General features: G+C 47.9%; 1 long non-coding RNA gene and 20 other non-coding genes across 25 annotated transcripts; all 21 read left to right on the plus strand.

The window, feature by feature from the left end:
* Positions 1-18,196: 18,196 nt before the first annotated feature.
* LOC144770508 (uncharacterized) lies at positions 18,197-83,373 on the plus strand. Of its 5 annotated transcripts, none has more exons than XR_013598914.1 (14): positions 18,197-18,356; positions 23,516-23,594; positions 24,347-24,404; positions 24,834-24,889; positions 25,514-25,568; positions 26,651-26,700; positions 26,870-26,912; positions 29,691-29,739; positions 30,879-30,929; positions 32,074-32,124; positions 32,438-32,511; positions 32,997-33,068; positions 33,367-33,419; positions 33,799-34,159. It is a non-coding gene; the product is annotated as an uncharacterized LOC144770508 (long non-coding RNA). The 5 variants fall into 5 exon arrangements; XR_013598913.1 differs by lacking the exons at positions 30,879-30,929; positions 32,074-32,124; positions 32,438-32,511; ... (1 more) ...; positions 33,367-33,419; positions 33,799-34,159 and adding exons at positions 51,177-51,230; positions 81,281-81,331; positions 81,645-81,718; ... (1 more) ...; positions 82,573-82,625; positions 83,003-83,373 and having other exon boundaries at positions 18,198-18,356; XR_013598915.1 differs by having other exon boundaries at positions 18,264-19,041; positions 19,542-23,594.
* On the plus strand, positions 20,428-20,645 carry LOC144771223 (small nucleolar RNA SNORA73 family). Its single transcript, XR_013599177.1, has one exon. It is a non-coding gene; the product is annotated as a small nucleolar RNA SNORA73 family (small nucleolar RNA).
* On the plus strand, positions 23,623-23,711 carry LOC144771279 (small nucleolar RNA SNORD88). The gene has a single exon (XR_013599227.1). It is a non-coding gene; the product is annotated as a small nucleolar RNA SNORD88 (small nucleolar RNA).
* LOC144771280 (small nucleolar RNA SNORD88) lies at positions 24,656-24,743 on the plus strand. The gene has a single exon (XR_013599228.1). It is a non-coding gene; the product is annotated as a small nucleolar RNA SNORD88 (small nucleolar RNA).
* On the plus strand, positions 24,985-25,072 carry LOC144771244 (small nucleolar RNA SNORD35). The gene has a single exon (XR_013599198.1). It is a non-coding gene; the product is annotated as a small nucleolar RNA SNORD35 (small nucleolar RNA).
* Positions 25,610-25,688, plus strand: LOC144771230 (small nucleolar RNA Z195/SNORD33/SNORD32 family). The gene has a single exon (XR_013599185.1). It is a non-coding gene; the product is annotated as a small nucleolar RNA Z195/SNORD33/SNORD32 family (small nucleolar RNA).
* On the plus strand, positions 26,737-26,807 carry LOC144771233 (small nucleolar RNA SNORD34). Its single transcript, XR_013599187.1, has one exon. It is a non-coding gene; the product is annotated as a small nucleolar RNA SNORD34 (small nucleolar RNA).
* LOC144771256 (small nucleolar RNA SNORD50) lies at positions 26,972-27,040 on the plus strand. Its single transcript, XR_013599210.1, has one exon. It is a non-coding gene; the product is annotated as a small nucleolar RNA SNORD50 (small nucleolar RNA).
* Positions 29,798-29,866, plus strand: LOC144771254 (small nucleolar RNA SNORD50). The gene has a single exon (XR_013599208.1). It is a non-coding gene; the product is annotated as a small nucleolar RNA SNORD50 (small nucleolar RNA).
* On the plus strand, positions 30,995-31,063 carry LOC144771257 (small nucleolar RNA SNORD50). The gene has a single exon (XR_013599211.1). It is a non-coding gene; the product is annotated as a small nucleolar RNA SNORD50 (small nucleolar RNA).
* On the plus strand, positions 32,177-32,245 carry LOC144771251 (small nucleolar RNA SNORD50). The gene has a single exon (XR_013599205.1). It is a non-coding gene; the product is annotated as a small nucleolar RNA SNORD50 (small nucleolar RNA).
* Positions 32,832-32,916, plus strand: LOC144771247 (small nucleolar RNA SNORD35). Its single transcript, XR_013599201.1, has one exon. It is a non-coding gene; the product is annotated as a small nucleolar RNA SNORD35 (small nucleolar RNA).
* On the plus strand, positions 33,154-33,240 carry LOC144771245 (small nucleolar RNA SNORD35). The gene has a single exon (XR_013599199.1). It is a non-coding gene; the product is annotated as a small nucleolar RNA SNORD35 (small nucleolar RNA).
* LOC144771228 (small nucleolar RNA Z195/SNORD33/SNORD32 family) lies at positions 33,454-33,534 on the plus strand. The gene has a single exon (XR_013599183.1). It is a non-coding gene; the product is annotated as a small nucleolar RNA Z195/SNORD33/SNORD32 family (small nucleolar RNA).
* Positions 47,609-47,694, plus strand: LOC144771281 (small nucleolar RNA SNORD88). The gene has a single exon (XR_013599229.1). It is a non-coding gene; the product is annotated as a small nucleolar RNA SNORD88 (small nucleolar RNA).
* LOC144771255 (small nucleolar RNA SNORD50) lies at positions 50,445-50,513 on the plus strand. Its single transcript, XR_013599209.1, has one exon. It is a non-coding gene; the product is annotated as a small nucleolar RNA SNORD50 (small nucleolar RNA).
* LOC144771253 (small nucleolar RNA SNORD50) lies at positions 51,296-51,364 on the plus strand. The gene has a single exon (XR_013599207.1). It is a non-coding gene; the product is annotated as a small nucleolar RNA SNORD50 (small nucleolar RNA).
* On the plus strand, positions 81,384-81,452 carry LOC144771252 (small nucleolar RNA SNORD50). The gene has a single exon (XR_013599206.1). It is a non-coding gene; the product is annotated as a small nucleolar RNA SNORD50 (small nucleolar RNA).
* LOC144771248 (small nucleolar RNA SNORD35) lies at positions 82,038-82,122 on the plus strand. Its single transcript, XR_013599202.1, has one exon. It is a non-coding gene; the product is annotated as a small nucleolar RNA SNORD35 (small nucleolar RNA).
* LOC144771246 (small nucleolar RNA SNORD35) lies at positions 82,360-82,446 on the plus strand. Its single transcript, XR_013599200.1, has one exon. It is a non-coding gene; the product is annotated as a small nucleolar RNA SNORD35 (small nucleolar RNA).
* On the plus strand, positions 82,661-82,741 carry LOC144771229 (small nucleolar RNA Z195/SNORD33/SNORD32 family). Its single transcript, XR_013599184.1, has one exon. It is a non-coding gene; the product is annotated as a small nucleolar RNA Z195/SNORD33/SNORD32 family (small nucleolar RNA).
* Positions 83,374-143,469: the final 60,096 nt, after the last annotated feature.

Below are 143,469 nucleotides of genomic sequence, written 5' to 3' on the forward strand. Positions count from 1 at the left end.
CAGCAGTATACCTTCCGCCTCTTTCCGTGCCACCTCCGCATGGCCCGCCCTCTTCTTCCCTGACACCAAAGACAGTACTTCACCTCTGGCTACCGTGTTATATGCTTCCCAGAGGGACTGTGCAGAATCTACCGACCCCTTGTTCTCCATAAAATAACGGTCTGACATCCAGAGAATCTCCTTCTTAATAGCAGGGTCTTTTAACTGCCAGGCGCCAATGAGAGCCACCCTACCCACTGTCGGTATATCAAGGGCGAGGGAAAGCCATAACGGGGAGTGGTCAGAAATTACCCGACCGAGATATCTCACTTCCTGGATCATGGATGCTATCGCCGCAGGGAGCAGCAAATAGTCCAGCCTAGACAGGCTGCCGTGAGCAGCTGAGACATGGTTGTAGTGTGTCAACGTCGGATTACGTACTCGCCAACTATCCACCAATCCCAGCGTGTCTAGAAATTCCGAGAGCCATCTCTGCGTCTGTCTGAGCGCCCGGGGTGGACTCCTATCTACTGTAAAGAAATTACTCAGTCCTTTGGGCTGAAGGTGTTTAAGAACAAGATCCTCCACAAACAAATCCGGGGCTAGGCCTTCTGCCTTTTCGGGGACCCCCACTATCCTGACGTTGTTCCTCCGAGCCCTCCCTTCATAATCGTCGAGCTTCCGGCTTGCAAGCTCCCCAGCCCGCCTGCGCTCCTGCATTTCCAGCTGCAATGAGGCCACGTCGTCTGTCAGACTCGTTGTTTTGATGTCAAGGGACTTGACCTTCTCACTGGTTTTGGTGATATCCGCACGGATGAGGTTGACTTCGATGGTGACAGTATCTAACTTATGGTCAAGCGACTCCATTTTCTGTCCGAGGGATGTTCTAACCCCATCTATAGCCGCCATAACATCAAGAAGCGTCAGCTCTACCAGTGGGCTAGGCGATTCCTTCCCTGAGTCTTGCACCTTCCTCAAGTCTTGCGGGGACCCCTTGGACGTCGTGTAGCGGTCCAGTTTGTTAGCCTGGACATAACGAGAACCCTTGGAGGATCGGGATTGGGGCTTCTCGGGTTCAGGTTTTGATGCCATCATTGAACCTCAGTCTAGACTCCTAAAAATACGCAGAGCGTCCACCACTACACTGGCCTGCACTGTAGACGTGCCCAGAGCCCAAACCCTTCAGCACCCCCAACTCTGTCGACTCAGCATCCACCGCCTCCCAGGTAATGGATCGACCCGCTGGCCTCACCCCCGGTACACCGCAACACACCTCCAGACACCAACCGTTATCAAGCCGGCTAGTCCACAGACCAGGATAGTCACTATTCACTCACCGGTTCTCCGTGCTCACTCACCGGTGATCCGGGGGGGAGGCCCCGGGGGGGCAGGATGTTAAAGCAATAGTCCCACTGACGAGGCAATACGGACAATAAGCCTTAGGGGCTACTCTCAGGGGGCTGGGCAGCGGATCTTGCCACTGTCACTGATCAGAGCTCCCCGGCAGCGCACTGCCGCCAACGGCAGGGCAACGTCACCTAGGGCCCCCCAACTTCCACCGGGTCAGGGGCCCTGCCTCTCCACCAGCCGCCTCAGCTCTCACTTTTCCCGTGGGAACGGGCCCCCAGCCACCACAGTCACGACCCACAGCTGCACCCCGGAGCCCCGGCCACCGCCAGGTCAATCTCGCCCAGCCATCATGCAGGGCACCCAAGTGTCTGCACACGGAGTCCACGCCAGCGGGCGCAGCTCGGTGGTCCCAGAATCAGCCCGGACAATGCCCCTCTTCACTTCAGTCCCAGCGGCGACAATCCCTCAAGGGAGCGGCCACTACCAGTCACGGCCATGAGAGCAGCCGGGTTCACGGCCGGCCGCGCCCCACAATCAAGCCCCAGGCTCAGGGCATCCAGAAGGCCCCCGACGTCCTCACACGGTGTCACAGCCCTTGACAGTACAACGGGACCGGGCCTGCTCCAGGGGGGAGGTCGTCTCATGGCACAGCCACACAGTGAGTGGGACCGGAGCCCCAGCCTCTACCTTCATGGCCCATTTCAGAGCCTCCGAGCCCCAGCCACCACGGTCAGACCGCCTCCAGTCAGTCGGCGAGGTGCCCCAGCGCCAGCAAACTATCGCCGGCCATAGCGGTGCAGACCGGAAGGGGCCTCCGGTCGCGGACACAGGTCCGCCTCCTCCCCGACAGAAACAAAGCGGGTGAAGCTCCTTGTATCGAGGCACTTCCGGTCGCGGCCGCGGGTGTTGTTGAACTCGCGGCCGGCCGTGTCAGCAACTCGAGCCCCTGGCTCTGGGTGTCCCGGAGGCCAAGAACTGCTGGGCGCGGTGCTCCGGTCCCCGGTATCGCAGCGGGACCGGAGTTGCAGGAGGATGCAGCCACGGGGTTCTGCTGTTCTTTCAGCGAGACAGCGTGTCAGGATCGGTACAGGATGTTGGGGTGAGAGTTACGTCCCGGAGGAGCTGTTCACCTACTCTGCCATCTTAGGCGCGCGCTAGGCTCCTCCTCCGAAAATGTATTCTTTATCTTGACACTCGCTCAGCCATTTTGTACTCTTTGTCCCATCTTGTCTCTGCATACAACAGCTTGTGTGAAGGAAGGCTTACCCCTGGTTGCCCTTTCTGTGTATCACGAGTCATCTGACTCCTATGTGACTTCCCGAAACGGGAAGTTTCTTAGTTTTTGCAGAAAGCTACATTCTTCTTTGTATGCCTGTGGCGATTATTCAACCGTCACATGGAACATCTGCTGATATGATCTTCATGTACACCTCTCCTGACTTTGTCTTCTTTGTCAGCTCATGCGCTGAGGGAAAGGGGGGGGTTAAAGGTATAAGAACTCTGCTGTGATCATATTGCCTCCTCAGATAGCTACGGGTGACTGCTGCTTTCTCTCTCATGAGATAATAAATATCCTTTCTCTCGGTGCTCCAGTGTTAGTCTCACATTGTTTCTGGACCTGAGGATGAAGGGTGACTCTGCACCTTTGGGTGGTCCCTGGGGGGGGGCCCCAAATCCACAACTGGGGTAGAATTAGTTAGAGAATGCATCGTATTTGTACTCACATTTTTAACCTATGTTATTTATGTGTATGAATATGTGTGCTACTGTTCGAAGAGCCAGGTCTTGAGGAGTCTCCTGAAGGTTAGAAGGTCTTCGGTCTGCCGTAGGCGGATGGGGAGGGTGTTCGACGTCTTGGAGGCGAGGTGGGAGAATGATCTGCCGCCGGCGGTCATTCTTCGGATGCGGGGGACGGTGGTGAGGGCGTGGTCGGCAGAGCGGAGCTGGCGGGCCGGGGTGTCGAGGCTGAGTCATCTGTTGAGGTACGCTGGTCCGGTGTTGTGGAGTGCCTTGTGTGCGTGGGTGAGGAGCTTGAAGGTAATCCTCTTGTTGATGGGGAGCCAGTGCAGGTCTTTCAGGTGGGGTGTGATGTGGCTGCGGTGGCAGATGTCAAGGATCAGGCGTGCTGAGGCATTCTGGATGCGTTGGAGGTGTTTCAGGAGTTTGGCCGGGGCTCCTGCATAGAGTGCGTTGCCGTAGTCCAGTCTGCTGCTGATGAGGGCCTGGGTGACCGTCCTTCTAGTTTCAGTGGTGATCCACTTGAAGAACCTGCGAAGCATGCGGAGGTTGTTGAAGCAGGAGGAGGAGACGGCGTTGACCTGCTTTGTCATGGAGAGTGTGGAGTCAAGGATGACTCCTAGGTTTCGTGGATGGTTGGTGGGTGTAGGGGGTGCTCCTAGTGCCATCGGCCACCAGGAGTCGTCCCAGGCCGAGGGGGTGGAGCCGAGAATGAGGACCTCCGTCTTGTCTGAGTTCAGCTTCAGTCGGCTGTTCTTCATCCAGTCGGCTATGGCCTTCATTCCTTCGTGGAGATTGTCTTTGGCGGTGTGAGGGTCCTTGGTGAGCGAGAGGATCAGCTGGGTGTCGTCGGCGTAGGAGATGATGTTTAGGTCATGATGTCGGGCGACGTGCACGCTGTACTTAATATATCTTGCATACTGACTTATGATTATAACAGCACATATCTCTTACACAAGAATTAAGACTGTTCAATAAATCCTTTGTATTGAAACGCCCGTGTATTCTATCTGTTTAACTCTGCAGAAACTAAGCATGTACGATTAGCTGAGTGAAACTGTTATCTATTGTTTCCACGATTCTGATAGTGTTCTGATTCTAAAGGGAAACAAAGTTGTCGTGTTTATACGGTTGCCAGAAACTACTCCCTTCTTGTTTACAAGGAATTTCTAGTGGCCTCTGAGTTAGCTGGCACACAAAGTAATTACGTTTAATATACTTGAAAGGGGCATACTGACCTCAGTCTTATGCCAAAACTATAGTGTATATTATTCCAATGTGCAGAGCCTATTAGGGAAATAAGAACTACACTATACCAGTACCACCACCAAGACTACCAGCAGTGCCACCACCAAGACTGCCAGCAGTACCACCACCAGTACCACCACCACCAGTACCACCACCAGTATCACCAGTACCACCACCAGAACCACTACCACCACCACTACCACCCCCACCAACACCAACACCACCAACTAGTACCACCACCACCAGTATCACCAGTACCACCAGTGCCAGTACCACCAGCACCAATACCAGTACCACAAGCACCAGTACCACTACTACCAGAACCACCACCACTACCACCCCTACCAGTACTACCACCACCACCACTACTACCAGTACCACCACTACCTGTACCACCACTACCATTACCAGTACCACCACCACCACCACTACCAGTACCACCACCACCACCACCACTACCACCACCAGTAGTACCACCACCAGTATCACAACCACTATCACCACCAGTACCATCACCACCAGTACCACCACCAGCAGTACCACCACCACCACCAGTGCCACCACCACTACCACCCCTACCAGTACTACCACCACCACCACCACCACTACCAGCACCAGTACCACCACTACCAGTACCACCACCACCAGTACCACAATCACCACCACCAGTACCACCAGTACCACCACCACCACTACCACCACCACCGGAACCAAGACCAGTACCACCACCACTACCACCACCAGTACCACCACCACTACCACTAGTACCAGTACCACCACTACCACCAGTACCACCAACAGCACCACCAGTACCACCACTACCATCAGTACCACCACCACCAGTATCACCAGTACCACCACCACTAACAGTACCACCACCAATACCTTGAAAAACGAGAGAGGAGGCCTTCAAGCACCAAAGAGGCACCAATATGACAGAAGTCAAATAAGTTCCTCTTTGGTTAACCCAATCAATCAACCATAAATCCAATATCATCCAAATATAACGGTAAAAACGCCAAAAATGATTTCCAATATAGCTGAAATAAATCAATGTATTAAAACCAATATGTTGTGTATGAATAGTCTTGAATACCACATACAATATATAATTCAAGTTTATACATTTAAGGGTTAAAAACTCACAATTGTGGAATCCTTCTGGATAAATAAAAACATATAACATCCCAATTCATTACACATGATTAAAACAATACAGTTTTTAAACAATTATAACAATAAAAACCAACACAGTGGAGAACACATCAGACAAAATATTGTGTTGTTAAAACAGCACTAGTCTGTGTCGGATCATTTGTTTCCCGTTGAAACTTCAATATCGCTTGCCTCACAAATGTCCCAGAGATCTAGCGTCCAAAGAAACAGTAGAACATCGACACGTTTCGGTGGGCCTAACAATATACCTGCCACCTTCTTCAGGAAAAAGATATCGCCCAGCCACAGTTTGTTTACTATATAATACAATATTAAACAAGCATTGGAAATGCAATAGGGCTCGCATTAGGAAAGTTTGAGCTATTGGTCTTCTAAATGATTTTTTTTATTTATGTGTTATTTTTTAAAATAGCTAAATTAATAGCTTTGTCGTTTACAATGCCAATAGTTATAACTTTCGCAAATGTGACACCTATAGCATTTGTAATGCAACATGTTTTGTATATACGTGACTTAGATGTATTAATATTACAAATACCAATGGCTTTTAATTTTTTTAAATAATTAATACTTAAATAATGTATTTAATTTGTAATGGCAATAGCTTAAACTTTTGTAAATACAGTTTGTGAAGATTATGTTCAGTGTTTTTTATTGTGACGAAAATCCAAGAACAGAAGTGAAATATTAACATCTTTTTGTGATTTGTAATAAAGCGTGAAAGCTTGAAAACAGCTTGAAACATTGAAAGAACATATTTGAACCAGTGATGCTCTGGTTGCGCTGAGTGATGCTGTGGTTGCGCTGAGTGATGCTGTGGTGGTGCTGAGTGATGCTGTGGTTGCGCTGAGTGATGCTGTGGTTGCGCTGAGTGGTGTGTGCATCTGTGGAGCTTAGTGGGTGCATTGGTGGAGCTGTTTGGTGGGTGCATTGGTGGAGCGTGGTGGGTGCATCGTGGAGCTGTGTGGTGGGTGGCTCGGCGGAGCTGTGTGGTGGGTGCATCAGCGGAGCTGTGTGGTGGGTGCATCGGTGGAGCTGTGTGGTGGGTGCTTCAGTGGAGCTGTGTGGTGGGTGCATCTGTGGAGCTGTGTGGTGGGTGCATCTGTGGAGCTGTGTGGTGGGTGCATCTGTGTAGCTGTGTGGTGGGTGCATCTGTTGAGCTGTGTGGTGGGTGCATTTGTGGAGCTGTGTGGTGGGTGCCTCGGTGGAGCTGTGTGCTGGGTGCATTGGTGGAGCTGTGTGGTGGGTGCCTTGGTGGAGCTGTATGGTGGGTGCCTCGGTGGAGCTGTGTGGTGGGTGCATCGGTGGAGCTGTGTGGTGGGTGCATCGGTGGAGCTGTGTCGGTGGAGCTGTGTGGTGGTGCATCGGTGGAGCTGGGTGGTGGGTGCATCGGTGGAGCTGTGTCGGTGGAGCTGTGTGGTGGCTGCATCGGTGGAGCTGTGTGGTGGCTGCATCGGTGGAGCTGTGTGGTGGGTGCATCGGTGGAGCTGTGTGGTGGGTGCCTCGGTGGAGCTGTGTGGTGGGTGCCTCAGTGGAGCTGTGTGGTGGGTGCATCGGTGGAGCTGTGTAGGTGGAGCTGTGTGGTGGGTGCCTCGGTGGAGCTGTGTGGTGGGTGCATCAGTGGAGCTGTGTAGGTGGAGCTGTGTGGTGGGTGCATCGGTGGAGCTGTGTGGTGGGTGCATTGGTGGAGCTGTGTGGTGGGTGCATTGACCTCTCTCTACCATAGCCTGCATTTTAAAAGAACACATATACACATAGGTGTACAATGGTTATCAGGACTAGGGAACCCCAGTTAAATGCTATTGGGCATGTGTCAGGTGTACCTAGGGGAACAGGGGCACTTAAGATCAAAGAGCATGCCATTTTCACCCTCACTCCTGCCCAAACACAAGTCAGAGGAAGGTAAAAAAAACTAGTCTGTCTGCACTTAGTAATTATAGTTGGGTTTTGACTGGAGAAGTAATTTTTACAGTTGACCTCATGGTAAGATAACACAAGCAGATACATTTAAGCTGGCAAGCACTGCACTTCAAACCACTAGCCCCAGCATCCAAAGTTAACAAGTAAGGAAAATGTAAGACGAGCTGGGAAGAGATAAGGTCGGCCACTAAGGAGGGGGCGGGAGGGACAAATGGAAAGAGAGGGAGAGAGGAAGTGTTGCGATCTGGGCTGAACACAAACAAATAAAGCAGGGCCATAAAAGCAGCAGGGCCCCGCAGCCCGAGCCCCGGCGAGGAGAGGGAAGGAATGCCCGAGGCAGTAGTGAGAACACGCTTCTGTATGCATTTAAGATATCCAGTTTCTGTATCCATTCAACAAATTCAAAACAGATCGTCTCTATGCGCTTTGAAGAATATAGAACGTGAATTCAGTTCTTGTAAAACTTGTTTAACCAAAGGCATCCACTGTATTAGGAGCTGCACGCACAAACCTTCCGGGCTGGGAGCAGCCTGTTAATATCAATGATAGCTGACAGGGTAAGTCTCGCACACGTGATTGGTTACGGGCAGGGGCTACGGATATATCACATCACCATTGAAAACTGGTCAGTAATGCATTAAGCACCTGGGAAGCATTTTGCCAAAAGTATGCTGCATTAGATTAAGTAGTGAAAAACACATTTTGCATGAGGTACAATTTGTATTAAGGGAGAGCTGCATGTGGATGGGAGGTCCACTGTCAGGTGTGCAGCTCTTGAACAAGTCAGCTCATGATCCACAGAGACACAGACACGAACAGCCCGAAGTGAGGGAAAGGTGGAGCGTGTGTTTTCCAGCATGGTTCGCATGGGGGTGAGGCATTTGGCAAAACCCTAAAAACTGTGATAACACTGCAAATTCGACCCAGCTCAATACATTTGGGGGAAATGAGTAATGTAACTTCGGAATAAAGTTTCCCACATGGACAGATTTCTCACATTCCTCGAGAAGTAAATTAACTTTTGAATAAAGTTTCCCACATGGACAGATTACTCACGTTCCTCGAGAATGTTTTTCCCCTCACTGTTTCTATAGGTAAAGGTGGCTGTCCGCAGTAAGATATTGCTTCAATATGATGTCATCTGTAATTAAACTGTTGTCACTGTGCATGACTATTCCTTGAAGTGTGTGCCATGAAGGTAGGTGGAGCGCACAGGATCCCTCCCCCACTGGCACTCACACAGTGAGAGAAATGAAACAAAAGCAAAATGTAGCAAAGGGGGTGCACTTCGAATGCACCAAGGCACGTATTAGAGCTCAGGTGTGAAGAGTTTTAGGAAGCCTATGAGGATATGCCTACGAATGAGATAACCCTTTAAAGTTAACATGAGCAGCACCGTCATCAGAGAGCATAAAAGGAGACACGGCCTGGCGGCCGTGAAACTGAAAGTACGGCCGGCCGGCCGTGAATAATTAGGGGATGAGAAATGCGCTGGGAGGAGAAATGCAGAGCGTACGCTGAGAAGCTTGTGGGAGGGAGGCTGGGCTGCCTTTGATGTGGTAATGCGAGGCAGGCAGGCAGGCGGCTGGTGGCATTGTGCACGCGCTTTTTAGGGCTTGCGCTTGCGCAATGACCTAAAAAGCGCACATGCACTGCATGGAATCGCCAGTGGTTCAACTCTGGATAAGCCACTATAGAGCTTCGCCAGCTATGCGCAAGCGCATCAGCAGGCGAGCCCTAAAAAACACATAAGCATCACTATTACACATTAAAATATTGATACAACCCTAATAAAACATTTATATCATGGTGATACAGCTCAATAGTTAGTCACAATCACTCATAGCCTAGCTCTCCTAGTATAAAACACCCACGCATGGCTGTCTGTACAAAAAGAGGTTAACCAGGAGGAGTCCTAATTTCATAGCTCCTAGACACCCTACATGCAGACATGATTAGTTCTCAAGTGGGCCCGGAACTACCTCAGCCTCTACTCCATGAACTAATAAAGGTTATGAAGGCATATATATACACTCAAACCTACAATAATGATAATAATAAGAGGTGAATACATGTAGGTCACACCTCGACAGGAAATCTACAAAATAAATTGAGGAATCTCCCAGCTATATGGAGCAAAACATACCTCACTAAAAGTAGAAAGCTACTCGCCGAAAAAGCGCTTTGACGCCTCGTCAGGGTAGTAAGTGCTATATAAATGCAATTACAATTACAATGGTCATGAAAACCCCCTAAATAGGAGAACGTTACTGCAGATATTACTTTTAATCGTCCTCGAATCTGTAATTAGATTAAAGGTGCACCTAGGTAAATAGCCAATTACTGGTAGAAGCCCCAACACCTCCTCTCTTCCACAAATGTAGGAATGTATCTCTTTTTAAAGCCTCCTTACAAGGGATAACGATGAAAGATAGGTCTCGCATTTGCGAGAGTTTAAGCTATTAGTATTGTAAATGCCAATTATTTATATTTTAAAACCCAAAACATGAATAAAAGGCATTGTCATTTACAATGGCAATAGTTCAAACTCGCGGGAATCCGAGACCTATTGCATTGCAAATGCGTTATCGATTCCCAATGGGTCGCAAATTGCGACCTACTTTGGGAATATTACTGCAGTAGGTCTATTTACGACCAGTCCTGCCAAGTGTCACGCAACAGGTGTGACACTCACGCATTTCAGTGCGGTGATCCACATCACCGCACTGAAATGCATTGTCACGCATTTTTGCCACCAGTGTCAGTCGCGCTCCTGTGCCAGGGCTCTCTGCTGCTTGACTCGTGCTGCTTGCTGAGCCCCGGCCCGAGTTCCTAAATAGTTAATAACCATCTGCTCTCAGCCTCTGTGGAGTGGCTGAGAGCGCGGCTACAATGTATCTGAACTCTGCCCAGGGCTGCCTGCTGTGTTCGGCGCCGGCGGCTCGGGCTTATCACACACACAGTGACACTGCAGGGGGAGGGCGGGAGGGGCTGCCCTCTCAGCAGAGTATACTGCTGTCAATCACCGGCGTGGCACCATGGGGGCCGGGATAATAATCCGGATGTGCTGTCACGTCCGGACTCTGAGGAAGTAGGCAGAAAGCGGCGGGGGAATCGTAATGCAGGCTGGAGACTCGGACTCTCTCTTTACACTGCAATTTTGAAAATATCGCACATAGCAATTATCTAAAACCATGGCAGCTATGCCCTTAGCCAAGGCCAGAGAGAATTTCAAAAGGTATCCACCTCAGAAAGTCGTCTTGTTCCCACCCTTCTTAGAGGCAACCGGGAAAAGGCTGGATGAACGGCGGAAGCTTTTGAAATTTACCTCCAACTCTAGTCTACAGCAAGGATACCGACGTCTTAGTTTTTTTCACTACGCCAAGGTGCATTTTACACCTCCTCCCTTACCCTGGTTATCTCAGGGATGTTGCTGGGGTGAAACACTGACTGCCACAACACTCCCCAGAATCAATTCAAAATCCAGATAAGTTGTTTCAATAGTATGTTTGTTAGAGTGGTTTGCTCTCTAAGCTTTTCTAATATACAATTGTATATCCGTGTGCTCCTCTCTCCCCTACCCCCCCCTTCAGTACTCGCTAATATCAGCTGTATTTAATGTGTTGCCTATTCTGAGCGTCATTGTTACTAGGCGTAATGCAATGGTTTCTAATGAATAACTTCTGGCATCTGTAGCACTGCAGGCAGGACGCCTGACTGTATGCGCCATTCCTGCCAAATAAGGTTCTTGTTTTCAAATGAAGAGCCTCTGTTTTCATGACTTATGCGCTTAAAAGCACCTGCTGCAGAATTCCTTGTATATCCAGCAGGGTTCAGGCAACAATAGGAATGCTAGGATAACGCTGATGATAAATGTTCCTGCTGGAGAGATATGGGAGTTTTAAGTGGCAGTTTCTGTTCACAGGGGTAATATGCCTGCTACAAAGAATGTGTACCGTGCAGATCAAACAAGTGTATTTATGGGGATAGCTCAGTGAGTTACTGTTTTTATCACAGCGATCTTTTTACCTGCAGTTCTTGAGTTACAATCCTAATATGGTAACTATGAACTGTCATTAAAGCGCTGCATGCATACTGCATAGTATAGTTTAGAAAGTTATGTTTTTCATCAGTCTTTCATTATCCTAAGGTCTTGGGGGCAGTAGTGTGTTTAGAAGCAGAGCGCCTCGCACATTCACACATGTGGCAAGAGTCCAGGCCTGCCAAGTGTCACGCATCAGGCGTGACACTAGCGCATTTCAGTGTGGTAATCCGCATTACCGCACTGAAATGCATTGTCACGCATATCACTGGGTATCAGCTGTCACTAAAATCGCTGATAAAACGGAGTCTGTCGAAGCGCGCCGCCCGTGGCTTCCCCGTACTGCTGCAGCAGGCTTGGACTCGCAGCTGAGCTAAGTTTGCTGGCAGAGCTCACTCAACTGCTATACTGTATTTTGTGCTTCCAATCCGCGCGGTTCTCACTACTAGCATGACGTCCTGGGAGGAGACCTCATATCCTGCTGCCAGAGCGAGCGCGGGGAGTTTATTTCGTCAGCTAGAAGGCAGCTCGGCTGGCTAGTTTGCGGTGCATATAATAGTCATGGCCGGGGCGCTGCAAATATTCATGGTGCCGGTCGAGGCACTCACAGCCCTGTTTTCTGCACCTCGCACCACCGACCGGCTCAGGCCACCTCTTATCACTGTAGTTAATACAAGTTCTCTGGACCGCGATCGCAACCCCACAGACCGCGGCAGGCCACTGAGCCCAGAGCACACTACTCCAGCCGCTGCTGGGCCTGAGAGGCTGAATCGTGCCAGGTGGTCGGCAGTTCTAAAGTAAGTGAAAGTCTGGATAGTGAGGTATCTCTCACTATGCTGCTGCTTCTTCTAATAACACTTTGTTGTTTTATATTGATAGCGCTTCAGCGCATGATCACTTTCAACTTCCTCTGTCATCTTCCCTGCCATCGGCCCCGCGGGATCTCCGGTGAGTGCGCACCCCTGCTGACTCTCCTCTTGCTTATACCGCACTGTACTCTGCCCCAGGGCCGGACAGGCAGGCGGCTCTGCTATCTGGTTACAGGCACTTCAGGATATACCTCCCTCCGTGCACTGAGCCTGCTACGATCGGCCAGCTGTTGTGGCTTGATGTGGCCTGCTTTCTCCCGGCGTTCTGGTTGCCTAGCAGGGGGAGCGGGGGTGGCTGGTCTGACACTTGCTCTGAGGCCCCTCATTAATGCCCCTGCTGTTACCGACATGCTATTCTACAAACCGATGGGCCCCGAGACTCGGCCTTCCTTTTTATGATACCTCCCGACAGCTCCCATCTAAGAGAGGGGTGATGTCTTGCTGGCAGTGCCCTGACTGGTGCAACTATAGAGGACTAGCCTTGATAGGAGGCCGTTAAGCGATTTGGGTGGCCAGGGGTCATTACATATGAGCCCCTTCCTCGTGGCTTGTCTCATTCCAGGCGGATGCGATGCCTCGAGCTACCTTAAATCTGGGACTTAGTAAATTAGTCTTAAAATAAAGACAGTTTTGTTCATTCTTTGGACGACTTGTTATTGGAAATTATGTTGGAGCCTGAACATTTGAGCAGTGGAAATAATTATTACAGCAATAAACTACGAAAGGTTTGACTAAACCGTGAGCCTTAGGTGCGATTGCTCGGCAGGTACTCTGTTCCCATACTTGCATTTCCATTGCTCTTTTTAGGGCTCGCCTGCTGATGCGCTTCAGCGCATAGCTGGCGAAGCTCTATAGGGGCTTATCCAGTGTTTATCCACTGGCGATTCCACTGGCGATTCCTTCAAGTGCATGTGCTTTTTAGGTCATTGCGCTTGCGCAAGCCCTAAAAAGCGCGTGCACAATGCCACCAGCCGCCTGCCTGCCTGCCTCGCATTACCACATCAAAGGCAGCCCTCCGAGCGCATTTCTCACCCCCTAATTATTCACGGTCGGCCGGCAGGCACATCAAAGGCTGCTGCTGCCGTGACTCGCATTTCTCCTCCCTCCTCCCCTATCACTGCCCAGGCCGGCCGTACTTTCTCTTTACAAGGGCGCCCATTCCTGAATCACTTGAAATCTCTCCACATTATTTGCATTTTGTTAATTAAAAAAATTAACTTCAACACAGCGTTGCACATTTTTCTCGACTTCGGAAGGATGAGTCCCAATCTCATTTGTACAAAGTGTTGTAATGGGATTATTGGAGAGTTAGAGAAACGTGCTCACAAGTTACATTTTTATGCAAATCATCTGAGTAAATAAACAATAGCATGGTGCCGTTTGCGTCCTTGACTTGATCTGGTTTTTATTTTTATTTTGCTATTATTCTCACAAAGGCTAAGAAGGTCTGCCTACATTAGTATTAAGTGCTATACGTCGCATAAGCAACAGCTAACCATTCACTCACCCACGCAACGCCACTCACCCATGCAACGCCACTCACCCACGCAACGCCACTCACCCACGCAACGCCACTCACCCACGCAACGCCACTCACCCACGCAACACCACTCACACACGCAACGCCACTCACACACGCAACGCCACTCACACACGCAACGCCACTCACACACGCAACGCCACACACGCAACGCCACACACACACGCAACGCCACACACACATGCAACGCCACACACACATGCAACGCCACTCACACATGCAACGCCACTCACACATGCAACGCCACTCACACATGCAACGCCACTCAACCACGCAACGCCACTCACACACGCAACGCCACTCAACAACGCAACGCCACTCACCCACGCAACGCCACTCAGCCACGCAACGCCACTCAGCCACGCAACGCCACTCAGCCACGCAACGCCACTCACACACGCAACGCCACTCACACACGCAACGCCACTCACACACGCAACGCCACTCACACACGCAACGCCACACACACACGCAACGCCACACACACACGCAACGCCACACACACACGCAACGCCACACACACACGCAACGCCACTCACACATGCAACGCCACTCACACATGCAACGCCACTCACACATGCAACGCCACTCACACATGCAACGCCACTCACACATGCAACGCCACTCAACCACGCAACGCCACTCACCCACGCAACGCCACTCACCCACGCAACGCCACTCACCCACGCAACGCCACTCACCCACGCAACGCCACTCACCCACGCAACGCCACTCACCCACGCAACGCCACTCACCCACGCAACGCCACTCACCCACGCAACGCCACTCACCCACGCAACGCCACACACACACGCAACGCCACACACACACGCAACGCCACACACACACGCAACGCCACACACACACGCAACGCCACACACACACGCAACGCCACTCACACATGCAACGCCACTCACACATGCAACGCCACTCACACACGCAACGCCACTCACACACGCAATGCCACTCACCCACGCAACGCCACTCACACACGCAACGCCACTCACCCACGCAACGCCACTCACCCACGCAACGCCACTCACCCACGCAACGCCACTCACCCACGCAACGCCACTCACCCACGCAACGCCACACACACACGCAACGCCACACACACACGCAACGCCACACACACACGCAACGCCACACACACACGCAATGCCACACACACACGCAACGCCACACACACACGCAACGCCACACACACACGCAACGCCACTCACCCACGCAACGCCACTCACCCACGCAACGCCACTCACCCACGCAACGCCACTCACCCACGCAACGCCACTCAGCCACGCAACGCCACTCAGCCACGCAACGCCACTCAGCCACGCAACGCCACTCAGCCACGCAACGCCGCTCAGCCACGCAACGCCGCTCATCCACGCAACGCCGCTAACCCACGCAACGCCACTCACCCACGCAACGCCACTCACCCACGCAACGCCACTCACCCACGCAACGCCACTCACCCACGCAACGCCACTCACCCACGCAACGCCACACACACATGCAACGCCACACACACACGCAACGCCACACACACACGCAACGCCACACACACACGCAACGCCACACACACACGCAACGCCACACACACACGCAACGCCACTCACACATGCAACGCCACTCACACACGCAACGCCACTCACACACGCAACGCCACTCACCCACGCAACGCCACTCACACACGCAACGCCACTCACCCACGCAACGCCACTCACCCACGCAACGCCACTCACCCACGCAACGCCACTCACCCACGCAACGCCACACACACACGCAACGCCACACACACACGCAACGCCACACACACACGCAACGCCACACACACACGCAACGCCACACACACACGCAACGCCACACACACACGCAACGCCACTCACCCACGCAACGCCACTCACCCACGCAACGCCACTCACCCACGCAACGCCACTCACCCACGCAACGCCACTCACCCACGCAACGCCACTCAGCCACGCAACGCCACTCAGCCACGCAACGCCACTCAGCCACGCAACGCCACTCAGCCACGCAACGCCGCTCAGCCACGCAACGCCGCTCATCCACGCAACGCCGCTCACCCACGCAACGCCACTCACCCACGCAACGCCACTCACCCACGCAACGCCACTCACCCACGCAACGCCACTCATCCACGCAACGCCACTCATCCACGCAACGCCACTCATCTATATGCAAAACGAAAAATGTCAAACTCTTCTATTGCGAGACCTATTGCATTTTCAATGCTTGTTAGATTTGGTGTCCCGCCATATTTGCCCAGGTGGAGCCTCTGCTGGTGTAAACATTTGACCGATGGCCGGCCGTCAATTGGTAATGTACCCCGACTGCCAGCCCCATTTAGGTAAACGTACAAAACAAGAGTGGACTTGAGTGGATGAAGGCGCCAACCTCCACTAATTTTCGAGCTGAGATGTGCCCCCACCCCGCCCCCTTAAGCTGACCGTGGAGGAACAAAGCTATACATCCAACAATCCGAAATGGAAACAAGGTTGGTGCGAAGATGTATTTCTATAATTTAATTCTGTGTCCCACATGGAACACAACCACTTAATCAGCACGCGCACTTTGCAGAGCGTATTGTGGGTTTCACTGGCGCTTGAGCTGAAATTCAGGCCCATTCATATTTTAGATGTATGGGTGGTGGGAGAGGTGGGGGCAGAAGTTATGTGTTGGAGGTATACTTCTGTCTCTAATCCTTTATATTAACGCTAGTAGCGCGCGGGCAAGATGATCAGCTGCAGCTGCCTGCTGCCTTGTTTGAAGCAGGCACGCTTTCAGGGATGAGTGATAATAATGTTCCAAGCAGGTTTGAGCAAAGTTATAAAGGGTTTTTTCGGAGCCTTTGTGTCTCTTGAAAACCTTACATCTTCGCAAGAATTGCAAACATTTCCATATTGGTATTTCTGTTAGAAAGACTTTTCCCACAATTTATGTGCCACATTTTCATAACGTTAACACATCGATCTTTCTAAGATAAGCTTTACAGAATGGAGGGTGGGCCTGATGTTCTTACAATGTTTGTATGATGTGTGCGCAGTCACTTATTGTGGGATAAGTTGTGCTCCAAGCTTCGCCAACCCCACCTCAAAAACTTTATTGAGGAAGCAATAGATTTCACCTGCAATGCATTCCGGGTCTGAAGCCTGCGTGAGACAGCAGAGGTCCTGCCCAGCATTTGCTATTGTGGTTTCCCTCGGTTCGTGAAGGGGCTTCTCAGCACAATATGATCAGTTCATGCTGAGGTAGGCACATGGTTATGTTTAAGTCCGTCCATGAAAGATCAATCCTGTTTTTTTTTGGGGGGTGGGGGGGAGGCATTATGGTCTCCTGCGTCCTGTTTGGTATAGCTGGGTCCCAGTGCCTTTCTATTGCTGGTGCTTTGCAGTAGTTTTAAGATGATCTTAGAGTTTCTCGTTGCTTAAGCGGTAGTAATTTCTGACATTTATATGTTTCCCTCCCATTTTCATTGCTGGATTTTGCTTGCGAGAAAGTGTCACTCATAGTCGTTAAATGTCACTCATAATTACACTGAAATTATGAAAATGTCACACACAAGCAATCTGAAACCTTGGCAGCTATGCAAGACCCTACATTCGTTCTAAAGTGTGTCTGCAGCCTGGGTGTCCACCTGGTGCGTGAGAGAGTCACGATAGGGTGGAGGGAGTGACCCAGACACAGGGAGGGCTAGAGATTCTGGGGGGCACTGATGCAGGTGCTTAGAAGCCAAGCTCCTCATGCATTCATACTTAAGTGACCTTCAATTTTTGATGCTTTGCACCAGTTTCAAGATCTTCTTAGAGTTTCTCCTTGCTCAAATGGGTTTAATTTCGGATATTTATATATTTCCCTCGTCTTCATTGTTTGATTTTGATCGTGCGAAAGTGTCACTCATAGTCGTTGAAATGTCACTCAAAATTGCACTGAAATTATGAACATGTCACACATGGCAATTTGAAACCTTGGCAGCTATGCACGACCCATTGGCAATTGCAAATTAAACTCAAGAGTTTAATATTTTTTAAATTACCATTTCCGAATTGAGGTTCGCTTGGAATCGCAATTAGGAACTCGCAATTTCTAATGTACTTTCTTGTGACCCTAAGTGATATGCCCAGAATTACGTGATGTTGAAGTGTTTCGCCGAGATTCCACCAATGGGAAATGAGCAACAGGTAGTAACACAGCTGGCTACGTCGAAAGAGAAAAGTTCAGTAACCGTTACCGACGGTTGTGCTTCCACCATTCTGTCCCAAATAGGACACCGTTGTTTAGGGAAAGCTCCACATTTGCTTAATGCCACAAGGCGTCACGAGAGGGCGTGTTCAGGCCACGGGTTTCTTTATAAGGAACCGGCAAACGTTTCTCATTCTCTTTCCTGCTTGACATCGGAACAACATGATTCTACTGGTCACGGTGTGGTCCGACCTGTGTCCGTATAGGCGGCGGCGCCGCCGCGTCTGGCGAGGTGAGCTGAATGAGCGCCTGGTTAAGAGCATAATGCGCTTGCTGCTTTCTTCGGTTCCCTGCACGCCTTGAACGCGTGGAGCAGCAGGTTTTCCTCCTGGCTCCCCTCGATTTTTTTTGTAACACACTTCTCGTTGTTCGGCTGCTTGGCTAGCTTTCAGCAGTAGGTTAGTCCCTTCGAGTAGTGGTGCAGTCCCCCCTCTGACTTGAAATAAGTTCGACCCGCTAATCATCCATTGGTGAAAAGCTGGTTAGTAAGAGCGAAGCGCAACCTCCAGTGGCCATTTTGTATCACACTTTTTTGCAGATGTTGCACTAGCCACCGCGGAGACAGGCGCGGTGCAGACGTTAAGGGAGCTGCTTTAGTCCTTCGTCCATGTCGACCACTGCAAGGGAGCCTGTGTGGTGCTGTCGCTTAAGAGTCGTCTTTATTTTAATGCCGAGTGTTAAGTAGGGGCTTTTTGAGGGTCGTTTCAGTAACGATAGGATCTAAAGTTTTGTTGGGGCCGCAAAATTAGTCCTATAAAATAAAGGCAGCGCGTGGCCATAAGAGGGTGCCATCTTGGACATCTCTAAGCCGGGCTAAAAGGTAGATTCTATTCGTTACATGTCCCGTTAGAGCACCTAATCACTTTACTGCACGTAGGAGTCCAGACGTATTGTGAACGCATTTTAAGGGTTTCGGGGCAGATTTATGTTAACTGGCGCATCCCCGGGGATGCGCCAGTTAACATGCGCCACTGCTACGCCACCCATGGTGCGCCGCATTTATGATGCGGCGCACCATGGTGCAAGGAAGTGAGGATGCGTGACGTATCTCTCGACGTACGGGCGGCGCATTGTAGGAGTCATGTCGCAAGTGCGACATGACTCCTGCAATGCACAGGAGCCACCTATTCTATGCATTGTGCGTCACCCTTACACCTGCTTCAAGCAGGCGTAAGGAAGTGACGTAGAAAGTGACTGAGTGAAATCTCATAGATATCACTCAGCCACTTTTAGGAGGCGTTCCTGCACAGGAACGCCCCCCCCTGCGCAGGAACGCCTCCTCATGGCGCAGGGCTTTCCAACGTGACGCATCTCTTAGATGCGTCACGTTGTAAATAGGGCGCATTGTTTGCGCCGCCGTTGCGTCACATTTAGTGACGCAAAGGAGGCGCAAGGCCTTCATAAATCTGCCCCTTAGTGTGCACCACCCGCTCTCCGTAACTCTAAAAAAAAAGTAGTTCGTCTCGTGATTTCACTTATCTAACATGGTGAACACATGACCTGGGAACTCTGACATCTCGGCCATAGCGTTAGTTTACTTGGTTTGCAATCTGTTTGAACGCTTCCCACACATTTCCTGAAGGGTGGTTTTAGGAATCGCCGCCACTCCTAATTATGATAGTTGTAAATGTAAAATTAAGAGGCGCGGTCTTAAACATGGCTTAGTTGCCCACGTGCTTGGGGACTGAGTAGTGAGATCCAATGTAAAACCTAATCGCGCCTACTTAAATGTACTTGATACCTGCACGAGTTGGGTTTTACTGTATTCACTAAAATGCCATATGGTGGGTGGTAAATGTTCACCGTTCCTAGTGAAAAGTCGACTCCATGTAGTCTGTTACTGCTTAAGCTGTTCTTTCGAGAAAGGACTTTACATTAATTGTGTTTTATCGTGGACCAATTTTATTTGTAAAAGGGGTTATTAAAAAATGTTTTATTCTTCATTAATGTTGGTAGTTTGAGTTTCATTTCCATCAGGGTACCTTAATCGTCAGTTTGCCACGAACCTTTTCAATAAAGGGTCCTAATACTTGCACTGATCCAGATAAATGTGTTCACATTAAGATCAGGCACATAATGCAACACTACTCTAGCACAACTGCAGGACAATGGTGGTTTAGTAACTTTTTAAAAGATGTTCAACTATACAAAAACTTACCTGTCCTGGAGCAGAACTTCTAAAAGAATTACACATGCACTGAAATTGCGACAAGTTCAGGTTGGCGCTTGCTGTGGTTAGAAGTTAGTTACAAATGATTATAAGTTTGTTGATTTGGTTTGTAATTTATAATTTGAATGGTGGTCCAACAGGGATACCTGGGGAGGTTGCTCTCTCTCAGCTCTGTCCTAGTGGCGTATGGGAGCGTAGGCCATTGGCCCATGACGTACAATCCCGTTCCACGCTGTTGGAGAACAAGCTTGCTTGCAGTCTTCGGGTTGCTGAGCTTCATCCTGTATATTCCTACGACTTCTCAGAGTCCTTGGACCATGACTGAGGAGACAAACCATGCAGGGTACACAATTTACTGTGTAACTGATGTGTGCGAGGGTGGATGTGGTGTAATGTTGCCCTTTGTTGCTGGGGCGGGTCAAATACTTGATATCTTTTGGCTGTACTAATAGCGGTGTTCTTTAGCTTAACTATCTTTCACCTTTTTTAAGAATAAATATCAGGGCATGTACCAAGTCCTAGAAGCTTAATTATTTTACTACTATTCAACTTCCATCGTTATGTATTTTGGGCGTACAAGTATGCTAAGATGGTAGAGATGTGGTGTAGTGATTTGTAGATGTAAGCTGCTAAAAGCTTGTTGTGTGGTCTAAAGTGCTGCATGTGGCTTCTTGTTGTCAGAGGTTGTTTGGGCTAGGGCTTCCTATTGGACTTGGAGATTAGGGCTTTGGCTTAGATTTGCTGTTAAATTTAAGGCTGTGATTAATATTGTACACTGCAAACAATCTGAATTGAACCTCTACAAAACCTACACAATTCTAACTTGACTAAGCTCTGGCGCCTGCATTCTCTCACTAAACAGCTCGGTCCTATACCACTAACATATCCACAAGTCACATGCATAATTAATGCATTCAGACATGCACTCCGGAAACTTTACTGACAAGTGCGTGTCAGTACGGCTAAGAGAAGTCACGATATGCAGACCAATGCAGCAGCATGTCTGAATGAGGAACATAGGAAAGCGCCCAGTCCACCTTGGGGGTCCATCGCAGCCATCCACTCTTACTTTTATTTTTTATTTTATTTTTTTTTTTTTTTACAAATTACACCCAACCATACAATCCTTACACACCACCACACTAACTAATCCAGTAATCAAATAAAAACAGAGGACTAGTCCATCCCCTCTTACACATCACATACACTTGTCTAATACACCTCACCCCTGCACTATTCAAAATTCAAACGCCAGCAGTGCCTCATTTACAAATCTCACAGTAAACCACTACATCAATGCCTCCCTACTCCACAAACAAAACATCTCGCTGTGTTCCACAAATTTCTTTACTATGTAATCATGTATCCCTATATTTTTGTGCTTTTTAATGCAAAACACTTTAAAGCTGGACTGTCCTCCTACACCACAGGTTTCCAAACTTTTCATGTTGGTGACACGCTTTCTAGACATGCATAATTTCACGACACGGTAAAGCAGTGTAGCAAGCAAGCCCAATGCACCTAAGGGGGTTGGGGGTTCTCAAAGTACAGATGTTATGGGTAAGGTACAGTCTAGTAAGGACTAAATCTGGTTACCCTTTTGCAAATGCTTTTTTCAAAGCTAAAATTTCAGGTAAAAAGCACCAGCCTCCAAGATCAGCACAGCCTTCTAGCTGTGCCTCTTACTTATTTTTGTTTCCAAATGTTATCTGCATTTTATAAACTAGAACCAAAAGTTTAGTCCAGAACTGTTTAACAAGTACTGCAGAGGTGAATGGCCAGCAAAAATAGCAGGATGTAGAGCAAGCTCTAGGAATTGTCTCCTGCTCTTTAATGACACCTGTAGGTATTTAACATCCCCATTAGCATTTCTAAAGACAAAAAACATGCAGCATCAGCTGCACTGTAGAGGCTCCCATAAAGTATTTACTGAATGCAGTGGAATCCTTTGTAGTGTGCGCTGATTGTAGAGTAGAGGGAACCATGATGGCAATCTGAAGCCATGGCAGGTGACACTGTGTCCCGACACACCTATCAATGTATCCTCTATCTTTATTTCAAACCCTTTCTGCTACTGTGATCTCCAAAATAACCCTTCCTAACTCCTACACCTGGCCCACCCCAAACATCAGTTTACTATGATCTCTCAAAACCCTATTAAATTCTCCTTTGACTCATCCCAAACCTCATGTTTCTGCTGATGTCTTTCTCTAAACCCCCTGTATATGCTCTTCCTCCTCTATTACTCATCCCGGACCTTCGCTTACTACTGTATCGTAATTAACCCTTCTGGATTTCGACTACTGTCCCTCCGTTACTCTATGTAATCAAACTAACACTCCTGTGCACTGTGCTCCAAATTAACTTATACCTCTCCATACTAATACTAACCTTGTTTTTACTCCTCCTAATCCACCACAAATCTTTTTGGTTTCCAGAGTAGTGCTCTACTGACCCAAAGGCGCTTCAGTGCCTCAGGGGTAGGTAAGCCCTATCCTATATAAATAGTTAAAATCCTGGGCAAAAAATGCACTCCCTGCGCTTCTGTACTGATCTAACTTGGTAAGTCCTTTGAAACTGGCTTAATGGGGGATATGAATGCCATATGCATACTTTGTAACATGTTCCTGGCATGGTTTTCATTCACGAGTGTTCAGCAGCAGTTTGTATTTACATGGATAGTGCATCAGGAGTTGTTTGCATGACATGTGGAGGTGGGTGAGCTGCTGAAGGCTTGCGCCTGGCCCTGCCTAGTTCCTATTGGGACCTTCAATCTCGCTTCCATGTGGCTTCTGCCTCCCTTCACCCAGGCTGGTGCGGCCAGAGCTGTCAATAGGTTAGTCTTCATCAGCTTACATCATGTGTTTCTGTGCAAATCGCTTAATCCCCACCTATAAACATGACCTGATGCACTCCAATTATTTGAAGTCTAGTTTATACTATACAAGGAGTACAGAAAAGGCAGAGAAAAAGCCTTGCCATAAGGAACGACAAATGTGTACCGATTTAGGCACTAAGTCCTTTCACAGTGCATAAAGGACATATTGCAAGACCTTTCCTTTAAAGCTACAAAAACTACCAAAGACTTACTAGGGAAGTAACTAAATATCAAACCTAATGGATTTGTCTTCCAGCTAATTAGCCTGCTTTGCTGATTCGGCCTTTGAGATTAAAGTAGCACCCGCCCTTCTGTCGTCCTGACTTCTGTCTTTCTTTTGTAGATCTTGAATGCAGTGTTCTTCAGAAACCAGTTGCTTTCTCGATTCAGATGGAATTCGGCTTGGACCACCAAAAGCTCTGGTATGTTAGTTTTTATTGTTTACAGAACCAGTCCCCATGATGTTAGCACTGGGCTCTAAAAAATGCTGTTGATAAACGTGCCTCTCTGTCTTGACATGCAGAGATACTGAGGGACTGTGCTCATATTTGTATGTTTTTTTTGCACACGAGCTGTCAAATCTGAGCAGTGTACAGTGCCTTAGGGCACACCGGGTGTGTGCCCTTCATGCACTTGTGTTGCAGAAGGGACTGCAGATGCTTGTGATCCCTCCCTGTAAAATGCTAGTGCTGGCCCTACCTTGGCTGCATTCTTTGCATAGCTCCATGCAAACGAGCAAATCATGTTTCCTCCGCACTATTAATGACACATAGCCTAACCGGCTGAGAGGCACCGCAAAAAGGTGCTGCTATGTTAATGCGCTGTCGGGGACACCGGAGAAGTCAAAAGGAGCCCATGAACTGCCAGACCAACCTCACAAGCGGATGCACTCTTTGTGCAGAGGGTGATGTCGTCTGCAGTCAAATATAGTAGCTTGGAAGCTGATCTTTGACTGAATTAACTGCCCTAGGGTAGCTGGCAGTGTGGTAACATTCCTGATTGGGCGCTCTTTGTCTGCGCCCTATGGCAATTTAAATCTGGGCCCAGGATTACAAAATAGAAACCCTGATTTGTGATTACTCAATTTGTGCATTGTGTAGGCTCACGTTGTGGCTCTGCAGTGAGTCTGGCCAAATCTGGTTCCCAAGATCTTTCCTCTTATCTTGCGGTTTAGGAGCCATGCTGAAAAGTCCATGAAACTTCGTACGAGCAACGACGAAGGCATTTCTTTGGTATGCTACTTAATGATCCCTTGTGGTGACTGTTGTATACTAAACCTTAATTACTTTGTTTTAGTCTGCGGTGCAGTGTTTGCGTAGATCACCACAAGCTGCATCTTGTGATGTATGGGCAGTTTTCAATGCTTTCTAGCTGTAGTAATGTGGCGCCTATAGATTCAGGCTGTGAACTCGCGTGCTTCTGTGATGCAAGCCTTCTAATTCTATCTTCAGAGTAGAAGTCTGGTTCCAGACTCGGCAGTGATCTGTCCCGATGATGTCAGCACTGGGCTCTAAATTTTATGTTGATAAAAGTGCACCTCTGTGACTTGACACGCAGAGACTGAGGGACTCCTATTTTGCATTTACCGGTAAAGTGGTGTGCGCCCACTGAGGCAGACACGTTTCGAGACTGGTTTTAACTATTGCTTGTCCGACCCACAGGTTCACCAGGAGGGATGCCCATCACTGGAACAAGATGGATAAGAAGTTGGCTGGAGGTATGATCGATAATTCTGTAATAACGTGCTCAAGAGCCCCCACCTTCCAGTGTCTGTTTGCCTGGAAGTAGATGTCCCTTCCGGGCAGGGTGTCTGGCAAATGATGTACATTCTCACGATGGTCTTCCGAGCTCGCACGCGGGTTGTGACGAGAACGCCACATGGCTTGGCTGATGCCTGGACGTCTAGTATTGTGGGCTTGTTTTCAGGCTCTTTGAGATGATCCAGGTCTTTGCAAGCACAACTTGAACCTGGTCCCGTTCGAGGCAATGCCGGTTATGGACGGCTCTTCAATAAAAGTTGTAGATCACGTGCCCCACAGTACTGGGGGTGGGTGGGGTAGTCTTAAATCTTGGTGCGGTCTTAAATGTTATGGTGGCTTAGTTACCTTACCTGTAGAGCTTCGAGGAAAATTCCGTTCATTTCGACTGCTTCTCTGCTGCAGTAGTGTCGTTTGCCTAGGCTTCCACAATTTCGGGGGCTTATTCCTCCTGTTTTAAGTCTGGCCTTTGGCACTCTGAATTGAAAGGCTGGTGTAACTGCCCATTTGACTCTTTAGTGTCAGTCTTCTAGATGTTATCAACATGTTGCCTGTTAACTTGATTTGCGATTTTTTCTTTGCAGTTCTGTTGGCCCGTGCAGTTTCTTACAGCCCAGCCCTGTGAACTCTGCCATATTGGTAAGTTTAAAACTACGTATCGCCCGTACCTTGTGCCTGCACTGGTCTGTGATGTGATATTGTCAGTTTTCGAGTCTTGCGACCATGAGATACTGTACATGCACTACCATCTGAGACTTCGTTGTCTGGCTTCTCTCCTTAGTATCTAGTTAATTGGCATTGTTTTATTCGCTCTTTTTTCAAGCTACCTCATCCTTCACGCTGGGTACTGGGCGCGGGTGTATGGATGAGAATGAAATTAATGCAGATGTGCAAGTTTTGCACCTTGTAGGTCAAATCATTCGTTGTAATGCGGTTTGCACAATCGCAGACGTTCCGTTAGTTTACAAAGAGTACGTGAAGTTATTTTGCTTTTAGCATGATCATAAAAGATGGGTTTTAATCTTAAGCTTTTGTCTTGATTGTACCATGACGACCTAACCAAATTTTGTACCTAACCTGCCTCCTTACAAGCAAGAGCTCAATTTTTAATGTGTTCAAGTCTTCCGCTCGTCTTACAATATCAGTCGGGTTAACAAAATTAGGGGATAAGAACCTTTATTGTACATTCAAACCACGTGTGCCCCATCCACATCCACACGGGGGGGGGGGGGTTGGGAGGACTATGCAGACAACTTGCATTCATGCCTCGCCTTTAAATGACCTTGGCAGATTTTTCCTTTGTAGTTTCAGAGTTTCAGTTACGTGAACTAGGAACAAAATGGCATTCTATCAGACACTGCACCAATGATATCCTAACAGCTTAACAGTACTGAACCCGGAATCCCAGAGCTCTTAAAAGATGTGAAGCTGGAAATATCCTTAATTTACTGAGTTCACCAAAGTAAAATTTGACGAATTGATACCGAATCCAGTAATTTTAACTTTAATAACGGGAGTATTCAGTAATTGAATTCTTTCACAGCCATACTGTGACACCCCCGCAACTAGAAACGCTGTAGCATGAAGATGGGTGTTCCCCATGGTACTGTGTACCCAAACTGCAATTAACTGTCTGCATGCCGTTCCCTACTCCTAAGTGAGTTTGTTCCTTGTATAAAGTTGCTCTGTCACTAAATTAGAATGTTTTTGTTTTTCTCCAGAAACTTTGCTGCTGAGGGCGTGCCTGAATAGCGTCGCTGTCCCTTCTAAGGTAGTCTCCCTTTTCTGGAGCTAATAATTGTAATTGCCTCGTCAATGATGCTGCTTTTACCTACATTGTTTGATTTCCTATGAAATTGCTTAGTAACTGAGACGTTCCTGTACTACTGACCAGCTGATGGTCGCAAGAGCTTTGCTAATGTGTTCTTATTGCTATGCAGGTGCATGATGGTCCAGAGGTGCTCGGAGCTGCAGCTCACACAGGTATACACTATTTCCTCGTTGCTTTTGAAACCTCCCCCCCCCCCCCCCCACTGCAAGCAGACCAGTGATGAGTCTATCCCGAACCAGAGACTAGTGACGACAACCTCTATGGATCTGACTGCTGAGGTCTGTGCCCCATGCACAGGCTGGGGGTGTAGTCTTGACACCCACCATGCCTTATACTTCTCCATTGTTACTGCTCTTTTGCGTTCTAATAGGCCTGGCCTTTAATGAGGGGCAAGGGTGCTATTAAGTTGTAATGTTTGTACAGGAGTGTAACCTGAATGTACCACTATTCATTCTAACCTAGCTGTTGATGCCCTTTTTGCTCGACTCCCCAGCAAGCATCTTGTAAGCTATGTATAATCTATGTCTCAAGGAATACATTAAGAAAAGGGGGTGCGTTGTGCCTTCGCCTTAACTTGAATATGTGGGATTCAAAAGTAACCTACCATAACCCAATTCCCCCAAGCCACACAACTTCATCACTTTTTAAACGTTGAGTATTTTATTCTGTCAGTTCGGCTCTATATGTCCATAAAAGCAATATGAAGACCGAATATAAAACTTTGTACATAGACATCGCAGCATTAGTGAAATATTTACACTTGTAACCAGTAATTTGCATGTTAAAACACAACAGTCAGCTACATTAACTAGCGAATTACAAGGCTAAAACATACCAGCTTTGATCTTGTAATCCACATCCAGCCGAGGAACTTGATTGGTCGGAGCGCAATGTTAGTGCAACGCTGCTGCTTCTGGTGCTCGGGTTCCTGCATATTGGTTTCAACTACTTGTTTCGCAGGCCCAGATATGCTGGGCAAGTAACCCAGACAGTGTTTTGTCTCGGTGCAAATGGGGCATATGTATGCTTCAGGGGTCCAAATGCATGTTATTGGGAGATTTACAACCTAGAATGAAATTCGGTCAAATAAAGCTAGTTTCGAAAAGTCCCTCTGTTCTGAACCATACAGAACTGACCCCAAACTTCCCTCATAGTGGCCAACTATTGAGTAAAGTGGGCCTAAGGGCATACCCAGGTAGTAACATCCACAACTTGTGAGACTACAAAGGCAGCATACATGCTGCCCTTGGCGATCACCACTGTTGGCCAATAAAGTAGGAAGAAACCATGCTTGATCAATCTGCCTCTTAAAGCCAAAATACAGCTGAAAATTGCCTGCATGACGCACAAGGCTATTCACCTGAAATCACCCAGCTACCTCACTCATAAGTTGACAATTTCCGGCGGGTCCAGAACTACCAGGAGCACAAACAATCTTCTGCTGAAACCACGAAGATTCCGGAAGGAAAAAACTTCTCTGGAATGGCGCCCAGGATCTGGAACGCACTTCCTCCTGAAACGAGGCTCATCTCCTCCCTTCTTTTTAAGAAAGAACTTCTTTTTAAGAAAGAAGTCAAAAGTATCCTTATGGCTAAATACACTTGAACAATGCGTTTGACCTACATTGCGAACAGTATTCCAGTATTCCAGTATTTTATTATGATATAGCCTATATATTCCTTTGCACATGTGTGTTGACTTATATTCTATATATATATATCCGTTTATTAGCCTTGCTACCTCATACCTGTACTATACGTAATATTTTTGGTATGTACATGAACTTGATGATCGACCTACCTACTATGCCCCCTTGTTCCCCTACCCTTCCACCAGCCTGTGTAAAGCGCTCTTATCTGCAAAGATCTTGTTCGCGCTATATAAAACTTTCAAAATAAACTAAATAATAGTGTTAACTCGTTCTCAAAATCCTGCATGTGTATTTGTTTGTGGGGATCCATTCGGTACTTTTATTTTGAAAGTTTTATGTAGCGCGAACAAGATCTTTGCAGATAACAGAGCGCTTTACAAAGGGAGGTGGAAGGGTGGAGGAAACAAGGGAGCATAGTCGGAAGGTAGGTCAACAAGTTAATGTAAATAGTAGAAATATTACATATATCACAGGTATGAGGTAGCAAGGCATAATTGGCACGTAGGTACCTTGTCAGTACTAAGCGTGCCACAACTTTTTGTCTTTAATCAGTTAGTTTAGTTGGCCTATAATTTACTGGTACGGATCAGTCACCTTTTTGAAAACTGGTATTAGCTCAGCACATCTCAAGAGTCCAGTATAGGAGCTCCGCAGGCTATTGCATTGGCTAACAATGTCACTTGACCTTTGTACTGTCGTGCAAAAATAGGTCAGCCAGAATACTATCAGGCCAGGAGCTCTACTACCCATGACTTGATCTAGCAGATGAAAAAGCCGCTAGATATGCTAGTCGGAATGACTGGTCGTCTTCCTCAATCTAGGCTGGCAAAACAATCTGTCCATATGTCTGGGGCTATATAATGTGTAGCCAAAGATTGCCCAAATTTCCACATTTTACAGAATATAACATTTCGCAGAACATTCTAGTTTGAGGTCCTGTCTCCCACTGTCATTTCGCCCTACCCTGGGTGGATTTGTATAACTTCCTCGCTTTAGTACATTTATGTAAGCTGTGTAAATCCATCAGTCTACTGGAGACTGATGCAATACCCAAAATGTAATCACAAATTTGCATCCAAATAAAGCCATGACCGTAGTGTAGTTTGCTGTTGTGTAAATCAATTTTTTGGCTAGAATATGCAAAAGTAGCATTTGGTACTGGATGTTAAAATGCGTGAGCATTGGATTAACCCATATTGTAATTCCTATGAGTAAAGAACTGTAATTTCTGTGTACAGCTGCTGAGTCTTGAAGTTGATTATTCTCTTTATTCTTGCAGTGGCACAGGTCCATGATGGTTCCACGGTGTCCTGATCTGCATCACACAGGTACAAACTATTTCCTCGTCTCCCGCCCCGCCCCTCCCCCTCCCCCTGCTTCTAAGCAGACCAGTGATGAGTCTATCCCGAACCAGAGACTAGTGACGACAACCTATATGGATCTGACTGCTGAGGTCTGCCGCTTGCTCAGGGCACGGGTGGAGTGTAGTCTTGACACCTTATACTCCAACTATTTCTGCTCCTGTGTGCAGACCTTGTATGAGGAAGGGTGCATCTGGATGTAAGGGTTTTATTAAGTTGTAGTGTGGCGACATAAGTGTATCCTGAATGTACCACTTTATTTTTTTTTTTGAAGTTTTATATAGCGCGGACAAGATCCTTGTAGATATCAGAGCGCTTTACAAAGAGAAGTACATGAGGGAACATGGTTAACAGATAAATCAATAGGTCAATTAATAAAAATAGGTGGCAACTAAGCCCAACATGACATGAGTACAGAATGGTACAAATAGGTGGCTACAAAGCCCAACATGTGAGTAATAAGACAGTTCATACAAATTAAAAGGGTCAACATGTAGTATAGATCGGTGCAGAGTACTAACAGTGGTCAAGATAATATTTTAGGTGTATTTAGCCATGAAGATAGCATTTACTTCATTTTTAAAGAGTGTGGTGGAAGAGATAATCCATGGTAACCTAGCTGTTCAAGCCCTTTTTGCTTGACAATGCATCAACCATCTTGTAAGCGATGTATATTCTATTGCTCTAGGAAAACATTGACAGTGATGCAGAATACCTACCCCTAACATAATATGTGAAATTCAAATTTCAACTACCATAACCGCATTCTGCCAAGGCACCCTTGAAACTGCTTCATGTCTTAAACCTGTCTTCATTGTGAGCTACAAAGTGAAACCTACAATTGCCCATACGTGAAGTCTACTGGAGACTTTAGGATGCAATACCCAAATTGTAATCCTAAATTGGCATCACAAGTAGTAGAACCTATCAAGCCATGTCTGTAGTGTAATTTGCTTTTGTGTAATTCCATATTTTCAATTGGCATTTAGTGCTGTATGTTAGAATGAAATGCGTCTGCATTGGTTTTGTTTGACTTAGTAACTGGCAGTCCCCTGCACGTGGCCATCTGCTGGCAGAAGCTGATTAATGCCTCTTTATTCTTGCAGTGCTACTGGTCCAGGATGGTCTCAAGGAGCCCTGATCTGCAGCTCACACAGGTACAAACTGTTCCTCATATCTTTTGATAACATTGCCCCTCCCTGACCCCTCCACACTGCAAGCAGACCAGTGATGAGTCTATCCCGAACCAGAGACTAGTGACGACAACATCTATGAATCTGACTGCTGAGGTCTGTGCCCCTTAAGGCAGGCTAGGGTGTAGGCCAAGTCTTGATTTGGTACCTGCAACACCTTATATTCTGCCAGTGTTTTGGCTCTTGAGTATGTTCTAAGAGGCTAGGCCTTTTGTGCGGGAGGGTGCATCTGGGACTCGAGGGCTTAAGTTGCCCAGCCTTTTGCTCAAGGACAAAATTAAGAACTTCATTATGGCTACACCCTAACGTTAATATGTAAAATACAGTCCCATACAAATTCTAACAAGCCATACTTTTAGCGGCCCCTGTTTAAAAGGGACCTACCTTAAATACGCTAGTGTAAAGTATCTGGTTGCCTGTGGATGTAGTCTTATGGAAACACTAGGGGCCTTAGGACTTTTGCAGCGTGGGAGCAGGGCTGCTACCACACTTAAAACAGACCACCTGTCAAATCGATTTTTGTCTCTGAAGGGCCTCATTTTAGCATTCTCACTGCAGTACCTTTAAAATTGGCACCACAATGGGAATGTTAAAGCATGTTTCTGCTCAGATAAATGCACAATGGTCTGCATTTTGGTCATGCAGAACACGGAGGTAGATGCATCCCATAACCACCAGGAGGCCCTGTGTGGCCCCCATTGTTTCCTCGCTGTCACTTTTCATGGCAGTCACACTGCCATGTAAAGTGTGGCAGTGAGAACTTGTCGTATGCTGAAGCCTCATGACTGCTACGCAATTGCCATGAATCTCTTCCAGGGCAGTCGGAAGACTGTCCTGTGATTAGACTGACAGACTCGTAATATGCCCCTAAAATACATACCAAAATGTAATCCACTAAGTATTTCACCTATGACCATAGAAAACCTACATATTGTGCTTTAGTACCTTTACAGGGGATTGTATTAATTTGCAATCTAAATTATGCAAAACTATGACTTGAGTGCTAAAATGTGTCTGCATTAGTTTTGCTGATCTGAGTAACTGGCCTTCCTCTGCACGTGTCATCTGCTGGCAGGAGCTGATGTTTAATGCCCCTTTATTCTTGCAGTGCTACATGTCCAGGATGTTCCCAAGGAGCCCTGTTCTGCAGCTCACACAGGTACAAACTGTTTCCTCGTGTCTCTTGATACAGTCCCCATCCCCCGCAAGCAGACCAGTGATGAGTCTATCCCGAACCAGAGACTAGTGATGACAACCTCTATGGATCTGACTGCTGAGGTCTGCCCCTTGCTCGGGAGGTAGCTGGGGTGTAGGCTAATGCTTTGAACTGCTCAGCCATTGCATCAGCTGTTTGCGTTAACCGGGCTGGCGGCTGCTCCAGTGCTCATTTTAGACACATGGATAGTATTTATTTAAAGGGGCAACAATGGGAAATGCTGCAATTTGATTTTCTTGTGCATTTTTTGATTTAGGTTTACGTCATCCAAGCTGAGGAGCATCAACGTGCAGCCACCATTCTGCCCCTCTGAGGCTGGCCTGTTGGAAGGTAAATGTGAGGGGATACTTTGGCTTGTTTCTGTAGGTGCCGAACACTCACAACTTTAAGGGTTCATAGCTGTTGACACGAATGTGCTGCACTGGGTCGTAATAAGCCAGTTTACCTGAGTGGTTCCCAATTGGCTACCAAGACCATAGCTTTTCAATGTCAATATTCAAAGCTTATCAGTGTCTACATCAGACTTCCAACTGCGTGAGACTAAATATTCTTGCTGGTGTGTATATATTTGCAATTTAGATAGTCTTATTCTTCTTAGCAGAGTTTAGGTGTTTTGGCTCTGTTCTTGGAGGTGTATTCAGACCTGAAGCGGCATATGATGCTTTTCTCACGATGGTCTTCTAAGCTTCCCGGAGCTTTGACGATAATGCCCAAGGGCTTTACTGATGCTGGCTTCTGCATGTGGTTAAACTGTACTATTCAGAGATTTGATGGGTGATTCAAAGTATTAAGGCATGCTGTGCTTGCACTCGTAGGTATCTGGTCCGGGGAAGGTGTTGACTGAAGAAGAGCCATCCTAGACCATAGGGGAATCGCTGCTCTTGGAGGTAAGACTGCATAAGCCATAATGTCTTCTACAATGCAGCTGGATGAACCCAATTAATCCTGCGGTAATGAGATTGATTGTATTTGGGCAGATGATGTCTTTCTCACGATGGTCTTCCTAGTTCCTAAAGGAGCTCTGACGATGGTGCCATATGGCTTTGCTGATGCCTGTTCATCCAGTGGGTCTTGGGTTCATGTGCTGAAGCTTGGTTGGGTGGCTCCACTGGAGCCGAGCTCTTCTGTGAAGATCATTTAGTTTGATGCTTATTACTCATAACATGCGATTTCACTTCCATGCAGTTTATTTTGAACAATGAAGCCATCGCACGTTCTGCCAAGAACCAGTCTTTGTGGTAAGTTCCTTTTTTATCATTTCTGTTCAGATTGGAGGTCGGTGATGTGGCAAACGTCTTAATTCGAGTCTCACGACCATGAGATGCCTGTACATGCACTACCATCTGAGACCTCCACCCTTTGAAGCTGTCTTACAATGTATGGTGCTTGTCATGTCCCTCCACCCCCTGCTGTGTAATGGGCTGACCATGTGGCTTAATGGGCTGAAATCAGCAGTGCGTCTGGTCAAGCGTTACTAACTGAGATTGACCATTTAAGGAAGTTTATATTTAGTGCTTAACATTGTGGTCTGGTGGTTAGCTGGCTCTAAAAGTATGTTTTTCTTTTGGCATTAAGCTGGTTTTCCCCAAACATACTTTTTTGTGTTCTCTTTTCTAGGCACCAGAAGGAGTCGGACTCTTGAATCTGCAGAAGAGCCATCGATAATCTGCCAAACTAACATGGGAGCTTAATTGTCGTTTCACTTCAGTATTATCTGGCGCTATACTAAAGTAACCTGGGACCCCTGGGCTGAGTCCGGCTCATGAGGAGAAGTGTTTGATCTCCATTAACGTCACATGTTTGCATTGTCTGCGGGCCAGTGAAGTGTAGGTATGCAATGTACCCACGCTGGTTATGACACCCCCTCATTTGGAAGGCTGGCACATTCTAGTGTATATTTGGGGGATGTTTTATCAGGTTGGACAGTATTGATTGAAGAATTATAATTGTTTCCTTCCTGTAAAATAAAGCTTTTTTTTGACAACTCCATTTCTACATCATTAAAGCAAACTGAAATTGCCATGTAAGTGTTCATAGTAGCTCTCGAGTTCCTGGATGTTTTAATAGTTACCCTGAATGTTGCATCTCTCCCAGTGTGTGATGTACTCTGCTATTCTTTGAACACATAAGGTAGCCTCTCATAGGTGGAAGCCTGGATTACTTATTTGGGAACTGGGTTTTTATAGTCCATGGCCAACGTCCTTAATAAAGTACTTAAGCTTTATTCAGCTATGTTCCCCCCTGCAGCAGGCCATTGGAAAGTGGATTCAGTGTCTGGCTGGGATTTTTCTCTTATGGACTTGCTTTGGTTTGTGGGGGGGTCCCAAAGACCACTGGACAGGTAGCAATGATACAAGCTTCGTATTGTCACTTCAATTGGAGCTTTAACCCGGTGAGTCTATGAACTGATTTGAAGAGAATAAAGTAGGTATGGCTTAACTTGTTAGAAGCACTGGAGTCCAAGGGCCCTGCATTCCATACTAGCATAGATGTCAGCTTTCCAGATGGTAATTAGACATTACTTGGTCAGTCTTAAGACTGACTTCCAAAACTGGTCCACACAACCTTGCATATATGCAGCAGGGACAACGGTCCGTATGAGGTGAATTAGATGTTCTCGGACCAGAATTTTCCCTTTGGGTACAAATGTTTTTTTTTTCTTCAGACTGTAATGCTTTCCATACACTGCTGCCCTACCATTGTTAACCTGATCCTGCATGTATTTCTCGTTAACCTGATCTTGCATTTTCTTGTATGCCAGGAAAAGGAAACCAGGTTGGACATGTGTATTAAATACAGCAAAATGTACCTTTACTTGACAATTTACTGCCCCTCAACTGAACATTACAGTTGTCACTCACCTAATTGCGCTTAGTGACACTTGGAACACAATAGCCCTGAGTCCATACAATTAGAAACTGAATGCACCACTATCTCGGATCAAACTGCTGTTAAAAATGCCCTCCTTTTGACTAATCAGTGTTGTAAAGCCATGCATCGTAGAAAAACCTACTTATGGGGAGGGGGGGTGTTCGTCAAAACCCTTAATATTCTATTAAAACTAGCCTAATTTTATTCAGGTCCAACCTGAACACATTTAGGTAAAATGCCCATTGACTATTTGGATACCTACAGACTAATGGGCGCTCACAATAACTATCTAGGTTAATGTATGAGGTCACAATTTGTGGTGGTGCTTCCAGGAAAAAGGATGCGGATCCAACATCCACTAAGTTTCACCTAGGCGAAACCAACCAATAAGTCTAATCTCTCCGAGCACTCACAATACAATAAATTAAGTTATATCAGTATGTGTTATAATGCATCTCAATTGGCATTTGTCACACTCCCAATATCTTAAATCAGAATGTCCAAAATCCACAGTTCATTCGTTTTTAGTTTCGACTCAAAGTTCATTCATATCAAAGTTCGTCTTTTTATTTTTGTATTCTTCCAAATAACATGGATTTCCAATACAGTAGCCAACACTTGTTTCGTTGTGTAGTTATACAACACTTTAGACTTCCTCAGGGCTGTAGACAATTCTCATAAGTCATCCTGAGTCCCACATGGCCATACATTTTTTACTAATAGTGTGAAATAGTATAGACACGCTCTAGAAAGTAATAAGTCATAGATCTTAAAGAAGAATATGAAAGGATGGTTATACCACACCCAACTCACATTGCACTCCTAACACGTGAGAGGATGTAGTCGAGTACCAAGGTTAAGGTAACACCAAGAGCAACATGCGTGAATAGATGCAGTATACTATTTTGTATTCACCTATATTATCCTAATTCACTCGGATGTAATCATCATCTCATACTCTATCCATCTTTAGATCTTAAATCATAAACCCCTAATTAAATCCATTCTTATAAGCCTCCTCTGTCAGATATATAGTGGCATACCAAACTGTGGTAGCAACCACTCTTCAGCAACCCTCATCTCATAATCAATTCAGTGTGTATGTATAGTATACCATAAATAGTTGTCAAATTTAATCTGTTAAAACGTGTTACCATAAGTTGCATATCCTTAACCTCTGTGTATCTGATCCCGAGACAGTAAATATTATCCACTTCGTTATTCTCTTGTTCCGTGTGTCTCTCCACTTTACTGAAACGAAAGGATATATATCACCCCGTTTTAAGTCCGTATCATGTATAACTGAATTATCCAAAGTTTCAGTACACTCATAGCGCTCGCTTTCCCATTAAGTATACGACCAGATCCTATATCCACAAATCACTATTTCTGAAATACAGAAATAAACGCCTATGAAGAGGACTAAATTATAGGAGTACAGCGTTGTTAAACGAACAAACGTAGTACCTGTTCCACTGTTAGTGTGTATCTTCACTAGACGTTTGGCGTGCTGCACAAGCTCCATCTTGAAATGTCTATTTATTCCCTCAAACTGCGGGCGACATCTTGTAGTGTACTACAAACGTCTCAGTTCTTCATATATCCATAACCATTTTACTCGCAACTAATCATCAAAATATAAGTACAAAATAAATGAACTATAATTATAAAACACAATATTTATCTATATACTATGAGTCTTATCCTATATAACACTCCAATATCGTGAAATCCAATTACAACAATTGCCTACTATTTACCAATCTTCCCATAAAGTATCTTATGGTCTCCTATATGCCTGATTTTCAAGTTCAACACTCCGTAATCATCTATGGGTGCAGCGTCTTCTCGGGGATCTCCAGTGTTATACATAGTTATCTATATAGAAAATATAATTCTACTCCACATAATTATACATAATCATTTCTATTGTACAGCAGTGCGTATTTATAACAATCTCTTCCTTATTACAAATGTATAGTTTAAGCTCACATCAGCTGGAATATATCATTTCCAAAATCACCTGAAACCATTAAGTCAGTGTTGTACACTATCCTTAACTTCTTGACGGCTCTGAACATATTAATCATCTCTGTAATGTGCTAATCTTGTAGTCATTAATCTTGCCCCAGAAAACTGATATTCAAACCATTCTCAACTCTCAATTTCATCGTCCAAATAACTTCTCTGCGTCTGTTTCAATATATCACCTCGTGGGTCCTGGGTCACATGGTCTATTCCATAGTAACTGAGTTCATGCTAATCTCTCTTTTCTGAATTCTGTATTGAGTGGGCCGCAGTTGGGTACCTAGTGTCCATTTTTCCAGGCTCAAATGGTCCATTCTAATGCGAAGTCTCCTGATTGTACTACCAACATATATTAGCTCGCAAGTGCAAACTATAATGTACACTACAAAGGTAGTATCACAATTTATAAATGAATCAATTTCAAAGGTTTTTGAACCATTGTAACTAAAGCTAGTTACCTTCTTTCTGGCCCACCTACATGAACTACATCGTCCACATTTGTGAAATCCTTTTGTAATATTCGTGGGCCATACCGCTGATAATTTAACTGGATAGCTGGGACTAAGGTCATTACTCTACGTCTTTCCCTTCTTAAAAGTTATACTCTATCACAATGGTTGTAGGTCCCTATCCGCTTGTAACAGGTGCCAGTGTTTATTAATTATAGAGTACAGTTTGACAACATTATAGTGAGTCACTAAGCGCACCTTCTGTTCTGTACCATGGGATCTCTGTGTATAGTCATAATCTAGTGAATTGTCCCGCCCATGTGCGTGGACCCCAGAGCTAGCAGTTGTCAAAAAATGCAGAACTGCACACACTTAAGAGAATTTTAAGACCGATATGCAGCCTATATCCACAGGCTACACTGTCCAGTACTTCAACTAGAAATTCCACCGAAAATCCACAAACAGCACAGCCTGTCCAGGTTTTTCTAGCCAGAAAAACATGCTTTCACCAGAGAAGCCCTCAGGAATGATAGAGGAAGAAGTGGACAGACAAGCCCCTTAGGCTGCCATTATCTGGCTCACAACAGGATACTGTGCCTTTAAGAGAACTTTCCAGAAGTCTCAGTATCCCAGAATGCACTGCAGGTCCCTTTTTACTTTCAGTTCTTTTTTTCCGGCTCCTGCAAGCAGGACCCTGGGGAATTGAGCTCTCCCTTTTCAAGGGTTTATTGGTGATTTTCCACTTTCAAATTATTAGTACTTTTCTGAAGTACTTTAAGGCTTTTCTTCCCAGTGGGCACGCTTTGTCAATATGCCTGCATTATTCGATAAATGCTCAGAGTGCTCCAGGAAGAAGGCCAAGTCGGACCCTCACAAAGTGTGTATCATCCCCAGAGGAGTGTGACATTTGCCAGGGTTTCTCTAGCAGGGCCCTGAGAGATGGGATGAAGATCAGGCTTCAGGGCCTCTAAGACAGAAGACTGAAGGCACAAGGTGGGTCTGAAAGGGCTTCCTCTGCCCATGCTGAGGCCTCTGGGGGGGCTCCCCAGGGGCTGGAAGACCAGCAAACTTCCCCATTCTCCGCATGCGTTGATTGCACAGATTACTGCGTTGAGAGGGATGATTAGTCTGTTCCCCAGGGCTCTGGGTCGAAGCGGCGGCAAGGGAACTGAACAGACCACCGTCTAGGTCTCCGGTGATTTTGTCGGCGTCCTCTTCGAGTAATCAACGTCGAGAGGTGACCTGGAGCTCGGCGACACCGCCGTTCGCTGTCGTCGAGGGGATCCTTGATGTCGATCACCGTTTAGGTGCAGGTGGCCATCGGAGACAACGCTCACCGTCGAGGGGCCGCGCTCGCAGTCTGGTTGCTGTTCTTCGACGCAAAGAAGGCGCGGAAGGAGTTCTGGCGCCTGCAGTCAGTCTGCAAGGGCCTATGGGAGACACGCCCCAGCCTAGTAAGGAAGGCGGGTCACCGGGCTTGGTGTACTCCATAGTGTATACCCCTTCTAGGCAGAAGCCAGTTATGCCCCCTCCATTGCCGAGAGGGCTTCCTCCGTGGGCTCCCACCCCACCCCGCCTCCACTTCCACCACTTCTGCCTCAACCTCAGCTGCCAGCTGACAAGCCTCCTCCGAGGACAGCTTCACTGCCATGGTATCTGACTCCTCCTAAGGGGACCCCTCTGCCAAGGGCCCCAGCCAAGCCAAAGTCACCCGCCCCTGTGGAACCTTCCGAGCGACCGAAGCCAAGGAGATCGCGAACGAGCTCCGGGCGGAGGGGTAGATCGCGGAGTCTTTACAGGTCTTCCACAAGGTCAAGACTGCGCCACAGGAGGCGGCGATCACAGACTCGACCAGGACCTACTCCGTGACTGTTGGAATCCCTGTTGACAAGAGTCTCCAGTGGACGACATCAGCACATTCCAGGATGTTCTCCTGAGGGGTGCAGCGAAGTTGGGTATCACGGTGACGGCTCCAACACCCATGACGTCCGTGATTTTTGAGACCCTTCATAAGAAGCATTTGGCTCGTCCTTTGTCACTGCTGGTGTGAGGAACTGCTGGCTCCACCAATCCCAGTAGTAAAGGCCGTTCCCTCCCGGCTCCTTAAGTACAGGGCCCCAGATTCTGACCTGGCTTTTCTGCGGATGGATCCGATTCCGGACTCTGTTATTGTGACGGTGGTCAGGAAACAACATGCTACCTCCCCGTCTACTGATCCTCCTGATGAGGAGAGCCAATGGATCGACTCAGCTGGCAGGAAGGCCTGTGGGACGGCATCTACGGCTATGAAGGAGTCTAGTGATGCTCTGCTAGGGCGGTATGATTGTGCCCTGTGGGAGACCCTCCAGCAGTTCACGGAACTCCTCCCCCGAGAGGAGGAGGAGGAGGACTCTCAGGAGATCCTAAAGGAGGGGATGCTGGTGTCAAACTAGGTCATCAGCGCGGCTGCTGATGTCTCTTTTGGCGGCCCATGGGTACTGTCATGGGATCAACCAACGGCGCCATGCTTGGCTTAGGCTCTCATCACTCATGCCAGAGGCTCAGCAGCGTGTGGCCAATCTGCCCTTTTCGGGGGAAACCCTGTTCGGCAAGCATGCGGACGATGAGATGGCCCGCATGAAAGCAGAGGCCGAGACCCTGACGGCTGTTGGGTTGGAGAAGCCCAAAGAAAAAGTCCTACCGCCTGTTCCAGAGACGGTTCGGGGCACAGGGCGAGGGCAGGCTTCGCGACAGCAGCAACAGCAGTAGCAGTTCCGGAGGCCCTTCCAGAAGGGTAGAGGCGGCCAGCAGTACGCTACAGTGACCAAAGGCCCAGCTGGGTCTCTACCCTGAGCGGTTACTTCCCCTACATCCGTTACCCACTCCGGTGGGGGGAAGCGTTCAATTTTTTTTCTGGCAGAGGAGCAAAATTACTCAGGAAAAGTGGGTGCTGAATATTGTTAGCAATGGATAGTTTTCGGTTCACCAGCCCGCATCCAGCGATTCCTCCGGTCAGCTCAGTTTCAACTGCGAGAGCTCCAGGTGGAGGCTGATGTCCTGTTAAGGAAAAGGGCGATAGAAGACGTACCTCTGTCTCCAAGAGGAAGAGGTCTGTACTCCCGGTTCTTTCTGGCTCTCAAGAAGGACAAGAACAAATTAAGGCCCAGTCTGGATTTGCGACAAGCAAACAAGTGGATTCGCAGAGAAGTTTTGCATGCTGTCGCATCGGATTTATCCTCGGCTGCAACAGGGAGACTGGCTATGTTCTATAGACCTAAAGGATGCGTACTTCCATGTGCCCATTGCACACAAACACAGGAAGTTCCTGCAATTCAATCCTTAGCAATACACAGTATTGCCATTCGGGCTGAAGTCTGCGACCAGGACTTTTTAGAAGTGCATGGCGGTGGTAGCGGCACACCTGAGAGAACAAGGTGTTTGTCTACCCGTACCTGGACGATTGGTTGATCAAGGCCTCCTTCTCGGAAGCTCAAAAGCACTTCCAGTAGACGTGTGTTCTCTTGAACAAGTTGGGGTTGCACGTCAGCATGTCCTAGTCTGTCCCGACTCCGGTCCAGTGCATACAGTACCTGGGAGCCTCCAATACGCTGTCAGCAAGCGTGTCTCCTTTGGAGGAGAGACGATTATCACTCCTTCGGAAGGCTCAGGCTCTTATGACCACTCCATCTACAACAGTGAGGACGGTGTCTTCTCTACTGGGGTCGATGGCCTCTTGTATCTTCCTCACGCCACACGCACGGCTGCACATGAGACCATTGCAGGAGTGCTTGGAGGGTCAGTGGGATCAGAGGAAAGGATCTTGGGACGACAGGATACGACTGTCTCTGCATGCTCTTTAGTCTCTGAAGTGGTTGTGTTTGGCGGAGAATCTCGAGAGGGGTTCCCTTCCACAAGGACAATCCCACGCAGACTATCGTGACTGATGCGTCTCTCCATGGCTGGGGGGAGGGGGGCGCACTCCGGAGACTTACAGATTCAAGGGACGTGGTCCCAGACGGAGTCCACGTACCACATCAATTTCCTGGAACTCAGCTGTTCACTTGGTGCTGAAGGCCTTTCATCCATCCTTCCAGACCAACTCTCTGCTTGTGCAAACGGACAATACGACCACGATGTAGTACCTCAACAAGCAGGGGGACTCGAGATCACGCACTGTCGCAGGAGGCGCAGGCGATCTGACACTGGCTTCTGGCCAGAGGACTGACGATGACGGCTACCAATCTACCAGGTGTGCAGAGTGTTCAGGCAGACGCACTGAGCAGACTGATTCAGGAAAACCACGAATGGGTCATAAACGACGAAGTACTAGGAGAAGTCTTCCCAAGGTGGGGGACTCCAGAAGTAGATCTGTTCGCCACTGCTGAAAACAGCAAATGCCGAGACTTCGCCTCCAGGTACTACCAGCCGGGGACGCTGGGGAATGTGTTATGGATCAACTGGTCGAACAGCTTTCTGTACGCTTTTCCACACATTCCCCTGATTCCGACAGTGCTCATCAAGCTGTCCCAGTCCAGGGCGCGGATGATCCTGATTGCCCCGGAATGGCCCAGGCAGTGATGGTTCACGGACCTGCTTCACCGGTCTCTCCTTCCCCGGTCTCTCCTTCCTCATACGGCTGCCGTGCAGGCTGGACCTTATCATGAAGTTCGGGGGGGCAGATGTTGCACCCCAACCTCTCGTCTTTGAGTTTGGCGGCATGGCTCCTGAGAGTGCAGTATGGCCATATAAATCTGCCTGAAGATTGCATGGACATTCTGAAGGAGGGCAAGCGACCTTCCACTAGGACTTCTTATGCTTACAAGTGGAAGAGGTTTTGCATCTGGTGCAAGTCCAAGAACTATGACCCAACGACGTGTAAGGAAGATGTCATCCTTCCTTATCTTCTACATCTAGCGCAGTCTGGCCTTAATGTCCATTCCATTCGGGTTCATCTTGCTGCGCTGACTGCCTACAGGAAATGCCCTTCACAGACTTCCTTCTTTCAGATCCCTGTGATCAAAGATTTTGTGGAAGGCTTGAAGAAAGTGTTCCCACCTGTCCGGCTTCCTTCGCCTTCATGGGAATTGAATGTGGTGCTGTCCAGATTGATGAAGGAGCTTTTTGAACCTATTCATATGGCTTCGCTGCATCACCTGTCCTGAAAGGCGGTGTTCCTCGTGGCCATTACATCGGCCCGCAGGGTGAGTGAAATCCAGGCGTTGTGTTGCCAAGAACCTTATACTGTATTTCATGCTGCTAAGGTTGTTATGCGTACTCACCCTAAATTTCTTCCAAAGGTTATATCTAATTTTCATGTTAACCAGACCATAACTTTACCTATGTTTTTTCAGAATTCTTCCTCTCCAGCGGAAAGGTCCCTGCATTCCCTGGATGTTAGGAGGGTATTGAAATTTTATCTGGATAAAACAAAGGATATTTGTAGGTCAGACCAATTGTTTTATTATGGATCAGTAACGACGGGTCTTGCTACCTCTAAACAGTCCATCTCGAGGTGGATTGTGTCCTGTATACAATTGTGTTACCAAAAAGCTAATCAGACCTTAGGGGGTAAGCCTAAGGCTCATTCCACCAGGGGCAAAGCTGCCACGACTGCTTTGCTCCGTAATGTTCCAATTGCAGAAATCTGCAAGGCGGCCACTTGGAAGTCGGTCCATACCTTTGCTAAGAGTTACTGCCTGGACACTGATGCCAGGGCAGACGCTCCGGTTGGGCAGGCTTCGCTGCGAAATCTGTTCGCACAGTAGTGGTGTTATTTCTCTTTTCTCCACTGCTGCTTTGGTGTGGGGATGGGCTAGATTATGACTATACACAGATCCCCTACTACAGTAGGAGTAGTTTCTGTAAATCCAGTTCTGTAGTAGGGATATCTCTGTTAGTCATAAGAGCCCGCCCTCCTCCCCGGTGGAGAGTTATTCATGTAAGAAATGCTACAGGTCGGGCGTGTTATGCCTTCAAAAAGAACTGAAAGTAAAAGGGACTTGCAGTGCATTCTGGGATACTGTGAGTCTTCTGGAAAGTTCTCTTAAAGGCACAGTATCCTGTTCTGAGCCACATAATGGCAGCCTATGGGGCTTGTCTGTCCACTTCTTCCTCTCTATCATTCCTGAGGGCTTTTCTGGTAAAAGCATGTTTTTCTGGCTAGAAAAACCTGGACGTGCTGTTTGTGGATTTTTGGTGGAATTTCTAGTTGAAGTACTGGACAGTGTAGCCTGTGGATATAGGTTGCATATCTGTCTTTAAATTCTCTCTTAAGTGTCTGTGCAGTTCTGCATTTTTTGACAATTTAAGAGATTATTTTTGCTTGCTCCGGGGTCCACGCACATGGGCGGGACTATTCACTAGATTATGACTTTAACAGAGATACCCCTGCTACAGAACTGGAGTTACAGGACAGAAACTACTCCTTCTGTAGTAGGGGATCTCTGTGTATAGTCATAATCTAGTGAATAGTCCCGCCCATGTGCGTGTTCCCCGGCAATCAAAAATAATCTCTTAAATTGTCAAAAAATGCAGTCCTGCAAAGACACTTAAGAGAGAATTTAAAGACAAATAATGCAGTCTATATCCACAGGCTACACTGTCCAGTACTTTAACTAGAAATTCCACCAAAAACAACCACACAAACAGCACAGCCTGCCCAGTTTTTTCTACAGAAAAACTTGCCTCTACTAGTAAAAGCCTCTGGAATGATAGAGAGGAAGGCATGGACAGACAAGCCCCATAGGCTGCCATTATGTGGTCTTAAATAGGATACTGTGCCTTTAAGAGAACTTTCCAGAACTTCTCCCAGTATCCCAGAATGCACCGCAGGTCCCATTTACTTTCAGTTCTTTTTTTCCGGCTCCTGCTAACAGGACCCCCTGGTGCATTGAGCTCTCCCTTTTTCAAAGGTTTATTGGAATTTTGTGCACTTTTGGCTTAACAGTGTTTTCAGTTTGTGTACTTGGTGTTTCCCTTCACTCCTGTGTTTGTTCAGGCTTTTTAGGGCTCAGATGGTATAGATGTGGTGTAGTGATTTGTAGATGTCAGCTAAAAGCTTGGTGTTGTGTGGTCTAAAAGGGGGAACATCCTTTACAAAGCGGTAATGACACCGCAGTGCCATTACAACGCGGGTTTCACAATGCAAGTCGTTACCACGTCTTGCGCTGGAGGGCACTCTAGGCTAAGGAATAGTAGATTTACTATTCCAGCACCTTCCCTACTATACGTAGGCTGGTGTTGGAATAGTAAATCATACTATTCCTAAGTCCAGCACCCTGCAGCGCAAGTCGTGGTAACGACTTGCGTTGTAAAACCTGCGTTGTGATGGTCTGCGGTGTTTTATACCGCGTTGTACTGTCATACATCCGTCTAAAAGTGCTGCATGTGGCTCTTGTTGTCAGAGGGGTTGTTTGGGCTAGGGCTTCCTATTGGACTTGGAGATTAGGGCTTTGAATTTGCTGTTAAATTTAAGGCTGTGATTAATATTGTACACTGCAAACAATACAGATTTCAATGTGTATTGAACCTCTACAAAAGCTACACAATTCTAACTTGACTAAGCTCTGGCGCCTGCATTCTCTCACTAAACAGCTCGGTCCTATACCACTAAAATATCCACAAGTCGCATGCATAATTAATGCATTCAGACGTGCACTCCGGAAACTTTACTGACAAGTGCGTGTCAGTACGGCCAAGAGAAGTCACGATATGCAGACCAATGCAGCAGCATGTCTGAATGAGGAACGTAGGAAAGCGCCCAGTCCACCTTGGGGGTCCATCACAGCCATCCACCCCTACTTTTTTTTTTTTACACAAATAACACCCAACCCTACACACCACCACACTAATCAAATTAAAACAGATGACTAGTCCATCCACCTCTTACACATCCCATACACTTGTCTAATACACCTCACCCCTGCACTATTCAAACGCCAGCAGTGCTGCATGTACAAATCTCACAGTAAACCACTACGTCAATGCCTCCCTACTCCACAAACAAAACATCTTGCTGTGTTCCACTAAAATGTATTTACTATGTAATCATGTATCCCTATATTTTTGTGCTTTTATTGCAAAACACTTTAAAGCTTGACTGTCCTCCTACACCACAGGTTTCCAAAATGTTCATGTTGGTCACACGCTTTCTAGACATGCATAATTTCACGACACGGTAAAGCAGTGTAGCAAGCAAGCCCAATGCACCTAAGGAGGTTCAGGGGGTGGGGGGGGTTTCTCAAAGTACAGATGTTACAGGTGAGGTACAGTCTAGTAAGGACTAAATCAGGTTACCCTTTTGCAAATGCTTGTTTCAAAGCTAAAATTTCAGGTAAAAAGCACCAGCCTCCGAGATCAGCACAGCCTTCTAGCTGTGCCTCTTACTTATTTTTGTTTCCAAATGTTATCTGCATTTTATAAACTAGAACCAAAAGTTTAGTCCAGAACTGTTTAACAAGTACTGCAGAGGTGAATGGCCAGCAAAAATAGCAGAGGCTGTAGAGCAAGCTTTAGGAATTGTCTCCTGCTCTTTAATGACGCCTCTGTAGGTATTTAAACATCCCCATTAGCATTTCTAAAGACAAAAAACATGCAGCATCGCTGCACTGTAGAGGCTCCCATAAAGTATTTACTGAATGCAGTGGAATCCTTTGTAGTGTGCGCGGATTGTAGAGGGAACCATGATGGCAATCTGAAACCTTGGCAGCTAAGCATCATCCAGTGACACACCCACATATGGCAGGTGACACTACTGTGTCCCGACAGTTTGGAAAGCTCTGCCCTACACTTATCAATGTATCCTCTATCTTTATTTCAAACCCTTTCTGCTACTGTGATCTCCAAAATAACCCTTCCTAACTCCTACACCTCCTGGCCCACCCCAAACATCAGTTTACTATGATCTCTCAAAACTCTATTAAATTCTCCTTTGACTCATCCCAAACCTCATCTTTCTGCTGATGTATTTCTCTAAACCCCTTGTACATGCTCTTCCTCCTCTATTACTCATCCCGGACCTTAGCTTACTACTGTATCCTAACTAACCCTTCTGGATTTAGACTACTGTCCCTCCGTTACTCAATGTAATCAAACTAACACTACTGTGCTCAAATTAACTTATACCTCTCCATACTAATACTAACCTTGTTTTTACTCCTCCTAATCCACCACAAATCTTTTTGGTTTCCAGAGTAGTGCTCTACTGACCCAAAGGCGCTTCAGTGCCTCAGGGGTAGGTAAGCCCTATCCTATATAAATAGTTAAAATCCTGTGCAAAAAATGCACTCCCTGCGCTTCTGTACTGATCTAACTTGGTAAGTCCTTTGAAACTGGCTTAATGGGGGATATGAATGCCATATGCATACTTTGTAACATGTTCCTGCCATGGTTTTCATTCACGAGTGTTCAGCAGCAGTTTGTATTTACATGGATAGTGCATCAGGAGTTGTTTGCATGACATGTGGAGGTGGGTGAGCTGCTGAAGGCTTGCGCCTGGCCCTGCCTAGTTCCTATTGGGACCTTCAATCTCGCTTCCATGTGGCTTCTGCCTCCCTTCACCCAGGCTGGTGCGGCCAGAGCTGTCAATAGGTTAGTCTTCATCAGCTTACATCATGTGTTTCTGTGCAAATCGCTTAATCCCCACCTATAAACATTACCTGATGCACTCAAATTATTTTTGTCTAGTTTATACTATACAAGGAGTACAGAAAAGGCAGAGCAAAAGCCTTGCCATAAGGAACTACAAATGTGTACCGATTTAGGCACTGATGAGTCATTTCACAGTGCATAAAGGACATATTGCAAGACCTTTCCTTTAAAGTTACAAAAACTACCAAAGACGCGTACTAGGGAAGTAACTAAATGTCAAATTAACTAAATATCAAACGTAATTGATTTGTCTTCCAGCTAATTAGCCTGCTTTGCTGATTCGGCCTTTGAGATTAAAGTAGCACCCGCCCTTCTGTCGTCCTGACTTCTGTCTTTCTTTTGTAGATCTTGAATGCAGTGTTCTTCAGAAACCAGTTGCTTTCTCGATTCAGATGGAATTCGGCTTGGACCACCAAAAGCTCTGGTATGTTAGTTTTTATTGTTTACAGAACCAGTCCCCATGATAGCACTGGGCTCTAAAACATGCTGTTGATAAACGTGCCTCTCTGTCTTGACATGCAGAGATGCTGAGGGACTGTGCTCATATTTGTATGTTTTTTTTGCTCACGAGCTGTCAAATCTGAGCAGTGAACATGTGTAGGGACTGCAGATGCTTGTGATCCCTCCCTGTAAAATGCTAGTGCTGGCCCTACCTTGGCTGCATTCTTTGCATAGCTCCATGCAAACGAGCAAATCATGTTTCCTCCGCACTATTAATGACACATAGCCTAACCGGCTGAGAGGCACCGCAAAAAAGGTGCTGCTATGTTAATGCGCTGTCGGGGACACCGGAGGAGTCAAAAGGAGCCCATGAACTGCCAGACCAACCTCACAAGCGGATGCACTCTTTGTGCAGAGGGTGATGTCGTCTGCAGTCAAATATAGTAGCTTGGAAGCTGATCTTTGACAATTAATTGCCCTAGGGTAGCTGGCAGTGTGGTAACATTCCTGATTGGGCGCTCTTTGTCTGCGCCCTATGGCAATTTAAATCTGGGCCCAGGGTTACAAAATAGAAACCCTGATTTGTGATTACTCAATTTGTGCATTGTGTAGGCTCACGTTGTGGCTCTGCAGTGAGTCTGGCCAAATCTGGTTCCCAAGATCTTTCCTCTTATCTTGCGGTTTAGGAGCCATGCTGAAAAGTCCATGAAACTTCGTACGAGCAACGACGAAGGCATTTCTTTGGTATGCTACTTAATGATCCCTTGTGGTGACTGTTGTATACTAAACCTTAATTACTTTGTTTTAGTCTGCGGTGCAGTGTTTGCGTAGATCACCACAAGCTGCATCTTGTGATGTATGGGCAGTTTTCAATGCCAGTTCTTGGCCTGCTTTCTAGCTGTAGTAATGTGGCGCCTATAGATTCAGGCTGTGAACTCGCGTGCTTCTGTACGTGATGCAAGCCTTCTAATTCTATCTTCAGAGTAGAAGTCTGGTTCCAGACTCGGCAGTGATCTGTCCCGATGATGTCAGCACTGGGCTCTAAATTTTATGTTGATAAAAGTGCACCTCTGTGACTTGACACGCCCGATCAGGACCGGGTTGGAAATATCACCGCTCCTCCGACCTCGCCCTTCATGACCTCCCAACAGCCCTGAAGAGTCACAGGTTAACACCCTGCTTGACGAAACACGTGTCGGCTGGTCTCATGTTCCTAATATATGCATTCCAATAAAACGACACAAAAAGAACACATTTGGTTGACTCCATCCTTGTCACTCACTTACTGGTGATCATTCATATCACACTTATTTGTTTGTGTGCATCGGACATTGCTTAAAATTAGTGAAATATTTACACTTGTAACCAGTAATTTGCATGTTAAAACACAACATTCAGCTACATTAACTAGCGAATTACAAGGCTAAAACATACCAGCTTTGATCTTGTAATCCACATCCAGCCGAGGAACTTGATTGGTCTGAGCGCAATGTTAGTGCAACGCTGCCGCTTCTGGTGCTCAGGTTCCTGCATATTGGTTTCAACCACTTGTTTCGCAGGCCCAGATATGCTGGGCAAGTAACCCAGACGGTGTTTTGACTCGGTGCAAATGGGGCATATGTATGCTTCAGGAGTCCAAATGCATGTTAAAGATTTTATTGGGAGATTTACAACCTAGAATGAAATGGTCTTCGGTCAAATAATGCTACTTTCGAAAAGTCCCTCTGTTCTGAACCATACAGAACTGACCCCAAACTTCCCTCATGGTGGCCAACTAGTGAGTAAGTGGGCCTAAGAGCATACCCAGGTAGTACCATCCACAACTTGTGTGAGACTACAAAGGCAGCATACATGCTGCCCTTGGCGATCACCACTGTTGGCCAATAAAGTAGGAAGAAACCATGCTTGATCAATAGTGTTACTGGTTCTCAAAATCCTGCCTGAGTTTTTTTGTTTGTGGGATCCATTCCTGTACCTTGTCTAGTACTAAGCGTGCCACAACTTTTTGTATTTAATCAGTTAGGTTAGTTGGCCTATAATTTACTGGTACGGATCAGTCCCCTTTTTGAAAACTGGTATTAGCTCAGCACATCTCAAGAGTCCAGTATAGGAGCTCCGCAGGCTATTGCATTGGCTAACAATGCCACTTGACCATTGTACTGTCGTGCAAAAATAGGTCAGCCAGAATACTATCAGGCCAGGAGCTCTACTACCCATGACTTGATCTAGCAGATAAGAAAGCCGCTAGATATGCTAGTCGGAATGACTGGTCGTCTTCCTCAATCTAGGCTGGCAAAACAATCTGTCCATATGTCTGGGGCTATATAATGTGTAGCCAAAGATTGCCCAAATTTCCACATTTTACAGAATATAACATTTCGCAGAACATTCTAGTTTGAGGTCCTGTCTCCCACTGTCATTTCGCCCTACCCTGGGTGGATTTGTATAACTTCCTCGCTTTAGTACATTTATGTAAGCTGTGTGTAAATCCATCAGTCTACTGGAGACCGATGCAATACCCAAAATGTAATCATAAATTTGCATCCAAATAAAGCCATGACCGTAGTGTAGTTTGCTTTTGTGTAATTCAATTTTTTGGGCTAAAATGACAAAGTAGCATTTGGTACTGGATGTTAAAATGCGTGAGCATTGGCTTTACCCATATTGTAACTCATAGGAGTAAAGCACTGTAATTTCTGTGTCCAGCTGCTGAGTCTTGAAGCTGATTATTCGCTTTATTCTTGCAGTGGCACAGGTCCATGATGGTCCCACTGTGTCCTGATCTGCGTCACACAGGTACAAACTATTTCCTCGTCTCCTGCCCCTCTCCACCCCCGCCTCTAAGCAGACCAGTGATGAGTCTATCCCGAACCAGAGACTAGTGACGACAACCTATATGGATCTGACTGCTGAGGTCTGCCGCTTGCTCAGGGCACGGGTGGAGTGTAGTCTTGACACCTTATACTCCCAACTGTTTCTGCTCCTGTGTGCAGACCTTGTATGAGGAAGGGTGCATCTGGATGTAAGGGTTTTATTGAGTTGTAGTGTGGCGACACAAGTGTATCCTGAATGTACCACTATCCATGCTAACCTAGCTGTTCAAGCCCTTTTTGCTTGACAATGCGTCAACCTTCTTGTAACCGATGTATATTTTATTGCTCTAGGAAAACATTAAGACAGTGATGCAGAATACCTACCCCTAACATCATATGTGAAATTCAAATTTCAACTACCGTAACCGAATTCTGCCAAGGCACACTTGAAACTGCTTCATGTCTGAAACCTACAATTACCCATGCGTGAAGTCTACTGGAGACTTTAGGATGCAATACCCAATTGTAATCCTAAATTGCCATCACAAGTAATCCTAAATTGGCATCACAAGTAGAACCTATCAAGCCATGTCAGTAGTGTAATTTGCTTTTGTGTAATTCCATATTTTCAATTGCCACTTAGTGCTGTATGTTAGAATGAAATGAGTCTGCATTGGTTTTGTTTGACTTACTAATAGTAACTGGCAGTCCCCTGCACGTGGCCATCTGCTGGCAGAAGCTGATTAATGCCTCTTTATTCTTGCAGTGCTGCTACAGGTCCAGGATGGTCCCAAGGAGCCCTGATCTGCCGCTCACACAGGTACAAACTGTTCCTCATTTCTTTTGATAACATTGCCCCTCCCCGACCCCTCCACACTGCAGGCAGACCAGTGATGAGTCTATCCCGAACCAGAGACTAGTGACGACAACATCTATGGATCTGACTGCTGAGGTCTGTGCCCCCTTAAGGCAGGCTAGGGTGTAGGCCAAGTCTTGATTTGGTACCTGCAACACCTTATATTCTGCCAGTGTTTCGGCTCTTGAGTACGTTCTAAGAGGCTTGGCCTTTTGTGCGGGTGAGTGCATCTGGGACTCGAGGGCTTAAGTTGCCCAGTCTTTTGCTCAAGGACAAAATTAAGAACTTCATTATGGCTACACCCTAACGTTAATATGTAAAATTCAGTCCAATACTGTAGGAGAGTAGGGTCTGCAATCCTATGATCACCCAGATTTTTGCTTTTTGCTTTTTGCTGCACTGGTTTACGACTTTCCCTGGCTGTGGGCCTGCTAATCAGACCCACAGCCTAGCTGTTCTCTCTATCCAAATTGTACTCAGGTACTGAATTGGCACTGGGCCCTCTCCAAGTCCCTGTACCCAGGGCTGAGGTGTACCCAGAAGTCTCCCAGGGGCTGAAGCATGTATTATGCCACCCCTGGGCTGACTAACTAAACTGACACAACTGGCTGCACGACAGCTGGGGCAAGGTGGTGTACTCACCCTTTGCTTTAGATATAGTATACCTATATCTAACCCTAAAAATGGACACACAGATCTCCTATCAGTCACTCCTATGGCAGGCCTTAACAATCCTGAAGGCAGAGTGCTTGGAATCGTGTGAGATGGTGCTCTGGCATGAGCTGAGCCTGTCTGCGGCTTTCGGGATCTATCCCTTAGCCGTTTCCATGATATCGCATACCATATACTCTTAAGTGCATTATAATCCTCGCGGTTAAATGCCAACTCTGGTATCGCTTTATCAAAACATGTCGAGTAAGGTGTCATACGAATTGGAATACTAACCCCTCGCCAATTCTGGCGACGGGGTTAGCATTCCACCCTTCTAGAGGGACACGACATGTATGTAACCCCTAACCCCGGTTAAAGTCAAACAGAGCCTCAGCTCCACAAAATGGATGCTGCCACCGAGACACAAGTCTGCCCTCCTGCTGCTGGGAGTCCTCCCAGAGCAGGAGATAAGGACAAAGGGTTTCCTGCCAGGGGCGGTGCCAGCACCGTCCCAGACAGGATTTTGTGTATTGTAGGTAGGCAGGGCTTCAGAGGAAGGTGACTGCACGTGGCACCCCGGTGCTCACTGTGCATAGGCTGGCTTGAACCAGTTCCAGGGACACTCCAGACCCTGTGCTGGGGAAAAGCCCGCCAAGGAAGTGGGTGTAACCACCCCCCTCCTGGTCCCACCCATAGGGCAGGACTTAGTCGCGTGCCAGCCCCCTTTTCCCATATAAAGGTAGGGACTGGCCCCCTTCCAAATCAGATCATCTTTGAATCCTGAAACTACTTTCTACGAAAGGAACTCAAGACTTCTTCCTAAGATTTCTCCCTTGTGGCTAAGGAGTAGTCACCCTGCATCCGCAGGCACCATCGCAAGAACACTGCGGTCTGCTGCAAGTCCTTCCTCCGGAATCCGACTGCCCAGCTCGACGAGAACCGGCTTCCCTGGCACCTCTGACCTCTACAGCCCAGCTGAGAACCGTGGGTGCGACGAGACCTCGAGGGACCGGCCATCTGCAAGACTGCACGACTTCTGCACAGCAAGCCCGCCGAGTAATTTCCTGGTGAGTGCTTTGGGGTCCGAGAAGCCCCAACCCTGAGCAGCTCCAGCACCGAAGAGCAGCCCCCCAGCATCTCCACGATCGGCGTGGGGCCCTTCTGCTTTTTGCTGCTCACCGCGTTGTTTGGCTACTAGCCCGCTGGCTTGTGGCCTCCTGAACGACGCCCGACGACATCACTGCTGCTGGTCTGGTTGCTCCAGACTGGCCCTTGCTCCCTCCCCGAAGAGGAGCACCCTGGAACCTCTTGGTCCACTCAAGACGCCATTTTGAGTCCACCGCGTGGGCTTGAATTAGCCAAGGCTTGTTGCCCAATCCTGGGTAACTTCGACGCCGACAGCTTCATCCATCGTGGGACAGCTCGCCTCTCCACCCTGGTCGCCGACAACGCCTCCTGGTCCGTGAGATCTGCAGAGCCAGCGTCGCCCACTCACCTAGTCGAGGTGACTACCATCCGGTGCCCTCCTGGTGCCCACTGACTACTGGCTAGTAGTCACGAACTTGGTCCCCTCTGCTTTCAGGTGTCATCCATCTTCCAGATCCAGGCTTGGATCAACTCGAACTATCTTCACTGGTCGCCTGCCAGCATCTTTCTTCCAGGCTCCTGGTCCGGTAACGAGGATTCCCGACGTCTTTTGAGACCTATGCAGCTGCAGCCCCTGGGCTAGGTAACTTCGGCATTTCGGTGCCCCAGCATAGCCTCACTATCCAAGGGTCAGGATCCACTGTCGTTTTCTCCCTACCAGGTCGGGTTCGCCCGTGAACACTAACTTTGCCTTTACTAGCTCCCATAGACTTTGTCCCGCATCCCGCGTGAGAGTGCACACTCTGCACCCGAGTCCCCTAGGTCTCCTAGAAGTAATCTAACGATTCCATAGTCAAGTCCTAGCGATTCCAAAGCCTATTAGTACTGTACTTACCTGCTAGTAATTTCGCATTCCACTTTTAGAGTATATGGTTTTTCGTGCCCCTCGGGCATTTGTATATACTGTGCTAACTTAAGTATTTTCGTAAGAGTTTTGTTGTGTGCCTAGCACCCTGTCCTCATAAAGAGTACAGGGTTGTTGTGATTCTAATAAATACACTGTTTATTTTCATAACACTTGTGTGGTGTCCTTTCACTGGGTGTTCAAGGGGTAATGTGATGGTAAAACAGCTGGCTTAACACGCCCTCTAGAGTCTTAGCCTTAGACTGCTCGTATCCATGCTACTAGGATAGCTGGTCTATAAGGTTGACTTACAACCAATCATCAATAAGGGTTGTTTGGACTGATATATAGTGATCACTAGAATAGTGAGCACTGCACATCAGGCCAACTTCTCACATTGGTGAGCAGCGGTTGGGATTTGAGCTTGCTGTTGTTTTACCACACATATCCTAAGAATATCTTGTGAAAGATCACATAAGTACTAAAGGTACATATAACTTAGCTTAGAATACTCTGAGTTCTACTGAACCAGCTGTTGTAGCTCCTAGGGCCTAGCACACCCTAAACTACAACTCTAGCAAGGGATCAGTAGGCAAACATATAGTGTAGGTAAGTGCACCACTTACACCTCACTAGAAAAGCATGTCTACCCAGGGAGAATCTACTGAGACTCCCCTGGTCAGTGTTGACCCTCCACAGGTCACTTCAAGATATGCAGCTCTCAGTTTCCAGGAGATGAGACAGATCTGTGTCTCCAGGAAACTGAAGCAGGGGTCTAACCCCACCATTCCCTTTCTGATAGGTCTCTTAGAGACATATGATGCCAGAAAGATTTCTCAGTTACATGAGAATATGCCAGCCTTAGAGGGAACCTCTGGAGATCAAGACCTCCCCAACACTGCCACAGCAGTTGAGGGAGAGGAGGATCAGGAGGAACTCTCTGGGGATGAGGTAGACAAAGGTCTTGAGGTAGTCAGAAGGCTAACCAGGGCCAACTTAGACTTACTTGGGCTAGGATCTGGGGGACCCCCAGTACTAACCCTAAGTGGGCCTAACCTTGGAGTTAGGAGAGATAGATCTCTTTCTAGGGACTCCAATAGATCTCTGCACTCTAATGCCTCTTCTCAGGGGAGAAGGAATCCTCCACAGAGGAGATTTACTTCCCCTCAGAGAAGGGAGCATGAGGCTAGGATGAGACAAGCTGAACTGAGGATTGAAAGGGAAGAACTTGCCCTGGCCAAAGAGAAGCTTGCCTTTGCTAGAGAGCAGCAGATGAGTGGGTTAGCACCCACTGGTGGCAGCAATCTCCCAAGAGATAGAGAGAAGGGTTTAGATACTAAACACCTGACTAAAATAGTGCCCCCCTTTAAGCAAGGGGATGATATCCAGAAGTGGATGGCTGCTTTGGAGAGGGCCTGCACTGTGCAGTGCATTCCCCGAAGTCAGTGGGCAGCTATACTGTGGCTCTCCTTTGATGGTAAAGGTAGAGATAAGCTCCTCACTACAAGAGTGGAGGATGCTAATGATTACCAGGTCCTGAAAAATGCACTGATTGATGGGTTTGGTTTAACCACTGAGCAGTACAGGTTGCTGTTCAGAGACACCCAGAAAACTCAGTCTCAGGACTGGTCTGACTTTGTGGATTGTGCCACTAAGGCTTTGGAGGGCTGGTTGCTGGGTAGCAAGGTTACAGATTACACAGGATTGTATAATCTAATGATGAGAGAACACATTTTAAACAATTGTCAGAACCAGTTGCTGCACCAGCACCTTGTTGATTCAGATCTGACCTCTCCCCAAGAATTGGGAAAGAAGGCAGACAAATGGGTCAGGACAAGGATCAAGCAGAACCAGAACCAGGGTGGTCAGAAGAAAGCAGACCAGAAGGGTAATGTTAAGAGTGAACAAAATGACCAGAAGTCTTCACCAGGTCCCCAACAAACCAAAGAGGGTGGGGGTCAGGCTTCCCAGAAGAAGAAGACTCAAGAAGGCCAGTCAAAAAGGTGGTGCCAGTACTGCAAAAGTAAATCTCACTGGTTTAGTGAGTGCACCAAAAGAGGAGGACAAACTCCTGCCACTACAGCCCCTAAGGCAACTGCACCCCCTAGTACAGTCAGTAGTGGTAGTGTACCTCCCAAGGCATTAGTTGGGTTAACCTTGGGTACTGAGGGGTCTGACAACTTAGTTGGCACACTCACTCAGGCTGTCCTTGTCTGTACAGGGGATATAGATATGTCCCCTGAGATAAGTCCCAATGCTTTGGGCAAATACAGGCAGACACCTTTGATTAATGGCAAAATGGCTCAGGCCTATAGGGACACTTGTGCCAGTGTCACCATGGTGACACCTAACTTTGTGGACCCTGGACAGATCATGCCAGGTACTGATTTCCTGGTGACCAATGCCAGCAATGTCACTACTAGTCATAGTATGGCAATTGTGGCTTTCTCCTGGGGTGGAGTGAAGGGACAAAAGAAAGTTGTAGTCAGTTCAGACCTCCCAGTTGATTGTTTGTTGGGCAATGATTTGGAGTCATCACAATGGTCAGAAGTGGAGCAGAGGACTCACATGGAAATGTTAGGCTTGCCAGCACATGTGCTTGCTGTGACCAGGTCACAGGCCAGAAGATGCCCCACTGAACAGGTGCTGGATCCTGAAATTATGGACCAGACACCTTCCAAGAAGAAGAGCAGTAAGGGTAAGGCTTTGCCTTCCCCCTTACCCCAGGTTGAGGATCAAGTCTCTGAGGAGGCTGATCTGAGAGAGCTGAGGGAAACTGAGCCTAAAGAGCTTGAACTTGATCAAGTTGAGTTTCTGGGCTCAGGGGGACCCTCCAGAGCAGACCTGGGGAAGGAACAGTTAAACTGCCCTTCCCTTGAACCCCTCAGACAGCAGGCTGCTGCTGAGGCTGCAGGGAATGCCACAGGTGCCCACAGGGTATACTGGGAAGATGGACTCCTGTACTCTGAGTCAAGAGACCCCAAGCCTGGTGCAACCAGGAGGCTGGTCATCCCCTTGTCTCTGAGAGGTTTCCTTCTCACCTTGGCCCATGAGATTCCCCTTGCAGGTCATTTAGGTCAGACAAAGACTTGGGACAGGCTTGTCTCACACTTTCACTGGCCCCATATGAATGAGAATACCAAGGAGTTTTGTCGCTCCTGTGTCACTTGCCAAGCCAGTGGTAAGTCAGGTGGCACAACAAAGGCCCCCCTCATACCACTACCTGTGGTGGGGGTTCCCTTTGAAAGAGTGGGGATTGACATTGTTGGTCCAATGGAACCCCAGACAGCATCAGGGCACAAGTTTATACTGGTGGTGGTGGACCATGCCACCAGGTATCCTGAGGCTATTCCACTTAGGACCACTACAGCACCTGTAGTGGCAAGAGCCCTAGTTGGAGTGTTCTCCAGAGTGGGTTTCCCTAAGGAGGTCGTTTCTGACAGAGGTACAAACTTCATGTCAGGATATCTGACTGCCATGTGGAAAGAGTGTGGTGTGAACTACAAGTTCACCACACCCTATCATCCACAATGCAATGGGCTTGTTGAGAGATTCAACAGGACCCTCAAAGGGATGATTCATGGACTACCTGAACCTCTTAGGAGAAGATGGGATGTCCTGATCCCCTGCCTCTTGTTTGCTTACAGAGAGGTCCCACAGAAGGGGGTTGGCTACAGCCCTTTTGAGCTTCTGTATGGGCATCCTGTAAGAGGACCCCTGTGTTTGGTGAAGGAAGGATGGGAGAGACCTCTCAAAAAGCCTGCAACCAACATAGTGGACTATGTACTTGGTCTCCGCTTCAGGATGGCTGAGTATATGGAGAAGGCATCTAAAAACCTGGAGGCCAGCCAAGAACTTCAAAAAGCTTGGCATGACCAAAAGGCTGTTCTGACTGTGTACCAGCCAGGACAGAAGGTGTGGGTGCTGGAGCCAGTGGCCCCAGCAGCTCTGAAAGACAAATGGTCTGGGCCCCACACCATCATTGAGCAAAAGGGAGAGGTTACCTACTTGGTGGACCTTGGAACTCCCAGGAGCCCTCTCAGAGTGCTCCATGTTAACAGGCTCAAGGCATATGTTGACAGGAAGGACATGAGCTTGCTCATGGCCACAGATGAGGGACAGGAGGAAGAGAGTGACCCTCTCCCAGACCTGCTCACTCAGAATCCTGATGATGGATCAGTTGATGGTGTTGTCTTTTGTGGCAGCCTCACTGAACATCAGCAACAGGATTGCAGGCAAGTTCTGCAATCCTTCAGACATGTTCTCTCTGACACCCAGCCAAACTGATTGGTGTACCCATGATGTTGACACTGGAGACAGTCTGCCTGTCAAGAGTAAAATCTACAGACAGCCTGATCATGTTAGAGACTGCATCAAAACTGAAGTGCAGAAAATGTTGGAGCTGGGAGTCATTGAGCCCTCAGATAGCCCTTGGGCTAGCCCAGTAGTTCTAGTGCCAAAGCCTCACACCCAGGGTGGTAAGAAAGAGATGAGGTTTTGCGTAGACTACAGAGGCCTCAATGCAGTCACTAAGACTGATGCCCACCCAATACCAAGAGCAGATGAACTTATAGATAAATTGGCTTCTGCCAACTTCTTAAGTACATTTGATTTGACAGCTGGGTATTGGCAAATCAGGTTAGCTGAGGAAGCCAAACCCAAGACAGCATTTTCTACACCTGGTGGGCATTATCAATTTGTGGTGATGCCCTTTGGGTTGAAAAATGCAACTGCCACCTTCCAAAGGTTGGTGAATCAAGTCCTCACTGGGCTGGATGACTTCTGTGCAGCATATCTTGACGATATTGCTGTCTTTAGCTCCACCTGGGAGGATCACCTGGTCCACCTGAGGAAAGTGTTAGAGGCTCTGCAAAAGGCAGGCCTCACTATCAAGGCCACAAAGTGCCAGATAGGGCAGACACAGGTTGTATACCTGGGCCACCTTGTAGGTGGAGGCCAGGTTCAGCCACTGGAGAGTAAGATACAGGCCATCAAGGACTGGACTCCTCCAATCACCCAAACTCAGGTTCGAGCTTTCTTGGGCCTGACTGGGTACTATAGGAAGTTTGTCAGAAATTATGGGTCCATAGTGACCCCTCTTAATGACCTGACAAGCAAAAAGATGCCAAAGAAAGTTCAGTGGACTGTGGAAAAGTAAATTTTGCCATGTTCTGTGTCCCTACGTGTTCCCCATGTTATGTTATATGTGCACGATTAATATGCATATGTATTCCCCATGATCGATTAAAGACGCAATTACGGCTGTGTCCATCTCTAGTATGCCAGTTCCTAGTTTTCGTGAATACAACGAGCATCAGGCCTATGTAAAGTTATGTTGCCACGTTTTACAGTGTGCACGTTAAATTCATTGAAAAGTCTCCGTTTCTAGGCCTCAAAAGGGCCCGGACTCAGATTCAGCTCCTGTCTCCTGAACCCTCTCCGAGGAGCGATACAGCCCCCACCTGTATCCCTGACCCTTCACTTACTTCCTGCCTCACAGTGCCCGGCTCGGCCTGGCTCTGCCTGCCAGTCTGCCAAGAGTATGTTATGATTTTAGTTATCAGTCCAGCCCTCCTTCTCTGCATTCCTAAGCTACTGAATCGCATCAATAGTTTCAGTCATCGTCTAGCCTTTACGTCTCCATGTAAGAGAAATACTGTATTAATGATCATTTAATATTCCTCAACACACACTACATGTAGAATAATGCATGCACCAGTCTTAGTGTCTGTTAGCCTTTGCCCTGATAACTTTTGGATTCCATCAACATGTTCTCTAAACATCAGATACTAGATAGTGTTTAGGTACATGTCGCTCTGACTCTCCAGACTTCAGTCTCTCCTTCTAGCGCAGAAGTCATAGCCCCCAGCTTCTCCTAGTAACACGTCATTGTCAGTTTGCGCGCACCACTAGGTTAGAGGTCCCGGCTCCTTAGGTAGCCCCCTCCATGTTTCCGCCCCATTTCTGTAGTAGGGGATCTCTGTGTATAGTCATAATCTAGTGAATAGTCCCGCCCATGTGCGTGGACCCCGGAGCAATCAAAAATAATCTCTTACAGTGTCAAAAAATGCAGAAAATGCATAGACACTTAAGAGAGAATTTAAAGACAGATAATGCAGCCAAAAAGGCTACACTGTCCAGTACTTCAACTAGAAATTCCACCATAAAATCCACAAAACAGCAAAGCCTGTACAGATTTCCCTTGCTTAACAGCAAAATCCCTCAGGAATGATAGAGAGAAGAACCTGGACAGACAAGCCCCATAGGCTGCCATTATGTGGCTTAATTAGGATACTGTGCCTTTAAGGAACCTTCCAGAACCTTCTCTCAGTATCCCAGAATGCATAGCAGGTCCAACTTAGCCTCAGTTCTTTTTTCCGGCTCCTGCAAGCAGGACCCTGGAGCATTGAGCTCTCCCTTTCAAGGGTTTTTGTTAGTGTTTTACACTGATTTCGATTTTTGGTGCTTTTAAAGTACTTTGGTGACTTTCTTTCTGTGTTTCTGCACTCTTTTTTGTCCATAATGCCTGCATTATTCGACAAATGCCCTGAGTGCTCAAGAAAGAAGGCCAAGACAGACTCCCATGAGGTCTGTATTCTCTGCCTTCCCTCTTCCCACATCCCTGAGGAGTGTAGGATCTGCAGAAGCTTCTCTGGAAGGACCCTGAAGGAGAGGAAGAAGATCAGGCTTCAGGGACTTGAGGAGAGAAAGCTGAAGGCACGAGGTGGGTCAGGAGGGGCTCCTTCTACCCATGCTGAGGCCTCTGGGGGGCTCCCCAGGGGCAGGAAGACCAGCCCTCGCCCAAGGTCTCCGTCTGGGTCAGTTGCGCTGACCACGACGTCGAGGGGACGGTCAACGGCCAGTTCCAGGTCTCCCCAGGGCTCTGGGTCGAGAAAACGTCGCCCGTCGACGTCGAGGAACGTGTTCCGGCCGCCGTCGAAGCCGGTGTCGATATCCTCGTCGTCGCTGTCGGCGTCGAGTGATCGACATCGGAGGGCCCGGCGTCGGCGCTCGCCGTCGAGGCGACACCGCCGTTCGCCGTCGAGGACATCGTCGTCGAGGGGATCCTCGTCGTCAAGGTCGCCGTCGAGACGAAAGGCATCTCCGGCGCCGAAGAGGTCGACGTCGAAGCATTCCAAAAGGCCGACGTCGAGACGGTCAAGGAGATCGACGTCGAGAAGGTCGGAGAGGTCGACGTCGAGAAGGTCCAAAGGGTCGCCGTCGAAGCGATCCAGGAAGTCGACGTCGAGACCGGCGAGGAGGTCGAGGTCGCCGTCGAGGCACCATCGCCCGTCGTCGAGGTTTCGTGGCTCGTCGATCTGGTCGGGGTCGACGTCGAGACGGAGACACGGTTCGACGTCGAGGAGTGTGATTCGGTCGACGCCGAAGGACCGTTCGACGTCGAGGGGACATCGGTCGTCGTCTGGACGCCGGTCTTCAGCGTCTGGAGGTCCTAAGGACAGGCCCAGGACTGTGGGGGGCTCCCCACTCTCTGGTAGAGGTGATGGCTCGCCGGGACCGGCGCATTCCGGGGTGGATACTCCGATGAAGCCGTCTACGCCTCCTCCGCGGCCGGCTGTGCCGAAGGGTCCTCCTCCGAAGGCCCCTACCCCGCCTCCGAAGCCGGCTCCGCGGGACCCGCGTCCGGTTGCGCCTCCACCCCCGATCCCACCGAGGGAGGTGTCGATGCCTAAGTTCCCGACGCCTCCGAAGAAGACTCCTAAGAAGCCTGGAGCTCCTGACCCTGGGAGGCCGAAGGAGCGTCCGAGGCCCAAGAGGTCGAGGTCTCGCTCGGGGAGACGGGACAAATCGAGGAGTGGCCGCGGATCTTCATCACGATCCAGGCATCATCACAAGAGACGTCGGTCCAGGTCACGTTCTCCATCTGGGACCCGTTCCTACTCGCCCACGCTGTCCGATTCGCCGGAGACTAGGGTGTCTCCGATAGACGATATTAGCACATTTCAGGAGGTTCTCCTGCGTGGTGCGGCGAAGTTGGGCATTGAGGTTGACGCACCTACGGCTTCTACCTCGGTAATCTTTGAGACTTTACACAAACGGCACTTGTCTCGCCCCCTGTTACCTCTGGTGCCGGGGCTCCTTGAGCCCGCCGAACAGCTATTCCTGACGCCGGCAACGGTGAAATCTGTACCTTCCAGGATACTGAAAAAGTACAGGGCTCCGGACTCAGACCCAGCCTTCTTGAGGAAGGACCCGGTACCGGATTCAGTCATCGTGACTGCTGCTCGGAAGCTTCATGCCACCTCCCCTGCGTCCACGGTGCCTCCGGACAAGGAGAGCCGGTGGATCGATTCTGCTGGTCGCAAGGCGTGTGGGACATCCGCCTCGTCCATGAAGGCAGCCAGTGACTCGGCTTTGCTGGGACGTTACGACCGGTCCCTTTGGGACTCGATGGAGCAGTTCGCAGACCTCGTCCCTCGAGACCGCAAGGAGGACTTCGTGGAGATCGTCAAGGAGGGGATGTTGGTCTCTAATCAGGCCATCGGCGCCGCAGCAGACATATCGTTGCTGTCCGCGCACGGATATTGCCACGGGATTCACCAGAGACGCCATGCTTGGCTCAGGTTGACATCGTTGAAACCGGAGGCACAGCAACGCGTGGCGAATCTCCCGTTTTCCGGAGATACCCTCTTCGGGAAGCACGCGGATGATGAGATGGCCAGGATGAAGGCCGAAGCGGAGACCCTGACGGCAGTGGGCTTGGAAAAGCCCAAGGAAAAGAAACCCTTCCGACAGTACCAACGTCGGTTTGGGGCGCAGGGTCGTGGAAGGGGGCAGTCTGCTGGTCAACATCAACAGCGGCAGCAGCAGCAGCAGTACAGGCAGCCCTTCCAGAAGCGACAGGGTGGTAGAGGTCGTCAACAGTCCTCTACCGCGACCAAGGGCCCGGCCGGGTCCCGTCCCTGAGCTGTTACTTCCCCCTCGTCCGTTACCCGCTCCGGTGGGGGGAAGCGTTCAATTTTTTCTGGCAGAGTGGAGAAAAATTACTCAGGACAAGTGGGTGCTGAATATTGTTTGCAATGGATACAGTCTACGTTTCACCAGCCCTCCTCCATCGATTCCTCCCGTCAGCTCGCAGTATCAACTGCGCGAGCTTCAGACGGAGGCGGACGTTCTGCTAAGGAAAAGGGCGATCGAAGACGTACCTCTGTCTCAAAGAGGAAGAGGTCTGTACTCTCGGTTCTTTCTTGTCCGCAAGAAGGACAAAAACGAGTTCAGGCCCATTCTGGATTTGCGGCAGGCAAACAAGTGGATTCGCAGAGAAAAGTTTCGCATGCTGTCGTTGCATCAGATCTACCCTCAGCTGCAACGGGGAGACTGGATGTGTGCCATAGATCTACAGGACGCATACTTCCACGTGCCCATTGCATGCAAACACAGAAAATTTCTGCGCTTTCAAGTCGGCACCAATCACTATCAGTACACGGTGCTACCCTTCGGACTGAAGTCTGCACCCAGGACATTCTCAAAATGTATGGCAGTGGTAGCGGCACACCTGAGGAAGAACAAGGTGTTTGTCTACCCGTACCTGGACGATTGGTTGATCAAAGCCTCCTCCTTCTCGGAAGCTCGAGCACACTTCCAGAAGACGTGCGTTCTCTTGAACAAGCTGGGGTTGCACATCAACATGTCCAAGTCGGTCCCGATTCCGGTGCAGTGCATCCAGTACTTGGGGGCCTCCATCAATACGCTGTCAGCAAGCGTGTCTCCTTCGGAAGAGCGACGTTTATCACTCGTTCGGAAGGCTCAGGCTCTCATGAAAACTCCGTCTACGACTGTGAGGACCGTGTCTTCTCTACTGGGATCGATGGCCTCTTGCATCTTTCTCACTCCTCACGCACGGCTACAGATGAGACCTCTGCAGGAGTGCTTGGAGGATCAGTGGGACCAGAGGAGAGGTTCTTGGGACGACAGGATACGTCTGTCTCTACATGCTCTTCAGTCTCTGAAGTGGTGGTGCTCGAAGGAGAATCTCCTCAGAGGCGTTCCCTTCCACAAGGACATTCCCGCACAGACCATCGTGACGGATGCGTCTCTCCAAGGTTGGGGGGCGCATTCCGGAGACCTGCAAATTCAAGGGACGTGGTCCCCGACGGAGTCCACGTACCACATCAATTTCCTGGAACTGAGAGCTGTTCACTTGGCACTGAAGGCCTTTCATCCGTCCTTTCAGACCAACTCTCTGCTTGTTCAGACGGACAACACGACAACGATGTATTACCTCAACAAGCAGGGGGGCTCGAGATCGCGCACTCTATCGCAGGAGGCGCAGGCGATCTGGCACTGGCTTCTGGCTCGAGGACTGTCGATAACGGCCACCCATCTGCCAGGTGTGCAGAATGTTCAGGCAGACGAACTGAGCAGAATCGTGCAGGAAAACCACGAATGGGTCATAAACGACGAAGTACTAGGAGAAGTCTTCGCAAGGTGGGGAACTCCAGACGTAGATCTGTTTGCCACCGCCGAAAACAGCAAATGCCGAGGCTTCGCCTCCAGGTACTACCAACCAGGGACGCTGGGGAACGCGTTATGGATCAACTGGTCGAACAGCTTTCTGTACGCTTTTCCACCAATTCCCCTGATTCCGGCGGTTCTCATCAAGCTGTCTCAATCCAGGGCGAGAATGATTCTGATTGCCCCGGAATGGCCCAGACAGTGGTGGTTCACGGACCTGCTTCACCGTTCTCTCCTTCCTCACATGAAGCTGCCGTGCAGGCCGGACCTTCTCACGAAGTTCGGGGGGCGGATGGTGCACCCCAACCTCTCGTCTTTGAGTTTGGCGGCATGGCTCCTGAAATAGTGCAATATGGCCATCTGAATCTCCCAGAGGATTGTATGGGCATACTGAAGGAGGCTAAGCGACCTTCCACTAGGACTTCCTATGCTTACAAGTGGAAGAGGTTTTGCATCTGGTGCAAGTCTAAGAACTATGACCCTACGTCATGCAAGGAAGATGTCATCCTTCCATATCTGCTTCATCTGGCGCAGTCGGGCCTTAATGTCCATTCCATTAAGGTTCATCTGGCTGCTTTGACTGCCTACAGGAAAGGCCCTTCACAGACTTCCTTTTTCCAGATCCCTGTGATCAAAGATTTTTTGGAAGGCTTGAAGAAAGTGTTCCCTCCTGTCAGGCTTCCTTCGCCTTCATGGGACTTGAATGTGGTGCTGTCCAGATTGATGAAGGAGCCTTTTGAACCCATTCATAAGGCTTCGTTGCAGCACCTGTCCTGGAAGGCGGCGTTCCTCGTGGCCATTACATCGGCCCGCAGGGTGAGTGAGATTCAGGCATTGTGTTGCCAGGAACCTTATACTGTATTTCATAATGCTAAAGTTGTTATGCGTACTCACCCTAAGTTTCTTCCCAAGGTTGTTTCTGATTTTCATATCAATCAGACTATCACTTTGCCTACGTTCTTTCAGAATCCTTCATTTCCGGCGGAAAGGTCTTTACATTCCCTGGATGTGCGGAGGGTGCTGAAGTTTTATCTTGATAAGACTAAAGATGTTCGTAGGTCAGACCAATTGTTCATCAATTATGGTTCAGTCAGGACGGGTCTTGCTACCTCTAAACAGTCCATCTCTAGGTGGATTGTGTCCTGCATTCAGTTGTGTTACTGCAAAGCTAATAAGACCTTAGGGGGCAAACCTAAGGCTCATTCCACCAGGGGCAAGGCTGCTACGACAGCTATGCTCCGTAATGTTCCCATTGCAGAGATCTGCAAGGCGGCCACTTGGAAGTCGGTCCATACCTTTGCTAAGCATTACTGCCTGGATTCTGATGCCAGGACAGACGCTCAGGTTGGGCAGGCTTCGCTGCGGAATCTGTTCGCACAGTAGTGGCGTTATTTTACTCTCCACCGCCGCTTGGTGTGGGGATGGGCTTGCCATTCTATTCACTAGATTATGACTATACACAGAGATCCCCTACTACAGAAGGAGTAGTTTCTGTCCTGTAACTCCAGTTCTGTAGTAGGGGTATCTCTGTTATAGTCATAAGCGCCCTCCCGCCTCCCCGGTGGAGTGTTGTTCATGATCATAATGCTACAGGTCTGGCGTTTTCTACGCCTTCGAAAAGAACTGAGGCTAAGTTGGACCTGCTATGCATTCTGGGATACTGAGAGAAGGTTCTGGAAGGTTCCTTAAAGGCACAGTATCCTAATTAAGCCACATAATGGCAGCCTATGGGGCTTGTCTGTCCAGGTTCTTCTCTCTATCATTCCTGAGGGATTTTGCTGTTAAGCAAGGGAAATCTGTACAGGCTTTGCTGTTTTGTGGATTTTATGGTGGAATTTCTAGTTGAAGTACTGGACAGTGTAGCCTTTTTGGCTGCATTATCTGTCTTTAAATTCTCTCTTAAGTGTCTATGCATTTTCTGCATTTTTTGACACTGTAAGAGATTATTTTTGATTGCTCCGGGGTCCACGCACATGGGCGGGACTATTCACTAGATTATGACTATAACAGAGATACCCCTACTACAGAACTGGAGTTACAGGACAGAAACTACTCCTTATGACATATTCTGTTACGTTTACATCACATGTCTATGTATACGCCCTGTTCACGCCTCTTGTTACACCTACTTTCCGCCTTATCTTTCGCGACTGCTACAGGACCCGCCCACTGCTACGCCTATTGTATTGAACATCATGTATTTTGTTTAACTATATATGCTTGTGCACGGTTATTAAAAGTTGCTAGCCATCCCAGATCTTGCCCGTGCAGGTTGTCCTGTTCCTGTCCTTTATGCTGTATTAAACCTGCAAACTCCTACTACCTCGAATCTTGACTCTTATTTATTGAGCTATCTGTTATTGTTATATCTAGTCAAAAATAGAGGTATTATTTATTTATTTACCACATAATGGCGCCCGAATAGGAACTTGCCCTTTCCCCACGCGCCGGTGAAGCCACGCAAGCCCCCTGATCCTCTGCAGCCGTGACGGAACCATACCGTGCACGTGCAGATATTTCTGCTTCAAGTATCAGGCCCACGGAGGAGACGGAGGTTGCGGTCCAGCATCCAGACGAGGCGGTGGAGGAACGCGGCGAGTCCCGACCAGAGCCCAAGCCGAGAGTCCAAGGTCCGAGGTATCCGGAGGCCCACCCGTAACAGAAGTCCGAAGTTCGTCCGTCCGGCGTCGTAGCAGTCCAGTCCAGTCCGAGGCCTTCCGTTCTTGCTGCCCGGTGAGTACCATTGCTGGGGTAGTATCTAGACAGGGTCAATTGCATTGTCTCTGGTCCGTGGGTTTGGGTACGCAGATCCAACACGAAGTGTCCACTTAGGTGGATGCGGGTCCTGACGTGTCTCTTTATGAGACCGGTAAGTTTCGTACTGTTTTAGCAGTGCATCTAGTTTCTGTTCTAGTCCGTTCTGATCTCGAGAAATTCATGTATTCTGTTTTCAGTATTCCAGGTAGTGTTTTGTCCGAACTGTTATCCTAAATGTCATTCATGTATTTCAATGTCGTGGTATGAATGTGTTGTTTAGTAATCATCGTGTTCATTGTGTATTGTATTGTGTCTAGACTCCAGCCCAGTCATGCCATTGTTTTCCAAGTTACGTCAGTTAAAAACTAGAAAAGGTCTGTTAGAAGAAGCAGTTCCTGTCCCGCCTAGGGACAGTCCAGGTCATTTTATGTATCAAAAGCATGGCATAAGTGCCATATTATATCTAGATTTATGGGTGGAGTACACCAAACAGTTAGAAGAAAAGTACAGATGGCCCGTATCGGGTACATGGGATGCCGAGTGCATCATGCGAGTAGAAGAAGTATTATGGAAAAAGAAAGCCAGACAGTCACAGAAAGATGCCATCGAGTTATGGCGCAAAGAATCTCATAAAAGAACCGAAAAAGAAATCAGAAAGTCAGAATTAAGTAGAGAATCCTTAGAAAAAGCCCAAGAAAAGGAACTAATCGAAATAGGTGAACGAGTTAAAACCGAACAGGCAGAGAAATGCCCTTATTAAGGGTATGTACCCTCTTCTTGCCGAGGGCTTGCCAAAAGCAACCCCGGAAGCATCCAGTAATTTTCCGCCACCTTTAGTTCCGACCAATCTGCGTCACAAACCGACCGCAGCTGATATTTTTCTCTCGTCCTATTTGGACGACACAGTCCCAGAATATGCAAATCCTGTTCCACCAGCTCCTGTGAATAATGTAATTCATGGTCTTCCAGCCACCGGGGCACCTGTTGCAGTACCTGTTACGGTACCCCCGGTCCAGCCCGTAGTACAAATTCCCGCCACATCAGTCACTTTGCCAGCACGAAGAGTATCAGTCGACGATTCCAGTATAGGGGCCGCGGGAGGAGGTCCTCCTGGTACCCCGCCGCCAAGTAGACGTTTAGGAGCAGTCGAGTTACATGAACGTGCGTTACAGCGTACGCCTAAATATAAGTCCATTGCAGAAATCAGGCGACTTCTTACTGAATGCTGTTATGATCCAGTCCCATGCGAGGATAGTATGGTTATATATTCCGTACGTATAAGGCAGGTGTCCGAGTATTTGGTCACCCTACCGAATATGAAAGAAGATCTAGACAGAATGTATCGTTTCATTCGTACAGGACAAGATCCAGAAAGTATTGCTGAAGTCATGTCTCTCAGGAAATCTGAGATCCAGTTCATGTTATTAAAGTTTCTGATCAATTGTTTAATTAGGGAACAAGATTCCCCGACTAAAGATCCGAACGAAATGAAAATTTTGACAAAGTGGAGTGATAATATAGCCGAGGGTAAGCACAAGACACTCAATAGTATAGAGAGTATGTACAAGAAAATACGTAAAGAAATAATAAGGTTACACGAACAACGCAAAGAAGCACAAGTAAGCGAGAAAGAAAATGACTCTTCTACTGAAGAGGTAGACGACGAGACTACCGCCAGAATAGCGTATGTAGGTAAATCTAGATTTCCAGACCGACATTTACGCCTAGAACAGAAGAAAGTCTTTCATCTTCCAGCACCAGAACAAGGTTCTCTAGAACAAGTATTTCAAGCTACCGATCAAATTCTGAAATCACGAATCGGTTATAGTGAATTAAGTACTATGCATGAACAAGAACTAGCCCGATCAGCAGTCCGATGGATTACTGATTCTACCACTTTTCCAGACGAAATAGTGGCACAAATGTTTCTGAAATTACCCCCAGCCGAGCAGCGACTGGTGGGTATGTATATGATCCAACACCTCATTACACTGTATGAGGGTCAACATTCTGATCCAGGTCCGTTACATGATATCCTGAACGAGTTACTCCAGTATAGATGGAAAGGTTTAGGTACTGATTTAATTAGTGTCATTCTAGAACAGCGCCATAAATACAGAACGTTTTTGAACCCGCATTTTGTTCATGTCTCACCTCCAGAAAGTAAACCGTTTTACATAGACAGGCAGCATCCGTTACGAGAAGTACACCCAGTTAGGACACCAGATGGTGAAATGCAACGAGTATTTGTTTACACCCCAGTTACCAAGATGGAACTCTTAGAGATGAAGAAATTAATTCCCTGTCACGACAAAGATCCAGCAGGGTTCCACCGAGAATTAAAAGACATGCTCCGTATGGGAGAATACACGTATCCAGATATTATTAAAATGTTAAAAGTCCTGTTGCCCGCAGGGGTATACGAAAAACTCAAGGAAAAAGATTGGAGGTGGGAGAGAAAAAGATCGATTGGACAGCTCTGGAAGCTGAAGATAAGATACGAGTACCAGGTACCGGTCTTGGAGATAAATGTAAAGAATTACCAGAATTATTGATACAAGTTTTGCCTAGATTATTAGCCACTAAAAAGGAAGACTGGGATGCAATCTCAGCCTGTAAACAGAAACAAGACGAAGATACTAGTGATTTTTATTCTAGATTTGAGAAATGTTTTAGCATCAACAGTGGTTTGAAGACGAGTAGTGAGTCATACCCTCATCTTTTTGTTACTAAATTAGTCGAGAATTCAAGTCCACAAGTTAAGAATCGAGTTTTGAAAGTCGAAAGTACCTGGCAAGCTAGTACCCCGTCCCAGATGTTACAGATGCTCCAGTATCACCAGAATAGAATCAGAGAAGAGCAAGAACACGAGAGAAGACGTAGGAAAGACACGAAAATGAAAGTACTAGTTGCACAATCTGTTCCACAAGACAGTCAGAAGAGGGGTCCGAATCAAGCCAGTCATCCTGCAGCTCCCGTTAAAGGGACATGCAATTATTGTAAACAGCCAGGTCATTTTATAAACGAGTGTGCAGTTCTGAAACACAATATAGCCACTGGTAAAACTAAAGAAAGACCACGTCCGCCTAGACAAGAACAAGTTTCACAGACTTCTCAGCCACAGAATGCACAACAGACAGTTCCAGCACCGCAGCCTATCGCTGCAACACAGCATGTTACACAGCAGATGTACCAGTATGCACAGACAGAGTATCCAGAGTATCAAGCGTATTCATGAAACAGCCTAGAGAGGGAGGTAGGCTTGCCTCTCATCGAGATTCCTGTAGATCAAGAAGGTCCCTATGTTCACAGTCAAGTATTAGGGAAAGACAGAAAGTTTGATTGATACAGGGGCAAGTAGGACTACCATTAGTCACGACGAGGTTCCAGGGGCTCCGCTCTCAGGCTCTAGAAATGTTTCCCTTGGATTTTCAGGAAAGCCAATTGTTAACGAGATTTCCAAACCAGTTACTCTAGAAGTAGGTCCATTGTCCCGAACTACTGATCTATTGCTTACGAAGTCCTGTCCAGAAAATTTGTTAGGTATTAAGACACTGAAAGAATTAGGTGCAGTTATTTGTTGTTCCCCAGAGGGAATACGTTTGTTTTTACGTGACTTCAAGGGTCACTATGTTTTGCGTGATTTTGATCCAAGATTGTCTAATGTTCCGCAGCATCTATGGGCGCAAGGACCAACTGATGTTGGTTTTATGCAAATCACACCCCATCGTGTGACTCTCAAGCAAGGTGTAGTGTTACCACGAATCAGACAGTACAGATTGCCACCTGAGGCTGTAGCAGCCTTATCCAAAATTATTGACGAGCTCATTGCTCAAGGAGTAGTTGTAGAAACTGACTCCAATGTATGTAATTCTCCTATCATTCCAGTCATGAAACGTACTGATCTAAATGCACCTCCAGTATATCGATTAGTGATTGATCTTCGAGAACTTAATAAATGTATCATCCCCCAGTATCCAGTAGTCCCAGATATCTCATCTCTATTGACAGCCATTGATTCTGAGGCTACATTTTTCACAGTCATAGACCTCAAAAACGCATTTTTCAGTGTTCCAATTCATCCAGACAGCCAGTACCTTTTCGGTTTTTGTTTAAATGGAAGGAGCTATAAATTCACACGAGCTCCTCAAGGTTTCACAGAAAGTCCTAGCATTTACAGTCAAGCACTTAAGAGACAACTAGACAATATTCACATGCCAACTGACACTGCCCTGCTCCAATATGTCGATGATCTACTGATCACAGCCCGTTCTGAACGTGCTTGCGAGCGAGCGTCACTCACAGTTTTGTACTTCCTAGCCGAGATGGGGCACAAGGTGTCCCCTTCGAAGCTTCAATTCTGTGTCCAGCAAGTGATCTACTTAGGCCACTTGCTGTCCAAGTGGGGTAGGCAGTTGACACCTGACCGTATCCAGTTAATAGCGAGTCTTCCTCAGCCCAAGACCCAGAAGGAGGTACGTGCTTTTATCGGCCTTACTTCCTATTGCAGACAATGGATTCCTCAGTATGCATTTCTAGCTAAACCACTGATACAGTTAACGACACAGGAGGCAGCCGTATCGACTGTTCTCCCTTGGACATCTGAACATACACTTAGTTTCAATGAGTTAAAGAAAGCTTTATGCCAAGCTCCCGTTCTAGCTACACCGAACTACAGTAAGCCTTTTACACTTTTTGTCACAGAACGTGATAGTACTGCATTATCTGTTCTCACACAAGATCAAGCCGGACAATACAAGCCCTGTGCTTATTTTTCGAGTACACTAGATCCAGTAGCCCAGGCTCTGCCTGCGTGCCTCAAGTCAGTTGCAGCCACAGCACTAGCTATCAGACAAAGTGATTCCATAGTATTGGGACACTCCCTGACAGTACAAGTTCCACACTCCGTGGAAGTTCTTTTAAACCGAACACATACCCAGCACTTGACAATTGCACGTTTGACAGGTTATGAACTGACACTGTTCCAGCCACACATAGAAATCAGACGCTGCAACGTTCTAAATCCTGCTACACTGTTACCGTCAGTTACTTCAAATCCTGCCACACATGACTGTGTGGAAGTTGTTAACACTATGACTAAGCCAAGACAAGACCTGACAGATATTCCATTACCAGATCCTGACCTGACACTTTATGTGGATGGTTCATGTATGAGAACGAGTACAGGAGAACTAGTAGCCGCGTATGCAGTGACTACTGACACTGAAGTTATTGAAACACACCGTATTGACACCCTGTCTGCTCAGGCAGCAGAGCTAGTTGCTCTGACACAAGCCTGCATACGTGCCAAGAACCTGAAAGTTAATATTTACACAGATTCACGCTACGCATTCGGAGTCGTACACGACTTCGGAGTGCTCTGGCAGGAGAGAGGTTTCATGACTTCTCATGGAACCAAGATTCAGCATGGTTTCCTTATTCAAGCTCTGTTAGATGCAATACATTTACCGACATCTATCGCTATCATGAAGTGCAAAGCACATACGAAAGTCACTGACATTATTTCCCAAGGTAATGATCTAGCAGATCGAACAGCCAAGCTTACAGCACAGACACCAGACATACCAGTTAACAAGACACCGACATCCACTCTCGAACAGACTACTTGTATGACAGTTAAGGACCCTACTCAGGATGTCATAGATATCCAGTTACATGCTACTCCCGAAGAAATCAAGAAATGGTCCGAACAAGGAGGGGTCCAGACAGACCAGGGATGGGTGACGAAGGGAAAAGCCACATGGTTTCTCCCCGACTCAATGGTTCAAGTCATTATCAATACCGCACATAGTCCTGCACATTTAGGAGAAAAAGCCATGATAGACAGTATCCAGAACATCTGGTTTAACAAGCATTTACGAGCTGCAGCCAAGCAGAAAGTCCGTACTTGTATGATATGTTGTCAATTCAATCCAGGTAAAAGTGTCCCGGTGGAACAAGGTGGGTTCCAACCCCCTGACCACCCTTTTGAAGTCCTCCAGATGGATTATATTCAGATGGAGCGATGTCGAGGTTTCAAGTATGTCCTTGTAGTTGTATGCGCTTTGTCCAGGTGGACAGAAGCATATCCAGTCCCAGATTATACGGCCGCGACCACTGCCAAGCAGCTGGTTCGTGAATTCTTCCCCCGTTATGGACTCCCTAGGGTCGTGTATTCTGATAACGGCCAGCCATTCTCATCTGAACTCATGAAGCATGTTTCCCTTTTACTAGGGTACCAGTGGAAGTTCCATTGTGTACGCCATCCAGAAGCAGCCGGTCTCGTAGAGAGACATAACCAGACCCTAAAAATCCGTATCGCCAAAGTTTGTAAAGAGAAAGGTGTAGACTGGCTAGTAGCTCTGCCAGTTGCCCTATTTTATATGCGCATGATCGCACATTCCAGATCAGGTCTGTCCCCTTATGAGGTCGTATTCGGCCGTCCCCCGAATATGTGGGGTACACCTAGACCCCGAAGTATTACAGATGTTTCCAGTAATATGCTGACAGATTACCTAGCTTCCTTGATGTCTGCCCTACACTCTTGTCGTTCACAGGTTGCTGCCGCATTTCCAGACAATACCGAGGTGAAACCGCATGAAATCGTTCCAGGAAGTCTAGTGCTTGTCCGGAATTTCGATCGTTCAAGTCCGCTGGAGCCTCGCTGGAAGGAGCCGAAGTTAGTCCTTCTAACCACCCGCACAGCCGTGAAGTTGGAAGGCAGGAAAGGCTGGGTGCATCTGTCTCACGTCAAGAAATTTCACGGACCAAGACCTAAAACTTTAAATAACACTTCTACAGATACTATTCTTAAGGACTGTCCCGCCAATGACATTGATTCAAAACCTCCCCTGTTAGAGGAAACTCCGCAGCAGGAGTATAAAAAGATGCTTCGGTCTAGTAAAATAAGTCAGCCAGTTTAATTGTCTAAGTCCTCCCCTAGGTGAAACGGTTAGACAGGTATCTGACATGTATGAAATAGACCCCCATAGTGAGAGAGTTAGTCAAAACTCTATCCGATGTATCGTTTTTCTAAGTTTTATATTGTTTCTCAGCCTGATGGTTACCTGCACGAGTTATGCATTTCATTTATGTTTTCCAATTTCTCATGTAAATAAGTCTTCTAATGCTACAGTAGAGCACACGTTTAGTGATCTGCCTCCTCACGAACTATCCTATCGTCTTGCTATGCGCAACAATACATTTATCCGTATGTTACATTATTCACACCAGACCAGCAATGCCACTAATTGTTGGGTGTGTTGTCGACTCCCCCCTTTCCAGACACCTAAGGGAGTTCTGCCACTCTTTCCTTATCCGTTTTCACATAATGGTTCGTGTGGAGCATGGTCCACGTTAACGTCATCCTCAACTGATATGTCCCTTCTGAACAGTACATGTTTTCCAGACAAGCAAGGTCTTCCCCACAGAACAGGGTTAGATCTAGAAAATGAAGTTTATAATTTGGGTAATTATTCTTCGAATTTCATGGTCCTGAATGTTCAGTCTGATCCTACTCCAGACTTACCTGCTATTTCAGTATTACCAGTCAAAGGCGAATTATGTGTCCGAAATAATGGTTCCGTACATGTAGGACATAGTGATTGTACTACTATTGTCGAGTATAGTGACAGTGGGAAATCTATTTTCAAAGCTTCACGTCATTCTTATTTTGTTTGTGGTCAGACCGCATATGTTCGTCTGCCCCTCAATTGGGAGGGAACCTGTTACATTGCCTTCCTACTGCCACCAGTTTTCCTAGCCCCGTCTGATTATCATAGAAACACACATCTAGTACACATTAGACATAGAAGGAAGATTGAGTCCCCGATTGTCGATCAAACTGAAACTGCTCTAGAACAGTATACAGATTTCAATAAAGGATTCTTTTTCTTTATAGGACCTATCCAGAATAGTAAGTTAATACGTAGATTAACCAGAACCCTTGAAGCAGTAGTGAATGAGACTGCTTCTGCTCTAGGTAACTTAACCGAAGAGCAATCTGCTATGAGATTTGTCGTGCTCCAAAATCGTCTCGTTCTTGACGTCATACTGGCCGATAGAGGAGGAGCATGTAGAGTCATCGGATCTAGTTGCTGCATTTTCATTCCTAATAACGCGCCGTCTGTTTATTCAGCTATAACCAGACTTCATAAAATTGCCCATCAGTTACACCAGAATCCAGGCACCTGGACATGGTCCGGTTGGTTTTGGAGTATTATTTCTGCCTGGGGATGGAAAATATTGTCATTTCTAGGTATTGCAGTAGCGATCATATTCAGTTGCTGCCTCTGTATACAATGTGGCCCTGCGATTTGCGGCATTTGTGCTACCTCTTGTATTCCTAGTCCCAATTCCCGTCCTAGATCCCGTTCCAAGAAAATTCGAGACGAGCAAATGATACTGTATGAAATGATAGATGGTATCATGAATATTGATGTTTCTTGATGGAAACGCAGTGACAAGGAGGGAATGTGGAAAAGTAAATTTTGCCATGTTCTGTGTCCCTACGTGTTCCCCATGTTATGTTATATGTGCACGATTAATATGCATATGTATTCCCCATGATCGATTAAAGACGCAATTACGGCTGTGTCCATCTCTAGTATGCCAGTTCCTAGTTTTCGTGAATACAACGAGCATCAGGCCTATGTAAAGTTATGTTGCCACGTTTTACAGTGTGCACGTTAAATTCATTGAAAAGTCTCCGTTTCTAGGCCTCAAAAGGGCCCGGACTCAGATTCAGCTCCTGTCTCCTGAACCCTCTCCGAGGAGCGATACAGCCCCCACCTGTATCCCTGACCCTTCACTTACTTCCTGCCTCACAGTGCCCGGCTCGGCCTGGCTCTGCCTGCCAGTCTGCCAAGAGTATGTTATGATTTTAGTTATCAGTCCAGCCCTCCTTCTCTGCATTCCTAAGCTACTGAATCGCATCAATAGTTTCAGTCATCGTCTAGCCTTTACGTCTCCATGTAAGAGAAATACTGTATTAATGATCATTTAATATTCCTCAACACACACTACATGTAGAATAATGCATGCACCAGTCTTAGTGTCTGTTAGCCTTTGCCCTGATAACTTTTGGATTCCATCAACATGTTCTCTAAACATCAGATACTAGATAGTGTTTAGGTACATGTCGCTCTGACTCTCCAGACTTCAGTCTCTCCTTCTAGCGCAGAAGTCATAGCCCCCAGCTTCTCCTAGTAACACGTCATTGTCAGTTTGCGCGCACCACTAGGTTAGAGGTCCCGGCTCCTTAGGTAGCCCCCTCCATGTTTCCGCCCCATTTATGACATATTCTGTTACGTTTACATCACATGTCTATGTATACGCCCTGTTCACGCCTCTTGTTACACCTACTTTCCGCCTTATCTTTCGCGACTGCTACAGGCCCCGCCCACTGCTACGCCTATTGTATTGAACATCATGTATTTTGTTTAACTATATATGCTTGTGCACGGTTATTAAAAGTTGCTAGCCATCCCAGATCTTGCCCGTGCAGGTTGTCCTGTTCCTGTCCTTTATGCTGTATTAAACCTGCAAACTCCTACTACCTCGAATCTTGACTCTTATTTATTGAGCTATCTGTTATTGTTATATCTAGTCAAAAATAGAGGTATTATTTATTTATTTACCACAGGACAGCAAGCTGTCAGAAAGCATTCAATGACCTAAAGCAGGCCATGTGCACAGCACCTATCCTAAAGAGTCCAGACTACTCCAAGCCATTCATTGTCCAAACAGATGCTTCTGAGTTGGGTGTGGGAGCTGTTCTGTCTCAGCTGAATTTTGATGGTAATGATCAGCCTATTGCTTTCATTAGTAGGAGGCTGACCCCCAGAGAGAAAAATTGGTCAGCTATTGAGAGGGAGGCCTTTGCTGTGGTCTGGGCCCTGAAGAAGCTGAGGGCCTACTTGTTTGGCACTCACTTCACCATTCAGACAGACCATAAGCCCCTCTTGTGGCTAAATCAGATGAAGGGTGAAAACCCCAAACTGCTTAGGTGGTCCATTTCCCTACAGGGGATGGATTTTACAGTGGAGCATAGACCTGGTACTGATCACAGCAATGCTGATGGGCTCTCCAGATATTTCCACTTAGAGCAAGAAGACTCACCTGGTCAAGGTTAGTTTATTGTCCCAAAGTTTGGGGGGGGGGTCATGTAGGAGAGTAGGGTCTGCAATCCTATGATCACCCAGATTTTTGCTTTTTGCTGCACTGGTTTACGACTTTCCCTGGCTGTGGGCCTGCTAATCAGACCCACAGCCTAGCTGTTCTCTCTATCCAAATTGTACTCAGGTACTGAATTGGCACTGGGCCCTCTCCAAGTCCCTGTACCCAGGGCTGAGGTGTACCCAGAAGTCTCCCAGGGGCTGAAGCATGTATTATGCCACCCCTGGGCTGACTAACTAAACTGACACAACTGGCTGCACGACAGCTGGGGCAAGGTGGTGTACTCACCCTTTGCTCAACACACACTACATGTAGAATAATGCATGCACCAGTCTTAGTGTCTGTTAGCCTTTGCCCTGATAACTTTTGGATTCCATCAACATGTTCTCTAAACATCAGATACTAGATAGTGTTTAGGTACATGTCGCTCTGACTCTCCAGACTTCAGTCTCTCCTTCTAGCGCAGAAGTCATAGCCCCCAGCTTCTCCTAGTAACACGTCATTGTCAGTTTGCGCGCACCACTAGGTTAGAGGTCCCGGCTCCTTAGGTAGCCCCCTCCATGCTAATCAGACCCACAGCCTAGCTGTTCTCTCTATCCAAATTGTACTCAGGTACTGAATTGGCACTGGGCCCTCTCCAAGTCCCTGTACCCAGGGCTGAGGTGTACCCAGAAGTCTCCCAGGGGCTGAAGCATGTATTATGCCACCCCTGGGCTGACTAACTAAACTGACACAACTGGCTGCACGACAGCTGGGGCAAGGTGGTGTACTTTAGATATAGTATACCTATATCTAACCCTAAAAATGGACACACAGATCTCCTATCAGTCACTCCTATGGCAGGCCTTAACAATCCTGAAGGCAGAGTGCTTGGAATCGTGTGAGATGGTGCTCTGGCATGAGCTGAGCCTGTCTGCAGCTTTCGGGATCTATCCCTTAGCCGTTTCCATGATATCGCATACCATATACTCTTAAGTGCATTATAATCCTCGCGGTTAAATGCCAACTCTGGTATCGCTTTATCAAAACATGTCGAGTAAGGTGTCATACGAATTGGAATACTAACCCCTCGCCAATTCTGGCGACGGGGTTAGCATTCCACCCTTCTAGAGGGACACGACATGTATGTAACCCCTAACCCCGGTTAAAGTCAAACAGAGCCTCAGCTCCACAAAATGGATGCTGCCACCGAGACACAAGTCTGCCCTCCTGCTGCTGGGAGTCCTCCCAGAGCAGGAGATAAGGACAAAGGGTTTCCTGCCAGGGGCGGTGCCAGCACCGTCCCAGACAGGATTTTGTGTATTGTAGGTAGGCAGGGCTTCAGAGGAAGGTGACTGCACGTGGCACCCCGGTGCTCACTGTGCATAGGCTGGCTTGAACCAGTTCCAGGGACACTCCAGACCCTGTGCTGGGGAAAAGCCCGCCAAGGAAGTGGGTGTAACCACCCCCCTCCTGGTCCCACCCATAGGGCAGGACTTAGTCGCGTGCCAGCCCCCTTTTCCCAGATAAAGGTAGGGACTGGCCCCCTTCCAAATCAGATCATCTTTGAATCCTGAAACTACTTTCTACGAAAGGAACTCAAGACTTCTTCCTAAGATTTCTCCCTTGTGGCTAAGGAGTAGTCACCCTGCATCCGCAGGCACCATCGCAAGAACACTGCGGTCTGCTGCAAGTCCTTCCTCCGGAATCCGACTGCCCAGCTCGACGAGAACCGGCTTCCCATGCACCTCTGACCTCTACCCACCTCTACAGCCCAGCTGAGAACCGTGGGTGCGACGAGACCTCGAGGGACCGGCCATCTGCAAGACTGCACGACTTCTGCACAGCAAGCCCGCCGAGTAATTTCCTGGTGAGTGCTTTGGAGTCCGAGAAGCCCCAACCCTGAGCAGCTCCAGCACCGAAGAGCAGCCCCCCAGCATCTCCACGATCGGCGTGGGGCCCTTCTGCTTTTTGCTGCTCACCGCGTTGTTTGGCTACTAGCCCGCTGGCTTGTGGCCTCCTGAACGACGCCCGACGACATCACTGCTGCTGGTCTGGTTGCTCCAGACTGGCCCTTGCTCCCTCCCCAAAGAGGAGCACCCTGGACCCTCCTGGTCCACTCAAGACGCCATTTTGAGTCCACCGCGTGGGCTTGAATTAGCCAAGGCTTGTTGCCCAATCCTGGGTAACTTCGACGCCGACAGCTTCATCCATCGTGGGACAGCTCGCCTCTCCACCCTGGTCGCCGACAACGCCTCCTGGTCCGTGAGATCTGCAGAGCCAGCGTCGCCCACTCACCTAGTCGAGGTGACTACCATCCGGTGCCCTCCTGGTGCCCACTGACTACTGGCTAGTAGTCACGAACTTGGTCCCCTCTGCTTTCAGGTGTCATCCATCTTCCAGATCCAGGCTTGGATCAACTCGAACTATCTTCACTGGTCGCCTGCCAGCATCTTTCTTCCAGGCTCCTGGTCCGGTAACGAGGATTCCCGACGTCTTTTGAGACCTATGCAGCTGCAGCCCCTGGGCTAGGTAACTTCGGCATTTCGGTGCCCCCGCATAGCCTCACTATCCAAGGGTCAGGATCCACTGTCGTTTTCTCCCTACCAGGTCGGGTTCGCCCGTGAACACTAACTTTGCCTTTACTAGCTCCCATAGACTTTGTCCCGCATCCCGCGTGAGAGTGCACACTCTGCACCCGAGTCCCCTAGGTCTCCTAGAAGTAATCTAACGATTCCATAGTCAAGTCCTAGCGATTCCAAAGCCTATTAGTACTGTACTTACCTGCTAGTAATTTCGCATTCCACTTTTAGAGTATATGGTTTTTCGTGCCCCTCGGGCATTTGTATATACTGTGCTAACTTAAGTATTTTCGTAAGAGTTTTGTTGTGTGCCTAGCACCCTGTCCTCATAAAGAGTACAGGGTTGTTGTGATTCTAATAAATACACTGTTTATTTTCATAACACTTGTGTGGTGTCCTTTCACTGGGTGTTCAAGGGGTAATGTGATGGTAAAACAGCTGGCTTAACACGCCCTCTAGAGTCTTAGCCTTAGACTGCTCGTATCCATGCTACTAGGATAGCTGGTCTATAAGGTTGACTTACAACCAATCATCAATAAGGGTTGTTTGGACTGATATATAGTGATCACTAGAATAGTGAGCACTGCACATCAGGCCAACTTCTCACAAATATAAATTCTAACAAGCCATACTTTTAGCGGCCCCTGTTTAAAAGGGACCTACCTTAAATACGCTAGAATAAAGTATCTACCTGTGGATGTAGTCTTATGGAAACACTAGGGGCCTCAATACTTTTGCAGCGTGGGAGCAGGGCTGCTACCGCACTTAAAACAGACCACCTGTCAGATGACGAATTTTGTCTCTGAAGGGCCTCATTTTAGCTTTCTAACTGCAGTACCTTAAAATTGGCACCACAATGGGAATGTTAAAGCATGTTTCTGCTCAGACAAATGCACAATGGTCTGCATTTTGGTCATGCAGAACACGGAGGTAGATGCAGACGGAGGGGGCCCATCAAGCATCCCATAACCGCCAGGAGGCCCTGTGTGGCCCACATTGTTTCCTCGCTGTCACTTTTCATGGCAGTCACACTGCCATGTAAAGTGTGGCAGTGAGGAAACTTGTCATATGCTGCAGCCTCATGACTGCTACGCCATTGCCATGAATCTCTCTTCCAGGGCAGTCTGAAGACTGTCCTGTGATTAGACTGACAGATTCGTACATACCAAAATGTAATCCACTTAACTAAAGTATTTCACCTATGACCCCATAGAAAACCTACATATTGTGCTCTATGGTACCTTTACAGGGGATTGTATGTATTCGCAATCTAAATTATGCAAAACTATGATTAAGTGCTAAAATGTGTCTGCATTGGTTTTGCTGATCTGAGTAACTGGCCTTCCTCTGCACGTGTCATCTGCTGGCAGGAGCTGATGTTTAATGCCCCTTTATTCTTGCAGTGCTACATGTCCAGGATGTTCCCAAGGAGCCCTGTTCTGCAGCTCACACAGGTACAAACTGTTTCCTCGTGTCTCTTGATACAGTCCCCATCCCCCGCAAGCAGACCAGTGATGAGTCTATCCCGAACCAGAGACTAGTGATGACAACCTCTATGGATCTGACTGCTGAGGTCTGCCCCTTGCTCGGGAGGTAGCTGGGGTGTAGGCTAATGCTTTGAACTGCTCAGCCATTGCATCAGCTGTTTGCGTTAACCGGGCTGGCGGCTGCTCCAGTGCTCATTTTAGACACATGGATAGTATTTATTTAAAGGGGCAAAAATGGGAAATGCTGCAATTTGATTTTTTTGTGCATTTTTTGATTTAGGTTTTCGTCATCAAAGCTGAGGAGCATCAACGTGCAGCCACCATTCTGCCCCTCTGAGGCTGGCCTGTTGGAAGGTAAATGTGAGGGGATACTTGGCTTGTTTCTGTAGGTGCCGAACACTCACAACTTTAAGGGTTCATAGCTGTTGACACGAATGTGCTGCACTGGGTCGTAATAAGCCAGTTTACCTGAGTGGTTCCCAATTGGCTACCAAGACCATAGCTTTTCAATGTCAATATTCAAAGCTTATCAGTGTCTACATCAGACTTCCAACTGCGTGAGACTAAATATTCTTGCTGGTGTGTATATATTTGCAATTTAGATAGTCTTATTTTTCTTAGCAGAGTTTAGGTGTTTTGGCTCTGTTCTTGGAGGTGTATTCAGACCTGAAGCGGCATATGATGCTTTTCTCACGATGGTCTTCTAAGCTTCCCGGAGCTTTGACGATAATGCCCAAGGGCTTTACTGATGCTGGCTTCTGCATGTGGTTAAACTGTACTATTCAGAGATTTGATGGGTGATTCAAAGTATTAAGGCATGCTGTGCTTGCACTCGTAGGTATCTGGTCCGGGGAAGGTGTTGACTGAAGAAGAGCCATCCTAGACCATAGGGGAATCGCTGCTCTTGGAGGTAAGACTGCATAAGCCATAATGTCCTCTACAATGCAGCTGGATGAACCCAATTAATCCTGCGGTAATGAGATTGATTGTATTTGGGCAGATGATGTCTTTCTCACGATGGTCTTCCTAGTTCCTAAAGGAGCTCTGACGATGGTGCCATATGGCTTTGCTGATGCCTGTTCATCCAGTGGGTCTTGGGTTCATGTGCTGAAGCTTGGTTGGGTGGCTCCACTGGAGCCGAGCTCTTCTGTGAAGATCATTTAGTTTGATGCTTATTACTCATAACATGCGATTTCACTTCCATGCAGTTTATTTTGAACAATGAAACCATCGAACGTTCTGCCAAGAACCAGTTTTTGTGGTAAGTTCCTTTTTTTATCATTTCTGTTCAGATTGGAGGTCGGTGATGTGGCAAACGTCTTAATTCGAGTCTCTCGACCATGAGATGCCTGTACATGCACTACCATCTGAGACCTCCACCCTTTGAAGCTGTCTTACAATGTATGGTGCTTGTCATGTCCCTCCACCCCCTGCTGTGTAATGGGCTCACATTGTGGCTTAATGGGCTGAAATCTGCAGTGCGTCTGGTCAAGCGTTACTGAGATTGACCATTTAAGGAAGTTTATATTTAGTGCTTAACATTGTGGTCTGGTGGTTAGCTGGCTCTAAAAGTAGGTTTTTCTTTGGGCATGAAGCTGGTTTTCCCCAAACCTACTTTTTTTGTGTTCTCTTTTCTAGGCACCAGAAGGAGTCGGACTCTTGAATCTGCAGAAGAGCCATCGATAATAATCTGCTAAACAACATGGGCGCTTAATTGTCGTTTCACTTCAGTATTATCTGGGGCTATACTAAAGTAACCTGGGACCCCCTGGGCTGAGTCCGGCTCATGGGGAGGTGTTTGATCTCCATTAACTTCACACGTTTGCATTCTGCTGGCCAGTGAAGTGTAGGTATGCAATGTACCCACGCTGGTTATGACACCCCCTCATTTGGAAGGCTGGCACATTCTAGTGTATATTTGGGGGATGTTTTATCAGGTTGGACAGTATTGATCGGAGAATTAAAATGGTTGTTTCCTTCCTGTAAAACAAAGCTTTATTTGACCACTCCATTTCTACATCATTAAAGCAAACTGAAATTGCCATGAAAGTGTTCACATAGTAGCTCTCGAGTTCCTGAATGTTTTAATAGTTTGCAACCCTGAATGTTGCATCTCTCCCAGTGTGTGATGTACTCTGCTATTCTTTGAACACATAAGGTAGCCTCTCATAGCTGGAAGCCTGGATTACTTATTTGGGAACTGGGTTTTTATAGTCAATGGCCACCGTCCTTAATAAAGGACTTAAGCTTTATTCAGTTATGTTCCCCCCTGCAGCAGGCCATTGGGAAGTGGATTCAGTGTCTGGCTGGGATTTTTCTCTTATGGACTTGCTTTGGGTTGTGGGGGGGTCCCAAAGACCACTGGACAGGTAGCAATGATACAAGCTTTGTATTCAATTGGAGCTTTATCCCGGTGAGTCTGAACTGATTTGAAGAGAATAAAGTAGGTATGGCTTAACTTGTTAGAAGCACTGGAGTCCAAGGGCCCTGCATTCCATACTAGCATAGATGTCAGCTTTCCAGATGCTAATTATTTATTTTGAGAGTTTTATATAGCGCAAACACTATCTTTGCAGATATCAGAGCGCTTTACAACAAGGGGGTAGTAAAAACAAGAGAGCAATTAACAAGCTTTTGAGCGACAGATAGTTGAGGTAGTAAATGGGTAGTAAAAATAAGGTAGATAAAAGAGGGAGCATAAACAATCAGTTAAACAATAATACAAATAGTCAATCTGATAAACGAGTATTACAAATAGTCAGCAGTCTCCAAGTTTCAAAGTTAGGTACATGTTCAGGTGAATTTAGCCATGAGGATAGCTTTCACTTAAAGAATGTAGTGGAGGTGAGAAGTCTGGTTTCTGGAGGGAGTGAGTTCCAGATCCTGGGTGCCATTCCTGAGAAGGAGTGCTTATATGTTTTTTCCTTCCGGAATCTACGAGGTTTCAGAAGGAGATTCTTAGAATTTCTAGTGGATCTTGAGCCACCAGAAATTGTCACCTTCTGAGTAAGGTAACCGGGTGAGCTGTGGTGTATAGCCCTTTGAGTCTTGCATGCAATTTTCAGATGTATTCTGGCCTCAAAAGGCAGCCAGTTCAAGGATTTTAGGTCAGGGTAAATATGTGGTTTTTTTGATCCAGTGATAAGTATCGCTGCAGCGTTCAAAGAGGCTCTCGGGGGTGCAGTTGTAGATAGGGGGAGTCCGCAGAGTGCGATGCTACCGTAGTCTAAGCGTGGCATGACTAGGGCTTGTACTGCAGTTTGGAAGTCCTTGACTGGGAGGAAGGGTTTAAGTTTCCTCAGGGTATTGATTTGGAAATTAGCTCCCTTAGTTGCGTTGCTGATATGCAGTTGCATGTTGAGATTGGTGTCAATTGTTATGCCTAAAGATTTCGCTGAGTCCACGATGGTAGGTTAGACATTGAGTGCAGTTAGGTGCTTAAGCCAGGTTTGAGAGGTGGAGCTTTTCGCAGGAGGTGAGATCAGAAGGAACTCAGTTTTCAGGGCATTGAGTTTGAGGTGATTATCGGCAAGCCATGATTGTGTGTTTCTGAGCGTTGAGTTAAGAAGTTTGATATTGGGGGATTGTAATTTCAGGTATAGTTGGGTGTCTGCGTACATGTGAAAGTGTACATTAGATGCTTGTAGCAGGGTGGTGAGAGGTTCCATGACCAGGTTGAACAATGTTGGAGAGAGGGAAGATCCTTGTGGGACACCTCGTGTTACAGGCACTGGTGGAGACATCAGGTTGTTGCTCTTGAATTTGAGACCGATTATGTAGGAAGGAAGTGAACCATTTGAGAACTGTCCCAGATAGGCCCATTCTGGTATTTAACAGCTCGAGTAAGTTCTCTTGTTTGACTGTCAAATGCTGAGGACAGATCAAGAAGGATGAGGAGGCAGGTATCGTTTTGATCAAGGATTTGGAGGGCGGCGTCAATTATGTGTGTAATAGCAGTCTCGGTACTGTGCCCTGCTCGGAAGCCTGATTAAGCGTCGAGGTCAAACTGTTCAATGTGTTTCGTTAGTTGGAGTTGTACGCATTTTTCCAACAGTTTGGCAAGGGTGGGAATGTTGGTAATAGGACGGTAATTGAAGTCAGAAGGGTCAGCTGTTGGTTTCTTGAGTATAGGTGTAACTTGTCCAACTTTGAGGGAGTCGGGGATGTGACCTTGCTGAAGTGAGCTATTGATAATTTTGGTCCATAGTGGGAGGAGTATTGGGATGAAGTCCTTTACAGCGTGAAGGGGGTCTGTGAGGTGATTGGAAGGTTTCAATGTGGTGAGCAGTTTGTTAATTGGATCTTCAGAGTAGGTATCAAAGGATGGTTCGGTGGGTGTTATGCTGTGGGGGTTGGAGTAAAGGTTTACATCATTGAGGAGATCTTTCCTTATGTTATCAGTCTTTAGATTGAAGAAAGCAGAGAAGTCCTCACAGGATGGTATATCGCACATTACTTGGTCAGTCTAGTTAAGACTGACTTCCAAAACTGGTCCACACAACCTTGCATATATGCAGCAGGGACAACGGTCCGTATGAGGTGAATTAGATGTTCTCGGACCAGAATTTTCCCTTTGGGTACAATTTTTTTCAGACGGTAATGCTTTCCATAGACTGCTGCCCTACCATTGTTAACCTGATCCTGCATTTAATTCTTGTTAACCTGATCTTGCATTTTTTCTTGTATGCCAGGAAAAGGAAACCAGATTGATATCAGGTTGGACATGTGTATTGAATACAGCAAAATGTACCTTTACTTGACAATTTACAGCCCCTCAACTGAACATTACAGTTGTCACTCACCTAATTGCGCTTAGTGACACTTAGAACGCAATAGCCCTGAGTCCATACAATTAGAAACGGAATGCACCACTATCTCGGATCAAACTGCTGTTAAAAATGCCCTCCTTTTGACTAATCAGTGTTGTAAAGCCATGCATCGTAGAAAAACCTACTTATGGGGAGGGGGTGTTCAGCAAAACCCTTAATATTCTATTCAATTAAAACTAGCCTAATTTTATTCAGGTCCAACCTGAACACATTTAGGTAAAATACCCATTGACTTTGGATACCTACAGACTAATGGGCGCTCACAATAACTGTATCTAGGTTAATGTATGAGTTCACAATTTGTGGTGGTGCTTCCAGGAAAGGATGCGGATCCAAAATCCACTAAGTTTCACCTAGGCGAAACCAACCAATAAGTCTACTCTCCGAGCACTCACAATACAAGAAATTAAGTTATATCAATATAATGTGTTATAATGCATCTCAATTGGCATTTGTCACTCTCCCGATATCTTGAATCAGAATGTCCAAAATCCACAGTTCAAAGTTCATTCGTTTTTAGTTTCGAATCAAAGTTCATTCATATCAAAGTTCGTCCGTTTTTATTTTCGTATTCTTCCAAATAACATGGATTTTCAATACAGCAGCCACAGTAGCCAACACGTGTTTCGTTGTGTAGTTATACAACACTTTAGCCTTCCTCAGGGCTGTAACCAAATAAACAATTCTCATAAGTCATCATGACTCCCACATGGCCATAAATGTTGTACCAATAGTGTGAAATACTATAGACACACTCAATAGAAAGTATACTATAGACACACTCAATAGAAAGTAATAAGTCATAGGTCTTAGTGAAGAATATGAAAGGATAGTTATACCACACCCAACTCACATTGCACTCCTAACACGTGAGAGGATGTAGTCGAGCACCATGGTTAAAGTAACACCAAGAGCAACTTGCCTGAATACATGCAGTATACTATTTTGTATTCACCTATATTATCCTGATTCACTCTGATGTAATCATCATCTCATACTCGATCCATCTTTAGATCTGAAATCATAAACACCTAATTAAATCCATTCTTATAAGCCTCATCTCTGTCAGATATATAGTGGCATACCAAACTGGTAGCAACCACTCTTCAGCAACCCTCATCACAACAATTCAGTGTATGTATAGTATACCATAAATCGTTATCAAAATTAAATCTGTTAAAACGTGTTGCCATAAGTTGCATATCCTTAACCTCTGTGTATCCGATCCCAAGACAGTAAATATTATCCACTTCGTTATTCTCTTGTTCCGTGTTACTATCCACTTCGTTATTTTCTTGTTCCGTGTGTCTCTCCACTTATAAATTACTGAAACCAAAGGATATATATCACCCTATCTTAAGTCCGTATCATGTATAACTGAATTATCCAAAGTTTCAGTACACTCACCCGTAGCGCTCGCTTTCCCATTAAGTATACGACCAGATCCTATATCCACAAATCACTTTCTGAAATTCAGAAATAAACGCCTATGAAGAGGACTAAATTGTAGGAGCACAGCGTTGTTAAACGAACAAACGTAGTACCTGTTCCACGGTTAGTGTGTATCTTCACTAGATGTTTGGCGTGCTGCACAAGTTCCATCTTGAAATGTCTATTTATTCCCTCAAACTGCGGGCGCCATCTTGTGTACTACAAACGTCTCAGTTCTTCATATATCCTTAACCATTTTACTCGCAACTAATCATCAAAATCTAAGTACAAAATAAATGAACTAATTATAAAACAATATTTATATACTATGAGTCTTATCCTATATAACACCCCAATATCGTGAAATCCAATTACAATTGCCTACTATTTACCAATCTTCTTATACAGTATCTTCTGGTCTCCTATATGCCTTTCAAGTTTAACACTCAGTAATCATCTATGGGTGCAGCGTCTTCTCGGATCTTGTGTCCTGCTCTCGGACATAAACCTATTTCGTACCATTGCCTGCATCTTTGTAGTGATATTTATATTATGTATACAAATCAGCCTGTCCCTATCCATTATTACATTTTATATATACTAGGGAATTAAATGGTGTGGGTCAGTAGATGTAGAAAAGTTAAAATTAGGATAGGTAAGTCGCACATATAGATAGTGAGAAATAGAGTGTATGTGTGGTCAAAGGCGACAATACTATGTTAATGTAATGCCCCAATCTCCCAGTGAAGGGTCAACCTAATACATCTATTATACATATGTGCACCATGTAAATATAATTTTCAATAAAAAATTACTGAAATAAAGCATTGTTGCATAGATTTCAATATAATTTAAATATACATGAAGTCAGTCATCTATATAGAAAATATGATTCTACTCCACATAATTATACATAATCATTTCTATTATACAGCAGTGCGTATTTATAACAATCTCTTCTTCCTTATTACAAATGTATAGTTTAAGCTCACATCAGCTGGAATATATAATTTCCAAAATCACACGAAACCATTAAGTCAGTGTTATACAATATCCTTAACTTCTATATTTTAACGGCTCAGAACATATTCATCATCTCTGTAATGTGCTAATCTTGTATTCATTAATCTTGCCCCTGAAAACTAGATATTCATTGTCAATATTCAAACCATTCTCAATTTCATCATCCAAATAACTTCTCTGCGTCTCATTTTCAATAGTCTTATTACCACCTCGTGGGTCCTGGGTCACATGGTCTATTCCATAGTAACTGAATTCATGCTCATCTCTCTTTTCTGTATTGTGGGCCGCAATTGGGTACCTAGTGTCCATTTTTCCAGGCTCAAATGTTCCACCATTCTATCGCGAAGTCTCCTGATCGTACTACCAACATATATTACCCCGCAAGTGTAAACTATAATGTAAACTACAAAGGTAGTATGTAAACTACAAACGTAGTATCACAATTTATAAATGAATCAATTTCAAAGGTTTTTGAACCATTGTAACTAAAGCTAGTTACCTTTCTGGCCCACCTACATGAACTACATTGTCCGCATTTGTGAAATCCTTTTGTAATACTCGTGGGCCATACCTCCGGTAACTTAACCGGATAGCTGGGACTAAGGTCATTACTCAATGGTTGTAGGTCCCTATCCGCTTGTAACAGGTGCCAGTGTTTATTAATTATAGAGTACAGTTTATGACAACATTCTAGTGAGTCACTAAGCGCACCTTCTGTTCTGTAGCAGGGGATCTCTGTGTATAGTCATAATCTAATGAATTGTCCCGCCCATGTGCGGGGACCCCGGAGCAATCAAAAATCTCTTAAGTTGTCAAAAAATACAGAACTGCACAGACACTTGAGAGAGTTTTAAGACAGATATGCAGCCTATATCCACAGGCTACACTGTCCAGTACTTCAACTAGAAATTCCACCGAAATCCACAAACAGCACAGCCTGTCCAGGTTTTTCTAGCCAGAAAAACATGCTTTTACCAGAAAAGCCCTCAGGAATGATAGAGAGGAAGAAGTGGACAGACAAGCCCCATAGGCTGCCATTATGTGGCTCAGAACAGGATACTGTGCCTTTAAGGGACTCAGTATCCCAGAATGCACTGTAGGTCCCTTTTTACTTTCAGTTCTTTTTTCCGGCTCCTGCAAGCAGGACTCTGGAGCATTGAGCTCTCCCTTTTCAAGGGTTTATTGGTGATTTTTCACTTTTTCAAATTATTAGAGTACTTTTCTGAAGTGCTTTGCTTCCTTGTGTGTGTTCTGGTGCACTCTTTGATGTCAATATGCCTGCATTATTCGATAAATGCCCAGAGTGCTCCAGGAAGAAGGCCAAGTCGGACCCTCACGAAGTGTGTATCATCCTTCATCTCATGTCCCAGAGGAGTGTGACATTTGCCAGGGTTTCTCTAGCAGGACCCTGAGAGGATGAAGATCAGGCTTCAGGGCCTCTAAGACAGAAGACTGAAGGCACAAGGTGGGTCTGGAAGGGCTTCCTCTGCCCATGCTGAGGCCTCTGGGGGGCTCCCCAAGGGCAGGAAGACCAGCAAACGTCCCAATTCTCTGCCTGCGTTGATTGCACCGACTACGGCGTTGAGAGGGATGATTAGTCTGTTGCCCAGGGCTCTGGGTCAAAGCGGCGTCGAGGGAACTGAACAGACCACAGTCTAGGTCTCCGGTGATTTTGTCGGCGTTCTCTTCGAGTAATCCACGTCGAGAGGTGACCTGGAGCGCGCCGTCACGGAGACACCGCCGTTCGCCGTTGTCAAAGAGAAGGTCGTCGAGGGGATCCTTGATGAGATCGCCGTCGAGGCGCAGGAGGTCACTGTTGAGGCGAAGGCATTTGCCGTCAAGGGAGAGGCGTTCGCCGACTGAGATGACGCTCGCCGTCGGGTTGCCGTCCTTCGACGCCAAGAAGGTGTGGAAGGAGTTTTGGCACCTGCAGTCAGTCTAGCAGGTGCCAAGTGCCTATGGGAGACTCCAACGTCCCAGCCTAGTTAGGAAGGCGGGTCACCGGGCTTGGTGTACTCCATAGTGTATACCCCTTCTAGGCAGAAGCCAGTTATGCCCCCTCCTCCATTGCCGGGCGGGCTTCCTCTGTGGGCTCCCACCCCGCCTCCACTTCCACCACTTCTGCCTCAACCTCTACCTCAACCTCAACCTCAGCTGCCGGCTGACAAGCCTCCTCCGAGGACGGCTTCACTGCTACGGTATCTGACTCCTCCTAAGGGGACCCCTCAGCCAAGGGCCCCAGCCAAGCCAAAGTCGCCCGCCCCTGTGGAACCGGCGGAGCGACCGAAGCCAAGGAGGTCGCGAACGTGCTCCGGACGGAGGGGGAGATCGCGGAGTCTTCACAGGTCTTCCACAAGGTCAAGATGTCGCCACAGGAGGCGAGGATCACAGTCCCGCACAGACTCGACCAGGACCTACTCACTGACTTTGTTGGAATCCCCGGGGACGAGAGTCTCTGGTGGACGACGACAGCACATTCCAGGATGTTCTTCTGAGGGGTGCAGCGAAGTTGGGTATCACGATGACTGCTCCCACACCCACGACGTCCGCGATTTTTGAGACCCTTCATAAGAAGCATTTGGCTCGTCCTTTACTACCGGGATTGGTGGAGCCAGCGGAGGAGCTGTTCCTCAACCAGCAGTGACAAAGGCCGCTCCTTAAGAAGTACAGGGCCCCGGATTGTGACCCGGCTTTTCTGCAGATGGATCCGATTCCAGACTCTGTTATTGTGACGGCGGTCAGGAAACATGCTACCTCCCCGTCTGCTGTACCTCCTGATAAGGAGAGCTGATGGATCGACTCAGCTGGCAGGAGGGCCTGTGGGACGGCATCTACGGCTATGAAGGCGTCTAGCGATGCTCTGCTAGGGTTGTATGATCGTGCCCTGTGGAAGACCCTCCAGCAGTTCATGGAACTCCTCCACCGAGAGAAGGAGGATTTTCAGGAGATCCTGAAGGAGGGGATGCTGGTGTCAAACCAGGTCAGCACGGCTGCTGATGTCTCTTTTGGCGGCCCATGGGTACTGTCATGGGATCAACCAACGGCGCCATGCTTGGCTTAGGCTCACGTCACTCAAGCCAGAGGCTCAGCAGCGTGTGGCCAATCTCCCCTTTTCGGGGGAAACCCTGTTCGGCAAGCATGCGGATGATGAGATGGCCCGCATGAAAGCGGAGGCCGAGACCCTGACTGCTGTTGGGTTGGAGAAGCCCAAGGAAAAAGTCCTACAGCCTGTTCCAGAGACGGTTTAGGGCAGAGGGCAAGGGCAGGCTTCGGGACAGTAGCAGTTCCGGAGGCCCTTCCAGAAGTGCCAGAAGGGTAGAGGTGGCCAGCAGTACGCTACAGCGACCAAAGGCCCAGCTGGGTCTCGACCCTGAGCGGTTACTTCCCCTACATCCGTTATCCACTCCGGTGGGGGGAAGCGTTCAATTTTTTTCTGGCAGAGTGGAGCAAAATTACTCAGGAAAAATGGGTGCTGAATATTGTTTGCAATGGATACAGTTTTCGGTTCACCAGCCCGCCTCCAGAGATTCCTCCGGTCAGCTCAGTTTCAACTGCGAGGGCTCCAGGCGCGGAGGCTGATGTCCTGTTAAGGAAAAGGGCGATAGAAGACTTACCGCTGTCTCAAAGAGGAAGAGGTCTGTACTCCCGGTTCTTTCTGGTTCTCAAGAAGGACAAGTACAAGTTCAGGCCCAGTTTGGATTTGCGACAAGCAAACAAGTGCATTCGCAGAGAAGTTTCACATGCTGTCGCATCAGATTTATCCTCAGCTGCAACAGGGATACTGGCTATGTGCTATAGACCTACAGGATGCGTACTTCCATGTGCCCATTGCACACAAACACAGGAAGTTACTGTGATTCCAAGTCTGCGCCAATCATTATCAATACACAGTATTGCCAATGGGGCTGAAGTCTGCGCCCAGAACTTTTTCGAAGTGCATGACGGTGGTAGCGGCACACCTGAGAAAGAACAAGGTGTTTGTCTATCTGTACCTGGACGATTGGTTGATCAAGGCCTCCTTCTCGGAAGCTCAAAAGCACTTCCAGAAGACGTGTTCTCTTGAACAAGTTGGGGTTGCATGTCAACATGTCAAAGTCTGTCCCGACTCCGGTCCAGTGCATACAGTACCTGGGAGCCTCCATCAATACGCTGTCAGCAAGCGTGTCTCCTTCGGAGGAGAGACGATTATCACTCCTTCGGAAGGCTCAGGCTCTTATGACCACTCCATCTACAACAGTGAGGACGGTGTCTTCTCTACTGGGGTCGATGGCCTCTTGTATCTTCCTCACGCCACACGTACGGCTGCACATGAGACCATTGCAGGAGTGCTTGGAGGGTCAGTGGGATCAGAGGAAAGGATCTTGGGACGGCAGGATACGACTGTCTCTGCATGCTCTTCAGTCTCTGAAGTAGTGGTGTTCGGCGGAGAATCTCCTGAGAGGGGTTCCCTTCTACAAGGACATTCCCACGCAGATTATCGTGACGAATACGTCTCTCCACGGCTGGGGGGTGCACTCTGGAGACTTACAGATTCAAGGGACGTGGTCCCAGACGGAGTCCACGTACCACATCAATTTCCTGGAACTCAGAGCTGTTCACTTGGCGCTGAAGGCCTTTCATCCATCCTTCCAGACCAACTCTCTGCTTGTGCAAACGGACAATACGACAATGATGTATTACCTCAACAAGCAGGGGGACTCGAGATCACGCACTGTCGCAGAAGGCGCTGACGATCTGACACTGGCTTCTGGCCAGAGGACTGACGATAACTGCTACCCATCTACCAGGTGTGCAGAATGTTCAGGCAGACGCACTGAGCAGACTGATTCAGGAAAACCACGAATGGGTCATAAACGACGAAGTACTAGGAGAAGTCTTCCCAAGGTGGGGGACTCCAGAAGTAGATCTGTTCGCCACTGCTGAAAACAGCAAATGCCGAGACTTCGCCTCCAGGTACTACCAGCCGGGGACGCTGGGGAATGTGTTATGGATCAACTGGTCGAACAGCTTTCTGTACGCTTTTCCACACATTCCCCTGATTCCGACAGTGCTCATCAAGCTGTCCCAGTCCAGGGCGCGGATGATCCTGATTGCCCCGGAATGGCCCAGGCAGTGATGGTTCACGGACCTGCTTCACCGGTCTCTCCTTCCCCGGTCTCTCCTTCCTCATACGGCTGCCGTGCAGGCTGGACCTTATCATGAAGTTCGGGGGGGCAGATGTTGCACCCCAACCTCTCGTCTTTGAGTTTGGCGGCATGGCTCCTGAGAGTGCAGTATGGCCATATAAATCTGCCTGAAGATTGCATGGACATTCTGAAGGAGGGCAAGCGACCTTCCACTAGGACTTCTTATGCTTACAAGTGGAAGAGGTTTTGCATCTGGTGCAAGTCCAAGAACTATGACCCAACGACGTGTAAGGAAGATGTCATCCTTCCTTATCTTCTACATCTAGCGCAGTCTGGCCTTAATGTCCATTCCATTCAGGTTCATCTTGCTGCGCTGACTGCCTACAGGAAATGCCCTTCACAGACTTCCTTCTTTCAGATCCCTGTGATCAAAGATTTTGTGGAAGGCTTGAAGAAAGTGTTCCCACCTGTCCGGCTTCCTTCGCCTTCATGGGAATTGAATGTGGTGCTGTCCAGATTGATGAAGGAGCTTTTTGAACCTATTCATATGGCTTCGCTGCATCACCTGTCCTGAAAGGCGGTGTTCCTCGTGGCCATTACATCGGCCCGCAGGGTGAGTGAAATCCAGGCGTTGTGTTGCCAAGAACCTTATACTGTATTTCATGCTGCTAAGGTTGTTATGCGTACTCACCCTAAATTTCTTCCAAAGGTTATATCTAATTTTCATGTTAACCAGACCATAACTTTACCTATGTTTTTTCAGAATTCTTCCTCTCCAGCGGAAAGGTCCCTGCATTCCCTGGATGTTAGGAGGGTGTTGAAATTTTATCTGGATAAAACCAAGGATATTTGTAGGTCAGACCAATTGTTTATCAATTATGGATCAGTCAGGACGGGTCTTGCTACCTCTAAACAGTCCATCTCGAGGTGGATTGTGTCCTGTATACAATTGTGTTACCAAAAAGCGAATAAGACGTTAGGGGGTAAGCCTAAGGCTCATTCCACCAGGGGCAAAGCTGCCACAACTGCTTTGCTCCATAATGTTCCAATTGCAGAAATCTGCAAGGCGGCCACTTGGAAGTCGGTCCATACCTTTGCGAAGCATTACTGCCTGGACACTGATGCCAGGGCAGACACTCAGGTTGGGCAGGCTTCACTGCGAAATCTGTTCGCACAGTAGTGGTGTTATTTCTCTTTTCTCCACTGCTGCTTTGGTGTGGGGATGGGCTAGATTATGACTATACACAGAGATCCCCTACTACTGAAGGAGTATTTTCTGTCCTGTAACTCCAGTTATGTAGTAGGGGTATCTCTGTTATAGTCATAAGAGCCCGCCCTCTTCCCAGGTGGAGAGAGTTATTCATGTAAGAAATGCTACAGGTCTGGCGTGTTACGCCTTCAAAAAGAACTGAAAGTAAAAGGGACCTGCAGTGCATTCTGGGATACTGTGAGACTTCTGGAAAGTTCCCTTAAAGGCACAGTATACTGTTCTGTGCCACATAATGGCAGCCTATGGGGCTTGTCTGTCCACGTCTTCCTCTCTATCATTCCTGAGGGCTTTTCTGGTAAAAGCATGTTTTTCTGGCTAGAAAAACCTGGACAGGCTGTGCTGTTAGTGGATTTTTGGTGGAATTTCTAGTTGAAGTACTGGACAGTGTAGCCTGTGGATATAGGTTGCATATCTGTCTTTAAATTCTCTCTTAAGTGTCTGTGCAGTTCTGCATTTTTTTGACAATTTGAGAGATTATTTTTGATTGCTCCGGGGTCCACGCACATGGGCGGGACTATTCACTAGATTATGACTTTACCAGAGATACCCCTGCTACAGAACTGGAGTTACAGGACAGAAACGACTCCTTCTGTAGTAGGGGATCTCTGTGTATAGTCATAATCTAGTGAATAGTCCCGCCCATGTGCGTGGACCCCGGCAATCAAAAATAATCTCTTAAATTGTCAAAAAAATGCAGAACTGCAAAGACACTTAAGAGAGAATTTAAAGACAAATAATGCAGCCTATATCCACAGGCTACACTGTCCAGTACTTCAACTAGAAATTCCACCACACAAACAGCACAGCCTGCCCAGTTTTTTCTATAGAACAACTTGTCTCTACCAGTAAAAGCCTCTGGAATGATAGAGAGGAAGGCATGGACAGACAAGCCCCATAGGCTGCCATTATGTGGCTTAAATAGGATACTGTGCCTTTAAGAGAACTTTCCAGAACTTCTCCCAGTATCCCAGAATGCACAGCAGGTCCCATTTACTTTCAGTTCTTTTTTCCGGCTCCTGCTAACAGGACCCTGGTGCATTGAGCTCACCCTTTTTCAAGGGTTTATTGGAATTGTGTGTACTTATTGGCTTAAAAGTGTTTTCAGTTTGTGTACTTGGTGTTTCCCTTCACTCCTGTGTTTGTTCAGGCTTTTTAGGGCTCTAAAATGCCTGCTCTATTCGACAAGTGCCCAGCATGTGGAAGCAAGAAGGCCAAGAGTGATCCACACGATGTCTGTATCCTCTGTCTCCCTGAAGCACATGTCCCTGAAGAATGTGACATCTGTCAGACCTTTTCATCAAGGACCCTGAGGGACAGGCTGAAGATTAGGCTTCAAGGCCTAGAGGAGAGACGGCTGCAGGCGGGGCTGGGCAGGCTGGGAAGGCTCCCTCTGCTGAGGCCTCTGGGGGGCTCCCCAGAGGCAGGAAACCCAGCAAACGGTCCTGGTCTCCGTCGACGTAGATTGCTTCGACGACGTCGAGAGGGATGACGGTGTGTTCCCCATCTCCCTGGGGCTCCGGGTCGAGACGGCATGAGAAGTCGACGTCGAAAGGACTGGGTAGGCCGCCGTCGAAATCACCGGCGTCTTCGTCAGCGTCGAGACGTCGAAGAAGGACTGACAGGCACCGGCGCTCGCCGTCGAAGCGACACCACCGGTCGCCGAGTGAACGGTCAGCGTCGAGGGGCTCCTCGACGTCTAGGACCTCGGACAAGCGGTTGGCGCCGAGGAGGAGTCGGCGCTCATCGTCGAGGACTGCACGTTCGACATCGGGAAAGCGGCGTCGAGGAAGAAGCACTCGACGTCGCGGAGGCAGCGTTCGACGCCAGAGTCGCGGAGGCGACGTTCGACGCCGAAGAAGCGACGCTCGACGCCGAGAAGAAAGAGGTCGGCGTCTTTCAGGCTTTCCAGCTCTTCTAAGCGGCGCAGAAGGATTTCTGGCGCCAGAAATCACGCTGGGTCGGGTGGATGACGCCGGAGACGGCGATCACCTACTGGAGTGGCTGAGTCGCAGTCCCCTCCCCCGAAGAAGTCACCGGGCTCGGTGTACTCGGTGGTTTATACATCACCTCGGCCTAAGACCCCCCCACCTCCTTTACCTAGGGAGGATCCTCCCATCAATCCACCACTTCCTCCCGCAGGGCAACCACCACTTCCGCCACGTGGGCCTGCTGCTCGGTCGGAGATGCCTTTTCCTCCTCCGAGGTCGGTGTCTCTGCCTCCGCTACCTACACCGCCTAAAGGGACTCCAAAACCACTACCCCAGGATAGGCCAAGGAAGACGCCTCCACAGATGCCTGTGGAGCGTCCACGTACTGGGAGATCGCGCTGTCGCTCCAGGAGAAGGGAACGATCGCGCAACAGGTCATCCACACGGTCGAGACGACGCCACAGGAGGCACAGGTCTCGTTCCCAGACAAGGTCCTCGGGGACCAGGGACTATTCTCAGACGTTGTCGGAGTCACCAGAGACAAGGGTGGCACCGATTGACGATCTGGTGTCCTTTCATGAAGTCCTTTTACGAGGTGCAGCGAAGTTGGGCATTTCGTTGACGGTGCCCACGCCCAAGACATCGGTGATCTTCGAGACGCTTCACCAAAAACATCTGTCTCGGCCATTACTAGCACTGGTACCGGGCCTGGTGGAGCCGGCCATGGACCTTTTCCTCACCCTGGCGGTGACTAAGGCGGCCCCCTCGAGACTGCAGAAAAAATACCAGGCTCCCGACTCTGATCTGGCTTTTCTAAGGGTGGAACCCCCTCCAGACTCTGTGATAGTGACGGCGGTCGGGAACAGCATGCCACCACTCCGTCATCTACAGTCCCACCAGATAAGTAATCTAGATGGCTGGATTCTGCTGGGAGGAAGGTTTGTGGGACATCGGCGACTTCCATGAAGGCTGCGAGTGCCACGGCCTTGTTGGGGCGGTATGACCGAGCCCTCTGGGAATCCCTCCAGCAGTTTGTGGAACACCTGCCTCGTGACAAGAGAGATTTCCAGGAGGTGTTGAATGAGGGGATGCTGGTGGCCAATCAGGTCATCAGTGCTGCAGCCGATTCTTCCTTACTGGCGGCGCATGGCTTCTGCCATGGGATTAACCAGCGAAGACATGCTTGGCTCCGCCTCACGTCACTAAAACCTGACACACAACAAAGGGTTGCCAATCTACCAATCTCTGGCGAAATCCTGTTTGGAAAACACGCCGATGACGAAATGGCCCGCATGAAGGCGGAGGCCGAAACGCTCACGGCGGTGGGCCTGGAAAAGCCCAAGGATACCAAGAAATCGTACCACCCGTTCCAGAGACGGTTCGGTGGACAGGGCAGAGGGCGTGGCCAGGCTTCGGGACAGCAACAGCAGCCGTTCCGAAGGCCGTTCCAGAAGCGCCAGAGAGGAAGAGGCGGCCAACAGTCGGCAACAGTGACTAAAGGCCCGCCGGGTCTAGGCCCTGAGTGCTTACTTCCCCTACATCCGTTACCCACTCCGGTGGGGGGAAGCGTTCAATTTTTTCTGGCAGAGTGGAGAAAAATTACTCGGGACAAGTGGGTGCTGAATATTGTTTGCAATGGATACAGTCTTCGGTTCACCAGCCCGCCTCCAGCAATTCCACAGGTCAGCTCGCAGTTTCAGCTGCGCGAGCTCCAGGTGGAGGCCGCTATCCTGTTAAGGAAAAGGGCGATAGAAGACGTACCTCGGTCTCAAAGAGGAAGAGGTCTACTCCCGGTTCTTCCTGGTTCGTAAGAAGGACAAGAACGAGTTCAGGCCCATTCTGGACTTGCGACAGGCAAACAAGTGGATTCGCAGAGAAAAGTTTTGCATGCTGTCGTTGCATCAGATTTATCCTCAGTTGCAACAGGGGGACTGGCTATGTGCTATTGACCTACAAGATGCGTACTTCCATGTGCCCATTGCACACAAACACAGGAAGTTCCTGTGATTCCAAGTCGGCGCCAATCATTATCAATACACAGTACTGCCATTCGGACTGAAGTCTGCGCCGAGAACATTCTCGAAGTGCATGGCGGTGGTAGCGGCGCACCTGAGAAAGAACAAGGTGTTCGTCTACCCGTACCTGGACGATTGGTTGATCAAGGCCTCTTCCTTCTCGGAGCTCAAGCCCACTTCCAGAAGACGTGCGTTCTCTTGAACAAGCTGGGGTTGCACATCAACATGTCCAAGTCTGTCCAGACTCCGGTCCAGTGCATACAGTACTTGGGAGCCTCCATCAATACGCTGTCAGCAAGCGTGTCTCCTTCGGAGGAGAGACGATTATCACTCCTTCGGAAGGCTCAGGCTCTTATGACCACTCCATCTACAACAGTGAGGATGGTGTCTTCTCTACTGGGATCGATGGCCTCTTGTATCTTCCTGATGCCACACGCACGGCTGCACATGAGACCGTTGCAAGAGTGCTTGGAGGACCAGTGGGATCAGAGGAAAGGATCTTGGGACGACAAGATAAGACTGTCTCTGCATGCTCTTCCGTCTCTGAAGTGGTGGTGTTCAGCGGAGAATCTCCTCAGAGGGGTCCCTTTCCACAAGGACATTCCCACTCAGACTGTTGTGACGGATGCTTCTCTCCAAGGCTGGGGGGCGCACTCCGGAGACTTACAGATTCAGGGAACGTGGTCCCCGATGGAGACCATGTATCACATCAATTTCCTGGAACTCAGAGCTGTTCACTTGGCACTGAAGGCCTTTCATCCGTCCTTTCAGACCAACTCGCTGCTTGTACAGACGGACAATACGACCACGATGTATTACCTCAACAAGCAGGGGAGTTCGAGATCGCGCTTCCTGTCGCAGGAGGCGCAGGCGATCTGGCATTGGCTTCTGGCCAGAGGACCGACGATAACGGCTACCCATCTGCCAGGTGTGCAAAATGTTCAGGCGGACGCACTGAGCAGACTGCTCCAGTAAAACCACGAGTGGGTCATAAACTACGAAGTACTGGGAGAAGTCTTCGCATGTGGTGGGGGACTCCAGACGTAGATCTGTTCAACACTGCCAAAAACAGCAAATGCCGAGACTTCGCCTCCAGGTACTACCAGCGGGAGACGCTGGGGAATGCGCTATGGATCGACTGGTCGAACAGCTTTCTGTATGCTTTTCCACCCATTCCCCTGATTCCGGCGGTACTCATCAAGCTGGCCCGGTCCAGGGCGCGGATGATACTTATTGCTCCGGAATGGCCCAGGCAGTGGTGGTTCACGGACCTGCTTCACCGGTCTCTCCTTCCTCACATGCGGCTGCCGTGCAGGCCGGAACTTTTCACGAAGTTCGGGGGACAGATGCTGCACCCCAACCTCTCGTCTTTGAGTTTGGCTGCATGGCTCCTGAGAGTGCAATATGGCCATTTGAATCTGCCCGAAGATTGCATGGACATACTGAAGGAGTCTAAACGACCTTCCACTCGGACTTCCTATGCTTACAAGTGGAAGAGGTTCTGTATCTTGTGCAAGTCCAAGAACTATGACCCGACGACGTGCAAGGAGTATGTCATTCTTCCTTACCTTCTACATTTGGCGCAGTCTGGCCTTAATGTCCATTCCATTAAGGTTCATCTCGCTGCTTTGACTGCCTACAGGAAATGCCCTTCACAGACTTCCTTCTTCCAGATCCCTGTGATCAAAAATTTTCTGGAAGGCTTGAAGAAAGTATTCCCTCCTGTCCGGCTTCCTTCGCCTTCATGGGAATTGAATGTGGTGCTGTCCAGATTGATGAAGGACCCTTTTGAACCTATTCATAAGGCTTCGTTGCAGCACCTGTCCTGGAAGGCGGCGTTCCTCGTGGCCATTACATTGGCCCGCAGGGTGAGTGAAATTCAGGCATTGTGTTGCCAAGAACCTTATTGTTGCAAAGTCATCCTGTGCCCTGGGTACCCCCCCAACTTTTTGCTGACTGGAACTGGTGGTAACTGACTCTCCCTGGGCTCTGTTTAACCAGGCCCAGGGCCCGTGCCAAGCTAAAAGGAACACATTAGAACACAGTTAAGACACCCATCATACACTAGGGTACACTATAGTATGGTGGGGTACCCCTGTAGTTGGCATGACCTACCACCTAAGCCCCTAGTATGTGATAGGGCAGGGGATTGAAACTACCGAGAAGTCTCGAGTATCCTGGGGCATGGCAGTTTAGAGGCCAGCAGATTCTCTGCATCAGCATGGGTGCAGTGCTGAAGCCTGAGGTCAGTTTAAAAGCTGCACTGGTGGCCAGGACAGCTTTTAAACCTTAAATTGTGCCCAAATTCGACTTTGAGGGTAGGGGCCCTTAAAAATTAAAAGTCTACCATGTTTTTGCATATTAGGGACCCCCAGGGTCACCCCTAGGTATCCCAGGGGTGGGGGGTCAGATATCTATAAGGAGCGCCCTTATAAAATGAGTTTTTAGAAGCCTGGGTAAAGTGAAATTTTACATTTCACTCCCCACATTGTCTTAAAGAGGTGCTCAAATTCGACTTTGATGCTGGAAGAATTGGGTAAGGGTGATCTGCAATATTTCTGCAGATTCAGAACCCCTGAAGTCTCCCCTAGTTGCACAGGGGGTGGGGGTCCGGTAGAAATTTGGGAAATACTTATAAAATATGGTTTTATAAGCCCTGGTGCTACAAAAGTGGCGCAAGTCATTTTCCCCATTGCAAACCACATGGCCCATAGGTTAACATGGTAGGAAGTGATTGATTAATAAATATTGATAGGAGAGGACTAGCCGGACCATTCAAAGACTTCCCGGAATGGTCGTAGTAAATCCAACAATATTATATTGTTGAATTTCTCCTAAAGTGTACATACAATAAGTTATGAGACTTTCTTGTTTGTAAGTCCAAATCCAGCCTTTCAGTGGTCTGCCCTGATTGGTCAGATTTAAGTGGATTAGCCAGGCTGCTGGGAGGGCAGTGATCTGTTCTATAGGAATTCCAGGCCAGGAGGTGGCGTTGTAAACTACACTCTTCAAAGGCAAGAGGGGAGGCCTGGGATTTAGTCCACAATGACAGTTGTGACCCAGAGTCAGGACTAGGAGTAAGAAAGGAATTTGCAGATGTTACTGGGATGGTTCATGGAAATGAGATATCCCAGGGGGTGTGTTTAGCCAGCTCTTACCTCCTTGCTGGAAAATCAGCCATTATGGATTTGGAAGGATGATACATTCTGGGACAAACTAATGCCACACTCCACAGGATGTGGTCATAACTAGGAGGAGTTGCCCTAGTCTCATTGGTCAGCAGTGACCTGGTGCTTGACCCAGAGAATTTTGAATAAGTATCTGAGAGGGGCAGATCCCTCCAGATCTGCTGCTTGGAACTTAATGAAGCAAGAAGTGCCCTGCTGCAAAGTTTGCTGTGCAAAGATTTCTAAGGCCTGACCTCTGAAGACTGCACCAAGTAAAACTGCAGCCCTGTGGATTACCTTGCTGCCAAAGGACTAAGAGTGGACTCCCTGCAAGCTACAGGTTAACAGAGCTCACCTGGACAGCCACACAAAGAATTCCAAGCCTGGAGTACAGTGGATTTTTAAGGGTTTTGTTCAAGTGGATTGCAGCATTGAAGTTTCACACTTTCAAGGACCCTCTTGGAGATTCCAGAACCTTGGATTGTGTGTTGGATACTTTGGGACCTGCAAGCAGAACGCCAGGAAGGTGTTCTAACAGGACCCCGCATGCTGAAGAAGGCGGCCCACTACAGTGGTGAGAATTCTTCAGAACAATTTATAAAGGTGTGACCCTGACAGAGAAAACAAAAAGACTTAAAGGGGCGCTGTTGGTTTCTAAGCACTAGCAAGTGATTAATCTTTAAAAATTCATATATCTGGTTCCCTACAGTGGATTATTTTCGTTTTGGTGTCATTTAAAAGATAAAAATATTACCTATTTTTATAAATTGGTGTTGGATTTTTATTTTGTGTTGTGTCCTAATTATTTACTGCAATGGTGTTTTTAAATGCTTTACATACCTGTCTTTGAAGTTAAGCCTGTCTGCTCGCAGCCACGTTACCAAGGGTTGAGCAAAGGAATAATTTTCTAAGACCTATGCTGAGTCCTATCATGTGTTAGTGGCCTTATTGCCAGTGGCAGACCTACATTTGCCCCTACCAATAACCCACTTCCCAACACTTATACTGTATTTCATGCTGCTAAGGTTGTTATGCGTACTCATCCTAAATTTCTTCCCAAGGTTATTTCTGATTTTCATGTCAACCAGACGATAACTTTGCCTACGTTTTTTCAGAATCCTTCATCTCCAGCCGAAAGGTCTTTACATTCCCTGGATGTTAGGAGGGTGTTGAAATTATATCTGGATAAAACCAAAGATATTCGTAGGTCAGACCAATTGTTTATCAATTATGGATCGGTCAGGACGGGTCTTGCGACCTCGAAGCAGTCCATCTCTAGGTGGATTGTGTCCTGCATACAGCTGTTACCAAAAAGCTAATATGACCTTAGGGGGTAAACCTAAGGCTCATTCCACCAGGGGCAAAGCTGCCACGACTGCTTTGCTCCGTAATGTTCCAATTGCAGAAATCTGCAAGGCGGCCACTTGGAAGTCGGTCCATACCTTTGCTAAGCATTACTGCCTGGACACTGATGCCAGGGCAGATGCTCAGGTTGGGCAGGCTTCGCTGCGAAATCTGTTCGCACAATAGTGGTGTTATTTCTCTTTTCTCCATCGCCGCTTTGGTGTGGGGATGGGCTTGCCATTGTATTCACTAGATTATGACTATACACAGAGATCCCCTACTACAGAAGGAGTAGTTTCTGTCCTGTAACTCCAGTTCTGTAGTAGGGGTATCTCTGTTATAGTCATAAGCGCCTGCCCTCCTCCCCGGTGGAGAAAGATTTTCATGTCTGGAATGCTACAGGTCTGGCGTGTTACGCCTTCTATTTAAAGATTTCTAAAGCGCGTAGTCACCCAGGGGGTATCCCAGCGCTGAACCTATTACCACCAGTGGAAGATAGACGGGAGTGGGAGGGATGGCTCAGGGAAAAAGTAGGGTTTTGAGGGCCTTCCTAAACCTTAGAAGGTTTGGTTCTGATCTGAGGCTCAGGGGGAGTGTGTTCCATTTTTTTCCCGTATTGACCGAAAAGCGACGGCCACCGAACGGGGCCTTCCTCACCTTGGGGATCGTGATGAAGTTCCCATGTTCGGAACGGAGCGCTCTTGTGGGTCTGTAAGGTTTGATCCAGTTCCCAAGGATAGGAGGGCCAGCATTGTGCAGTACCTTGTGGGCCAGACAGAGGGCCTTGAAGGTTACTCTTTCCCTAATAGGGAGCCAATGCAGCGTCCTCAGTGCGGGCTTGGCGGATGTTCTTGCCGGGGTGTTAGTCAGGAGTCGGGCTGCGGCATTTTGGGCTTTTTGAAGAGTTTGGAGCGTGGCTTCTGGAGATCCTAGGTATATGGTGTTACAGTAATCCAGCCTCGATAAGATTAGGCCTTGGATCAGCAGGAGACGCGATTGGAAAGGCAGTAGGGGAAGTACCTTCCTGCACGATTTCAATAGTCCGTAGCAGGTGCCGGCAGTCTTTCTTGCCTGTGTCCTAAAGGTGAGATCCGTCTCTAACCATACTCCGAGACTCTTGACCTCAGTCTTGGGGGTGGGGGGTTCACCCATGCAGGCGGGCCAGATGTTCGGGGGGAGGCTCGTGATGTTATGCCCTAGGAGCAGGATCTCTGTTTTGGAGCCGTTTAGTTTCAAGGCAGAGTCACCCATCCACTGATGTACACTGGTTAGACAGTCGTGGAGATTGGAGGGCTCTAGCTTGGGGTGGGAGAGCGTTACCACCAGCTGAGTGTCGTCAGCATAGCTAACTATAGATATTCCAAAGGGTGACACCAGTTCCTCCAGTGGGGCCATATACACGTTGAACAACGTGGGGCTCAGGGATGAGCCCTGAGGCACGCCACACTGGAGGGGAATGGAGGGGGAGCGGCTTTCACCTTCCCATACTTGGAAGGAGCGTCGGGAGAGAAAGGATGAGAGCCATTTTAGTGCCCTGTCTTTCACCCCGATATTATCGAGACGGTGAATCAGGACCTGGTGACTGACCGTGTCAAAGGCCGCACTCAGGTCCAGGAGGACCACTGCCACTGATCCTCCTGTGTCGATAATTTCCCTGGACTTTTCTACTGCTGCCAGGAGGGCGGTGTCCGTACCCTGACCTGGTCTAAAGCCCGTCTGGGAGTCATTGAGGAGATGGTTTGACTCCAGGAAGTGTGATAGTTTTTTATTTGCTAATTTTTCCGCCACCTTGCCTATCCAGGGGAGGAGTGAGATGGGTCTATAGTTGGATAGGTCGGCAGGATCTAGCGATGGTTTTTTGAGGAGTCCTTTGACGATAGCCTCTTTCCAGTTCGAGGGGACTTCTCCTAGTGCCAGTGAGGTGTTAATGAGGGCTGTCAATTGAGGGACTATGGCCTGAGGGATGGTTTTGACGAACCGTACGGGCACTGGGTCACTGGGGGCTCCGCTCTTAGTTGAAATGAGTGCGGCCATCACTTCCTCTTCTGTGACTGGGCCGAGCGCCGCTAGATGTGGCTTATTGGGTGGCGACGATGACTCCTTGGATCTTATTGTGATGTCAGGTTTAGTGGCAGGAAGGGAGGTGATGATTCTTTTGATTTTTTCGTCAAAGAAGAAGGCCAGATTTACGCATTTTTCCTCCGCTGCTTTGGGGTCCATGGGTTTTTGTGGGGGGTCGGGGACATGGAGGAGCTCTTTAAGGATGGAGAAGGTCTCCTTAGCTGAGCAAGAGGAACCTTTTATTTTTTCCTCGTAAAAGGCACTCTTTGCGTCGCGAAGGGCTCGTTTGTATGCTTTCATGGATGATTGATACGCACTTTTCTCCAGTGTCGCCTTGTTTCTCCTCCAAGAACGTTCGGACTTTTTGCACTCCTTCTTGAGGGCGTTGAGAGCGGGTGTGTACCAGGGAGCGGGAGTGGTCCGTTTGACGTGTCTTAGGGTACTGGTGAGAGGAACGAGACTGTCTAGGGGAAGGGCTAGCCAGTCGTTAAATTCTCTGTCAGCGGAGTTGGGGTCCGTGGGCAGGGGACTCATGGTTTCCCGTAGTATAGATTCCCATTCCTCTGGTACTAGCTTATACCATCGTCTGGTGCGTATCCTTGTTTTCTGTTTAGGGGCAGTAGTGGGATTAAGTGACCAGTGCATGGGGATCAGCATATGGTCTGTCCAAGGCAGAGGGGTTGGGTCCAGGGTCTTTATGTTCTTAATGTTGGTGAGAATAGGATCCAGGAGATGGCCTTTCTCGTGGGTGGCTTTAGTATTTTGGAGGTGGAGATCGGCCGTGGTCAGGTCAGCGAGTAGGTTGGCTGCGGCATTGTCCGCGGGGTCCAGAAAGTGTAGGTTAAAATCCCCTAGGAGGAGGAAGTTCGAGACTGAAATAGTTTTAAGTGAGATGTAATCCATCAGGGTACTGGAGAATTCTCCCAGTGCGCCAGGCGGCCGGTACACTAAAACTCCCGAGAGGGAGATAGATGGAGAGATCTGAATAGTGAAGTTACAGTTTTCACAATCTTTGATGGTTCCATCTTCTATTCTACATTTAAGATGGTTTTTGTGGATTATGGCTAGGCCACCACCTCTCCCGGTTGGTCTATTAAGGCCGCAGATTTGGTAACCGGGGGGTGTTGCATTGACCATGTCGAAGTCAGTGTGTGGGGTCAGCCATGTTTCAGTCAAGAACAAAATGTCTAACGTCCGGTCCTGGATGAGCAAGTTAGTTTCGTGGGCGTGTTTTGCTAAGGATCTGCAATTCAGAAGGCCAAGGCGGAGTCCTTGGGAACCTTCTGTATGCTCGGGTATGTTACAAAAGTTGCAGCCTTCAAAGGGGGTATCTTCCTTGAGAATATATTTGCACTGGGGATGTTTTATAGGGTTCCAGGCGAGCAGCGTATCTCGGGTGTAAGTGATGCGTTCCTGTGAGTTGGACAGAGTGTCTAGGCCTGAGGCCGTCTGGGCCCGGACGGGCCCAGACGGGCTTGCCTTTGGCGCGCCTTCGGCGCGCTGACGGCGCGCCCGCTGCGCCCGTCCGCTGCGCGTACGGAATTGACACATACTTTTATAGGGAGGAAGGAGGGGGGGCGTGGCCTCCAAGGGGGCGTGGCCTATCGGCACGCCGGTAATGGCGCCGTGCTCGTTTTTTGTGAAACCGCTATCAGCGCGAGGGTAGCTGTGCGGTATGCTTTGGACAGGGTCCAGTGAAGCCTGAGTGAAAAGTGCTTTTAAAATCAGCAGGGAAACACAGGTAAGATACACAATTTTAAAAACAAAGTGGTAGCAATCTCCCTTCAAAAAGAACTTGAAGTAAATGGGACCTGCTGTGCATTCTGGGATACTGGAAGAAGTTCTGGAAAGCGCTCTTAAAGGCACAGTATCCTATTTAAGCCACATAATGGCAGCCTATGGGGCTTGTCTGTCCATGCCTTCCTCTCTATCATTCCAGAGGCTTTTACTGGTAGAGGCAAGTTTTTCTGTAGAAAAAACTGGGCAGGCTGTGCTGTTTGTGTGGTTGTTTTTGGTGGAATTTCTAGTTGAAGTATTGGACAGTGTAGCCTTTGGATATAGGCTGCATTATTTGTCTTTAAATTCTCTCTTAAGTGTCTTTGCAGTTCTGTAGTAGGGGATCTCTGTGTATAGTCATAATCTAGTGAATAGTCCCGCCCATGTGCGTGGACCCCGGAGCAATCAAAAATAATCTCTTATAGTGTCAAAAAATGCAGAAAATGCATAGACACTTAAGAGAGAATTTAAAGACAGATAATGCAGCCAAAAAGGCTACACTGTCCAGTACTTCAACTAGAAATTCCACCATAAAATCCACAAAACAGCAAAGCCTGTACAGATTTCCCTTGCTTAACAGCAAAATCCCTCAGGAATGATAGAGAGAAGAACCTGGACAGACAAGCCCCATAGGCTGCCATTATGTGGCTTAATCAGGATACTGTGCCTTTAAGGACCTTCCAGAACCTTCTCCCAGTATCCCAGAATGCATAGCAGGTCCAACTTAGTTTCAGTTCTTTTTTCCGGCTCCTGCAAGCAGGACCCTGGAGCATTGAGCTCTCCCTTTTCAAGGGTTTTGTTGGTGTTTTACACTAATTTCGATTTTTTGGTGCTTTAAAAGTACTTTGGTGACTTCCTTCTTGAATTTCTGCACTCTTTTTTGTCCATAATGCCTGCATTATTCGACAAATGCCCGGAGTGCTCAAGGAAGAAGGCCAAGTCAGACCCCCATGAGGTCTGTATTCTCTGCCTTCCCTCTTCCCACATCCCTGAGGACTGTGTGATCTGCAGAGGCTTCTCTGGAAGGACCCTGAAGGAGAGGAAGAAGATCAGACTTCAGGGACTTGAAGAAAGGAGGTTAAAGGCACGAGGTGGGTCAGGAGGGGCTCCTTCTGCCCATGCTGAGGCCTCTGGGGGGCTCCCCAGGGGCAGGAAGACCAGCCCTCGCCCAAGATCTCCGTCTGGGTCAGTTGCTCTGACCACGACGTCGAGAGGACGGTCAACGGCCAGTTCCAAGTCTCCCCAGGGCTCTGGGTCGAGAAAACGTCGCCCGTCGAGGAACGTGTTCCGGCCGCCGTCGAAGCCGGTGTCGATCTCCTCGTCGTCGGTGTCGGCGTCGAGTGGTCGACATCGGAGGGCCCGCCGTCGGCGCTCGCCGTCGAGGCGACACCGCCGTTCGCAGTCGAGGACATCGTCGTCGAGGGGATCCTCGTCGTCGAGGCCGCCGTCGAGACGGAAGAAGTCTCCGGCGCCGAAGAGGTCGACGTCGAAGCATTCGAAAAGACCGACGTCGAGACGCTCAAGGAGATCGACGTCGAGACGGACCGAGAGGTCGACGTCGAGACGGTCCAAAGGGTCGACGTCGAGACGATCCAAGAGGTCGACGTCGAGACAGGCGAAGAGGTCGAGGTCGCCGTCGAGGCACCATCGCCCGTCGTCGAGGTTTCGTGGTTCGTCCATCTGGTCGGGGTCGACGTCGAGACGCAGACACGGTTCGACGTCGAGAAGTGAGAAACGGTCGACGCCGAAGGGCCGTTCGAGGTCGAGGGACCATCGGTCGTCTGGGCACCGATCGTCGGCGTCTGGAGGTCCTAAGGACAGGCCCAGGACTGTGGGGGGCTCCCACGCTCCGGACGGGATGGTGGCTCGCCGGGAACGGCGCATTCCGGGGTGGATACTCCGATGAAGCCCTCTACTCCTCTTTCGCGGCCGGCTTTGCCGATGGGTTTGCCTCCGAAGGCCCCGACCCCACCTCCGAAGCCGGCTCCGCAGACCCCGCGTCCGGTTACTCCTCCACCCCCGGTCCCGCCGAGGGCGGTGTCGATGCCCAAGTTTCCGACGCCACCGAAGAAGACTCCTAAGAAGCCTAGGATTCCTGACCCTGGGAGGCCGAAGGAACGTCCGAGACCCAAGAGTTCGAAGTCTCGCTCGGGGAGAAGGGACAGATCGAGGAGTGGACGTGGATCTTCTTCAAGATCCAGGCATCACCATAAGAGACGTCGGTCCAGGTCACGTTCTGCCTCTGGGACCCGTTCCTACTCGCCCACGTTGTCCGATTCGCCAGAGACTAGAGTATCTCCTATAGACGATATTGGCACGTTTCAGGAGGTTCTCCTGCGTGGAGCGGCGAAGTTGGGAATCAAGGTTGAAGCGCCTACAACTTCTACTTCGGTGATATTTGAGACCTTACACAAAAGGCACTTGTCTCGCCCCCTGTTACCTCTGGTGCCAGGGCTCCTTGAGCCTGCTGAACAGCTATTCCTGACGCCGGCAGTGGTGAAGTCTGCGCCTTCCAGGATCCTAAAAAAGTACAGGGCTCCGGACTCGGACCCGGCCTTCTTGAGGAAGGACCCGGTACCGGATTCAGTGATCGTGACAGCTGCCCGAAAGCTTCATGCCACCTCCCCTGCGTCCACGGTGCCTCCGGACAAGGAGAGCCGCTGGATCGACTCTGCTGGTCGTAAGGCGTGTGGGACGTCCGCCTCTTCAATGAAGGCCGCCAGTGACTCGGCGTTGCTGGGGCGTTACGACCGGGCACTGTGGGACTCGATGGAGCAGTTTGCGGACCTTGTCCCTCGAGACCGCAAGGAGGACTTCATGGAGATCGTCCAGGAGGGGATGCTGGTCTCTAACCAGGCCATCGGCGCCGCAGCGGACATCTCCTTGCTGTCAGCGCACGGATACTGCCACGGGATTCACCAGAGACGCCATGCTTGGCTCAGGTTGACGTCACTGAAACCGGAAGCACAGCAACGCGTGGCGAATCTCCCGTTTTCCGGAGATACCCTCTTCGGAAAACACGCTGATGACGAGATGGCCAGGATGAAGGCCGAGGCGGAGACCCTGACGGCGGTGGGCTTGGAGAAGCCCAAGGAGAAGAAACCCTACCGCCAGTTCCAACGTCGGTTTGGGTCGCAGGGTCGTGGAAGGGGACAGTCTGCTGGACAACATCAACAGCAGCAACAGCAGCAGCAGTACAGGCGGCCCTTCCAGAAACGCCAAGGGGGTAGAGGTCGACAACAGTCCTCTACCGCGACCAAGGGCCCGGCCGGGTCTCCACCCTGAGCGGTTACTTCCCCCTCGTCCGTTACCCGCTCCGGTGGGGGGAAGCGTTCAATTTTTTCTGGCAGAGTGGAGAAAAATTACTCAGGACAAGTGGGTGCTGAATATTGTTTGCAATGGATACAGTCTACGTTTCACCAGCCCTCCTCCATCGATTCCTCCCGTCAACTGCGCGAGCTTCAGGCGGAGGCGGACATTCTGCTAAGGAAGAGGGCGATCGAAGACGTACCTCTGTCTCAAAGAGGAAGAGGTCTTTACTCTCGGTTCTTTCTTGTCCGCAAGAAGGACAAAAACGAGTTCAGGCCCATTCTGGATTTGCGACAGGCAAACAAGTGGATTCGCAGAGAAAAGTTTCGCATGCTGTCGTTGCATCAGATCTACCCTCAGCTGCAACGAGGAGATTGGATGTGTAAGGAATATCAAAAAAGGGAGTGAAGAGGTGGTGCGACAAGGCACCGCGGTGGGCTAAACCTCCTCTTATGAAAGCATAAATAATCAACAGAGACCACCTGAAACAAATATTCAGTATATATTCCGATGGTGTTGGAATATACTCAGTGTGTTAAAATACCCCTCACACACCAAAAGGGCCCTTGGTGTCATGCTTCATCATCGGGGTCTTCCCGCCCCCGCTGCGGGACGGGGCAGTGCTGCGACAAGCGGCTACGCCGGAGCACCTTTTTATTGTGAGTACTATGTGAGTGATGATGGAGTGAGTGTCAGTGGGGTCAGGAGTGATAACAGTGAAATTAAAAGATACCTGGCCTGGTGTTTAGAAAAAATTATTTAATAGGCACTGGCTGGTATCGTTAAAAGGGGTGAGGCGGAGGGCAAGAACGGGTTACTAGTCTTGCTCTCCTGTGTGGGTCAACATGTTTCGGGGCGACATGCCCCTTCGTCAGGACCGGGTATATAGATCCCCCTGTCACTCACTAATGCGCTCCCACAGATAGAGAGTAGTTATGTTAGATCAATGTGTATAAATTAACTTAATAGATACACGTGTAAAAAGCTCGGTCAGTAATACTGATGATATAAGCCTGAAAGGATAAGAACACAGGATTTTAGAAAGAGCGCGGATCCCAATGCGCTTTACTAGTGAATACCTGTAAGGAAAGAAAATACAAAAAAATGGGGAAGGAAACACACTTAGGCTGTTTACATGGCACGCCAGAGATTTCTTGGGGGGACCAGGTTTGCCGAATATGGAAAGAGAAAATATAAACAAATGGGGGAGAAAACCAAGCAGCTGACTTGAAAACTAAGCTCAGTAACAGGAACTATCCAAGCAAGGTAGTCAACAAGGGTTTTAAGAGAGCACGGAATAACAACAGAGATGCCCTATTGGAACCTACAGCAGAAAAAGAACAAGACCAACGCCCTATCTGTGTCACAACATACAACACCAATTCGAACCAGATCACTAAAATTGTGAATAGACACTGGAAAATTCTAAATTGCGGGAAGCTAGATTTCCCAAAACCCATGTTTGCACACAGGCGAGGTAAGAACTTGAAGGATCTGCTGGTCCACACGAGACCAAAACAACTCACCAACGAGAGACCCTCTGCTATCTCAACTATTGGAGGGCACCACCCGTGTGGCTCATGCACATCTTGTCAATACACAAGAAAAAGTCATAATATAACTTTTTCCAACAAGTCCACATGGGAACAACGTTCCTTTACCAACTGCAACAGCCGGAACTTGGTCTATTTGATCACTTGCCCGTGTAAGAAAGAATATGTTGGCATGACCACAAGGCCGGTCAAGATACGAATGGGCGAACATCGCAGCAACGTACGTTGCAAAAAAACTACCACAAGAATGGCCACCCACTATGCCACAATGGGTCACAGTGTAGATGAACTGAAATGGACAGTCATAGAGGCCTATGGGAATGACAAGGACCTTCTGGCGAAAGAGCAACGTTGGGTCTATCGCTTGGGCACACACCTTACAGGATTAAACGATGATATTCCTTGGTCGCAATTTAAGGCATGATAAAACCGACGCCTGGTCACTGTCCGTGACTTGAATATAGTATCAAATTTAAAACAGATCACCACCTTCTCTTACCAGCAATCACAGTAACCTGCAAGCTGGTGCTGGCCTACATGACTTGTAAATATGTATTATTACCTTTTTAATTGTGTGCTACACGAAAGAAAAAATCAGAGGTATTCCCTCTGAGTAGCTGCTATCTAACAAGAGCAGCTTCATTTTCCAACCCACTGAATAATAAGTGGAGCATGATCACGAATTATGTATTTTGACTTGTGTAAGAATAATGCATAGACACATGATAATTCCCATGTTCCACTGTATTAATAACAAGTGCTTGGTTTCTGATGCTCGCCTGCCTGGGACCAATACCATGTATCTCCCCTGGTTCCTGACGAACAGTGCAGTAGAACACCTTTCTCCCGCGCATGCGCGGACCGAGTCTCTAAACGCAGCACCACCGCGCATGCGTGTAGTGAACACACATCACCGCGCATGCGCACCAGTCTGCATAGACGCCGATACTCGCACCCGAGCGGACCAAGGGTGTATCCTTCCAATCTTATCGACACCCTCCGCCTTCCACTACCTACCTTGAGAGCAAGGCATACAGAACCTTGCAATAATCTACCTCCGCCCAGCCGACCACGGACATTTAACAATGGCCGCCCAGGTCACTAGCCCTAACTACTCGACCTAACGCTCACATCGGTATCGAGTTATTCAATTAGGGCTCAATTAACAAGCCTCTGCCAGACTATAAGAGACCCGCCCCGCCCAGGCTTACCATTACCACGGAAGCCACTGACGAAGGAGGAAGCACTGAGGTGTGGGGGTTGAGTAAGTACGGCATAGCCGACAGTCCTGACCTGGAATACACTACCCTAATCGATTCAGTGAAAAGTAGCTAATCTAGGTCCTGGCGTTACTATCTCTGCCTTTTTTTCCATTCCTCCCCACAGCTGGACCCTTTGTACCCTTCGCCCAGCTTGGCTCATGGGGCACTGTCTCCTCATTCAAAAAGTATGTATCTTGGTTGAATAGGCATCTTACTGCTAGTTTCTGATGCTCTATATTGTTGTGTGTATATATATGTGTGTCTATTTCTTCCCATTATCACCCTTTGTTGCCACATGGCCCTCGCTCAAAATCCTTGGCTTGCCAGTCAATACGCCCAGGATTTTTTCTCCCCCATTTGTTTATATTTTCTCTTTCCATATTCGGCAAACCTGGTCCCCCCAAGAAATCTCTGGCGTGCCATGTAAACAGCCTAAGTGTGTTTCCTTCCCCATTTTTTTGTATTTTCTTTCCTTACAGGTATTCACTAGTAAAGCGCATTGGGATCCGCGCTCTTTCTAAAATCCTGTGTTCTTATCCTTTCAGGCTTATATCATCAGTATTACTGACCGAGCTTTTTACACGTGTATCTATTAAGTTAATTTATACACATTGATCTAACATAACTACTCTCTATCTGTGGGAGCGCATTAGTGAGTGACAGGGGGATCTATATACCCGGTCCTGACGAAGGGGCATGTCGCCCCGAAACATGTTGACCCACACAGGAGAGCAAGACTAGTAACCCGTTCTTGCCCTCCGCCTCACCCCTTTTAACGATACCAGCCAGTGCCTATTAAATAATTTTTTCTAAACACCAGGCCAGGTATCTTTTAATTTCACTGTTATCACTCCTGACCCCACTGACACTCACTCCATCATCACTCACATAGTACTCACAATAAAAAGGTGCTCCGGCGTAGCCGCTTGTCGCAGCACTGCCCCGTCCCGCAGCGGGGGCGGGAAGACCCCGATGATGAAGCATGACACCAAGGGCCCTTTTGGTGTGTGAGGGGTATTTTAACACACTGAGTATATTCCAACACCATCGGAATATATACTGAATATTTGTTTCAGGTGGTCTCTGTTGATTATTTATGAGATTGGATGTGTGCCATAGATCTACAGGACGCATACTTCCACGTGCCCATTGCATGCAAACACAGGAAGTTTCTGCACTTTCAAGTCGGCACCAATCACTATCAGTACACGGTGCTACCCTTCGGGCTGAAGTCTGCACCCAGGACATTCTCGAAATGTATGGCAGTGGTAGCAGCACACCTGCGGAAGAACAAGGTGTTTGTCTACCTGGACGATTGGTTGATCAAGGCCTCCTCCTTCTCGGAAGCTCAAGCACACTTCCAGAAGACGTGCGTTCTCTTGAACAAGCTGGGGTTGCACATCAACATGTCCAAGTCGGTCCCGATTCCGGTCCAGTGCATCCAGTACTTGGGAGCCTCCATCAATACGCTGTCAGCAAGCGTGTCTCCTTCGGAAGAGCGACGTTTATCGCTCGTTCGGAAGGCTCAGGCTCTCATGAACACTCCGTCTACGACTGTGAGGACGGTGTCTTCTCTGCTGGGATCGATGGCCTCTTGCATCTTTCTTACTCCTCACGCACGGCTACAGATGAGACCTCTGCAGGAGTGCTTGGAGGATCAGTGGGACCAGAGGAGAGGTTCTTGGGACGACAAGATACGACTGTCTCTACATGCTCTTCAGTCTCTGAAGTGGTGGTGCTCGAAGGAGAATCTCCTCAGAGGGGTTCCCTTCCACAAGGACATTCCCACGTAGACCATCGTGACGGATGCGTCTCTCCAAGGCTGGGGGGCGCACTCCGGAGACCTACAAATTCAAGGGACGTGGTCCCCGACGGAGTCCACGTACCACATCAATTTCCTGGAACTGAGAGCTGTTCACTTGGCACTGAAGGCCTTTCATCCGTCCTTTCAGACCAACTCTCTGCTTGTTCAGACGGACAACACGACAACGATGTATTACCTCAACAAGCAGGGGGGCTCGAGATCGCGCACTCTGTCGCAGGAGGCGCAGGCGATCTGGCACTGGCTTCTGGCTCGAGGACTGTCGATAACGGCCACCCATCTGCCAGGTGTGCAGAATGTTCAGGCAGACGAACTGAGCAGTCTCATTCAGGAAAACCACGAATGGGTCATGAACGACGAAGTACTAGGGGAAGTCTTCGCAAGGTGGGGAACTCCAGACGTAGATCTGTTCGCCACCGCCGAAAACAGCAAATGCCGAGGCTTCGCCTCCAGGTACTACCAGCCAGGGACGCTGGGGAACGCGTTATGGATCAACTGGTCGAACAGCTTTCTGTACGCTTTTCCACCAATTCCCCTGATTCCGGCGGTTCTCATCAAGCTGTCCCAATCCAGGGCGAGAATGATTCTGATTGCCCCGGAATGGCCCAGACAGTGGTGGTTCACAGACCTGCTCCACCGTTCTCTCCTTCCTCACGTGAAGCTGCCATGCAGGCCGGACCTTCTCACGAAGTTCGGGGGGCGGATGGTGCACCCCAACCTCTCGTCTTTGAGTTTGGCGGCATGGCTCCTGAAATAGTGCAATATGGCCATTTGAATCTCCCAGAGGATTGTATGGACATACTGAAGGAGGCTAAGCGACCTTCCACTAGGACTTCGTATGCTTACAAGTGGAAGAGGTTTTGCATCTGGTGTAGGTCTAAGAGCTATGACCCTACGATATGCAAGGAAGATGTCATCCTTCCATATCTGCTACATCTGGCGCAGTCGGGCCTTAATGTCCATTCCATTAAGGTTCATCTGGCTGCTTTGACTGCCTACAGGAAAGGCCCTTCACAGACTTCCTTTTTCCAGATCCCTGTGATCAAAGATTTTTTGGAAGGCTTGAAGAAAGTGTTCCCTCCTGTCAGGCTTCCTTCGCCTTCATGGGACCTGAATGTGGTGCTGTCCAGATTGATGAAGGAGCCTTTTGAACCCATTCATAAGGCTTCGTTGCAGCACCTGTCCTGGAAGGCGGCGTTCCTCGTGGCCATTACATCGGCCCGCAGGGTGAGTGAGATTCAGGCATTGTGTTGCCAAGAACCTTATACTGTGTTTCATAATGCTAAGGTTGTTATGCGTACTCACCCTAAGTTTCTTCCCAAGGTTGTTTCTGATTTTCATATCAACCAGACTATCACTTTGCCTACGTTCTTTCAGAACCCTTCATCTCCAGCGGAAAGGTCTTTACATTCCCTGGATGTGCGGAGGGTGCTGAAGTTTTATCTTGATAAGACTAAAGATATTCGTAGGTCAGACCAATTGTTCATCAATTATGGCTCAGTCAGGACAGGTCTTGCTACCTCTAAACAGTCCATCTCGAGGTGGATTGTGTCCTGCATACAGTTGTGTTACTACAAAGCTAATAAGACCTTAGGGGGCAAACCTAAGGCTCATTCCACCAGGGGCAAAGCTGCTACGACAGCTATGCGCCGTAATGTTTCCATTGCAGAGATCTGCAAGGCGGCCACTTGGAAGTCGGTCCATACCTTTGCTAAGCATTACTGCCTGGACACTGATGCCAGGGCAGACGCTCAGGTTGGGCAGGCTTCGCTGCGGAATCTGTTCGCACAGTAGTGGCGTTATTTTATTCTCCACCGCCGCTTGGTGTGGGGATGGGCTTGCCATTCTATTCACTAGATTATGACTATACACAGAGATCCCCTACTACAGAAGGAGTAGTTTCTGTCCTGTAACTCCGGTTCTGTAGTAGGGGTATCTCTGTTATAGTCATAAGCGCCCTCCCGCCTCCCCGGTGGAGAGTTATTCATGTTCATAATGCTACAGGTCTGGCGTTTTCTACGCCTTCAAAAAGAACTGAAACTAAGTTGGACCTGCTATGCATTCTGGGATACTGGGAGAAGGTTCTGGAAGGTTCCTTAAAGGCACAGTATCCTGATTAAGCCACATAATGGCAGCCTATGGGGCTTGTCTGTCCAGGTTCTTCTCTCTATCATTCCTGAGGGATTTTGCTGTTAAGCAAGGGAAATCTGTACAGGCTTTGCTGTTTTGTGGATTTTATGGTGGAATTTCTAGTTGAAGTACTGGACAGTGTAGCCTTTTTGGCTGCATTATCTGTCTTTAAATTCTCTCTTAAGTGTCTATGCATTTTCTGCATTTTTTGACACTATAAGAGATTATTTTTGATTGCTCCGGGGTCCACGCACATGGGCGGGACTATTCACTAGATTATGACTATAACAGAGATACCCCTACTACAGAACTGGAGTTACAGGACAGAAACTACTCCTTCTGCATTTTTTGACAATTTAAGAGATTATTTTTGATTTCCGGGGTCCACGCACATGGGCGGGACTATTCACTAGATTATGACTATAACAGAGATACCCCTACTACAGAACTGGTGTTACAGGACAGAAACTACTCCTTTCTTCTCATCACTAGTAGACCCTGATACCTAAGAGGACAGAGTTCTCCTGAGTGCATATGCTCTCTTTCTGGCTTTATCATTCACAACTCTGTCATATCCTCTTGCCTCAAAACGATTAACCATGTCGCAGATATTGATATGAAATTCTGTGTCTTCTGAACAATTCCTTCTCGCCCTAACCATTTCACCGTAGGGTATTGATTTAATCTGACTATTTGGGTGACAGCTTTTCGCATGCAAAATCGAATTACAACTGATTTCTTTGTGGTACATCCTGGAACAGTTTCATATCATGAATATATAGTTCATTATCCAAAAAAGTAATTGTGATGAGAAGAAAGAACAGAAGGTGCGCTTAGTGAATCACTATAATGTTGAGAGTCATAAACTCTACTCTATAATTAATAAACACTGGCACCTGTTACAAGCGGATAGGGACCTACAACCATTTATCAGTGTGAGACTGAGTATAACTTTTAAGAAGGGAAAGACATTGGCTAATGCCCTTAGTCCCAGCTATCCGGTGAAGTTACCAAAGGTATGGCCCACGAGTATTACAAAAGGATTTCACAAATGCGGACGATGTAGTTCATGTAGATGGGCCAGAAAGAAGGTAACTAGCTTTAGTTACAATGGTTCGAAAACCTTTGAAATTGATTCATTTATAAATTGTGATACTACCTTTGTAGTTTACATTATAGTTTGCACTTGTGGGCTAATATATGTCGGTAGTACGATCAGGAGACTTCGCGATAGAATGGTGGAACATTTTCGAACCTGAAAAATGGACACACTAGGTACCCAATTGCGGCCCACTCAATACAGAATTCTGAAAACAGAGATGAGCATGAATTCAGTTACTATGGAATAGACCATGTGACCCAGGACCCACGAGGTGGTAATAGACTATTGAAACTGAGACGCAAAGAAGTTATTTGGATGATGAAATGGTGGTAATTGAAACTGAGACGCAAAGAAGTTATTTGGATGATGAAATTGAGAGCAGTTGAGAATGGTTTGAATATTGACAATGAATATCAGTTTTTTCTGGGGCAAGATTAATGAATACAAGATTAGCACATTACAGAGATGATGAATATGTTCTGAGCCGTTAAAAATATAGAAGTTAAGGATATTGTATAACACTGACTTAATGATTTCGTGTGATTTTGGAAATGATATATTCCAGCTGATGTGAGCTTAAACTATACGTTTGTAATAAGCAAGGAGGAAGAGATTGTTATAAATACGCACTGCTGTATGATAGAAATGATTATGTATAATTATGTGAAGTAGAATTAAAATTTCTATATAGAGAACTGACTTTATGTATATTTAAATTGTATTGAGATCTATGCAACAATAATGCAGATGTATTAGGTTGACCCTTCACTGGGAGATTGGGACATTACATTACTAACATAGTATTGTCGACTTTGACCACACGTACACTCTATTTCTCACTATCTATATGTGTGACGTACCTATCCTATCTACTCACCCACACCCTTTAATTCCCTAGTATATATATAAAATGTAATAATGGAGATAGGGACAGACTGATTTGTATACATAATATAAATATCACTACAAAGAATATGGCAATGGTATGAGATAGGTTTATGTCAGAGAGCAGGACATGAGATCCTCGAGAAGACGCTGCACCCATAGATGATTACTGAGTGTTAAACTTGAAAATCAGGCATATAGGAGACCAAAAGATACTTTATGGGAAGATTGGTAAATAGTAGGCAATTGTTGTAATTGGATTAGGATTTCACGATTTTGGAGTCGTATATAGGATAAGACTCATAGTATATAGATAAATATTGAGTGTTCTATAATTATAGTACATTTATTTTGTACTTATAGTTTGATGATGATTAGTTGCGAGTAAAATGGTTAAAGATATATGAAGAACTGAGCCGTTTGTAGTACACTACAAGATGGCGCCCGCAGTTTGAGGGAATAAATAGACATTTCAAGATGGCGCTTGTGCAGCACGCCAAACGGACTAGTGAAGATACACACTAACCGTGGAACAGGTACTATGTTTGTTCGTTTAACGACGCTGTACTCGTATAAATTTAGCTTAAAATTGTTCGTTTAGTCCTCTTCATAGGCGTTTATTTCTGTATTTCAGAAATAGTGATTTGTGGATATAGGATCTGGTCGTATACTTAATGGGAACGCGAGCGCTATGGGTGAGTGTACTGAAACTTTGGATAATTCAGTTATACATGGATACTGACTTAAGATAGGGTGATATATATCCTTTGGTTTCAGTAATTTGTAAGTGGAGAGACACACACACGGAACAAAAGAATAACAAAGTGGATAATATTTACTCTGTCTCGGGATCGGATACACAGAGGTAAAGGATATGCAACTTATGGTAACACGTTTAACAGATACATTTAATTTTGATAACGATTTATGGTGTACTATACACACTGAATTGATTATGAGATGAGGGTTGCTGAAGAGTGGTTGCTACCACAGTTTGGTATGCCGCTATATATATATCTGACAGAGGAGGCTTATAAGAATGGATTTAATTAGGTGTTTATGATTTCAGATCTAAAGATGGATCGAGTATGAGATGATGATTACATCAGAGTGAATCATCCGGATAATATAGGTGAATACAAAATAGTATACTGCATGTATTCAGGCATGTCGCTCTTGGTGTTACTTTAACCTTGGTACTGGACTACATCCTTTCTCACGTGTTAGTGGTGCAATGTGAGTTGAGTGTGGTATAACTTTCCTTTCATATTCTTCTTCACTAAGACCTATGACATTACTTTCTATTGAGTGTGTCTATAGTATTTCACACTATTGGTACAACATTTATGGCCATGTGGGAGTCATGATGACTTATGAGAATTGTTTATTTGGTTACAGCCCTGAGGAAGGCTAAAGTGTTGTATAACTACACAACGAAACACGTGTTGGCTACTGTGGCTGATGTATTGAAAATCCATGTTATTTGGAAGAATACGAAAATAAAAACGGACGAACTTTGATATGAATGAACTTTGATTCGAAACTAAAAACGAATGAACTTTGAACTGTGCATTTTGGACATTCTGATTTAAGATATTGGGAGAGTGACAAATGCCAATTGAGATGCATTATAACACATATTGATATAACTCAATTTCTTTTATTGTGAGAGTGCTCGGAGAGATTAGATTTATAGGTAAAATACCCCACTGGAAATGCAGTATACCAAAAGCAAGCTAGCTGCAGAGCCAACACTTCTTTTTAAACCCCTCCCCCCGAAGAGCATCCTTTGCTCCTCTTGATGCTATGGACTCAAACGTCCCACACCCCTAAGTGCTACCAACCAGACATGCGCTCCTTTCTCGTAGTTGGAAATTACCATGCCAAATTGACGTGAGCATGTCATTTCTCTTTATGATAACCCCTCAAAGATTAATAGTAACTCACTAAAGCAATGGTCTACTCACTAGTGTCTTCCTCAATCCAAACACAAACTCTGCTGCACATTTCTTCAAAAAATACAGCCACACTACCTGCTGATGTAGGCCTACGTATTCAAAACAACATATGGGGCAATGAATGTTGGAGTAAAGAGCAGAAATCTCGATCTCCCCAGGCTGAAATCCATAAATGGCCAATGATAAGCCCAATCATCTACCATGGAACATGTAAATGGCTATAGATGCGCACGATCTTTCATTTAGTTTTGGACTCTGCTTTTCAAAGTCTGTTTGAGTCACTCGCTGCTGTGACTCTTCCCTTAGTATGAAATGCTCATGGGTACCAACTCTATTGGCTTTCCTCAACTGTCTTGTACAGACTTGACCATACAGTTTGGGCATGACTTGGTCTTCTGTTGCTGAAGACTTTCAATGCCCATACTTAAACTTCTGACCAACACCTTGTGCAGTGAATTGTGATTCCCACAACAGTCTTATGATCTGTTCATACCTCCGTCTGCTGCACATGGTTTCTGGAGAATGGGAACTGTGATTTATGTCATAAGACCATTGGACAAAGAAGAGTTTGCTGCCTTGTACACTCTCAATCTGCACAGCCATACTTCTCTTGGTGCAGAGAAGCAGGTATTCTAGTCACAGGGCCTGCCTGCAGCTGAGGCCACAGACTATCGGATCCCTAGGAGATCTAAAAGAGCTCTGTTCCGCTTGTTTGCCAGACTGCAGAGGAAACTCATGCCAAGGGACTGGAGTACCAGACTCTGAGGCTTAGCACTGCTGTTCTTTGAATGTGTATCTGCTAATCACAAGGCTGCCACCCATGGGCCCTCACCACTCTTTGGCTTCCTGTTGTCCTGCGTCAACCCCTGAGAGGGATAAGGGCTCCTTACATTGTACCACTTGCTCACTGGACTCCCAAAGGCGATCCTCGATTACAGGAGACTTAGTGCTCCATCCACCCACTGACTGGCATAATGCTGAGCTCCCCTGCCCGATGCTCACTTTTCAGAGCATACAGCCCAAATGCTCGAAGGATGATGCCACTTGTAGTCCTTAGTATGCACAGTCTTACCCACCATCACAAGTGCCCTCCCATTTGGTAGGAAACACTTCCATTTCAAGCTTCTCACTCACGCCTACAAACCCTCCAACTCATGACCTGCCGCCTTTTGCAAGACTACGCTTGGCCACTGCACCTATCCTCCTTTGCAGAAACAAAATAGGAGGCTGATCCTTCTAAATTTCTGCCAAGACCTGGAATGACCTCCCCCTCCACACATCAGGACTGTCCCCCCTCTGTTGAAAGAATCTGAAAGACCTGACCTGCCACTTCAACTAGGAACTCTGCTCAGCCTATACTTCTGCGTCTGGATACCCTCACAGGTGATATGTTGTGGTCTACTAACTAGTAAGATGAAATCCAGTTACCAATACTGGATAACTGCAGTTACAGGTAAGTATCTTACATAGATTCACATACCTGAATCCTTCCCTGTTGTCAGGATGGGAGTCCCCGGTACATAAAGTAATGTCCCGTTAGATCTATAGAATAATAGGCGAAAGGCCTCACATTAGTAACATATCCAGGTTCTTTAGTAGTGAGGACCAAACTAGAGTGCAACCAATTAGCTGCCACCACCTTCTCCTTCCTGGAAGGAGCTCTAGTCCTTCAGATTTTCGTAAGCACAGTGCTATATAGAGGTACAACTGAGTACTAGGTGAGCCCTTCCAAGGGAGGTGGGTGGGTTGGTTGCATGTGAATCTATGAAAGATACTGCAGTTACAGGTAAGTAACGCATTTCTTATCCAGTATTAGGGTATCTCATAGATTCACATGCCTGAATCAGAATAAAAACAATGAATAGCACATTTCCTTTTGCACAAAGAACATAAATGCACCAGTTAATAAATACATATATGTACCAACATTAAAATGTAAAGCAATAAATTGTAAGTCTGACAAAAGGTGTAACGTGCGTGGACAAAAGGAAGAGGCTGGTGGGAAGGAAGGCTCACCTCTATTGAAATAGATGATGCAACACACTGTCCCACTGCAGCATCCTTCGTTAGCTCTGTATCCAAACAGTAATGTTTGGTAAATGTATGCGGTGTCTTCCATGTTGCTGATCTGCAAATGTCTGATCGAGACACCTGCAAATAGTGCCATAAAAGTAGCAACTGCCCTAGTGGGGTGGGCACAAATTCTTGATTGTGAAGGTTGACCAGCTTGATGGTGACAGAAAATAGCACTAGAGATCAATCTAGAAATACTGTTTTATAAGGGGGGTGTAGCCTTTCCTAGGTAAACTGTAAGCCACAAAAAGCTGGTTGGACTTGCGGAAAGCTTTTGTTCTGTCAAGTGAACGTAGAGCTCTTTCAGCTGCTGTTTAAGGATTTGGAACGAAAGTCTTTAAGACAACAGGTTTGTTCAGGTGGAAGTCCGACAATACTTTTGGATTAGTTCGAAGAATTACCCTGTTCTTGAATTGAAAGGGATCTTGTATTGTGAAAGCGTGAAGGTCACTAACCCGTCTTGTGGATGCAAGGGCTAGGAGGAGTGCAGTCTTCCAGGAAAGGTACTTAAGGTCAGCTCTGTATCTGCTCAAAGGGATGCTTCATGAGTTGAGCAAGAACTGTGTTGAGCTGCCATGTTGGAGGTGGATACTTTATGGGAGAAAAGTCAAACTGAAATTTGAGAAACTTTTATCAATCTATTTGACCAAAGAGAAGGTTCTGTAGAAGATCGCTTGAAGGTGAACTTGAGTGAGGCCTGTAGTTGCTAGATGGAGATATGGCTATATCTCTTCTGGGGTGGAAGTGAAGGGGTGCACCTTAGCCGATCTACACCATATACAGAATCTTTTCCATTTGAAGGAGCAAGTCATGTTTGTACTATCTGCTCGGTCGTGAGAACAGCTCTGCAGTCTGGAAGAATTTCCAAGCCCTGAAGTTCGTGGAACTCTGTCCCTGGTCCATTGTGAGGGATGGCAACGGTGTCAATGGAATTGGAGGTTGCAGGAAGAGGAGAATGGAGCTCTGTGAACCAATGTTGGCGAGGCCATGCTGGGGCTATTAGAATCAGTGTGCAGGGCTCTGCCTTCATCTTTCTGAGGAGACCGGGAATCTGTTGAAAGGTGTAGGTGAAAATGCCGAACCATGCTATTGAAAATGCATTCCCCAGAGATCCCTGTTGGGGATGCCAGCTTGTGAAGTGTTGGTATTTGGCATTCTGCTGTGTGGCAAATAGATCCAATAGTGGTTCGCCCCACTGAGAGAAGATGCTGTTGAGAGGATCTTGGTTCAACGCCCACTCGTGGCAGGTCGTCTGCGGTCTGCTTAGCGAGTCTGCCAATGTATTGTCTTTCCCTGGTGCGTACTCTGCTCGCAGGGAAGCCTTGTGCTGAAGAGACCAGTTCCAAATTTTCTGAGATTCTTGAGGGAGAACGAGAGTTTGCACAAATTCTAGAGAATTTCCAAACTGCACCAGCTGGAGAACCCAATGATCTGTTGTGATCCGATTCCAATTTTGAAGATAGTGGGATATTTTTCCTCCTACTTTGGATGTTGGGAAAGAAAAGGAGACTGGCAGTAGAGAGAAGTCATTGGCGACGGGCGGAATCCTTCTGTCGTCCAGCTCTTCTGTGAAAAGAAGACTTTTTGTTTGAAGTCTGCGTCTGTTGTCTCTGCTGAAACTAGTCTGTGTTGTTGGTTAGAAGAGAAATAGGAGGACCTTTATTGCTGGTAGCCTCCTCTGTTGGAATATTGCCCATCATAGGGCATGTCAAAGATTTTGGTCTGCATCTCAGGCCGGAATGTTGTTGCCTTAAGCCATCCTTGGTGCTTCAGAACTACTGCCCCAGCCAGTTGGCGGAAACCAGTGGATGCGATGTCCATCGCGCAGTTGATAATTTCAGAAGCCGACCTTTTGCCCTCTAGAAGTACCTTTCTTGCTTTTTCTTTAGTCTTGCGGCAAGGACTCCATGGACGGCGCAATATCTGACCACATTTGTCTGTTGTAGTGTCCCAAAAATGCCAAAGAGTTAGACGCTCGTTACAGCCGACATGGAGGAAAAACAATTTTCCAATATTGTCCAGGCGTCTTCCCTCTTTATCCGGGGGTGCTTAAAGTGGGGCAGAAGGCTTTTTCGATCTGCGTTTAGCTGCCTGGGTAATGACTGAACTAGGCTTTGGATAGCCTATGAGGCAGGTTGGAGAGTTGTCTGCAGCCCTGTATTTCTTGTGCAATCTTGGTAAGACTGGAGGAACTGTAGAGGGATTTTGCATTCTCTTGGTGTCAAATATAGTCTGATGGGCATAGACAGAACAGATTTTTTGAATGGTTCCTTGAAATCGTAAAGGAAGCAGTCCTGTTGGCGAGAAGGCATGGGTAATTGAAAACGTTGTGCTGCTCTCTCTAGGAGATTATGGAAACCTATATCTTCGAGAGGTGAGTCTGCCTGAGGAGGTAATGGCGATGCTGGAAAGGGGATAACATAGTCGTCCCAATCGTCATGATGTGACTGAACATCTTGAATCTCCCCTTCTTGCTGCTCGTCATCGTCTGTAGATGGAAGAGGCGGCACAGGTACTTCAATGGCAGGAGGCGGTGAAGGTAGGACTTGCGCACTCTGTGGAGGAGAGAGAACTGGAGCAGGAGATAATGCAGAGGTAGGGAACCTCTTTTTGTAGTCTGAGATCATAAATTGTAGGTCAGAGACCAAAGCTGAAGGGAGACAAACCATCTGTGGTTGTTGATGGCCTTTGTCATGATAGTACGCCTGCTCGTACATGTCCTGACCATCATAATCCGAGTCAACCTGATACTTAACATTGAGCCCAGAGGGGCTACTTGCAGCTCTAAACATGCTGTCCTCATCCTCATCATCATCCTCATCCAAATGGTGAGAGAGGAGTAGTGGTTGATTCCTACTGGGTGATTTTAGAGGGGGTGTCCGCCTCCGTTTTGTGATATTTTGATGAAAATACGTGATTTCCGTCCTTGCTTTAAGCATCGTTGATGAGGTTGTCGTCGGTATAGATGTCAATGAGGAATCATCGATGGTTACGATGGGCACAACCGTAGACTAGGGACCTCTCGTTGTCGAGATGGTCATCGACTGTACACTCTTCGTCTGTGTGCGTATCATAGACGACGAGGCACTCGTCTGTCGTCGAGCGAGTCATCATCGTCGACGAGGATTTCTTGATTTTGATCGTCTGACCGTGGTACGTGCCGTCGACGACAACGTCGTCAGGAATACAGACGAGACTGAAAGTGTAAAGATGGTTGTTGTCGACGAAGTCACTCCAACAACTGTCTGAGGAGATTTTGTCATCAAGACCACCGTCGACGATGTGGCTGTCGACAGGGCTAAAGAAGGCTTTTTAAAAGTGTGCTTCATCCTCGGTGGAGGAGTTGGAGGGTCTGAAGTTGGTTTTTGCGGCCCTTGAAGGGGAGAGGACTCTCTGACAGGTAACTCTAAGTTTTGAAGCCTCTGAAGACTTTTTCTGCATCTTCTTTTGAAGTTGCTGCGTAGAAGGGCCTGGAGTGACATCACTGACATCTTTGAACAAAAGGTACGACATACCTTAGGTGTATGGTCTGGATAAAGACAGTAGAGGCAGTCTTTATGCTGGTCGTCGACATGCAATCTCTTATTTTTGCAGGTACCACATGACCTAAAAAGGCCTTTTTGAGGAGTATCTGACATGAAGACTGGATAGACTTCACTATCCGAAGAAAATACCTAAAATCCAAGAGATAAGGAAAACTTGAGCAGAGCTCAGTGGAGACTCCCTTAGCACAACGCGTGGTAGAAAATCTGAGGGACTAGAGCTCTTTCCAGGAAGGTTCCAAGGGTGGTAGCAGCTGATTGGTTCCTCTCTAGAGTTTGGTCCTAATTACGAAAGGACCTGGATATGTTTCTAATGTGAGGGCTTTGACCTATTGTTCTATATGTCTAATGGGACATTACTTTATTTATGTACCGGGACTCCCATCCCGACCACGGGGAAGGATTCAGGCATGTGAATCTATGATAGATACCCTAATACTGGATAATTAATATAACTCAATATCCACCTTGTTTCAGGCACTGGTATGGTCACACCTCCTACCTACAAGGCTCCTTTCTAGCCTCACCCTAAGAAGGATTAGGATGTTGACCAGCCAGAGTATCAAGACCTTGAGACTGTTCCACTCACAATTGCCCTTGATTTGGTTGCCTACCATGGGGCCATTCAGTGGGCTGCATTCGGAGATGCTGCAGAAGCAGCAGCAAGGATCACTCTTGGTCGCCCTATCATTTGGAAAAGTATCTTTCTGGTCAACAAGTAGGCCACATGTTCGAGATAATTCCAGCTGACTCGATGGCAGAAGCACTCATACCAAAGGACGCTCGGCCACAAATTTCTTGTCACGCCTTCCTCGATCACACCACACCTGTTGGGAAGGCCCGGGGTTTGTTCCTCATTGGGAAGAGATCAAGTGGACTGCTTGGTGCTACAAAATGACTACTGATAAGAACTCCACTCAATCCCACCAAACATACCACCCCATCCACTCATCTTAAGCACAGAAATCCTTCAGTTCTTCCAAAAAGTGCAGCACTCCACAAGGTGGTCATAGAGCCAGGGGTGTACTTGGTACTTTCTAATCCCCAAGAAGGACCGCTCTGAGACAAATCCATGATTTGAGGCCTTTCAACAGGTGCACACTATTGGTACATTTCCATATGACAGCCCTTCAGTAAGGCGTCTCAATGACGCAGTCCGGCTCATTGGTACTACCTCTGCTTCATGATAAGTTGACAACACAAGTTCAAAGTAGTCACCACAGCTTTAAGAGTGTTCCCAAAATGTTTAACTGTTGTAGTTGCCCAGCTTGGATGTGGTGGGGGGGAGAATGAATGCATGTCTTCCCCTCCCCGACAATTGACTGATACGACAGCAATGGTTTGTATACTCAAAGGGCCATCTCCCATCACAAATTGGGATACTCAAGAATCATCAAGTCCCACCTTTATCCTCCACAAATCCAGCCTTTCCTCAGTCATTTCTAACTGCAATAATCAACAATGCTTTATCCCAACCGAGAACTAGCCTTTTTTTTTTTTTTTTTGCTAGATCATCTCCGTCAGTCATGTATTGGGATGGCTTCCTGCATAGCCCTAGTTACCCCTGCCAGATTACCCAGGAGTTTGCTCTACAGTGTCTCAACATGGTGGTTATGGAAGGTGTTATTATTACACTTAGTGTTGCACCTGTCCCTATTTGGAACCTTAACATAATGCTCATGGGTCCACAATTCAAGGCATTTCATTCCTTTTTTGAAAGGTGGCTTTCCTTATAGCTATCCCTTTAAGGCACATAAGTGAGATGCTAGTCCTTGTTTTGCAGGAACCTTTTATCCAGGTCTATCAGGCTAGTTGTCCTCCAGATTGATCTAAAATTCCTTCCAGGTGTGGTCTCCCTTCAACCTTGTAGCTCAGAGGGCTTTTCATATCCTAGATAAGAGCCTTATTGTATTACGTTGACAGAATTTATCTTTTTTTGTTGTTGTAAAACTCAGCAGCTTTTTGGTGCCTTTGCTAAACTTCTTAAAGGACACCCAGTATTGAAAGCTGGCATAATTAAATGGATCGTTAAATGTATGCAGACATCATACCATAAAGCAACAAGCAATAGCAAAGCCAATGTGGCAATGTAAGATATATTGACATCGTCAACGTCTTTTAGCCATGTTGGATAGCAGCATGGATGAAAGTAATGTGTGAAAGCGCTGACTCAGCCTGTGCTGTATAACTCAAATACAATGTGATGGGACATTGTTTTCAGACACTAGAGGAACCCACCACACTAAAACAAAGCTCGAATTAAAGTGCAAAATGCTACTTAATTAACATGTGCCAAACACTGATTTTGTTAAAATAGTGGTCCTTTGACTTTTGCTAGATATAGTGAAATCAGAACATTTAGGAAAGAACACGAAGAAAAAAAGGAAGTAGTTTGAAATGAAGGAGGAGACTGAGCTTGTAAAAAAAATAGCATTCATGTGGTGTGCTCAAATACAAAAGAGTAACTCCTAAAATATGAGCAGTAGATGGACAAAAGTACTTGGCCCATGCTCTGGGGGAGGGCTAAACAGTCATGTGGACGGAAGGCACGGTGGCAGAGTTCCCGAGTCCGCTTAAGGTGCGACTAAACTGACAGGCTAATTTCCTAGACATTTTTGGGTTTCGCCTGCCGAAGGCTGCGCTCTGCGCAGCTTTTCGGCGCAGGCGAAATCCCTTGTTAACTATAAGTGCTTCAGGAACGTCCCCTGGCTCCCATTGGCTAGCTTCATAAATGGAGGCTAGCCATTGGGTGCCGGATCTGTCCATCAAGGCCGGACCAGATTCGGGGGCGTTCCCGAGAATTTTTCCCTTTGGCTACGTCATGCGGCGGTGGGCGGGGCTTTTTTTTGTTGTCTCGTGGAGGTTTGTTTGGGCCATTTGGCGGCCGACCGCCGGCCGAGGAAGTCAAGGTGAGTGGTTCCTTTCCTGTCCCCCCTCCCGTTGTCCGTTCCTTTCCCGCCCCCCCACCCCTCCCGTTGTCCGTTCCTTTCCCGCCCCCCTCCCGCCAAGAAACTTTCCAAATTATCTTCAAATCAAAATTGTTTATAAATATGTTGCGTTACTTTAACTGATCTGTATACAGCTATCAGAGTTTCTGTCGGTACCTTGCGTGACACTGTGCCTTACGTGCCTTTCTTTGGCATCTATGGACGCGAATTGATTCGCTTCCGTAACAGACGGTAATGCTACGAGTATGCGCTGTAAGCGCCTTCCTGACTGGATGCCGGCCGACATTTTGTTTCCCCTGACTGCGGCTTTTGAGTCTGCAGAGCCTGCAGCGTTTATACTGAGAGGTCTGGGACTGGGACAGGCAGCCGTGAGCGCTCGGGTGCAGTATACTTGGTAACGCATTTGCATTTGCTTATGACCCAAAGCGCTAACCTTCTGCAGAGCAGCGCTCTGTGGCCGTGGCTGTGCTTAAATTACTGCCGTCATTATAGACTCTGTTGGTGGTACATGCGACATCGGATGGATCCTGTGTTTATCGTTCCTGCTGCTCTTTCGGGTATAAAACGAGCACTGGTCTGGCTTTACCGTGCGAACGTCGGTTTGGACAGATGTACACAGACTATTGTGGAGTCTCTGTTTGCAACTTACTTCGTTCTGTGCCTCGTACCTCTGTGCTCTTTGTTTTAATCATTTCCCAAGTTTGCAGTGCTGCACATGTATTTGAAAACGTTGAGAAATCCACACCTATTAGCTTTACCAGTGCTTGTTGCCTGTGTTTGCGCATGTTCTGTCAGGGATTCCTGGAGTGCTTTAGTTCCCCATCTAAGAATGAAGTAAGCAACGCAAGGTGCTAACATGGAAAAGATGCTGCTCAGAGTGACGTGCCATTCCATGCTCCAATCCCAGCGTGGTGTTTCTTTCTGTCAGTACAGCCCGGAATCACCACCTCCGAAGCGCTAATACCTCCTGCGTGTAAAAGCAGCACCACTAGAACTAGAGTGACATACGCAGAAGCGAGGATGAATACAACCGGACTTCAACAATAAGAAGCATAGACAAAGCCAGTAGGCCTCACTATTTTAAGAATGTCCACCATTTTTAGAAACCGTTACTAACATTCTGCCAATACAGGCATTTCATTGTTTTTGTGAGTGCTAGAGTGCTTGGTTGCCTCATTAAAATAGGTTAGCTTTATTAAGCGAATTTGTACTATGCACCTCTATTTATATTAGAAAAGTGTGTTTCCTACTTGGTGTGCGTCAGTAGTGATGGGTGTGAGTGTTGCCGGTAGTGTTATTACTAATCTGTGTGGGGTGTGAAGGTAATGTGTGACTGCTAATGTGTAAAAGTACTCCTGGTAGCGTGTGGATGCTAGCTGGTGAGGGGAGTGAATATGCTTCCAGTTGTGTGTGACTGCTGGTCTGTGGTGGATGGGGGGGCTTTTAGTTGCATGTGACTACAACATTCGGAGGGTTGTTAGCCCTGCTGGTAGTGTGTTGTGCTAGTCTCTGAGGGGTGTGACTGCTACTCTCGGAGGGCTGTTAGCGCTGCTGGTAGTGTGTGGTGCTAGTCTGTGAGGGGTGTGAGTGCTTGTGATAGTGTGACTGCTACTCTCGGAGGGCTGTTAGCGCTGCTGGTAGTGTGTGGTGCTAGTCTGTGAGGGGTGTGAGTGCTTGTGATAGTGTGACTGCTACTCTCGGAGGGCTGTTAGCGCAGCTGGTAGTGTGTGGTGCTAGTCTGTGAGGGGTGTGAGTGCTTGTGATAGTGTGACTGCTACTCTCGGAGGGCTGTTAGCGCTGCTGGTAGTGTGTGGTGCTAGTCTGTGAGGGGTGTGAGTGCTTGTGATAGTGTGACTGCTACACTCGGAGGGTGGTTTGCGCTTCTGGTAGTGTGTGGTGCTAGTCTGTGAGGGGTGTGAGTGCTTGTGATAGTGTGACTGCTACTCTCGGAGGGTTAGCGCTGCTGGTACTGTGTGGTGCTAGTCTGTGAGGTGTGTGAGTGCTTGTGATAGTGTGACTGCTACTCTCGGAGGGTTATTAGCGCTGCTGGTAGTGTGTGGTGCTAGTCTGTGAGGGGTGTGACTGCTACTCTCGGAGGGTGCAGAGTAGAGAGAGTGCAGAGTGGAGAGAGTGCAGAGTGGAGAGAGTGCAGAGTAGAGAGAGTGCAGAGTGGAGAGAGTGCAGAGTGGAGAGAGTGCAGAGTGGAGAGAGTGCAGAGTGGAGAGAGTGCAGAGTGGAGAGAGTGCAGAGTGGAGAGAGTGCAGAGTGACTAGGGAGTGCAGAGTGACTAGGGAGTGCTAGGGAGTGCAGAGTGACTAGGGACTGCAGAGTGACTAGGGAGTGCTAGGGACTGCAGAGTGACTAGGGAGTGCTAGGGACTGCAGAGTGACTAGGGAGTGCTAGGGAGTGCAGAGTGACTGCAAAGTGACTGCTAGAGATTAAGCTAATGGCAATGTAAATGACAATGCCATTTATTTATCTGTTTTCAAAACCAACACATAAATACAAATTTTGTCATTTACAATGCCAATAGCTCTAACTTTTCCAAAGGCGAAACCATTGCATTGTAAATGCTTGTTTAAATTGGGGGCATTCTGTTTGGTAAACATTAGTTGTGAGGGACTTGGGGCACTTACCTGTTCTCGATTCCCTGGTCTGCACGCCCTGGTCCGACGCGGTGTTTACTGTTGTGCGGAGGGCGGGGCAGACAGAGACAGGCACTTCCGATAGGGGCAGCGCTCTAGTTGTTGGCGAGGTAGCCTTTAATTCGACCATGCCTCTGCGGCCACGCAGCGGACGCGCCGCTGGCACACCAAAGGCAAGCCGGGGCTAGGGGCCAGAACCCCTGTTGGATTTGGGTCCGCTATTCAGTATAGTGCTCCGACCCTCCGCTCACTCTGCCCCACTCTGAAAACAGTGTAAGCACAGTATATTTTTAGATAGTATATGTTGGCAGTGCAAACACTGTTCATTTGTGCCGAAGATATTGATAGCAAACAGGAAAACTGTCTCCCGGCTCACCCTCGCTCTGATTAATTGTAGATCTGAGGAAACACAAGTTTGAGATACACGATCAACACATGGAAGGTCAAATAGATGTTCTATTTGTCACTGATACTTGGCTCGACACGGACTCTGCACCAGACATACTGGAGGCCCTTCCTGTAGGATATGGGATAATGAGACTGGATAGACTATCGGGCAGAGGAGGGGGCATTGCTATCATATACAAACACTCTATACAAGGCTCTCTCGAGCCAGTTGCAATTGAGGGCAGTGAATCAGGACTATTTACTCTTAGAAAGGCAGCTAACTATGTTTTTAAAGGCTTACTGATCTACTGACTTCCGGGGTCCCACAATGGGGTTTCCCGTAGTTTAACTGATTATATGGTGCAACCGGCTCTAAGGTATGATAAACTATTGGTGTTGGGAGACCTGAATTTACACCTGGATGATGCACTTAATACAGGGGCTCAAGAGCTGTGCCAGGATTTAGTGATACTTCAACTAACACTACATTCGGAATCCCCCACACACAGGCAGGGACATCTACTTGATCCCATTTTTGCCAACTGGGATGCTTTGGTGGTTAAATCCCCCTGTCCGGTGCTGTGGTGAGACCACTTCTGGATACCTTTTCCATACAACTCCCGACCGCCAAAGCAAAGGAGGAAGTTAAAATGGGTTTTAAAATCAGGAAGTGGGTTAGCTTCTCCCAGGAGGCTTTTAACCAGGCCCTTATGAGAGATGCACCCCCTTTGGTTTAGATGTAAACCAGGTGTGCGAAGCCTTAGCGAAGCGCATTACTTACGCTCTTGATTGTACGGCACCCTGGTCTAATAAGGTGTCCTCAACTAAACGTAAATCTGCCCCTTGGTTTGGGGAAGAACTCAGGACAGCCAAAACAGGGTGCAAGCGTCTTCAAAGACGATGCAGGAAAGATTTCTCCACCCTTGTGGAAGAGGATTATAAAAACTGCATTAAGTCCTGTCATTCGCTTATTAAGAAGGCGAAGTCAGTTTAATTTAAGGAGAGAATTCAAACTGCCGAAAACTCCAGCACGGAACTTTTTAAGGTTTTTAAAGAAATTTCATCCCTGGCATCAATTGCTCCTCCCGCTGTGGGATCTGAGAAATCCTGCAATCAGATTGCAGAGTATTTTGCGGCTAAGTTTGAACAGATTTATTCCTCTTTCCCCAGCTCTGCTCATGTTAGCGTGGAAGGGGAGGGGGAACAAGCGGATGCTCCCATAGTAAAAAAGCTCCATGGATTTCTGGTGCTTGCACCGGATAGTCTCATACAAATCGCAAGTACTATTAAATCTAGTTCACCCAGGGATCCAGGGACCCCGAGGGTGCTGAGAGGGAGTCTGGATGCATTAGAACCCTTTATAGACATCTTATCAGCCTGTCTTTTAGTTCAGGAATGGTGCCTAATGGATGGAAGCAGGCAGTGGCGCTTCCTCTGCAAAAAAAGCCCCATATCAATATCGAGCAACTGGACAACCTGCAACCCATCTCTCTTCTTCCCTATTTTGCCAAAGTAGCCGAGAAGATTGTGAATGCACAGCTGACAGAGCACATCGGCAAGAACGGCCTCCTTCACCCCTCGCAGTCCGGCTTCCGTGCCCTCCATTCCACCGAGTCGGCACTCTTGCATTCCACCGAGATAATTCGGAAGCACGTGGACGACGGACAAACAGCAGCACTAATTTTGTTAGACCTAAGTGCCGCGTTTGATACTGTCGCCCACTATACTTTGCTGCGAGCTCTGAGGAGAGGTGGTGTTGTCGATGGGGCTCTGAAATGGCTGGAATCTTTTTTGACCGAGCGCAGCTTCCAAGTTATGCAAGGGGTCCATTATTCGAGGATCAAGCTGATGCAAGGGGTGCCTCCGAGTTCTACCCTGAGTCCTACTTTGTTCAATCTTTATGTCGCCCCCCCTGGCAATAGTAACGGATAAGTTTGGGATTAACGCCCTGTCATATGCCGATGACACTCAGCTGGTGGTCTCCCTGACTCAGGCCCGGTCTGATGCGGCCGTTAACTTTAGGTTGTGCTTGCAAGAACTGGCCGAGTGGATGGCAAGGAATTGTCTGAAGCTCAACGGTACCAACACCGAGGTACTGATAATAGGGAAGACTCCATCTGTCTGGACATCGGCATGGTGGCCTCAGTCGCTGGGCCCTACCGCGACACCGTGTGAAGAATCAAAAGACCTCGGCGTATGGGTTGATGACAAACTGTCCTTCGACTATCACTGACTCCTAAAACAGCCGAGTTTGCCAACCCTGTTGCCGGATGGTTTTTCCATGGTCAACATTGTGAAGGATAGCTATGTAATCTTTTGTAAGAACATCTCCAAATCTTTGGATGAACTGATCCCGGTGCGGAAATTTAGAGATAGGGCTAGACTGGCTAGGCCTTGGTTTACTAAAGAGCTCTTTCAGTTGAAACTCCAGTGCAAACGAGCAGAACGTACTTGGAGGAGACAATATCTTGATTCTGATAGAGTTCTTTATAAGCAGGTATTACAGAACTATAAAACTCAGATTAAACACGCCAAAGCTACTTTCCTGGAAGAAACCCTATTGACTGCGGCAAATAAATCTCAGGCCTTGTTTAGGATTGTCAGGGAACTATCGCACCAAGCATGCGCCTCCAAGGACATACCGGCCTCCCAGTTGCTTTGTAACTCTCTGGCAAAAGCCTTTGAGGATAAGATCACTCTTATCCTGAGTAATCTAGGGTCTTCACCGGTGATGTCCACCCATGCTATGCCTCACCTGGCAGGAGGGACTAGCTCGGACACCCAGTTGGAGCTGGAGGCTGGGAAGGCCCAACTGACTAGCTTTCCTCTCCCGTCCTTTGAGGATTTCTGCACGGTGGTGAATGGGATCTCGTCGGGCTCCCCTCTTGACCCACTGCCATCCAAATACTGGAAACTTTTTCAAGAAGAGCTTTTTCCCCCTCTTCATGCCATCTGCTGCCAATCTTTCAGTTCGGCCCAAGTCCCAGACTGTTGTAAGTTGGCTGTGGTTTCGCCTCTTTTAAAAAAGGATACACTGGACCCGACCTGTCCAGCAAACTACAGGCCTATCTCCTTGCTTCCTCTACCAATCAAGATCTTGGAAAAACTGGCGACAAAACATCTGTCCAGTTTTTTAGAGACTAACATCTGCTTGGACGAGGCTCAGTTTGGCTTCAGACCAGCCCATGGCACTGAGTCTGCATTGGTGACCGCTTTGGATGACCTTCGTTCGCGTGTCGACTCTGGTCGAGCAGCTTTTTTGGTGCTGCTCGACATGTTGGCCGCGTTAGATACGGTCAACCATGCCATCCTGATCAGGAGACTCGAGGAGAGTGGGGTAGCTGGCCGAGCCCTTGGCTGGTTGGCCTCCTACCTTACTAATAGACACCAAGTGGTAGCCTTATCGCCCTACCGTTCGGACATCAGACGGGTAGGGCAGGGCGTACCGCAAGGGTCGGCCATCAGCCCTATTTCATTCAATCTGTACCTCCGCCCCCTGGTCAGTCTAATCAAGACCTTTGGCATTGCGGTCATCAATTACGCAGACGACACGCAACTTATCTTCTCGTTTGAGGGTAGGGATGCAGTGTCTCAGGAGACCTTTCATCGCTGTATGTCAGCGACGTCAGAATGGCTGAGTCTTAACTCATTGCAATTTAATAGCTCAAAAACCGAGGTATTACACTGCTCCTCGGACTGCATCCCTCGTCCTCTGCCATCGGAGTTTTGGCCCCCTTCCGTTCAGGGTACAGGGGCAGCGGCAGTCTCCACTCGAAATCTGGGAGTGCTGTTTGAATCCAATCTGCAGCTCGACGCGTTTGTCAATAAAACCGTGGCAACGTGCATGCTGCTGCTCCGAACACTGCGGAAGATTTTATCCTTTCTTCCGGCTCATGCCCGACCAGAGGTAGTGCGTAGTATCATCTTAAGCAGGCTTGACTACTGCAACGCGCTACTTCTGGGTGCACCGGCTGCACTCGTGGGTAAGCTGCAACGAGTGCAGAATATGGCGGCTAAGTTGGCTCTATCCAGGCGGCGTCTTGATTCATCTTCCTTAGCACTCCTGGATCTCCAATGGCTGCATATCTCCCGGCGCATTGATTTCAAGGCATTATGTATCATTTTCAGGGCCCTTCATGGCCAGGGACCTTCCTCTTTACAGAGGATGTTCTCATGGTATGTTCCCACCAGATCTCTTCGTTCCTCCTCGGCATGCCTGGTGGTAAATCCCAAAATCCTAAGGACACGGATGGGTGGACGTTCCTTTAGGTTCACTGCTGCCAAGTTATGGAATGGTCTACCTCTGTCCTTGAGAACCACTGAAGATCACCCTTCCTTTAAAAAAAGTTTTAAAACTTACCTCTTCCCCAGGGCGGTGTAAAGTCATAAGGCAGTATAAGGTTGAGTATGGCAGACCAAGTCAAGCGCCAGGATACCCTAAGGGTGACAGTATAGCGCTATATAACTACGTCATACAATACTACAATACAATACACCAGGCGGGTGGCAGGGGCGTATTTTGGGATCCTACGAGGTCTTTGGAAGACTTTAGACATTCTTCCCATTGCATCCAGAAGGATCATGGTGCACGCCCTGGTGATCTCGCCCCTGGACTATTGCAATCTCCTGTATTTGGGAGCAACTGACAAGTGCATACGGAGTTTGCAGGTTATCCAGAATGCAGCGGCAAGATTTGTTCTTATGTTACCTGGGAGAGCGTCTGCTAAGAAAGCGCTGGCCTCCCTCCACTGGCTTCCTATTAGGGAGATAGTGAAGTTCAAGGTTATGTGTGTGAGCCACCGGATCCTACAGAAAAAGGGTCCTGTGTACCTACACAACCTTCTTACCCCCTATGTACCTACTCGATTGCATAGATCAAGTGGGAGAGGGATGGTGCATGTCCCCAAAATCAGGAGAGCGAGGATGGGTGGCTGCTCATTTCGATATGTGGTGGCCCAGCTGTGGAACACCCTACCTCAGAATCTCAGGCTGGAGGAATCCGAATCCATCTCTCGTAAAGGTCTGAAGACCTTTCTATTCCCCATAGCTTATTCTAGTATGTCACTTGTTTTATTATCTTTTCTGTTGTGATTCTGGTGTTTGACTGCCACCTTGGCGCGGGGACACACTAGGTCAGTGTAACCAGGCGCTCTATAAACTTAAATAACATAACATAACATGACGTGCATGCCATGGACAAATGGGGGCAAAATATATGAGGGACTATGGAGCAAGCAAATGGTTAGCCTGTGGTCAGGCTGAAGCCCACATATTAAACAGCGCATGCACTGTCTAGTAAGGACCCAAAAAAGTTATGATGTGGCCAGTGCTGTCCCTGGAGCATTTTTTGTCCGCCACGCTGCATGGCTAAAAAAGCATTAGTCTATAGATCTTGCCTAGGCAATACCTATTGGCTTTATGAATGCTTTTTAGCTCAAGGACTTGCATGTGACAGTACATTTTTGTGACCCGAACCCTACCTAATAAAAATACGCACAGATGCCTTCAATAGGAGCACTAACGTGTTGTCGAACGTCCAATTCTGGTTAAGTAATAAAATACACTTGTTTCAAGATCCAGGTCAGACCTTTGTTTTGTAACTTTCAATTACTACTTTCCTTGCTGGCTTGATGAGTGATGGTGGCAGTTACTTATTTTTGCGAGCTATGTCCAGCTGAAGAATTCTAGACAAAAGTGACTTGTGATATTCTGAAGAGGTTGAGGTGGGGAATCCGCCTGAGCTGGCGGCGATTGCACCTGTAGAGTTGTAGTCTGCTTTCATGGATGATTGGCCAGGGATGGTGAAAGTGTGAAGAGCTGTGCACTTTTTCAGCTTACTAGAACTCCTATTTTGACCCCTCTAAAGTTCCTGGAAGGAATGAAATATTTAGTCCTATTACCAAAAACGTCAAAAAGTATTAAAGTACAATCTGTTTGCAGTAAAATAACTCCAGCGTACACCTGTATACCTTTAAGGACATAAAATCGGAGACTGAAGAAAAACAAGCGGTTGTTATGCATTAGGTCTCACACTTGCAAGTTTGTGCTATTGGCATGGTGTGGAATTATGTGGGTTGAATTGGAATTGTTAGTTGTACAATTTTGTGGAGTGGTATGGTGTGATGTATAGTGAAACTGTGGAATGGTTAATATATAGGGGTGAGAACTGCAGAGAATTGATTGGAAGATAGAGAGGATAGGGACGGCTCCTCTGAGCTGAGGAGCATCACCCCACTTAAAAATCCCCCCAGAGAAAAAAATTGAAATGGTAATTACCATCTTTTTACGTCTCCCGTCTCGAGCTGAGTATCTGGATTGGGGTGGGCTGCTGCTAATTGACAGCAGCAAGGAGGAAGGTGGGCTTTTATTGGGGATGACTTTTTGGCTGGATGTCTTGTGATGGTCAGCTACACATGGGCACTTTAAACATCTCTAACCCAGTCGTCTTAAGACAGCAGGTTTGGAGCAAGCCAAAGCCTCAAGAGTGCTGTGGAGTGCTGTATTAGCCCCCCCATCCTAGCACTGCTCTCATGCTGTTGAGCAGCACCAGGATTGGCCAAGTGAGTTCCAGCGTCCGGATCCTGTGTCGGCAAAAGAGGAGGTCCGGAGCGAGGACGTCCCCAAGTTTGGTACGTTTTATTTCTCCCCCTGGAGCCACCCCCTAGATGCCGGCTGCCACAGAGGGATAGGGAGTATGTGCACGAAGTGGTGAATGAACTTCAGAAAGTGTGAAAATGAGTGGACAGCAGGCCGCAGATGTATAAACTGAGTGTACGTGGAAGACACCTGAGAAGAGGAGAGCATGGGTTTGAGGAACGGAAACTTTGAAAAGGCATGGGAAAGATTTTGTGCTTGAAGACCTGAAGTGTATCTCAGGAGGTGTGAAGAGTGAGTGAGCGAGGAAAAAGTGAGCAATGATATTAGAGGGTGAGACTCGAAAGGACAGCATGAGGACATACAGGATGGTAGAGTGTGTGGGCAGTTATAATCAATCAATCAATCACATTTATAAAGCGTGCTACTCACCCGCTAGGGTCTCAAGGCGCTGGGAGGAGCTACTGCTTGAAAAGCCAGGTCTTGAGCTTCCTGAGATGGTCCTGGGTAAGTTGCAGGTGGGTGGGGAGGGTGTTCCAAGTCTTTGCCGCCAGGTAGGAGAAGGATCTTCCTCCGGTGGTGGCTCTGCGGATCCGTGGGATGGTGGCGAGGGCGAGGCTGGCGGAGCGGAGCTGGCAGGTTGGTGTGTAGAATGTGAGCCGTTTGTTGAGGTACTCACGGCCTAAGTCGCCGAGAGCCTGGTGTGCGTGGGTGAGGAGTCTCAACGTGATCCTCTTGCTGACTGGGAGCCAGTGCAGGTCCCTCAGGTGGGCGGAGATGTGGCAGTGTCGGGGGATGTCCAGGACGAGTCGAGCTGAGGCGTTCTGGATGCGCTGGAGTCTTTTCTGAAGTTTGGCCGTGGTTCCCGCGTAGAGGGTGTTCCCGTAGTCCAGACGGCTGGTGACGAGGGCCTGGGTGACCGTTTTCCTGGTTCCAGTGGGGATCCAGCGGAAGATCTTACGGAGCATGCGGAGGGTGTTAAAGCAGAAGGAGGTAACAGCGTTGACTTGTCTGGCCATCGTGAGGGAGGAGTCAAGGATGAAGCCCAGGTTGCGTGCGTGGTCCGTGGACTTGGGTGGGGAGCCCTGGGCATGGGGCCACCAGGAGTCGTCCCAGGCGGAGGTGGACGGGCCGAGGATGAGGACTTCCGTCTTGTCTGAGTTCAGTTTCAGACGGTTGAGCTTCATCCAGTCCGCGATGTCTTTCATGCCGTCCTGAAAGCTGGCTTTGGCGAAGGCGGGGTCATTGGTGTGGGAGAGGATCAGCTGGGTATCATCGGCGCAGGAGATGATGTTGAGGTTGTGCTTGCGTGCGATGGCTGCGAGGGGGCTCATGTAGACATTGAAGAGGGTGGGGCTGAGCGAGGAGCCTTGCGGTACGCCGCAGATGATCTTGGTGGCTTCTGCGAGGTAGGGCAGGAGACGGACTATTTGGGTTCTGTCGGCGAAGAAGGAGGTGATCCATTCCAGGGCCTTTCCTTGGATCCCGGCGTGGTGGAGGCTGGTTGCTAGGGTGCAGTGGCAGACCGTGTCGAAAGCAGCCGAGAGGTCGAGGAGGATGAGAGTGGCAGTTTCTGTAGTAGGGGATCTCTGTGTATAGTCATAATCTAGTGAATAGTCCCGCCCATGTGCGTGGACCCCGGAGCAATCAAAAATAATCTCTTACAGTGTCAAAAAATGCAGAAATGCATAGACACTTAAGAGAGAATTTAAAGACAGATAATGCAGCCTAAAAAGGCTACACTGTCCAGTACTTCAACTAGAAATTCCACCATAAAATCCACAAAACATCAAAAGCCTGTACAGATTTCCCTTGCTTTACCAGCAAAATCCCTCAGGAATGATAGAGAGAAGAACCTGGACAGACAAGCCCCATAGGCTGCCATTATGTGGCTCAAAACAGGATACTGTGCCTTTAAGAGAATCTTCCAGAACCTTCTCCCAGTATCCCAGAATGCATAGCAGGTCCAACTTAGTTTCAGTACTTTTTTCCGGCTCCTGCAAGCAGGACCCTGGAGCATTGAGCTCTCCCTTTTCAAGGGTTTTGTTGGTGTTTTCTCACTAAATTCGATTTTGTGTACTTTTAAAGTACTTTGGTGACTTTCTTCTTGGTTTCTGCACTCTTTTGTTGTCCATAATGCCTGCATTATTTGACAAATGCCCGGAGTGCTCCAGGAAGAAGGCCAAGTCAGACCCCCATGAGGTGTGTATCCTCTGCCTTCCCTCTTCCCACATCCCAGAGGAGTGTGTGATCTGTAGAGGCTTCTCTGGCAGGACCCTGAAGGACAGGAGGAAGATCAGACTTCAGGGACTTGAAGAAAGAAGACTGAAGGCTCAAGGTGGGTCTGGAGGGGCTTCTACTGCCCATGCTGAGGCCTCTGGGGGGCTCCCCAGGGGCAGGAAGTCCAGCAAACGTCCAAGATAACCGTCTGGGTCGGTTGCCATGACCACGACGTCGAGAGGACGGTCCACGGCCAGTTCCCGGTCTCCCCAGGGCTCTGGGTTGAGAAAACGTCGCCCGTCGACGTAGAGGGACTTACACAGGCCGCCGTCGAACCCGGTGTCGATTTCCTCGTCGTCGCCGTCGAGCGGACGACATCGGAGGGCCCGGCGTCGGCGCTCGCCGTCGAGGCGACACCGCCGTTCGCCGTCGAGGGCGAGGACATCGTCGTCGTCGAGGGGATCCTCATCGTCGAGGCCGCCGTCGAGACGGAAGAGGTCTCCGGCGCTGAAGAAGTCGACGTCGAGGCGATCGAAGAGGTCGACGCCGAGGCGTTCGAAGAGGTCGCCGTCGAGGCGATCGAAGAGGTCGTCGTCGAGGCGGTCGAGGTCGCCGTCGAGGCACCAGCGACCGTCGTCGAGGTTTAGAGGTTCTTCCATCTGGTCGGGGTCGACGTCGAGGCATAGAAGCCGGTCGACGCCGAGGAGTGCGAAACGGTCGACGCCGAAGGGCCGCTCGACATCAAAGGAACCACGGTCGACGTCTGAACACCGGTCTTCCGCGTCAGGGGGGCGTAAGGACAGGCCGAGGACTGTGGGGGGCTCCCCTCAGTCAGAACAGGATGGTGGCTCGCCGGGAACGGCGTATTCAGAGGTGTATACACCAAAGAAGACTGTTATACAGCCTCCTCCCCCTCCTTTGCCTAGAGGGCCTCCTCCGAGGGCTTCGACGCCTCCTCCATTGCCTCCTCTACCTGCTCTTCCGTCAGGACCGCAGGCCCCGGTGCCGGGTGCTCCTCCTCCGGTTCCACCGAGATCGGTGTCGATGCCCAGACTTCCGACACCTCCGAAGAAGACTCCGAAGTCGAAGGTTCCTCCTAAGCCCAAGACGTCCGACCCGGGGAAACCGGCGGAGCGTCCCAGACCCAGGAGATCGAGGTCACGCTCAGGGAGAAGGGACAGATCTAGGAGTGGACACGGATCCTCCTCGAGATTCAGACATAGGAGGCATCGGTCCAGGGCCCATTCGGCCTCTGGGACCCGTTCATATTCGCCTACATTGTCGGATTCACCGGAGACGAGGGTGTCTCCGATAGATGACATTGGCACGTTCCAGGAGGTTCTCCTGAGAGGGGCGGCGAAGTTGGGGATCAAGGTGACGGCCCCTACGCCCACAACTTCTGTGATCTTTGAGACTTTGCACACGAAGCACCTGTCTCGCCCCCTACTGCCTTTGGTGCCGGGACTGGTTGAGCCGGCTGAACAGCTCTTCCTTACGCCGGCGGTGGTGAAAGCTGCTCCCTCCAGGCTTGTCAAGAAGTACAGGGCTCCAGAGTCGGACCCGGCCTTCTTGCGGAAGGACCCAGTGCCAGATTCGGTGATTGTGACGGCGGCTTGGATCCTACATGCTACCTCCCCGTCCTCCACTGTGCCTCCGGATAAGGAGAGCCGCTGGATTGACTCAGCGGGACGGAAGGCGTGTGGGA

The sequence above is a fragment of the Lissotriton helveticus genome, chromosome 7 (assembly GCF_964261635.1).
Source record: "Lissotriton helveticus chromosome 7, aLisHel1.1, whole genome shotgun sequence".
NCBI lineage: Eukaryota > Metazoa > Chordata > Amphibia > Caudata > Salamandridae > Lissotriton > Lissotriton helveticus.